At 37.5% G+C, this 126,775-nt stretch overlaps 1 protein-coding gene, 1 long non-coding RNA gene and 2 pseudogenes across 6 annotated transcripts; 2 read left to right on the top strand and 2 right to left on the bottom strand.

The window, feature by feature from the left end:
- Positions 1–5,126: 5,126 nt before the first annotated feature.
- Positions 5,127–82,015, bottom strand: ABCD3 (ATP binding cassette subfamily D member 3). 5 transcript variants are annotated; one of them, XR_012035102.1, is made up of 24 exons: positions 81,826–82,015; positions 60,233–60,269; positions 52,800–52,898; positions 48,782–48,870; positions 42,094–42,163; positions 40,699–40,796; positions 40,234–40,357; positions 38,054–38,110; positions 35,712–35,854; positions 32,619–32,688; positions 30,171–30,240; positions 29,984–30,081; positions 29,778–29,869; positions 29,253–29,344; positions 29,096–29,171; positions 28,904–28,967; positions 21,122–21,199; positions 20,950–21,015; positions 20,766–20,855; positions 20,166–20,285; positions 12,921–13,025; positions 10,892–11,049; positions 8,915–8,971; positions 5,235–6,710 (listed from the first exon to the last, which is right to left on the bottom strand). XR_012035102.1 is itself a non-coding variant. In XM_072834585.1 (23 exons), exons 1-23 carry the CDS (start codon positions 81,933–81,935, stop codon positions 6,633–6,635), a joined length of 1,983 nt encoding a protein of 660 aa, XP_072690686.1. In that variant the 5' UTR covers positions 81,936–82,014; the 3' UTR covers positions 5,127–6,632. The 5 variants fall into 5 exon arrangements, 4 of the variants coding, with proteins under 4 accessions (XP_072690686.1, XP_072690685.1, XP_072690687.1 ...); XM_072834585.1 differs by lacking the exon at positions 10,892–11,049 and having other exon boundaries at positions 5,127–6,710; positions 81,826–82,014; XM_072834584.1 differs by lacking the exons at positions 5,235–6,710; positions 8,915–8,971; positions 10,892–11,049 and having other exon boundaries at positions 12,750–13,025.
- Positions 82,016–92,376: 10,361 nt separating this feature from the next.
- LOC140637557 (uncharacterized) lies at positions 92,377–96,687 on the top strand. Its single transcript, XR_012034645.1, has 2 exons — positions 92,377–94,595; positions 96,399–96,687. It is a non-coding gene; the product is annotated as an uncharacterized lncRNA (long non-coding RNA).
- Positions 96,688–96,830: 143 nt separating this feature from the next.
- On the top strand, positions 96,831–99,364 carry LOC140639159 (poly(A) polymerase type 3-like; annotated as a pseudogene).
- A 12,830-nt stretch (positions 99,365–112,194) lies between these two features.
- Positions 112,195–113,735, bottom strand: LOC140639158 (cytochrome c pseudogene; annotated as a pseudogene).
- Positions 113,736–126,775: the final 13,040 nt, after the last annotated feature.

The raw sequence follows: 126,775 nt of genomic DNA, 5'->3' as shown, positions 1-126,775 counted from the left end.
CGACGGCCTGCCAGTCCTCCGCGGGACATCTCCTCTGATGGTACGCAGCCAAGCTGCCTGACCAAAGATTTTCTTCATGTTTACTTCTACGAATCCAGGTACAACCCGAAGCGTTCATTACTGCACACTCCCCCACTACCAGGCAGTCCAGGGCCAGTCTATCATTTCTTACTTCTATTCACCAGGGAATCTAAGTCCCAACAGTGCTCCGGTGTGTTGATAGTTTGAGACTTTTACATATTTCTAGAACAGTCGTGACAAAACTAGTATCAGGAGAGTGTTCATCTTAAGATCTTTTTTTAAAAAAGATTTTATTTATTTATTCATGAGAGACACACAGAGAGAGGCAGAGACACAGGCAGAGGGAGAAGCAGGCTCCTCCCAGGGAGCTGCATGTGGGACTCGATCCCTGGACCTAGGATCACGCCCTGAGCCAAAGGCAGATGCTCAGTCACTGAGCCACCCAGGTGTCCCCATCTTAAGATCTTAAGGCTTCAATCATCATGCCCAGTCTCTAGAAGCTGAGGAACAAAGCAAAGACAACCAGAAAACTCTGCATTCTATCATGTGTGAACCATGATCTGCATCATTCATTATTGAACAGTCACAGAGAAAATAATTTAATCCACTCAAGGGGCCTGGCAGCAAACAGACTGAAGAGACCAGAACAGCAGAGCTAGTATTGTCCAGATTGAGACTGTCAGAGTACAAACCTGAGTACCTCTATCCATGGCGGTCTTACCGAAGACCAGAAGCGTCAGGTCTAGAAGTGGCTCACGGTGTATTTGTTGTCCTCTGTTGTGAGGGCGCCTTTTTCACTGGTGGTGGATCCAGGGCATGACTCCCTCTAATTTTAGAGATCGTGTGGCTAATCGTACGAGGTGGGGCCTTGTCTGTATTGAGTGTAACTGGTCCTGTGGCGACCCATTTTTCCCAGTGTTGAGGTCCACCACGTTCCTACAGGTGAAGCTGGATTTCAGTAGGGAGGGGGAGGCAACAGTTTCCAACACTTGTTGAGCGCCTTCATCCCACTCCAATGGGTCTGTCTCAGGTCCTTTAAGTTTATCATAAAGGGGTTTTTGCAATCGGCAAAGTTAGGAATCCAGATGTGACAAGAAACGGCCATTCCCAAAAACCCACACAACTGTTTGTGGGTCCTTGATGGGGCCAGCTGACACGTTCTCCTTTCCTGAAGAAGACCCCATTGCCTCTCAGACATAATAAACTCCAAGTATTTTACAGCGTCCTTTGACATTTGGGCCTTTTCTTTTGATACCTTATATATTCCTTGCTGGCTATAGTATTTTTGTGACGTTCAACACCTCAATAATCAGAATTACAAGTCACGACATTATACTGAGACCTAATAGAATTTTAGGGATTTTATATAATTTCTAGAACAGCCATAGCATTCCACACAATATAGCCTAAGAAGCTTTATCATCACTTAGTTGATGATAAACCAAATAAGCCTAATTAGTCAAAAAGTCTTCATTTAGATTTTGAATTTGGGTAAGTTTGTCCAAAAATATCAGAAGGTTTTAAATATCAGAAGGATCCTACATGTCTAAGTAGGATCCTAGTTCATTACAAAACTTTTAACCAGGTTGACAATAACAGATTCTACAGGAGATTATAGTTGCTAACAAAACTTAACTCTTTTAATATTAAGAAGATTCAGTTTCCTTAAGTAATCAAAGACCCACACAGAAACCATTTTTCCGTGGTAGATAAAGAAAAACTATGTTGACAATTTCTTATCGAGAGTAGGCCAAATTCCAACCTATACCAGCATACCTTTTTTTTGAACTTTATTTTTTTAATAATCTCTACACTTACGGTGGGGCTCAAACCCATGACCCCAAAATAAGAGTCACATGCTCCTCTGACTGAGCCAGCCAGGCCCTCATACTAATGTACTCTTAAAACTCATTCAGTCCTCAGTCTCAATCAGGTGTAAAACACTTGTCAGGGATTCCTTTTTTACAGACTTTCTACAGCTCTCTTTTTACATTCAGATTTTGTCCTAAGTTTTCCCTCTCCTAGACAACCAGTCTCATTTTAGGACAAAGTTACTTTTTTTCCCCTCAACAAAAATGTATTTCCATTCCTCATACCTTTCTTACCAAAAACATATATCTTACTTTCCTTGCATACAGAGTTGTTTCCCATATTATTCCCAGTAGTCTTAATTACATTTATTAGAATTCTTAATGCTTAGAGACCTTAATTTCTAGAAAAACTAAGTAGGGGAAAAAAAAAAGAAAAACTAAGTAGGAAAGCAATTGTGAGCTATTACACCATCATTCTTCAGCTCAACAAATTTCTATTTCTATTCCTAGAAACATGTACTTTTCACAGTACTATTTTTGATAAAGCATAAAACATGTTTACTAACAGACCCAATTTATCATTAGTTTCTTTGTAACAGGACCAAAGTGAATAAGCCTATGTTTAGTAATCAATGTTTGCATAGTTTCTCCTACTTAGATTTAGATATCCAGTGAATTTAACCCAGTTTATCATCTAATCCAGCAAAACCTTAAAGTTGTAGGTTACCACAGATTTTGGAAGCCATTTATAAATTTACCTGTAGGATTTTTTACCTATTCAATCTACTTGTTCTTAACAATTTCCCAATAGTGTTGGGACCTATTGCCAATTTCTAAAGTTTTCTGCAGATATCTGGAGCACTTTGAGATATGGAATAGGTATTAAGGACCACTTGATTATCTTGGGCCCCAAGGTCCCAATTGGTATGCCTTTTTAGATAATCTCACAGCCTTTCTGGGAAAGGTGATGGGTTTTTAAACGACACAGCAGTGTCAGGTGCCCCTGCCAATTAGACCAAACCACCAGGTACCCAGGTTCTGCTCAACTGAACCCTCAACAGATTGTACCTACTTTGCTGGGCTGGAGCTTCCGAGTCTCTAAATGTCAGGTGCTGTAACCCTTCACCCCTGGGATGTTTAGGCTGAACTTCAAGGGGCATTCAATCCACCAACTTGACTTGAACGAGCTAGGCTTCACTAAATGAGTCCCCCCGCCCCCAAATTGCCCGGACTTTGTGAGACAACTGAAAGAGTAACTCTTACATCCATGCTGTGGGATCAGCACCTACCTCCATGGAAGGATCCTCTGAACAAAAGGTTCAGTGCAGCCGGTGGATCTCCCAATGGGGCAGCAACGCCAATCCAGCAACACTGGTGAGACAGGTGCTGTGGGTACAGGCCCCAAGTGAAAAAGATTATGCACTTGAGGTTATTGTTAAACTGCTTCTCTTATAGAGCACAAGGAGACTGTGGCCAGGTTGTGACCCCATTTATAGCCACGCTTAAAACAGAAGACTCTGGGCAGCCCGGTGGCTCAGCAGTTTAGTGACGCCTTCAGCCCAGGGTGTGATCCTGGAGACCCGGGATGGAGTCCCATGTCAGGCTCCCTGCATGGAGATAATCTCCCTCTGCCTGTGTCTCTACCCCTCTGTGTGTCTCTCATAAATAATAAAAAAAATCTTTAAAAATATAAAAAAAAATTTTTTAAATGGTTCCCCCTAAGGATGAGAAATTGACTTTTTCAGTGATTTTTGATAATAGATTTTTTTAAAGTGACGTGCATATGATATTTATAGGTCAGAATATTTCAATTATTCACAAGTGAAAATTGACTGATGTAAGTAAAAATGTAAAGTTTTCCAACAATGATAAAGTCCATCTAACAGAATACATTCTGCCTTTAGCCAAATTACAAACACATTTAAAAGTTTAAAAATTCCATGAGGAAATGACAGACACTACAGTATCACTAGTTTTAAGTCAAATGCTAATCATTATGAGGGGAACAAGGTGGAGGGTGACAAAATATACCACCCCAGAATATCCCATTTTGGTGTAATGACTATTTTTGAGCTAAAGACACTTAAAAAAAAAAACAAAAAACAAAAAACAAAACAGGTGCAAGAAGGGTACTGACTCTCCTTTTCCTCCTGAAAACAAGCTAATACTTGTCCCTATATGGAAGATGTCCCCCCTAAACCAGAAGGAAATTACCACTCATCGTTGGCTTCCTCACATAGTTTATTCAACTTTTCCACAATTGCCTCTCTTTGCTCCACCTGGCATAAAAAGCCTTTAGGTTTTGCCACTTCTTTGGGCCATCTCCTTACGAGGGCTTCCCTATCACCTATAACTTGTATTCAATAAACTTTTATGGTTCCTTCCTGTTTCCCTGTCTTATGTCAACTTAATTCTTAGACCCAGCCAAAAACACAAAGAGGATAGAGGTAAAATTTTGCCTCCCCTGCAGAGGCAAACCCTAGATATATTTTATTCTGTTAATGCACAGCAAACAACCATAGTTATTTACACCCCTATTTTCTGTTGTAGGAAAAGTAGAAGCTTGGTATTAGAACACAGAGTGGTTCACTCAGGATGCAGTATGTTGCTCACAGGTGAAACTTACTTATTTTTCAGATTAAACTGACATTTCCAAGTGCAGCCTATAGAAGATGCTAAGACAAATTATAAGGAAAAAGGTGTTTCATGGTCAATCGTGTTCTAGAAATGCTGGATTTCTTTATTGTTGGTGTTCTTAGAACCATAGTTATGTTATGTATATGGTGATTCTCCAGGAGAAGGGTGTTCCTTTATGCCTCAAATGGTAAGGCAATTTAATGTTTGTTAAATTTTAAAAGGAATAAGGAATTAAAAATAAAGAAAACAAGAAACCCCAAATGGTTTTATCATGGTAAGAATCCATTACAGAAGGAATTAGGAGGCAGTTATTAGTAGGTTCACGGTAATCTAGAAACCTGAAAATCTCAAACTTCCCGCATAATTTAAAATCTTTCCCAGGCCTGATAATATCTTTTAAGGTCCCCTGGCTATTGCGTAGCATTTGTGAGGCACACTGAAATTTTGGGGGTTTTTACACTTTTTTTCTTGTAATCTCTACACACAACACGGGGCTCAAACTCATGACCCTGAGATCAAGAGTCACATGCTCCACCGACTGAGCCAGGTGCCTTGGTACATTGAAGGTTTTATGTGACTTTTCTAAAAGAGAAATTCATTCTGTTAAAAATCACATTTGATGGAACTTTTTAAAAAAGAGACATTGGGTGCTAAAAGGGATTTCTAACTGTCACTTTATTTTTGTGTTTTTCAAGATTAAGACTGTATGAACTATGTATAAACTACCCACTTTTTAGATACCAGAATAAAAAGAGCAAGCAAAGGTTGTACAGGATTTCTGATTATTTTTAATCTGAACAGAAAATGAGTAAGTAGACAAGTTTGCCAAATAGAGTGATAAAAACTGAATGTTATGTATTATGGAAATCAGTATATCGAGTTTTACTTTGGTAGCCGGTGATTCTTAGAGTTAATTCTGCAAAAAAACCAAAATCATTATACAGGAACAAGAATATAAAATGCCCATTTCTGAACCCTACTCTGATAAAACTGATTTCATATCTAGCTTATTGATAATATTCAGTTTCAGTTTTCCCTGTGCAAATAATACATGTAAGTCATTAATGGTGGTTTGGTGAGGTGAAATCAATTTCTTTTAGGATAATTCGACATAATAACCCAAATATAAAAAAGTTATTCAAGATTCACAGAGATAAACCAGTGCCTAGGAAACATAATTCACCCATGTGCGTAATTATAACATTTTTAAACATAAAATCACGGTCAAAGACAGTGATAACATTGCATACTCAGTGCATTACTTCATGTAGTGCGTTCCTATGGCTCATTTGGAGTTTAACACCATGTATCCACCGTACGTCTAATGAATGGGCTTCTAACATACACAGATCCATCCAATTCTTTTAAAAAATCTGAAACTCTTAAAGACCTTGAACTTGACATACAAGGGCTTTGTGTTTTAATATCCCAAACATTGGGAAGATTAGGTATGAAACACAGTAACCACCCCTTGTAAGCAAGACTGCACATAAGTTTCTGTTACATCCCCACAAAGAACCCCCCCCAAACAACTCAATACTGCAGACTGAGAGGGGCACATTTATTATTTGGCCAAAGGAAATTCAAATGGCTTTCCTGGAGTCAAATGTACCCCAAGATCTATACAAGGAATGAGTATAATGGTGGCAGCTAAAGAAATCTGCCACTGTGTAATAAATGCTATTATGCATTGATGCTGTACATTTTGAGAATATACTATGATTTGTTTGCCACTATCATGGAGCACAAGAAAATGAAACTCAAGACTATCTTGTTATAACAGGATAAATGACGACCCCAGGTTTAAATAGGGTTCTTCATTGAAGGAAAAAATAGAGCCATAAAAGTCAAATTAGCTGACTTCAAATGGTTTACATCCCAGGATGAATCAGGTTACACTGATTTAAGCCCAATTTAATTTAGGCAGGTTTTTAACCACAAGAATAAGGACATTCTTAGTACATATTAATAATTAAACCAACATATACACAATTAGCAATATCCTATATAATATTAAATGGTTTAACAACTTGTTCTCAATTATTTCATATCTAATTAATTTGTTGTTTTAAAAAAACAAGCTCAGCTTTATTTTACAATGTACTGTGTATTTCTAAGTGTGTTCTGTAATGATTTCATTGAAGCAGTACAGCTCTCGGGATTCTAAGAGCCAAATTCAACCGTATCTTCTGTTATCTGTTTGAATTCATAACTGCCTCTGCCATCCATATGCAGGTAGTACTATGGGAAAGAAGCAGAGAGAAAAAACATCAATGACTAAAAGAATTTCCTTTTTGTCAGGAACTTATGTAGAGATGATTATATAGGAAAATGATTGGAGGTTATTTTAAGCCACTAATACCTTCAAAAGTTTTATACTCAGAAAGGTAAGACTAAATGAGGAAGTCTTTTCTTTTTAAAATAACAACAATATTATTCTGCTTGGAGTGGACACAGTACCTTCCTTCATGAAGGAATTCCTCATTATTTTGAAGGGAACCAGAATTCCTCATTATTTTGAAGGGAACCAAATGTATAGGCTTCCTACAAATCAGAATGCTTCCGTAACCCCACCACCAAAGATCTGACGTACCACAGGCTGAACTGTGCTAACTGTAAGCCTATTCAATAGGGCAGTCTCAAATACTTCCTTTATCTCGTTTCCTGGATCAGTTTGGAACCTCTAACTTAAGGCTTTTTGTTTGTTCATGGTCTTAGTAGAGAAGGAAAAGAACTATACGGTATGCCTGCATAACCCATCCTGTGAAGACACTTAGGACAGCAGTTAACAAAGGCTTCTGTTTCATTTAGCAGCTTTTTATTTACAGAAAAGATGTATTTTTCCATCTTCTGTATTATTTCTTAGCTATTCTAGTCTGACACTGCAGTCTGTGTCATCCCTCCTTCACATAATCACTGCTTGATATTCTGTGCTTATCTCCACCACCAGAAGAAGAGGGGATGTCAAATCCAAGCACTCTCACAGCCATGTGACTGATGTTTATGAGCTCCTGAGAAAATGCAAAGGCTTGGATACTTTTTAAACCGCTTTATTAGTTATCCAATTTCTCATTTCACTCATGAAAAATGGACAAATTATAATATGTTTTAAGATAATAAAAAGTAAGGGCTCCTGGTTAAAAAGCAAGGGCTTAGTTGGTTAAGTGTCTGCCTTCAGCTCAGGTCATGATCCTAGGGTCCTGAGATCGAGCCCCACACTGGACTCCCTGCTCAGCAAGAGTCTGCCTCTCTCTCTCCCTGCCTCCTGCTCGTGCTCTCTCTCACTCTCTCAAATAAATAAAATCTTTAAAAAATAATAATGAAAGGTATCTTTAAAAGTCACACAGCTGTATAGAATTCCATTATTTTTAAATACTTTTATACAAGCTACCTCTTCGATGCTCATGGTAACCTAGGAGACAGGAAGGTAAGGATCAATAACTTTATTATATGAAGGAAGCAACTGATGCCAGAAACAGCTGTGCTTGAGCCCAGGTGTTCTGACTTCAAATCCCAGTCTTCACTTTACCAGGTGTACACTTTCATCTTACTATAAGGTTCTTGAGGGCAAAAACAGTACTCTGTATCCCTCAAGGACATTTAGCCCAGTACGTGCAAAAGAGCTGCTCTATCCGGAATGTATTTTATGGAACAAGACACCCCATTCCATTGTTCTGATTTCTCTCAAACCCTTTCTTTTACTCAAAATGTCTTTATCATTTCAGAAGGAAAAAAGAGAAGGAAGGAAAGAGGAAAAGGGGGGGGGAAGAGGAGAGGAGAGGGGAAAGGAGTTAATAGGGTTAGTTTGGGGGTTTGAATATTTTACATTAAGAACTGAAAAGGGGGAAAAAAAAAAAAGAACTGAAAAGAATGGCACTGCTAGAACACCAGAATACATCAGGGATCTGTACAAGTGCAAACCTCACTGTAATCTCTATGTAAATTATAGTGACTACTTAATGATTCTATTTTATTACAGGGCAATAATAAACACAGCTGACATTATTCAGTTTCCCCTTACAGCCAGGATCTCGCTAAAAATGTCCCTAAACTTTCTGCCATCTAATCCTTCCTAGACTCTTACCTTTCTGTCAATACTGGGTGGTAAGAAAAACTTTACTTAGCCAGAGCTGTGATAAGGTTGTGTAAATTTTAGTCAGTTATTATACAATAGTCATTTATAAAAATGGAGAACCACTAACTAGTTCTCTAATATCTCAAATACAACCAGGGCTTGTTTATATGTATTACAGCTTTCAAAACTGACAACTATAATAGTATTTAAGGAAAACCTATTTTATTTTATAGAACTGAAATAGAACCACCTTTTGTCCTTCAAGGTATATATTTATAAGGGAACATACACCAAGAAATTTAAAACTACAATCACCTGAATTTAAATAAAATAAAATTCCACTATACCATTCAACATAAGAAATACAAACCTCATGGTGTTTCCAAAGAGACTTTCTATGTGACACAGTAAAGAGGGTGATGCCAACCTAATACAAAGAAAGTGATTTAGTTTTATATCAATAAAATAGAATCACAAATTAAACTCATCTATATATTGTAAGCTATTAAAATGACTATCTTCAGAAGCTTTAGTTAAAAATCAGTGTGAAAGAAAAAATTACAACTGATGTCAATGTTCAAGGTAATGCAAAGTACAGACCATTAACGACATAATAAAAACACACAAGTATCAATAAATTCTTTAAGAAAAAAAAAAAAAAAAAACTAGGGGATGCCTGGGTGGCTCAGCAGTTTAGCACCGCCTTCAGCCCAGGGCGTGATCCTGGAGACCCCAGATAGAGTCCCACATCAGGTTCCTGGCAGGGAGCCTGCTTCTCCCTCTGCCTGTGTCTGTGTCTCTGCCTCTGCCTCTGCCTCTCTCTCTCTCTCTCTCATGAATAAATAAATAAAATCTTAAAAAAAAAAAAAAAAAAAAACAACTAATGGGTACTAGCATTAAATGTACTATTTTGTTTGGGGCAGAAAATATACATCCTGACAGTTTCTATTTTATTGTGAAAAAATATATGACAAAAGCACAAAAATAGAAAAATAGCAAGAGATCAAAATCAGGAAAATTAATTCAATATAGTACTATCTACAGTCAATCTATTTTTCAAATACAGGGTCATAATCTTTTATTGGAACCCCTTGTTTTGGAATGCGTCTTGGAATTCAGAGTTTGGAAAAGCAACATCAGAATTCTAGGGCAAAATTCTACAACTAAGTATGTTCCTTTGGCAACACGGAAGAACATGGACACTGAGACAAGTAAGAGGTTAAATATAAAAAAAAAAAAGAGGTTAAATATCTTTTGTTGGGGCGCCTGGGTGGGGTGGCTCAGTCAGTCAAGTGTCTGTCTTTGGCTCAAGTCATGATCCTCAAGTCCTGGGATCCACATCGGGCTCCTTGCTCAGCAGGGAGTCTGCTTCTTCTCCTTCTGCTCCCTACTAATACTTGCTCACTCTCTCAAATAAATAAATAATCTTTAGGGATCCCTGGGTGGCGCAGCGGTTTAGCGCCTGCCTTTGGCCCAGGGCGTGATCCTGGAGACCCGGGATCGAATCCCACGTCGGGCTCCCAGTGCATGGAGCCTGCTTCTCCCTCTGCCTTGTGTCTCTGCCTCCCTCTCTCTCTCTCTCTGTGTGACTATCATAAATAAATAAAAAATTAAAAAATAAATAAATAAATAAATAAATAAATAAATAAATAATCTTTAAAAACTTTTTTAAAATAAAAAAAATCTTTTGTTAGTTTAGGCAAAGTTTGGCTACCCCATTGAGCATACTATAAAATAATGAAAAATCTTTCAGTTTTAAAACCTTATTGGTTTTTAAACTATAAATAAAGATTTAGGGCTCTCTAATAACTATTTAAAAAAAAAAAAACCCATTCATCAATATAACTGCAGATGCTCTGGATCAAAGGTTCTCAACTGGGGGTGGGGGGGATTTTTTTGTCCTTGGGGGACACTTAGCAATGTCTGGAGACATTTTTGACACAACTGAAAGCACTACTAGCATCTAATGAATAGAGATCAGATGTTGTCAAATATCCTATAAATCTGAAAGTTTATATGAACAGCTACATATCCTTTTTATCCTATAAAGCAGCTCCTCACAACTAAGGATTATCCAGCCCAAGATACCAACAGAGCTGAGACTGAGAGAAACCCTACTCTAGACTGCAGTTTCTTAAAATGGATCTCTCAAGGCTGACAGAAATAAATACTGGAGTATCCAGACAATTTTATCATGAGTTCTAATTTTATTTTCATTTTGATAATTTTTTAAAAATTAGGCTAAGTATTTTCTGGAACTTTTCTACCATGAATCTAAGTGCCCAAATCTGTGTTTATACTTCCGCTGAAACCAAGTGATTATTTAAAGTGATAGCTCTTGGGGCACCTGGGTGGCTCAGTCGGTAAAGGGTCCAACTCTTGATTTTGGCTCATGATCTCAGGGTTATGAGATCGAGCCCTGCATCAGGCTCTGTGCTGGGCATGGAGCCTGCTTAAGGTTCTCTCTCTCCCTCTGTCCATCCGTCCCCTGCGCTCTCCCTCTCTCTAAAAAAAAAAAAAAAAAACATAAATAAATAAAGTGATAGCACTTAAAACTTTTAATGTACCATAACTTTGAATGCCATGTGGAAAGGTTCTCAAATTGGTTACAAACTGCATGACAAAATAAGTTATCAGTACAACACTGATTTTTGAAAGCTCACTTCAGATACTATTTGTTATGATTCTACAATAACTGGATCAGATCTCAACTTAATGAAAGCATTCTTTCTGATAGAATTACTTAAGTAAGATACATTCGCAAATTTCAAAATACACGATCTGGACCTCAGACTATATCTTTCCATAATTAAATTCCAAACTAGTGGTTTAATTTCAGCAATACAATATCAGAGGTCTCTTTAATGTTACCTTACCAACTTGAAACTGTGTTTTGTCTGTACTTAATTTTTAAATTTATATTCGTTGTGTGGCTGTAAATGAGCTCTAAGTTCAAGGAATTCATACTTCATTTCATGCTTATACATATGTAACTGCTATTATAGTAATATAATTTAAACTATCAAATGCAGGCCCCAAAAGAATTTTCTTTTAAATGGAATCTATGCTTTAGAGGAAAAATGCATCTTACGTGGGAATATATAGCCTAAAACTAAATGTAAGGGACATCACATGGTCAAAACTACCAGCAAAGAGCCTCTAAATCAGTGATTAAGGGACACATGGGTGGCTCAGTGATTGAGTATGTGCCTTCAACTCAGGGCATGATCCCAGGGTGCCCGGATGGAGTCCCACATCAGGCCCCCTCATCAGGCAGGGAGCCTGCCTCTCTCTCTCCCTCTGCCTAAGTCTCTGCCTCTCTCTCTGTGTCTCTCATGAATAAATAAAATCTTTTAATAAATAAATCACTGATTAAATAGAGACCACATCTCCAATACCTATAAATCTGAAAGTTTATATGAACAGCTACATAAAAAGATTATAAATGACCAAAACTGATTCTAGAAAACAAATCAGTAAAGAAATAAAATCAGTAAAGAAAAACCTTCCTACAAAGATGAATGTAGCAAATTTCTTCTTTCATCATTATACCAATGCTTCTCAAACCTTAATGTGCATTTGAATCTTCTGGGAATGTAGTTAAAATGTAGACTCTAATTTGGTAGGGCCAGAGAGTCTGCATTCTCACAACCTCCCAGGAGATGCTGATCAATGACCTCACTTTGAATAGTAGGAAGTCATACTGTAAATAGCAACATAATCTTTTATATTTACTGTAAACCCCCAAAGAATACTTACAAATTGTTAAAAGACCCATGTACTTCCTTACTTGTATAATACTGTAAAACAGTTAGGATATACTGCTCTTATCCTCAAAATCCAACAAGAGTAGAGATGGTGTGACAGTCACCACAGAACTACTGAATATTCAGTTACTTAAAGAACAGTATCAATATGCACAGCCTGAGAAAAGGCTACCAAAAGAAACTCTGGTAAAATGTTGCCCAGGCCAGAGAAAAAAATGGACAAACTGAAGCTACCAAAGGACTACTATCAAGTTTTCTTAATTAGAAAAACAAATGATATTTAGGTTTCATTCTTAATGGAACACATTAAGAAAATAACAATTTATTAACTGAGTATAGGGAATGAGGTAAAAAGGGAAATAAAGTTAAAATACAGTATTTGTTTCAAATCTAAGATATAGCTAAAGAGAATTATATACAGAATTCACTTACAATTCTTTTTACTCATATCTATTAATTATTATTTGAAATCTTTATTAAGTAGATAGAATATCCTTTGATAGTAATTTTGCATCTTAATAACTTGAAATTTCTCTTTGGATAGATACTTGGTTGGACACAGAGTAAACTAAGAATGAGAAGCTCAAACTGAGAACTTGAAATGCTTACCTTTCGACAATGACTGTAAATGTAGCCTTCCACATCTACACTAACCGCACTGGTACATTCATCCAAAATGGCAAACTGGGGTTTATGATAAAATAATCTTGCCATCTGAAGCATAAAAAGAAATATTCTGTGTAAGCACATGCAGAAATAAGGTAAAGTAGATTTACTTTAAATTAAATATGCATTAGTGTTGTAAAGCAAGTATGAAAATTATTTTAACTCAAAAAAATCTACTTCCTCAAAACAGAAACAAAAACAAAAAAACACAAACCTAAGTGTTTTTACTATCTTCCCAAAAGGGAAAATGTAACACATAGGAAATTTACTGTTGAGTTAATCAAAACATTTAAGAATGATGTGAAATGAAGTTGAGTTTTAAACTATTAGGAGGAAGTTCTCTAAACAAAATTAGAGGGTACATATTTTAACCAAATCTTAGAATTTAGACTCCAGATGACTCAAGTGCAAAAACGTGTTTATTTCTAAACATTCTTGTTTAAATAATGACAAGTAATTATTAAGCAACCAATTAGTATTTCTACCAATAATTTTTAATGTACCTGTTTTATATCCCTGAGGTTAATACTGGATACGCTTATTTTTTTTAAAGATTCTGCTAATTTTATAAGTAAAACTTAACATTAAGATTGTTATAGCTTCCATTTCATTATGTTGAACATTTTATCTTTATTTTTCATATGTATTTCATTTTCTGGGAATTATTTACTCTGATTCTTTGTCTAACAGATATTCCAACTGGTCATTTGCCCCTAACAACAATCACCATGTTGCAAGACCAATGGACACTTTTCTATCCTTACCCAATTTATCTGTTCTGCTATATGCAACTCAGATGACCACTTCCTCCTTCTTGAGAAAGTGACAGTGAAACCATAGTCTTAACGTTTCTTCTCACTTCTTAGGCTGCTTCCTCAGTTTCTTTTCCAGCATTTTCTTCACTTGACCATTAAATGTTGGGAGTTCCTCAGGGCCAATTCGTAAGTCCTCTCCTCTTTATCCTATATTTGCCTCTCCCTGAATGATCTCATTGAATCTCATGATTCCAAGTATTATTTACACTTGTGAACTCTCAATACATATCTCTTGCATATCCTTCTCTTCGAGTTTCTAAATTGCTGAATAAAAATTCCTTTTTGAAATTTTTACTTAGTTTTCTAATTTTTCCCTTAAAATCCATTCATCCACCCCACCCCACCTTAAATATTTCAGAAAATAACACTATCAAACAGCTGCTTAAGCTAGAAGGCAACAAGTCCTCCTTGACCTGTTCCTTTTTTCTTCTCCTCCTTTTCACACTCCCACCCTCATTTTTTAGTCCATTTGAGTAAGCCCTTCAGTGTTTGTAGTCCACTCACTTTTCCCCATCTCCACAATCATGCCCTCAGTCCAGAACACAATCATCACCTGCCTAGAGGACCATGAATAGCCTACTTCCTCTTTTACTCCTCTCCAATCCATTCTCCCTGTAACCAGAAAGGATTTTTCAGAAATATAAGTCAAAGAATTTCACTCTTCTGCTTAAACCCCTTCAACATCCCACTTCACTTAGAACAAAACCCAAACTCCTTACCGTGGCCCACAGGCCCTGCACAATCAGATTCTTATGAGTGGATAAAGCAGATATGGTGTGTGTATGTATATATGTGTGTGTGTGTGTGTGAGTGTGTGTGTATACACACACACACACAATGGAAAACTACTCAGCCATCAAAAACAAAAAAAAGACACAATATATATTGTGTGTATACACACACACACACACACACACAAAATGGAAAACTACTCAGCCATCAAAAACAAAACAAAAAAGAAATCTTGCCATTTACAATGACGTGGGTGGAACTACAGGATATTACACTAAGCAAAATAAGTCAATCAGAGAAAGACAATTACATGATCTCACTCATACATGGAATTTAAGAAACAAAACAGGATCATAGGGGAGGAGAGGAAAAAAATACAGCAAGACGAAATCAGAGAGGGAAACAAAGTATAAGAGATTTTTAATCATAGGAAACAAACTGAGGGTCTCTGAAGGGGAAGGGGAAGGGGGACAGGGTAACCGGGTAATGGACATTAAAGAGAGCAGGGCACATGATGTAATGAGCACTGGGTGTTATATAAGACTGATGAATCACTGACTTCTACCTCTGAAACAAATAATACACTATATGTTAATTAATTAAATTTAAATACAATTAAAACAAAAGATTCTTACTTTCTAACCTCAACATTCTAGCCAAAATTGCTTCCTCTCAACTACCAAGACACAATGGGTCTTAGGTCAGAGATGCTTATGGCACATGTCACTTTCCTTTTGTCTCTAACACCGTGCTCTGCTTCTTGTATCTTTGAAATTTCTCGGGATCCCTGGGTGGCGCAGCGGTTTGGCACCTGCCTTTGGCCCAGGGCGCGATCCCAGAGACCCGGGATCGAATCCCACATCGGACTCCCGGTGCATGGAGCCTGCTTCTCCCTCTGCCTGTGTCTCTGCCTCTCTCTCTCTCTCTCTCTGTGTGTGACTATCATAAATAAATAAAAATTAAAAAAAAAAAATTTCTCCTTAAACCTACTCTGACCCCTCCCCCAAAATCCAAGTGGGTCCCCCCTGTAACTTCTCTACAGCCCTTCATATGTTGTGAACTGTATGTTGTCAGTCTCTCGGCCTACCTCCCTAGGCTATTATATTCATAAGCAGAGACTATTTTAATTACTACTGTACACTCAACACCTGCATGAAAGAAACATAAATTAATGACTAAAACATAAGCAGCTTTCTGGAGGTTTATATTTATTTGATGAGGTAAGGAAGGGATTATTAAGAAGTTCAACTGTACAGAGAATGATAGGTACAGACTACAGAGGACCTTTGGTTAAAGCATAGCTTGCTTTTTACATCAGGGAACCTGAAAATGTCTTTCTGAAAGAGAAGGGCCAGAAGAGATTAAATATAGGCTGTGCTGCCTCCAGGCCTGTTGCTATAGAGCTTACCTGTGTGTCAATAAACAACAGTTGAAGCACCCAATAATTAATTAATAAATAAATAAATAAATACATACATACATACTGTGTGAATCTGCACACATGCATTACTGAAGGAAAAAATATGATAAAGTCAGAGGATCCAAAAACATGGAAACATTTAGCCTTTCTCAAGAGGATGAATGACTTACCCTCCACAGATGGAAACAGGGACATCAGGAAAGTCTAGAGTGAACTTAGTTAAGAGGACTGATTATGTGAAGGCATTCCACAAACACCTCCAGCCAAGTGTTCTCAAGGAATTCTTTGCATACCTTCATCATCACACTTGGCATATTATATGGCAATTTTTTTATGTGTCTCTCTCCCATTATGCTGTCAGTACTTGATACCACAATGTAAGAAGACTGTAAAGTGAGTTAAGTACATGACCCCTCCAGTATTGCCACTGGAGGTTGACAAGCACTGCCCGCCCCCCATAGCTATCTTTGCTTGACAGTCTACTTCACTGTGCTACATTTCAATTTCTTCCATACAAGGGGGCACTCAACCATTTCTGCCTCAAAGGACTTGTAAAAATTGAATGTAAAGGGCTTAGTTGACTGTCTATCACAATTAAGCACTCAATAAAAATGAGCTCTCAATTGACTGACATAATAACTGACATAATGCTGCCTTATTTTTTTTTTCACTTCTCCAACAGATTTATTTGGAAAGGAATGGATTTTGAGGAGAAAAAAACATGGGGCAGAGGTATAGAATAGAAAATAAATACAAATGTAAGCTGTTTTGCTAATTGTTTTATAACCACAACAAATTCTAAAGAGAATGCCCTGTACAAAACAACGCAAGGTTCAAAGATTGAGGTGTTCCCTAGGACAATGAGGATTTCAGTCTCTGGTGTTTGGAATTTAGGCTGCAGTCTTTAGTTTTGGATGGATCACTGGGTGTGTGACACAGTCTGTGCTTTTAACCAGAGGTGAGTTTTAAGTAGGAGGTGGGATGTTCTGCTGGGAGTTGTGGAGTAGGAAATGGGGTAGAAAGCCTGAGATTGGTAGTTTTTAAATGATTATCATGAAAAATGAGAGAGAAGGGCAAAAGTAAATAAAATAATCACCAAAGAACACTTCTGAGCCCCAGTAAGACTGGAAACCATGCAAGTGTGGTGGTACCAAATCACATCATTCTGATCTTTCAGCTGTGCTCAGAGGCCTATGTACAGAAATGCCAGGGCAAACAACTGCTCTTGGGCTGAAGTTGAGATAACAATGAGGCAACAAAAAGTGGGAAAGGAAGTTAAGGGAAAGGGTTATTTGTTCATTCCTTTAAGTATTATCTCCTGGGTACCTCCTATGGGTCAGGCCCTGGATTATTAAGTCTGTACTGGACAGAAAAGGAGGCAGAGTCAGAAGGGGACTGATCAGGGACACCTGGGTGGCTCAGTGGTTGAGTGTCTGCCTTTGGCTCAGGTTGTGATTCTGGGGTCCTGGGACCGAGTCCTGCATCAGGTTCCCCACAGGGAGTGGGCTTCTCCCTCTCCCTATTTCTCTGCCTCTCTCTGTCTCTCATTAATAAATAAATAAAATCTTAAATTAAAAAAAAAGAGGGATTGATCAATCATAAGAAAGGGGAGGGGTAAATAGTCAAGATGTCAGTGAGTCTAAAGAAGGGAGACAGTTGCCAATTAGGTAAAAGAAAAAGAATTACAAAATTGGATTTAAAAAACACTAACAATTTTATGACAGTGGTATCTCTAGCAGGGGGTTTTGGTCCTTCTGTATACTTCATAAATATCCCAACCCTTCTATCATACATAGATATTTTTCATAATTCATCATAAAAAAAAAGCACCACTTTTAGATAGGAAGAACAAGCATAGTTGAGTGGGAAAGAGAACTATCAGTCTGAGAAATAAGATTGTGCAACTTATGATATTGGGTAGAAAAACCCTGGCTTGGTAAAGGCTGGGCCCAAAGGGGTGCAATGGAGGTAAGGAAAATGTTACCTGAGATTTTAAGGGGCAGTGAGAGAAGTAGATAGACAACCAATCTGCACGTTGGAGGCTATATAACGTACTGGTCAGTAGCAAGAAGGGTGATTTTAGACCCCCTTTCACTTGAATCTCCATTCTGCAACTCAGTAGCCTCATGGCATTAGGAAGCTGCTTAAGCTGTGCCAAGTCTTTCCCTAATAAAATAAAGTACCTAATAAAGTACCTATTAATAAAGTACCTAAATTCACAGGGTTACTGGGAGAATTACACAGAGTCTGCCATTCAAGACCAATCCTTCCCTCATCATTATCCCACTGTACTTTCTATTTAGCTATAACTGAAGACTGCCTTGTGTTACAGTTGGTTGAGAATATGTGGATCTCCTAACTAGATTATTAAGGGCAGGCACCTATCTCTGTATCCTGCAAAGAGTAGGCTCCTAGCAAGTAACGAACTCTGTGGAAATTATACTAGATTAAGTTTTTTCATTAAAATTATGTAATGATCTTATTTCCCTACATTTACTGATTTTGGGTAGTTAGACCTTTCAAGTCCATTCTTCCTTAAAAAAAAATCTAACTTTTAGAATTTACAAATTATTAATCTTTATAATTTATAAAAATTATGTCCTCTCTTCCCTCAATTTTTTACATTGAAAAATTTCAAGCCTACCCAAAAACTGTAAGAGCAATAAAATGACCATACATGAACTTTGCTCAATTTCACCAACATCAACATCTGTTTTATCAGCCTTCTCCCTTTCCCTAAAACCTTTTGGAGGTAGCAAAACAATATGCTCTCTTTTAAATTTCACAACCAATTCTCCAAATATTGGTTTATATAGAACATATCTGTCAGCAGTTTGGTCGTGCCGCAGTGCCACTGGTTGAGTTTCTCCTTTCCCAACCAACTCTATCATGGTTCACCTGGTTTTATAGGGTTCCTCCCTCCACTTCTTTCCTCTCCCCAACACATCCCCTCTTCCTCAAGGCCTTGAATTTCTTATCTTCAACTAAGAACTATTCCCTCTGTACCTTTCATATTCCACACATAGGACTCCTTAGTTAAGCACACTGATTTTTGTTTCTCTGTATTTACACTGTGGGCATTTGTGAATCTTGACGTATCCTTCCATTTTCTTTGAAGTCATAATAAAAGGACCTTAACTTTGTTCTCTTGACTTGCAGTTTTTTCTATAGTCATCTTCTAATTCATTTCAGAAATCCTGATTACTTCAAATTCTCACTCCTAAGACCCAATTTCCATTTTCAGTATAGCTGACATTTCTTTTCTTTTGCTTATAATTCATTCTTCACTCTGTAGATTAATCTCATGTTATAGCACTAGCCAGACAATCACACTATCAAGTTGATATTAAGTCCATACAGAATGGGTATGTTTGGGAAAAATAACATGCATTATCAGGGAATAAGAGGCAACAAAAAAAGGCAGAATATAATTTTAAAATAATGAGTAAACAATTCAGCAATAAGCCATTTCTTTTGCTGTTTTTCTTTGGCTACAGTTTTCTCTAATTTCCACAAGGCTAACATTCTAGGGAAAAAATTTCCTCTGCAGCTGCTCATACTATGGTATCCATAGTTAGAAAATGACTCTTTTAAAAGTTATCCCCCTGAACACGGTATTCAAGGTATTACTCTTAACATGCAGTGTTCTGTAGTCATGTTTGATCAGGAATAAGTTTAGACAATCACAAAATTAAAACATCTCCTTTCAAATGCCTCTTTCTATTAGGAGAATGTAAAAATTCTAAATAACTTCAGGGAGTAGATACTGACTCCTGAAACCAGAATAGTATGATGATAGAGGGAAGGGCAGGAGCAGAAATAAAGTGGGAACATATTGAGAATGGATCATCTCTAACTTTCAGACACTTCTGAGAGAGCAGCTTCAGTGAGAGGTCAGTAGAGAAAAGATATTAAGAGATCTTGAACTGCCATATAACCCAGGATCAATATGCTAGAAAGTTTCCCCAACTTTAATTAATCCCCAATGGATTAATAGTATATAACTAGAAAACTTAAGAATTTTTCAGAATTTTAAATATACATGCAAGTTATACATTTTCAACACTTTTATTATCACTTCAACTAATCCATACTATAATAATTGCCAAATAAAAAGATTAAAATAAAACTGTGTACCTTAAATAATCAAAATACTGGACTCCACAAGTGACTGTATGCAACCAGTTGCATTGTTGTGCAATGTGTTCAGAGTATACTTACCGCCATTCTTTGTTTCTCTCCACCACTAAGGACATCCATCCAATCCTGAACACTGTCCCAGCCTCCTTCACGTTCAAGGATATGACCCAACTGGACATTATCTAAGTATTCCTTTAGTACCTTTCAGCACAATGATTAAAGATGAAATCAAACTTGATGTAAACCAACATTCTCTATTCCTGCTTTATTTTTTAAACTAGAATCACTATAATTCTATTGCCAATATCACTTAAAGGGGCACATTTCACAAAAGAATGTGACACAAAGGTAGCCCTGAACCCTCACTTCCTATCTATACTAACTCCGACAAAAACCTACTTAGTAGCTTAAAGAGAATACAACTACTATACATAATTAAAGGATGAGGGCAATGAGAAAAAAAAAAAAAAAACTGTCAGGACCAGCTTAAATACTACACGTTTAAGCAAAGTAGTTAACATCTTATCTCAACTTGGAAAGTTATAATTAACGACATGGTTTTAGAAGACTTTACAAGGTAGGACAGATAAACCATCTAGCAGTTAAAATACTTAATTGATTAATATAAAGAATATGATACAGAGTATTTCCAGTAGATCTAGGATATAAACATTTCCTTACCAGGTCAGATATCCCCTTCCTTTTCTGATCTTCTCTTCCATCTGGATATATCACTTGGTCTCGAAGTGTTCCAAGGGTCATATAAGGTCTCTGATAGTGACAGAGCAAAAATCATTTTAAGTGACTTTTTAAAAAATAAAAGATCTTTACATCAAAGATTACAAAATAAACAAGGTCCTCTTACCTGAGGAACGTAAAATAACTTTCCTCTCTCAGGTTTAGTTAGACGTCCTCCAAAAAGAGGCCATAACTATAAAAGGAAAATGATGGGGGAGAGGAGCAGTTGTAAATTTCACAATGTGGTAGATTGTATGGCAAAACAAGACTACAAAATCTTGAGGCCAACTTGTACTTACTTCACCAAGAACACGGAAAAGTGAACTTTTCCCACAACCATTTGGACCACAAATTAAAACATTGGCCCCAGATCGAACCTGAAAGAAAAATCAGTCTATGAATTAACAATGAATATATGCTCAGTGAACATTTCCTTAGAGTCAAAGCATTCTTTGCTAATGATAAGCTTTTTATTTTGTCTATAAATGTGGTAACGGGTAGAAGCAGTGGAGGCTATGGTTGAAGAGATCTTTCACATTTTACTTTTTTTAAGATTTTATTTATTTATTCATAGAGACAGAGAGAGAGACACACACACAGGCAGAGGGAGAAGCAGGTTCCATGCAGGGAGCCCGACATGGGACTCAATCCCAGGTCTCCAAGATCATGGCCTGGACTGAAGGTGGCGCTAAACCGCTGAGCCACCTGGGCTGCCCAACACATTTTACTCATTTTTTTCATTTAAAAATCTTTGAGTGACATAAACTTAATCAGAATACAGAAATACAAAAAAAAAAAAAAAAGAATACAGAAATACAGCTTATAAATTCTGAGAATTCTTGAAAACAGGTAGTATGTGTGTATATGGTCTTTTTTTTAAAAAAATGGAATCATACTATATATGTTCTACATATTACTATTTAGCAATATATCAAAAATATTCTTCCAAGTCAGTATATTCAGATTCTTTCCATTCCATTTTTTAAGTGTCTACAGTGTAATCCATTCTAAGAATACACCATAATTTACTTAAAAACTTACTTTTTGTTAAGTATTTAGGTCATTTGTATTTTGCTTTGCTTTTAGGTAATACTGCAATGAACCAGAAGCAGTGAGCAAATTTATGCATAAGTGAGAAATGTTTCCATGGACCAGATTCTTGGAAGTGTGTGTGTGTGTGTGTGTGTGTGTGTGTGTAATAAATATTTACAAGTACCACACCACTTGTTCTGCAATGATGTAAAGGTAAATGAGAAAATGTGATCAAGAGTGGTTAAGTTCTCAGCTTAAGGTCTCATTTTAAGTATTAATCAACCTTGTGAAGAATCAGAAACCTGGGTTACAATCACACAGCAGGGTATCACAGCAGGAAAGAAGACAACAAAGATGTGAATTACTCTGGCTGTGGAACCTGCCTTTGACAAATTTTTTTAACTGTTGAGACTTGCATTCCTATTATTTAAGTCAGTGAGTATTTGTTGAATGCTTAGTGTCAGGCTCTGCTCTATAAGTAATGGAGCTACACTAACAAATAAAAGAGAAAAACCAAAGCAAAAAAATCCTGCCCTTATCACTTTACATTCTAGTGGGAGAGACATATAATAAAGAATACACACAATACATGAGTAAATTCAGTAATGTATTAGAAAATAAGTGCTATGGAGAAAAAAATGTAACAAGGTAAGGGAATTTGGGAGTGGGTAGGGAGGTTACATTTTTAAGGCAGTGAGGCCAGGTCTCATTGAAAATGGTAACTGGGCAATTTTGAATGGAGTGAATTAGCAATTTATCTGGAGAAAGATTGCTCCAGTCCAACCCCACCCAAAAAAAAAAAAAAGTTGATTGAAAAAGCAAGTACATTCAAACAGGAATGTACTTGTTCTGGTAAAAAAAAAAAAAAAAAAAAAAAAAAGGCTGAGAAACTGACACAGAGGAAAGAGTACTAGGAAAAGAATTCAGAGAGGTAAGAGGCTGGGAGAGGGCAGCACAGGCAAATCCTGCAGAGCACTAGGAGCCACTGAAAGGACTACCTTTTGCTTTGATGAAACAAAGAGCCATCAGCATTATTCCCAATAGCCAAAGGTGGAAGTGACAGAAGAGAATGGAAGGATAAACAAAATGTGGTCTATACATACAATGGAAGAGTATTCAGCCTTGAAAATGAATGAAATTCTGACACATGCCACAGCATGGATGAACCTTGAAGACATTATCAAGCTAAGTGAAATAAGCTAGACACAAAAGGGCAACTATTGTATGACTCCACTTGTATGAAGTCCCCAGAATAGTCACACTCATAAAGTAGAATAGTAGTTACCAGGGGCTGGGGAGAGGGAGGAATGAGGATTTATTGTTTAATGAGTATAGAGTTTCTATTTGTTATGATGAAAGAGTCCTGGAGATAGTTAGTGGTGATGGTTGCACAACACTGTAAATGAACTTAGTATCACTGAATTGTTTACTAAGAAATAGTTAAAAGAGTACATTTTATGTTATGTACACTCTGCCACAAAAATTTTTTTAATGGTTGGAAGGAGTAAATTTTATGTTATAAAGGGATTATTTTATGTTATGTTTATATATAATACCACAAAAAAAAAAAAGAATGAGCTTCTGGGCACTTGGGTGGCTCAGTCGATTGGGCGGCCAACTCATGATTTTGACTCAGGTCATGATCCAGACTTGTGTTGGGTTCCACACTCAGTGGGGAGTTTTGCTTGAGACTCTCTCTCTCCTCCCTCTGCCCCTCCCCAGCTCTCTTTCTTACTTACTCTCAAATAAATAAATCTTAGGAAAAAAAACTTATAAAAAAGGTTGAGAATTACTAGCCTCCTATATATATATATATATATATATATATATATATATATATATATATATATATAAAATTTTCAGTGAAAGTCTCCCTTATAGTCTTAATTTAACCAAGGGGGAATAAAAACATTTTAAAAAATCTTTACTATGGAAAAACTGTTGCTGGTTTGTCATGACTGATGTCATAATTGGAAGTTTACCCCATACTAAAAGCCATGGGGTAATGTTAATGCTGAATCTAAGATCTGTGCGCATAAGAGAATGCCTATGGATATCTGTAAATTGAGTTGTTATATTTATAGGTTAAATTTGGCTTTGGGTTTCCTGGCATATTGCAACAAATAGTATGGAGAAGTTTTGGCTACCAGTGAAAACCACAGTGAGCAGTTAGGAACGGAAGACAGTATATATGGCTGACATTAGCAAAAAGCATAGTAGTAGGGGACGATTTAATTAACAGCCCTGAACATTATGAGCTCCTAAGGACATCATTATTATAATAAAGTAACACTATTATATATAATCAGAAGTATTCACTATATTCAGTTTCACAGAAAATGGTAATAAGTCCATCAAATAAATCCATAAAAAAGATTCTTTAAAATAATTTCTCAGAAAAAGGGACAGTTCTTTTTGCTGGAAAAATCATTCCATATAGTTCATATGAAACACTGAGGTTCATACGATGTGCTTTTTTATTACGGATCAGTTAGGGCAGCCCGGGTGGCTCAGCAGTTTAGCGCTGCCTTCAGCCCAGGGCCTGATCCTGGAGACCCAGGATCGAGTCCCATGTTAGGCTCCCTGCATGGAACCTGCTTCTCCCTCTGTCTGTGCCTCTGCCCCCCTCTCTCTCTCTCTCTCTTTCTCATGAATTAAAAAAAAAAAAAAAAAATATATATATATATATATATATAATCAGTTATATGGTAGGCTAGTAATTCTCAACCTTTTTTAGAAGTTTTTTTTTTTCTAAGATTTATTTATTTGAGAGTGAGTAAGAAAGAGAGCTGAGGGAGGGACAGAGGGAGGAGAGAGAGAGTCTCAAGCAAAACTCCCCACTGAATGTGGAACCCAACACAAGTCTGGATCATGACCTGAGTCAAAATCATGAGTTGGCCGCCCAATCGACTGAGCCACCCAAGTGCTCAGAAGCTCATTCTTTTTTTTTTTTTTTTGTGGTATTATATATAAACATAACATAAAATAATCCCTTTATAACATAAAATTTACTCCTTTCAACCATTAAAAAAAATTTTTTTTAAAGACTTTATTTATTTATTCATGAAAGACAGACACACAGAGAGAGAGGCAGAGACACAGGGAGAGGGAGAAGCAGGCTCCATGCAGGGAGCCTGATGTGGGTCTTGATCCCGGGACTCCAGGATCACGCCCTGGGCCAAAGGCAGGCGCTAAACCGTTGAGCCACGCAGGGATTCCCCATTAAAAAATTTTTTGTGGCAAAGTGTACATAACATAAAATGTACTCTTTTAACTATTTCTTAGTAAACAATTCAGTGATACTAAGTTCATTTACAGTGTTGTGCAACCATCACCACTAACTATCTCCAGGACTCTTTCATCGTAACAAATAGAAACTCTATACTCATTAAACAATAAATCCTCATTCCTTCCTCTCCCCAGCCCCTGGTAACTACTATTCTACTTTATGAGTGTGACTATTCTGGGGACTTCATACAAGTGGAGTCATACAATAGTTGCCCTTTTGTGTCTAGCTTATTTCACTTAGCTTGATAATGTCTTCAAGGTTCATCCATGCTGTGGCATGTGTCAGAATTTCATTCATTTTCAAGGCTGAATACTCTTCCATTGTATGTATAGACCACATTTTGTTTATCCTTCCATTCTCTTCTGTCACTTCCACCTTTGGCCGCCCAACCAACTGATCCACCTAAGTGCCCAGTAGCTCATTCTTTTTTTTTTTTTTATTGTGATATTATATATAACATAACATAAAAATAACCCATTTATAACATGGACTTTACTCCTTTAAACCATTAAGATTTATTTATTCATGAGCGACAGAGAGGCAGAGACATAGGCAGAGGGAGAAGCAGGCTTCCTGCAAGGAGTCCGATGGGGACTTGATCCCAGGACCTCAGGATCATGACCTGAGCCAAAGGCAGATGTGCTCAACAACTTACACCCTAGTGCCCCGAAAATTAAGTTCTTAATAACACTGTATCATTGAGGTTCCTGGACTGGTTTAATGGGGCAACAGATGCATTGTACCATTACTTTTTCTTTCAATGTTTCAAGTTTTATTTAAATGTTAATTAACATAGTATAATATTAGTTTCAGGAGTAGAATCCAGTGATTCATCACTTACATATGGCACCCAGTATTTATCACAAGTGCCCTCATTAATACCCTCACCCATTTGGTCCATTCCCCTACCCACCTCCCCTCCAGCAACCCTCAGTTTGTTCTCTATAGTTAAGAGGTTTTTTTTTTTTTTTTTATGGTTTGCCTCACTCTTTTTTTCCCCTTTCCCCTAGGTCATCTGTTTTGTTTCTTACATTCCACATATGACGTACCACATTATATTTACAAATTAAAATATTCCCCAGATAAAAGACTTTTTGATAAATTCAACTTATGAATTTACCTCAAGAAGTCATCAAAAATAGCTCTATACATAATATGATTTAAGAGATTATACAAAAATATGCTGCTTATGAAGATTCACAGGCTTCTTCAAATATTATAAATGTGCCTTACTTTAAACATAAAAATTTGAGTAACTTACAAAGTACTATTTTAACACCCACATTATAACCCACAAGTCATTAATCTCTTAGGATTTCCTCAGTTCTACATCTAGATAGATAGATATGTCTGTGCTGGGGGAGTTCATAAAGAAATGAGGTATAAAATGTCCAATCTCAAAGAAGTTTATATTGTTACTATGTAAAAACAAAAGACAAAATAATCATAAAAGCATTAAATATTTATTTTCTGGTGGCCACGTCTGTTTTGTTATGCCCCTTTCAGGTGAAAAATTCTTATTTTCAAATAAGACAAATGGGTAGAAAATAATTGAAGGTTACACAGAACTGAAGGATGTGTATAAAGGAAGGCTATGCTATGAAAAATGACAGAAAGACAGAATAAATGGGAAAAGGCCAAGTGTAACTTAAAATACCTTGAGTCAGAAAGAGACAGAAGACCCAAAGAACAAAAGTCAAAGAAACAGCTTCCATTGGAAGAGAAGACAAAATAAGAATCAACAGGATAGACAACAGGTGGTACAGAATATGGTCACCAAGTAAAAAACTTGAACAAGTAGGGGCCTAACTAGGGACTCAAAAATAGGACTTTCCAACTGAAACCAAAGTAAGAGCAAGAAAATGAAGTGTCTGAGACTAAGAGAGTGCAGTTAGAGGGACTGATGGTAAAAGTATATGAAATCCAAACATAAGGGCTTTAAAAGAAAGAGCTTCTGGATAGGAAAGTGACAACTTGGGCAGCCCTGGTGGCCCAGCGGTTTAGTGCTGTCTTCAGCCCAGGGCCTGATCCTGGAGACCTGGGATCGAGTCCCACGTCAGGCTCCCTGCATGGAGCCTGCTTCTCCCTCTGCCTGTATCTCAGCCTCTTTCTCTCTCTCTCTCTCTTTCATGAATAAATAAAAATCTTTTTTTAAAAAAAAAAAAAGGAAAGTGACTTCAGTGACAGGTGACAAAGTAATATCACAGCCTATAATTATCTTATCTGTTCTATGCAACTGTGCATACAGATCCCAAAGAACCTCTTATCACAATGCTTAAGCCATGTATACATCTGCACAGTTAGTGCAATCTATTTCTTCATATAGACTGAATGAGGGAAAGTGTGGGAAGGGCCGAGAGGATTGTTCACTGAAGAAATCCCATGGCCCCTTTCCTCCTGGGGTAATTAATGGCAATAAAGGAGCTACTGAAAATCTAACAAAGATGGGGCTCTGAGCTCTGCTCTATTCCCTGAAATCAAGCCTGGTGGGTGGCCACCTACTGTGCCAAGGGACCACACCAAAATGAGTAGAGCACCTAGGGTTAAATGAGACAACACTTCTGCAATACCTGGAGTCATTCAATATTTATCAACTATATTTACATTTCCTCTACATAGTCTTGTTTCCTAGCTTGAAGATAAATATGGTAATATATAATACACATTGTCAAATTAAGTTCAAAGTACTCTGCATAACTAACATTTTTCATTTTTAGAGTTTCTTAAAAAGAAAAGTGGAGATGTCCTTAAAAATTTAATTACTAAGAATAACAAAATTGAAGACTTGCCTAAGATTATAACAATTTAGAAACAAATCCAATAATTATACTTATTTTTAAACTATCAGACAACATTGCTAAAGTTAAAGCAGTTGAAAAGAATCTTTACATACAACACAAATTATAGAAGGCCACAGAGGCATGGAAAGAGGAATTCTAGAGCTGTGCTGTGCCATTTGGTAACCACTAGTCAGTCACATGTAGCTATTTACAATCTAATTAAAATTAAATTTCAAGTGTGACTACTATAATGAACAAAAGCACTGCAGACAATTCTACTGAACAGTGCTGTTCTAAAGAAGTGGTAGCTAGCCTTGGGGAGACAGCCTACATGGTAGGAATCTGTTACTAAGCAACCAGATTTTCTGAACTATTCATAAAGTCATAATAGACATATATTCTAATAGTAACCCTTAGGCCTGGGAGTGTCTTATAAATCACACAAAAATACTCTTCTTTTGCTTTTTCTTTTTAATTGAGTCTGCCATGTTCCCATTTGATTAACTAACTCTACTGAATCAGCGCCACTCTTCACTTGGCATGTTACTGCAGCGCTACTATGCTGCTCTTCCACAGTTTTCAGTAATAATAGAGTCTATATTTGGTTCGTGTAGGTACAGATCCTCCTGCACAGTCAAAACAATGCCTAACCATAATTTTTTTCAACTTAGAGACTAAAATTACATTGCATGTTTAAATATTCATTTCTCACTGGGGATTACAATCAACTATATTTTCTGTGGCTTTCTTGAGACAGACTGTATTTTTTTTAAAATGTTTGACAGTAGTATCTGAAACTTTAAAGTCCTAACAGTTAAGAAAAATTGATTTCTAAGTGTTTCAAAGACTTACTTTTTAAAACAATTTTGTGGATTTAGAGACTAAGTCAAGCCTTATAGTTATTTTACATATTCAGACAAAATTTTCATTTCATATTCTGAATCTGATCTAAGCTTTTATAAGATCATTTAAAAACTTACTTCAAAATTTAGGTCACGGATCAAGATATCTCCATTTGGCGTTGCTAATGGAACATGATCAAATCTACAGAGGAAATTGATTAAAAAAATTACAATTTTATATTAAACACTAAGCAAATGTAGCTGAAAGAGAATGGCTATTATGCGATTTAAGAAATGTTTATGATGCTAAAGAACTTTTCCTATACATACTTTATAATGTTATCAGCATTGATGATTTCTCCAGCACCAGGTATCAAGGGAATGAAGTGTGCTCCTTCTTCAATACCTTAAGTGGAAAACAAGTATTAAAGCATCACATTATGTCAGTCAAAACTTAAACTATGTGACCTACTGCATTCATATTTACCCCTTTCCTGTTGCGAGACCATTGTGCGTTCATATTTGCCTTGATTTAAATCCTTTAGTACTTGCATTAATTCTGTAATCCGAGCAGTAAAACTGCAATTAAAAAAAAAAAAGTCATAATGAAAATTCCAAAGGCCATCTTTCATTACTATTTTTAATATTTATTTGAAAAGTAACTGACATGTAACATTGTACAAGTTCAAAACTTTCATTCAAACTTAACTGAAATTTCTAAAATTATAATTTAGTATAACTATATACTAAGTATATACTCCGTATAACTAACTATATACTAAGCAAGACAGCTTGGTGGAGGCTCCAAACAGCTGAGCTGTCTTAAGAAAACATGAAAAGTTCACTCTCAGAGAAAAATGTTCCTTAATTTTCCTATCAAAATGTGCTTGAGGAGCAGGAAATGGGGCTTCAGTTGCCCCTTATTTTAACCTCAACTGGGCACAATCATTAAGTATGACATACTTTTAAAACTTATTTTCTGCAATTACTCAGTATTACTAATCTTACTTACCCAGCCAATCTAGTCATTTCACGGCCAGCCAAAACTATCCGACCCAGAGCTTGAGACATTCGCAAAAGCATTCTTCCACTTTGGTAGTAATCCTTAAATAGAAATAAATACTCGTTTTCACTTATATTTCTAAGATTAAAAATTAGCTTTTATTTGTTTTTAAATTTCAATTTCAATTTATTATGGCTATGATTACAATACTTTACCTCTAGAAGTTCTGAATGTGTACTCTTGAGGTGTCGAGGATGAGACAAATCTAGAAAAGGACGACTTACAACTAGGTAACCAACAACAGTGGCAAGATCTGAAACAAAACAGTTAACATTTAATCATTAACAACACTTCACTTTCTCCACAAATTTCATTCCACTACCTTTTTTAAAGCATACTTACATTTGGCAACTATGCTATCAATGAAGCCCATAGAAAACCGAAACAAAATGAAATTATGGAGATGCTCCACCTGGTAGAAAGAAAATACAAAATAACATATATTATGTATGCACATAAAAATATGAATCTACCCTGAAAAAAACTGCATGATTTATTCCATAAATATTTACCGAAAATTTAAAAATTATATAATTTATTCCATAAATATCACCTATGATTTCTGATTATATGTATGTCACATTTCATGCACAATACTATCACAGAGCAGATGCCAAATACTTTATGAAACCATTTTTATGCAAATGAATTGAAATTACATATAAATGTTAATTTGGTATTATCCACATATAATATTGTATTCCCAATATTGTCAGATATATACGTGTTAAAATTGATCAATAATCAAAACAATAAAACAGAAGGATAAGCTAATTTAGGTAAAATACTAGCTGTCTAGATTGGCACTTAGTGTTTTGGTTTAGCTGGAAACATCTGGTCTATGCTTTCTCTAAGAATCATATTACACTCGATCTGAACCAAGTGCCAATGTCATCCATGCTATACAGCCCTGGTCTGTAGCTTTAATCGATCACACACTACCTCAAAATTGTAAGTCTAAAAATGTTCTCAAATTTTCCATCTATCAGATTATTCAAAGCTCTGCATGATCTGGCACTGGACTCTATCTTAAACTTCATCTGCTTCTATGTTGTTCCTTTTCACTGAGCTCCAGAAATACTGGCTCCTCAAACATGGTCCTGTCTTAAGGCTTTCCTCTTGTTTTGCCCTCTGCCAGGAATATTGTTGTCCTAGTTATTTCTATTTTGTGACTAATTTCCTCATTCCATGCGGGTTTCTGATAAAATGTCACTTCAGGACCAACCTTCTTGCCATCCTACCTAAAGTATCTAGGCAACCACCGCCACCACATTGTACCATTTCATCCCATTTTATTCTTGGTCACAGAATTCACTACTATCCAGAACCATATAAAATATTGTTATTTATCGTCTCTCCTCTACTAAAATATGAGTTTTCTGAGTAGAGGGTGGCATCCTCTATCTTTTGCAAAAGGACAATGACTGAAACATTTATTCAATGAATGCAACATATTACATGCTGTGCTCAATGCTGAAGGTACAATAATGAATAAAATAGACAAAGTCCCTGAACTCATGGAGTTTACACTTGGAGACAAGTGTAAACAAGTGAGACAAATGTTTGTACATAAGATAATTATAAATTGCATTAAATTGGGAAGTAACTGGTGGAAGCCATTTCAGACAGACTAACCAGAGAAAGCAAGGCCACAGTAAGTTAACTTTTGGGCTAAAATCTAAAGGAAAAGAATAAGCAAGCCATATAAAGAGTGAGCTGATCAACCGCAGTTCTCTGGAAAAATTACCTTAAGTGCATTTTATCAGTGAGCACTATCAGAGTTCAGTCATGTCAAATATAAGTAAGACAAAAATCCAATTTCTAAAAGAATTTACTTTTTTAAAGGTTTATCTATTCTAGAAAGGGAGAGGAAGAGACAGAGAGAGAGACTCTTCCAAGCAGACTCCCTCTTGAGCACAGAGTCCCAATGTGCTGCTCAATCCCAAAACCTATGAGATCATGACCTGAGCCAAAACCAAGAGTTAGACACTCACCCAACCGAACCACCCAGGCACCCCTGAAATAATTTTAAATGACAATTTCTCTAACCTTTTTAAATCACCTCAAATGTATTTTTAGTTTCACAAACTTCCACTACAATGTAAGCTCTTTAGAGGAAGGATTTTCATAGGTTATGTCCACTATTATTATTACTAGAACCTGGAATAAGCTCAGGCATCTAGATGGCACTCAATATCTTTGGAATGAAGTAATGAAATTACTTGAATTCAAATTTTCCAATTACTTGAATTCAAATTTTCCAAATCGCAAGAAAATAAAAACTGATTTATGTATAGTTCTTAAAATATACAATATACAAGTTCTTTACGTAGAGTATATGACTACTTTTGAATGTCAATACAGACCATAACGTCTGAAACGCCTAAACTATATATGTATTATCTTGTCTTTTATAGAAATAATTTGCTGACCCCTATTCTAAATAATAATTACCATAGTATCTTCAAGAATGCTACAGAAACAAAAACAAAATGCTACAAAACAAAACATCACTAAATAAAACTACTAAGCAACCTCTAAAACTACACTGACAATTGCTTTAACAAATCAATCTATTTTTGTAGCTGGGAAACTTTATATACTGATATGATAATTTTTATTCTTTTATTTTTTATGAAAATACAGTATAAAAATACTTCATAGTTATTTAAAAATAAGTATCTTAAAGATTTAAGATATATACCTATATAGGTATATATAGATACAGATCAACATAAGCAAAAAAAAAATCTTTCTATAACTTCATGAGCCTGAAGCATATTATCTTACCAGTTTTCGGAAGACTGAGTGGATTGTCTGCTTTTCTCTCTTATTCCCATTGTAAAAGGCAATTTCTTCACTATTAAAGAAAATAATTTAGTAATTAATTTTAATATTACCAATGCCTGAAAAGTATTTGATGACGGAATATTTTATTTAAATCGACACTTAAGACTATAAGCTTAATGGGTATGTCTGGCCACAGTCCTGTCTGTACTTGAGACCCTGCTCCTAGCTCAGCTGATTAGAGAGCAAAGGAATACACACCTAACTGGATCACAGACCGAACAGCAGCCATATGCTGCATATACAAGTTACGTAGCCTGGTTGGAAAAGATGTGCTGGGCTAGTTCTCAGAAATTTAATTAATTTAATTTCTTTAATAAGAAATAAGAAGGAAGTTGCTATGACATATAGGAAGGCAGGGCTGGGATAGCCATTATAGACGACAAATGGAGTACAGATCCTACAGGAGGGAGAGGAGAAAACAACAGCTAAGAGAAGCTACAGAGTGATGCCATGACATACAGCTTTTGAAAGACTAAAAAGCAAACCAAGTCCGAACAACCTCACAATGCCGGCTTCCAGGAGCCCTGGCTGCACAGTCGTTATTATGCCGGGAATCCACCATACCCTCACAACAACTTCCCTTTTCTTGAGCTGGCCTGAATGGCCCCATAAGGACCACAAGAATCCTGACTAGAAGAAAAAGGGCATTCGTACAGATGAAGAAAGGTTCAGTGTAGTTAAGAAAAGTCTGTCAAAGTCATACAGCTAGCAAGTTAGGCAGCTGAGACTGTAACTCATATCTGACTCTAAAGTCTAGTCTTTCCACTCCCTATTCAGTATGATGTAAACATTCCTAGAAAAATAATTCTTACAGCAAAGTAAAGATTTACATAGGAATCTAGGGGGTATAGTTTAAAAAGCCTTCGATAAACACCTAATACTTCTTTAAAGTCTCTTTTAAATATGTGAATTTTATAGTCTAATCCAAAATGTACCTGCATTTTTTTCCATTATGTGAATTTTATAGTCTAATCCAAAATGTACCTGCATATGTGAATTTTAAAAAAATATGTGAATTTTACAGTCTAATCCAAAATGTACCTGCATTTTTTTCCATTATAAAAAAAAAAGGTAGCTCTTGCCACAACCCCTTCAAGCAAAATTAACTTTTTTTTTTTAGATTTTATCTATTGATGACACACACACACAGAGGCAGAGACACAGAGAGAGAAGCAGGCCCCATGGAGGGAGCCCGATGTGGGACTCAATCCCAGGGCTCCAGGATCACGCCCTGGGCAGAAGGCAGGCGCTAAACCACCCAGGTGTCCCACAAAATTAACTTTGTATAAAGATGAATCATGTTTGACTTGTGTTTCACTATTTCCTTGGCAGGATAATATAGAGCCCCAGGGTATCAGAATCCCAATTTAAGCAACAATTCCATACCTATAATTACTTTTCTCTTGTCCTCCTACCTCCTCTGCACATATGAGTATCTTCCTATGGAGGAAGAGGAGGTGAGCATTCTACTTCTGACTCATTTAGCTCCATACGATCTTAAAGGGTAAAAACATCCCAGAACACTATGGCTGCCTATCTACCACAACTTTCTTCCTAAGTAAGAGAGCTCCAATTTCCTTAGTTATCCATCTATACTTTCCTATGCACCCAAATGGTTTAGGAATGGAACCTTATCTATAAGGAATGAGTTCCATTTGGTTCCTGCCCCTAAAGAAATGGCCTGTTTTTATTTCTGCATTTGTTACAGGGGAGGACTAATGAGATCTGGAACTGCTTTTGCTATCTTGTGATCACAAGAAAAATTAGGTTGAGGAAGGGGCAACATACAAAAGACGGCTGAGCCAGGAGAACATCAAAGAGCCAGAGCCCTGATCCTGTTGTGCCTGGAATGGGGCTATCTAAGAGTTCTTATGTCAAGTACTAAATGTGCTTATTGTTATAGCTACCTGAGTCAGGGTTTTCTGTTTCTCACAAAAGAACGCATTCTAGCTGATACCATCTTTGATTCACTTGGCAAATCATCTCTCTGCACAACCAACCGTCTATTCTTCCACATACCTACAGCACAACACTCTGTTTAAAATTGGTACCATTTTAGCAATACAAGGAAATAAAGGAAGAAGGAACCGTTAAAAGAGTAATCTGAGTAATTTTGTAAATGCTTTACATACTAAATAAAGATTAGGACCCTTAAAATGACTTAAGGTTTATAGAGCAACACATGAGAAAATTTACTGAGTACCTATTACATATCAAAACCTTTGCTGGAAGCTTTGTATATTATCTCATATTTAATCCTCAAGATAGTATTATACTCTCCATTATAAACAAGATAAGTGAAGCTATAACTAACTTGCCAAGGTCATATTATATATAATTGATAAGTGGAGGAGGCATATTCTGAAACTAGTCAGGCTGGCTCCAAAGCCTAATACTTTTTCTTCCTATTTTGGAAAATGCCTGGAAAATAGGTAGAGATACATTTAGGGAGACTGAATTACTGAATTAGTATTCCATATATAGTCTCAAAATAAAAGTGTTTGTGGATAAATTGAGACAGGTTTTCATTTGAAGAAGTATTATAAGTAAATTTTTTAAAAAAGATTTTATGTATTTATTCATGAGAGACACAGAGAGAGAGAGGCAGAGACATAGGCCGAGGGAGAAGCAGGCTCCATGCAGTGAGCCCAAAGGGAGACCAGATCACACCCTGAGGGGAGGGCAGACGCTCAACTGTTGAGCCACTCAGGGTTCCCTGTAAGTAAATTTGAATTTGAATTGAACTTTGAGTGTGTTTAAAGTGAAATCAACAGAAAATTAGTCAATAAAAGATATGAAGAGGTGAACCAGGGATACTACACAGTTGAAAATGAGAGAGAAATGCTGAGGATTACTAATCTATAAAACTGGTATTCTTCATAATGTGTTATTCAAAAGAGGTAAATACAGACACACACACAAATACAAATTTGTAAGAGTGCCTACCAGACTTTGTGGAGTTAAGTTATATGACAACAATATCCATAAAAAACAAATTTTTAGTACACCTAAATTTAATACATTTCTCCTTACCTGTTTGTGATGAGCCGGGAATTAACAAATCTATACTCTCCTTCATACTTTTGCTCAGTTATTGTCATCTTACCAATGGGTCTTCTAAGTCGAGTTAGGAATAGCCCAGAAACAATCAAGTAGGCCATCATACTTGTTGGGCCCTATTATTTTTGGAAGAGAATATACGAAGTTCAAGGATATCATAATAAATTCACTGGATGCAACATGCATAATTTCTATCATCAGCTCCAGTGACTTTGAGAGAAATTGCTCTTTTGGCTACTTTTTCCCCCTTATTTCTTTTTTGAGAAAATACACACTGGGCCTTCACGTTTTTAACTACTCACCTATTCTGTTCCTTCTTCAACACGGTAGCTCATCCCCAGCTTTCCTGAAATTGCCTACCTAAAAACTCCTCATTGTAGTCCTCATTCTTCCTATGGCATCTAAAACTCTTGATGGAACGCTTCCTGATATTCCCTTAAGATTCCACAAAAACTCTCAGATCTCTCTCTCTCTTTTTTTTTTTTTCCTTCTGTTGGAATGTTAATATTCCCTGAGGTTTCTTTTTTTTTCCCCCCCCCCTGAGGTTTCATCCTTAAATCTTTTCTCCCAAATTTTTATCTCTACCCCCATCACTCTTAAGAATCTAAGGTAGCATTTCCAAGTAAATACCATATACCTTCACCTCACTATTCTGTAGGGCCTCAATCTAAAGTCCCCCAGATAAGCTCTACCTGCCTTTCCCTTCTTACATTTTGTTTGCAGCTGCCATAACTTCTAACTTGGTGAGTAACTTCATCATTAACTAACCGAAGCGAGAAACTTTTAAGTTTACCTCTCTGAGCTTATCACAAGCACTTCCCTCACTCCTTCTATATCCTAGGATCTGTCATACTAAAACTATTTCCTGAACGTGCCATTCAATGAAGTGCTCTGAAAGCTCGACATATCTAACAGATAACGCATCCTCCTCAGAGCAGCTCAAATATCACCTCCAGTTCTTCAGACACAAAATACTATAACTTCTGTTACTACTGTACTTATCACTCTGCATAATAACTGTCTGAATACCTATTCTTTCACTCGATTATAAACCTTTTTCAGCTGGAACTGTGTCTTATTTTTTTTTTATCCCCACTACCTAGTACAATAAATGTGGACTATAATTTGTATTCAATATTTTTTAATTAAATATGATTGATCTGATGCATTCAACAATCAATGCAAGAGTGGGCAAAGGAGAGAACTAAAACAGTTTCTACCTTTGAGAAATGCAGAATCAGATAACAGGAATACATGGAGAGGTATTTAGGTATTATAAAAATGTAGTAAGTACCATAAAAATACTGCAGCACAGAGACAGGAGGGATTAGGCCTATTCACTTGCTTATAGTAAAGATTTTTTTTTTTAATTTATTCATTCATGAGAGACATAGACAGAGAAAGAGAGGCAGAGACACAGGCAGAGGGAGAAGCAGGCTCCATGCAGGGGGCCCAACGTGGGACTGGATCCTGGGTCTCCAGGATCCCACCCTGGGCCTAAAGCGGTGCTAAACCGCTGAGTCACCAGGGCTGCCCCTCACTTGCTTATAGTAAAAACAAGCCAGAAGAATAATTAAACCTGTATCACAGGGTTGCAAAAGTTTAGGAGGATAGATGAGAAAATTCAGATAAAAAACTACTCTCCCCGGTGTTCTGGAAAGTGGCAAAAACCACTGTATAAATTATGTATTAATCAACTACAAGATGTGTATGCATATGCATGTACATATATATATACACACAGAATAGTCACACTATCACATGGTCATGTAATAAGTATGTAACAGTAACAGCACATATTACATGACTAAAGTTATACTTCAATAAGGACACTCAGAGAAAGTTTAAACGTCATTCTTACCAACACAAATATTAGAGTGACAGGATAATAAGGCTCATGAGATAGTCAACCATTTATATTATTATAAACTTACATATTATGTTATAAACCAGTATAGCCACTCTAAAGGTATTTCTGATATTTTAACATTTATATTAAAATGGCTGCCTCCAAATCTCTTTTTAGACATTACTTTACAACAGTAAGAACATGAATGTTAAGGTTTAAGCACTTCTGGTTATTAATGCCACAAATTTTCCAAGTATCTACCTTAAGGAAAATTCAAACACCAAATTAGAGCACTTTTCAAGTCTCTAGTACAGTATTATTTTATAACTAGACTTTATTAGGTACATGAGATACATAAAAATTCCTACAAACAATCTGGCTATTTACAACACAGTACTATAGCAATTTAAAAGAGATAGATAGATAGATAAATAGATAGATAGATAGATAAACAGATTAAACTTACCTGAGCTCCTATTGCACTTGTTAACTTGAAGATATACAAAACTATGTCTAAAAATGGCTGTAAATATTAGAAGGTAAAAAATTAAAAAGAAGATTGTGTAGACTGGTAGCTAATAAAACATGATAAATATAAAATGCCGTTCAACATTTAACATATAATGGTCAACATGCAGCATTCCCATCACATTTAATGTACTATAACAGTATATAAACAACAAACAACAAATACATAAAGGCAACAGTTCTTATTCTCACAAAACTTAAAATAGAGAGACCATAATCAATGTCTACTGACCATCAAGTGGGAAAAACATGTATCATTTTCCACCAACTAAGGTAGTTCTACTGTGATAATTAACCATTAGTAACTTAGTAACTTCTTAATGTAGTGTAAAGACACTGAATAAAAGGACCAGAGATGTAACCCCAAATCTAATACCAGCTTTTCTGGTTCCTATATACCTAAACCTATAAAACAAAAGGTCCTTCATGCTCGTACTATTGTCTAATTCTATTCAATATCCATATGTTGAAATAAATGAATGAGCCTATAATTTTCTGATATAAAACTCAAGCTTCTAGAACTAAAACCAGACATTAATATACTACTGCTCCTTACACAGAGACAACTCAAATGACATAAAAGTTTGTACATATTTTGAAGTGTTTTTCAAAAACCCCATATTATATTCATTCACTTTAAGTCTATAGCCACTCCTTTTTGTTGGCTGTTGTTAACCTCTTCTGTTTTGCCTTATAAATTACCAAGAAGCTAGACATACTTATAAACTTCAAGCACATTTAAAAGTTGACAAAAATGACTCATCATTTAAGTCACAGTTTATTTTTTTAAGTCACAGTTTAAATAATGAGATGTTAAAAACAGTAAATATACTGTAGTGCAGAGCACCACTAAAATTATTTTAAATTTTTCTCTATTGCCAATGTGATAAGATCTGAGCTATAGAGCTGCTCAAGTGCCAAGATGTAAAGAATACATAACAATGTCTACAGAATTACACAAAAATTTGTATATACAGTCCCCCACCCCTATATACACAGATAACTACAAAATGTGATAATGGGAGTAAAAGAAAGCTGAATTAATGAACAATATATAGTTTTCAGAGTTCCTAGAGTATGGAATCAGTTAGTAAAGCCTTCTGGGTACCTGAGTAAAAAGTTTGGCATGAAGTGAAAAGACATCCTAGTAATGGGTCTGTCATGAGGGGGGAAGGTCTTATGGATACACAGCACTTTTCTAAGAATTGCCTGCCATCCCTCTATCCACATGGTTGAGGCAGTAGCATTCCTATTCTTACAATATGACCTGGCCCCTTGTATATCGTTCTTTTGACTACGAGTGGATATCTGGATCAAATGTGGCCAGACACAAGGATACTATAATTGGTCCACTTTGAGACAAACCCCCACTCCAGACCAAGAGCAGTCATGTCAATTAGAGTCGGAAATAGGGCATCTAGGATAAGAGGAGGAAATGCTAGGTGGATTATCTTGCAGGTGCCCTGTACATGTCCCAGACAAGACTGGAGGTGATGGCAAAGAAGAGGACTTAATAGGAAAACGATAGCAAAGCTGTAAAAGGTAGTGAGATAAGATAGTAAGATGAATAAGATCTGAAGAAATTGGCAGGAAGAAAACTGGTTAAAGCCCATCATCAGTCTCAAGAGCTTTGGCAATATTCGGAGGGGAAACAGTAATTAGAAAACTGAAATAAACTAGTATCTTATGAAAATTTGTTGACTATTATTCAAATGTTGTATTAGAATTAGAGATAATGAAGCACAGAAATGGACAGGAAGGAAAAAGTCCTAGCCTAGTGTTATGGATGTGGAACTGGAAACATAACTAGACGATCAATTTCTACCAACTGCCACAAGTTCACAGGTCAGGTGACAAAAATTTACATTTCTGTTGTTTTAGTGAAATCAGCCTGCAAAATTCATACAAAATCTTTGCAAGACAGTAAATTCTTAGGCACCTCCAAAAATAAGAGAAAATAACTGGAATCAAAACTATTATAACAAGTCTAATTCTCTTATAAAAGCACTTAGTATTTATATGCTATATGTCCATCAAATCAATTCTATATAAATTTGCTGAGATTCAAAACTCAACAAATTAGCAAATAATTTTTAAAAAGAAAATAAAGAAACTTACCTTACTAAGATTTGAATACAGATCAACTACGCTGTTACAAAACTTTTCCACATCTTGTGTAAGCAGCTGGTCTGGATTGGCTATTCTGTTGTCCAGATTACCCATTTTATAATATGTGAAAGCTCTAAAATAGGTGTAAGAAAATAATTTAAAATTATTTTAAAAACAGTTCACATTCTAGCACACAGTACAAATTCAGAGAAACAGAAGTTAAGAGTTGAAAGAGGCCTTAAAGACTGTCCTTACTTTAGAGATAAGGAAGCAAGTCCAGAGAAGGAAGACTTGCAAATTAATCGAAGAGCCAGGATTAGAGTCTAAATTGCTAAGATCTTTCACAATGTGCTTCTGAGTCTAAGAGCAATTTCCTTGAACAACATATCCAATACAAAAGAAAGACTTCTATATCTCAATATCACAAGCATTTCTATTTAAGTATTTTTAACATAAAAATAGGTTATCACTTACTGGAGATACTCCTCATAGAGGTATTTAGTTAGTCTTACTCGAAAGCACAGTTTGAGCTCATTTAACCCAAACTTCAAGAAGTTATTCACTACAGAGATCTGAAACAAACAAACACATATTACTGGTTTTATTACATTTCTGCTTACAAAATTATAATTTATTTTTCTATCATTGCCTCTGTCCCGAAATCTATGATTTTTATAACTGATAGTCCAAATTGACATAATTCGGTTCTGTTTTACTCAGTTTACAAAGATACAAAGAGAACATGCTACACAAATGCAATTGGCTATATTATCCTGATACATTAAAACCTTTCTTGAAGCTTAGAGTATGTTAATATCATTAATTATGAGAAACAACTTGATACTTTTGTAAACAAACAAAAAGCCAAATCTGTCACCTTTGTATCCAATGTAAAGGAGCCCTGACATTTTTGTTTGTACCTTCTATTTCTTACTACAAACACTACACAACCCTAGACAATGAAATTCTACTTGCATTTGTTACAAAAATACTATAAATTTCATATCAACTAATACCATTTCCAGATTATTTCTAGAGTCACCTCTACTTCTCTTTTCCATCATTATATTAAAATTAATTATTCCATAGTTCCAAACTCACATTTACATAAATATTTTCTCAAGAAAATGCTGGTTGTTTATGGAATCTCAATCTTTTACTGATATCTACACTACTTATCTCAAGCTTTTTTTAAAGGTCTAAAAACCATATAACTATATCGTCAAGTTTTATTAAATATCTGACATTTTCTAAGTAGCTAGATTTTATAATCAAGCTTTTTTCTCCCTATTTATAATACAAAAATTCTTACAGTGGCAATAAAGAACCAAGCTAAAAATTATCACTTGTGATTTAAACCTAACACTGACCTTTATTTTTAATAAATTCAGATAATAAATCCCAATTTCACTGAAACTACATTAGTGGTTCAGTTACTATAACAGTTTATAGCCTCAAGCAATGGTTCTCAATCAGGGTGATTTTGCCACCATGTCTACCCCCATCTCCTAAGTCTCCCCTGGATATCTAGCTATGTCCTACATTTTGTTTGTCAAAACTGGGGGAGGACATTACTGCCATCAAGTGGGATGCTACTAAACATCAGACACCTTGGCCTAAAGGTGAGAATAAAATAACACATATGTACACATTCACATGTGTATACAATGAAACTGAACTCAACCTAATTAATGTTTACTATCTAGTATAAAGGTTTACATTGAAAAACTCTGCTATAAGTTACAAAACTAAAACTGAAATAGGAACTTAGTACCATAAATCTTTAAACTTAGGAAGCAAAAATATCTGAAGACTTTAGTAAGATCCAAATTTTTCCCTATATAAAGATTTTTAAGGAATTACACTTACGAGAGGCATGGCAGCGATGAAGTTGAATAAGTATCTCTTGAAATCTTTCCTGCTACGACCAATGATACCACTGCAAACCACCACATGCAATGCATTAGTTGCAAAAGAAGCAATATTTAACACTAAGAACACCTGTAAAGCTCTAAAATTACTCTTGGAAGTTTTTATTGACTCAAAAGAATCAATAAAAAAAAAGATGCTGAAAAACATTTTCTTGCAAAAACATGTTTCCAACTTTTGAAATTTGATCATTTTAAATAGGCTTCTTGAAATCACTCTATAAACGGCAAAATTAAATAACAATGATTTCCTTGGACGCCTGGGTGGCTCAGTGGTTGAGCATCTGCCCTTGGCTCAGGGCATGATCCCAGAGTCCTGGGATCGAGTCCCACGTCAGGCTTCCTGCATGGACCTGCTTCTCCCTCTGCCTATGTCTCTGCCTCTCTCTCCGTGTCTCTCATGAATAAATAAATAAAATCTTTAACAACAACAACCAAAAAAAAAAAAAAAAAAACAATGATTTCCTTAGTTCTTTCCTTCATAAAAATTGTAATTTAAAAAAAGGCATATGCTACCACAAAAAGGGTTTAGATGGGGAAACAAGTTGATAGAGCCAGCAATGGGTTATTATGGATGAAATAAACTAGTATTTGTTTTTAAATATTTAAATATCCTGATTCTCATTTGTATGAATTAATGGCAGAGATAACCTAATGAGATCAGATCAGCAAACTCTCACTGTAAAAGGTCAAGAGTAAATATTTTAAGATTTTGTGGGCCACAAGGTAAGGTATCTGTTTCAATTAGTTCTGCTACTGCAGAGCAAAAACAGGCAAGAATGGGACTGGCTGCACCCTAATAAAAATTTCCAAAACAGATGGCAGTGGGATGTGACCAGTGGAACCTTGTTTGCTGACCCTGGCAAACAAGAGACAGAGAGTAGACTGGCAGGGTTTCTCAGAGCCTCAGAATGGTTTTGTAGAGGCTTCAGATCTGTTAACACACTACAACTAGACCAAATCCTCTTTTATCTTTTTAATTTATTTTACATATTTATCTGTTCTAAAAATATCAAGAACTTATTTGATCACACATTCTTTTTTCAAATGTTTATTAATATTCCTCAATATAAGTAAAATATATTTTGAAAAACACTGTGCTAACTTATTTAAACCTAGCTCCACATATATGAAAAAAAAAGGGTATTTTTGTGAGAGAGTAGGTGAATAATGCCAAGTAATGTTAATTGGCCTTTTAGAGCAAAAAAGTTGCATGGTAAAATAAATTTGAGAAAACTTGAGTTACACAAAGCTAACAAATGTCTTTATCAAAGACCTTCTCAAAGCTCTTAACATAAAACATGTGCATTAAGATGCTCTGAGAGGGCTTTGTAGCTGTCATAGCTGGCATTCCATAGAACATACTTGGGAAATGTTACTTTAGATTGACAGAACAATTAACAGTCCAATTTTGATAGAAGTGCTAAACAATTTTTTGTTTTTTAATTTAAGTTGAACTAGGGCAGCCCTGGTGGCTCAGCGGTTTAGTGCCTCCTTCAGCCCAGGGTGTGATCCTGGAGATCCAGGATCAAGTCACACATCGGGCTCCCCGCATGGCGCCTGCTTCTCCCTCTGCCTGTGTCTCTGCCTGTGTCTCTGCCTCTCTCTCTCTCTCTCTCTCTCTCTCTCTGTGTGTGTGTCTCTCATGAATAAATAAATAAAATCTTTAAAAAATAATAATAATTTAAGTTGAACTAGAAAAAGCCAAAATAGAACCACATAAAAATGTGGTTTCTAGAAATAAGAATATTAAAAACAAGAGCAATTTAGACAGTACAAAAAGTTTAGAGGTTTATATTAAAATTGTTTGAACCAAACCTTACATAAAACCAAAGTGCTTTAGTGCATCCAAGCTGTGAAACACACAAGATTATAAAACTTGGTAAAGCACATGCTATCATTCAGCAATGGTTACCATTGGAGTAGCAGCTATAAATTTAAAAAATGGTTTCTTGAATAAAGCCTTATTTCTGCTTATTATTCCGCTGAAAAAGAAAAATAATAATAAAAAGTGGTTTTACAGCTTACATAATATTACCTCCAAAACATGCATGGATCTTCATAAAAAATAACTTGGTGATTATAAAATGCTGCTTACAATCAAATGGGTGAAAATAAAATATATCTTTATAATTTTACATTATATAAGCAACAAGATATGAAGGAATCTCCTCCATATCATGAAATTCCCATTTTCTAGCTTAAAGAAGGAGTCTCCGTCCTATTAAAATTTGCCCATATTCCAAACTCTTTAGTAGCCACTGCTAACAAGCCTTTTTAAAAATGTAAAGGATATTAAAATGCACATTAAGGACCATAATGAATCTCTTTCAGACTTTTTTTTTTTTTTTTTTTAGCAGAAATACATGTATCTAAACCTCTTTGGAAGAAACAAAAAGGAATAAACAGAAAAACTAATTTATAATGTAGCTTTAGTAGCAAGTTAGAGCAAGGTGTTATTTTTCAATAAAACTGTTTCATATTATGAATTCACAATGTTTAAAAATGTTAAATTTAACCAAATATCAAAGATCTTATACATAGAAGCTCAAAAATATTTATCAAGGAGAAAGTTAACAATTTACTTTAAAATTACTCTTTCACAATTGATGATTATGGGTTAAGAGTATAAGGAAGTTCCTTGTATTGTTCTTGCAACTTTTCTGTAAGTTTAAATAGTATCAAAATAGTATGTTTTTTAGAAACTCTTAGGGTTTTTTTTTTTTTTCACTTTTTTTTCCATCTCATATCTAAATTTTTAAAATGAGTACCCAAATTGATTACTAGCTGGCTCATGTTAGATAACTTTCTTCTTGTCTATCATCACCAGTTAATGTACAATCTACTCTCTGCAATGCATTTTATTCAGGGCATTAAGTATGTGAGAAAATTAAAATTAGCATCTATTCAACTAAAGTTGGAAATCCCTAGTTTATAAGAGCAAGTATTATTCTTTCGGATTACAAAAACAAGAAATCATAAAATGTAAATAAAAGAAAAAAATTTTTTAAAAATAAACTACTATACAAAGTTGTGCAAGGTTCTTTATATGTAATATGTGACTTCTACACAGATAGCTAATAGGATGCTTATAATGAATATAAGCTGTATGTTTTTGCTATAGGTATATAACAATGCTATAGTTGGAAAGCCTGTATTTTTATTAACAAATATGGCATTTAGATAATAAAGTCATCAAAGGAAAAAATATAAAATTCTATAAGCATGTAAAAGGGCATAAAGGTCTTCTCTACATTATACAAAGGATAATTGCTTATGTACACAGCTCATATAAACAGAACTTAGCAATAAAATTGATCCTTCAGAGTTGATATGCTAGCAGCAACAAGTAAACACTTCAATTGTGTTTATGACAAACTTCTTTGAATTTGTTAGAAGATTCCTCACTAGGGCACACACACAAAAATAACCAGACTCTCTATACAAACACCATTCAAGGAGACCAGACTATCAATAAGCCCTCAACTTATAGCAAGTTTTTTAGCCCTTCACTTTTAAAGATGAGTGGACAGGCAAGAATGAAAACTGAGGAAAGCTTCTCACATGATCAACACAAATCAGAACAACTGAGGACCAAGAAGAAATAGAAAATGCAGGAAGTTTAAAAAAAAAAAAAAAGTCACACGCTTGAAAGAATGATTGCTCTAAAATGAACATTCATACAAAAAATAACTCTTGAAAATAAAATGATGATAAATACAAATTCATTGGATAAAGTAAAAAAAAAATTTTTCCCAGAAAATAAAATGTTAGAGATTAAACAGTAGAGAAATTAAGAGATAAATCAGATGATCAGTTTAGGGTTCCAGCACGCAAGTAATAATGATTCCAGAAAAATACAGGAAAAAAATGGAGAGGGAGAATTTTTTAAAAGCATAAGAAAATTTCTCAGAATGCAGAATGAGTTTCTCAATTGAAAAGAGCCCACCTAATGTCCAGAACAATGGAAAAAAAAAAAAATCACAGTGACATTCAGTAAATTCCTAAACACCAGCAATACATCAACAATTTTAAAAAATGATCATAAAAACTTCCACTGGGGGTAAAAACAGATCCACTGCTAAGGAAGGGCAAGTAGCACAGCAATGGGCCTCCACACCATATGTGGCAGCTAGACCAGCAGTGTTTAACGATGGCTGCACATTAGAATTAGAATCACCACAGATGCTTCCAAAACTAATTATGAATTGAATCAGAATCTCTAGGGGTAGGCCCAGGTATTAATTGTTCTCAAAATTCCCCAGATGATTCTAATCATCCTGCAACCAAGGCTGAGAACTGCTGAGCTCTACAGAAGAGGGTGATACTTTCGAAATTCTAATAAAAAATGATTTCCAAGTTGGAATGTATAAATATAACTAAACTGGCAATCAAGTTTAAGAGAAGAAAGACTTATTTATCAGATCTACAAGGTTTCAAAACTTTATTTCCCTAGTGCCCCTTCTCAGAAAAAGTCTGCACATGCCAAAATGAGAAAGTAAACTAAGGAAGAATTCAAAGGATTCAGAAAACCAGTTATTTAATGCAGAAGAGAAAGATCTAAAAAGTTTCCAAGGTCGGGACGCCTGGGTGGCTCAGCAGTTGAGCATCTGCCTTTGGCTCAGGGCGTTACTCCGGAGTCCCAGGATCGAGTTCCGCATCGGGCTCCCTGTTTGGAGCCTGCTTCTCCCTCTGCCTCTGTCTCTGCCTCTCTCTCTGCCTCTCATGAATAAATAAATAAAATCTTAAAAAAAAAAAAAAAGTTCCCAAGATCATAATTAAAACAAATTCAAACAGGACTGCTCTTTTGTGAACTTAAAGTACAATCAATATTGATTAGGGTTAGAAGAGAAAAAACTAACAAGAGGTATAGGGTGGGGTGGTAATAGACAAAAATCAAAAGATCGCCTGGTGTGTATGACCATATTACAATATTGAAAAGATTGGGATCCCTGGGTGGCGCAGCGGTTTGGCGCCTGCCTTTGGCCCAGGGCGCGATCCTGGAGACCCGGGATTGAATCCCACGTCGGGCTCCCGGTGCATGGAGCCTGCTTCTCCCTCTGCCTATGTCTCTGCCTCTCTCTCTCTCTCTCTCTCTGTGTGTGACTATCATAAATAAAAATAAAAAATTTAAAAAAAAAAAAAACACAATATTGAAAAGATTTTACAAAGTGTTGTCAATAAGCTTGAGCTGAATTAGTAAGAAGTAGGCAAAAAACTAAGGCACACAAACAAAAACCCGTAATTTTTAAATGCCAGGGGGAGAAAAAAGTTGTGTATATCAAAGAAACTACCAAAGTACAGTATGTGGCTCAGCTCTAAGTAGGCAAAAAATGTAAATAAATACTGACTTAACAACAACAAAAAAATGCAGTAAAACAACCTAAGGATGGGCACAGGCATGGGTAGGAGTATAAAAGAGCTAATTTCCATCTTTCAAAGTAGGAAATAAATACATGCCCTTTAAAACTGAAAAATCTAGGACAATAATACAACTTACACGGAAATGCAGAGGTAGAGATGAACAGTAAAAAGAAAACAACTGACTCTGGGAATGGCAGTTACAAGTGGAAAAATGGAAGAAAGAACGGATATGTTTGTGATTAAGACCAGTAAAACTATTTAACATTAAGCTATGTTCAAGTATTCCTTTTTAAGCTGTTTTATATTAACTTTGATTAGGAGAAAAGGGCAGGGCACGACCACAGGTTTCAAGAAGACCTGTGTTGAATACAAGAGCCTACACAATTACACATGTTCTGAGGCATTTGGCTTTAATTCTATGCAAGTAACTTTTTCTCTTCTCCTAGAGAGATGAATCAGAAAACATGTGCATAAAGCATTCTTCCTCATTCTACAAATACTGAGAAGCAAACCAAAAATATGAGGGGAAAAAAACCAACTTAATTCAAAATTAGACAGCCTTCATTCAAAAATTTTAAGTACTGCATTCAGAAAGTTATTATTTTAAGAAATTTTCTGATAAAATACTGCATACCAAGAAACAGAATTCCAAGAAAAATGTTTTACTCTGACATTCAATTTCGTATCACAAGGAATAAAATCTTTTAATAGATAAATGTTAACATCCCAACTGTTACTGTAAGTTTTTAAATTCAAAATTATCAATTATAGTGAAATAATATGTACAAAGACTATAATGAAAAAACATATAAAGCACTAACTTCAGAAATTGAAGGAAATGTCAACAAATTGTTTTTGTGCTTATAATAAACATTCTCAATATGATTCTCTGAAATTCTTTGGCATTATTTTCCTCCAAATTACCTCATTAATTTCAGACATCCAACTTGGTGACTTTTTTAAACTCCCACTACATTTTTTATACTGCATTTTATTTCCTTGTTCCTAACCCTCTATAAACTCTCAGCTCTGCAGGGCTTGGCACAGGGTCTCCCCGTTCACCAGCATATCCCTATCACAGAGTCGCATGGTACCTGGCACATAGGAGACACTCAATAAATATCTCTTTTTAAGTAAATGAACTAACACATACTTTGACTTAAGTATTTATACCTAATGAGTATCTATGTCTTGCTTAAAATAATGTTAAATATGAGACAAATGAGTATTTTATACATACAGGAGGAAGGTGAATAGAAAAGTACCTTTCAATGAGTGTACCATTTTGAATCATCCAAACATCACAATATGTTCGAGACACCAGCATAACAGCAATAAGTACCAAGTAACCTGTCTAAAATAAACCAGGTATAGTAAAATAAATGCATTTTTAAAACTTAAAAGAAACATTACCTTGGTAAAGGTTTTTTATTTCTAAATTCAAATCTTTATTCTAGTTTTAACACAGTGGCTGACATTTTACCTATATGCGATTTTTAAATATAGTTTAAAAGAATTTAAAAATATAATATAAATTTAAAAAGCCTTACACAGCATTTGATCTAACTTTGTCATCCAGAATTCAAAAGTGAATCCCAGGCAGCTCAAATGACTTGCCTTCATACAATTAGCAGAAGCTAGCAGTGTAACTTACATTACCTGAATCACAGTGTATTGTGGTTGTCTTATGTTTTTAATATATAAATCTAATAAAAAATGATAGTAACTATTAATGTACAGTTAAGCAAATACTGAAGGTTAAAATTGTGCCTAATGGGATAAATGTGGCTCAATTTGTTGGAAAAAATCTCTAATAATGCCCCTGCCCTCAATTTAGTGATTAAGGCAAGATTTACACACACAAAAATAAGAAAACAGCATAGTAAATAAGTAAATAATTTGCATCACTTCATGTAATAAGTGACAGGATAGAAAGACCTGGGTTGGCAAAAGAGGGTTCTGATGTTAGGAATACATTAAACAGACCAAGTAAAATAAAGGAGAGGATGAGAATTGAGTAAAAGAAGATAAGGGATTTAATGGGAAATAGGAAATAGATAATAGATTGAAGTCATACAAATAACAAAGTGGATATCCAGCAGAATTTAGCAATATTAAACTACTGCAAGCCGCTAGGTAGAACAAAATGTTAAAATGTGTCATTTTGAGAACATTACTTAAGCAATGCTGTGGAAGATGGGATTACCCAGGGGAAAGATGAGAGGCCGAGTCAGGAGTCCCTTCTCTCTTTGTGAGATGAGAACCTACCCTCCAAATTCCAACACAACACAGTCAAAGCTGACCCTACTTAAATCTTCTAAATCGGAATAATAATGACAGTAATATAGAAGCTAAAGTCAGAGAGGAGGGCATATGGCAGCAGGGTCATTTGCTGAATAATATATTTAAAGTCAAAGTTATGGTGCTGAGTAGCAACTGCAACTATAACTTACGTAATTTTTGCAAAACATTGCTTTTAAAAAAGGTGAAGGTACTAGAAATACAGCACTTCAGGTGCAGACAAGGCAGAGAGTCATAAACACAGAATAATAAAGCCATAAGAAAAGACAATGTCAAACACAGAATAATAAAGCCATAAGAAAAGACAATGTCAAAAAATGTAACTGAGCAGTGATAGCGGCTACTCCAACATTTGACAGAAAGCAAAGATACCATCTTATCCTATCCATCATCTGCAAGTTAGGTATTCAGTTGGCAACAGATTTTAATAAACACTACCTGTATATGTCACTTTAACAGTAATGCTAACTTTTAATTCAGATCTTAAATACAGTCTCAATCCTAAATCATTTGACGTATAAGGTAACACTAGAAAAAGATCCTTTATTTTTTTCCTTCATTTTCTGTTCTGGGCTTAATTTTTCCTTGAAATAAGTACCAACTTTATTTGTCTCATGTTAGCAAAATCTGGCCAACTTTGATTACTAATGGTCCTGAAACGCCTTTCTACAAAGGATGCCCTGAGAATCACTACCACTCCCAGAATTAATGGGTTTGTAGAATGTATCAGAAACTAAAGATTTGCACTGATTTAGGCAGTCCCTCACCTCATGATATGCATGGCTTCCATATTTTCATAAGTGGTATTATCATTTCTCTATTTCCTAAATCATTTAGTCTGGCTTCCATATTTTCATAAGTGGTATTATCATTTCTCTATTTCCTAAATCAGTTAGTCTATCTCTACCTCTTCCGTGATTTCTATAAGAGTTTATTTTACTTATGTGAACTGGGGTTAAACCTGGATTTTTATATTTCTCAAAGATTGCATGTAAAATGACTCTGTGGCACAGCGAGGCCTAGAGCAAGCTGGGAGGTTGGCCAAGTTAGGCCCTGATATCTCCCTTACTAACTCCCAGAGATCTATCCAATGTCTCACACTCATTTTACACTCAGAAAACCCTTACTAAAAGGTCAAATGATCACTGAACTGTTAACTGATTAAGAGGGGAATTTACAAATCTTTCCAGAAAAGCTGGTACTTTAAATAAGAATTCTTCAATCAGGTGGGTTGTAGAATGAGAAAACTTCACCAAGAAGATAATGAGCATCAAGCTATTTTTTATTAGTATCTGTCTTTGTTGGGGGAATGGGGCAGGATGTCACAGATATGAGGTCATGAAAGCACAAGAGCACAGAGCCTGACTACAAAATAGCTAAGACTCTTCCAAGCAGATGATAGTCAAAGAAAGGTCAAAGTCAGGTTGTGACTTACCCTACGAGAAAAAAGAAGTCAAATGTGTTTTTACTAAGGTTTTAGAAAAAAGACTATTAAGAAAATGAGAAGAGGCAAAAGGACCATTTAAGAGATTATGATAATCCAGATAAGATATATATAGTGAGATCAATAGGAATGGAAAGGAAGACTAAAATAAACTCAAGGAAAGAACATTCAAAAATAAGGAAGGGAGCAGATTTAAAAAGTCTCAGTGTGATCTCATTTTTATTAAAATATGTGCTAGACACCAAAATACTGATAGAAGTTCTGAGTGAAAGGCTAAGAAGCACCAAGAAGGAAAAAAAAAATCTATTCGCATTTTCTAATTTTTCTTCAAGGAAACACGTATTATCTCTATCTTACTAGGGGAAAAAACGTTATTAAATTATGTCTTAGAGATTTATAAGGGTGGAAATCCACTAGCCATGATGCAGAAGTGAGGGAAAAAGAGAGCAAGTCCAGTGTAATGGGGGAATGTGCATTCTCGTTGGGGATTACAGTGCTTTTTTTATTAATAGATTATAAGGCTAATGCTGTTTAAAATTTTAACAATGGAAAACATTACGTTTCAAGAAGATAAATTTGGTGGAGAAGATAAAAAAGGGGGAGCTTCTTTGAAGAGAGACTTACTAACACTACAATATCCACATTAAGAATGTCTAGAATGAAAAATGACCCAATACCAGTGACTGAAAGGATGAAGTATAGGGAGGAGAAAGAGACAAAGATGATAATATTTCTAGTTATACAAAGGTGATTAAAGATGGAGAACACAGCATTACCTCATTTTTTAATCATTAAAAATACTTCTCAGATAATGATAAAGATAATCTTGATAAAAGAACAAAGAAAAGGATAATAAAACTTTATTCCTATCAGTTCACTTCCTGAAAATACGGGAAAAATTCATGTATCATTTTGGGCATCTCAAAAACATATTTAATCAATGGGATCCTTAGGTGGCTCAGTGGTTGAGTGTCTGCCTTCAGTTCAGGGAATGATCCTAGAGTCCCAGGACTGAGTCCCACATCGGGCTCCCTACATGGAGCCTGCTTCTCCTCCCTCTGCCTATGTCTCTGTCTCTCTGGTGAATAAATAAAATCTTTAAAAAAACAAACAAACAAACAAACAACATATTTAATCAAATATGAAAGAACAACCTTCAAACATATTCCATATCAATGTGACTTATGAACATCTCAATGTAATAAAAAAGTTTGCCTTTCAAAATTTAATCTTGTTTTTATTGACAGAATTTAGCTATATTAAAACAAAACATTTAGGGTAACTGCACTGAAGTACTCTAGTATTTCACATAAAATATAATGAAATACTACTTCAAAAACAAGAGAAAATAATTCAAGAACTGACACCAAACAACAAGCGTACTTGCAATGATAATAGATCATTTAAAGAAAAAAAATTTAGTAGTCTTCATTACCTACACAGAAAATATTTGACCTATAGTATAGTATATAATTTTATTGTTATGATATCATATAACCTTAAAAGTTAAACACTTAACATTGTAATTTAAGACTTACCTCCTTACAAAATGTTCTAGGGACCATGATTTTCAGAATCCGTGTGAGTCTTAAAAAAAACACCTTGTCCACCACAGCTCGCTCTTTTTTCCCCTCTTTCTATATTAAAAAAAAAAAAATTAAGATATTTATAACAAGTAAGATTAAGGAACCACATTTCATCTAAGTCAATAGTAACAACTATCAAAATGGATATTGCATTTAGAGAGTACAAACATGCATTGTTCTTCAAACATGCTTTCAAGAAAATAAGATGTTATCAAAAACTAAATAAAGAAGTAAGAAGTTCTGGGCCACATGAGTATCTGGGAGAATACTGTAAGCAGAAGAAACAGCAAGTACAAAATGCCAAGGTGAAAGCTCATGTAATTGCTTTAGGAGCAACGAAATGGACAATCTGGCTAGAACTATAAGCAAGATAGAGTAGCAAAAGATGAGACCGAGAGACAGCTAAGAAATGGTCAAGTACTTACTGACTCTTTATTACATACCACTTCCTGATTAACAGCAGAATGTTTTTAAAATCCTGAACAGTAATTTTCCTGATATTAATTACTGGAAACATTTAGATTCCTAGGTTTATCATTTAGCATTTCCAATATGCAATCTACCAATTCACTTTCTCTTCCTCATCAACTTAAAGACAAACAAGGTTTTTTTAATTCCTACAGCTCACATTCTAAGCAGGAGAAATATAAAAATAAACCAATAAATTGTTACAGATACACTAGGCAGGACCATGAAAAAAAGACTGATTCAGATAGGATAACAAGCAAGAGCTCTTTGGGGAGGTGACATTTAAGCTGAGACATAAATAAAGTGAAGCCATGTGGTAACTTTGGGGAAGGAAAGTAGTCAAGCATAGGGAACATCAAGCACAAAAACCAAGTGTTGAGAATAAACTCAGTGCACACACTGAAGAGCCAGACAGAACTGCTAAAACAAAGAGAAAAATGAGAGACACTGAAGAGATTGACAGGGTCTATAAAAGACCTCTGAAACCATAGTAAGGATTTAGAGTTTATCTAGTCAGTGTAGCACAAAATCACTGAAGAAACTTTGGAGCAGTAATTAATCTTATCACTCTCGGATGTTTCTTCATTTTGAAGGAACAGGAAAAAGTGAGATGAATTGGGTATGGTAGAGACTATTTACTTTTTTTTTTTTTAATTTTTTTTTTTAATTTTTAATTTATTTATTTATGATAGTCACAGAGAGAGAGAGAGAGAGGCAGAGACACAGGCAGAGGGAGAAGCAGGTTCCATGCACCGGGAGCCTGATGTGGGATTCGATCCTGGGTCTCCAGGATCGCGCCCTGGGCCAAAGGCAGGCGCCAAACCGCTGCGCCACCCAGGGATCCCGAGACTATTTACTTTACCACACCTGAAGTGTTTGGAAGATCACACAGGAGAAACTTCTTGCAACAGGCAACACACAAGAAGGATCAGATCCTCCTACCTAGCCCCTCCCCCCAACTCCCAGAATCACTGTTCACTTATTTCTTAACTCTTAATAAATACCCAGGGTATAGTAAAGTCTATAATTAGATTAGCTTTACTGTAAATATGTTTTGTCTAAGTTGAGGAACCTGAAATAGTTTGTGTACTGAATGAGAATAAGAATAAGCTACCATCTATATGTCAGACATTGTGCTAAGTGCTTTATATTTATATAATCCTAACAAGTACTGAGTGCATTACAGAATCATAGACTAAGAAAGGAAATCTGAACGCACTGTGTTTCTAGAGTTAGATCAGAAAGACTAAGATAGATAAGGTCCAGCCTACCCTGTACCTGGAACAGAGTTTGGGTCTTTCAAACCTTATGAAGGTTGCAAATCTCATCCTACTGAATTAGAAGCCCAGGCTACTTCGTTCACACATGCATGTGCTCATTCATTCATTCAATAAATATTCACTCAGTCCCAGGCACTGTTCAGAATGATGGGAACACATCAGTAAATAAAACAGACCAAAACACTACTCACGGTCTATTTACTTTAGCTAGTCTATTCTCAAGCCAAATCCTATCACTTCAACAGAAATCTCCCCTTTTACTTCCCCCAAACTGAGAAAACATAGGAAGAAAAGAATAAAGACAAAGCAATAGATACCAACTACCTTTTAAAAAAAGAAAGGGCGGGATCCCTGGGTGGCGCAGTGGTTTAGCGCCTGCCTTTGGCCCAGGGCGCGATCCTGGAGGCCTGGGATCGAATCCCACATCGGGCTCCCTGCATGGAGCCTGCTTCTCCCTCTGCCTGTGTCTCTGCCTCTCTCTCTCTCTCTGTGTAACTATCATGAATAAATAAATAAAATCTTTAAAAAAAAAAAAAAAAGAAAGAAAGGGCAGCCGGGGTGGCTCAGAGGTTTAGCACCGCCTTCCACCCAGAGCCTGTTCCTGGAGATCTGGGATCGAGTCCCATGTCAGGCTCCCTGCATGGAGCCTGCTTCTCCCTCTGCCTGTGTCTCTGCCTCTCTCTCTCTCTCTCTCTTTCTCTCTCTCTCTGTCTCTCATAAATAAACAAAAAAATCTTTTAAAAATAATAAAAAAAATTTAAAAAAGAAAGTTAAACTTCTACTCTCAAGTTTTTCCTCTTATCACTGCCTCCCTACCTCACCCCACTGCGCATGGAGTTAACACCCTTAAATAGAGTAATAATATAATGGCCATCTTCTGACTTAAATAGAGGATTACCTATTTCTAGCTTCTAGCTGCTTTCAAGAAATGATCTAAAAAAAACGAGGAAGTTTTTTTTTTTTTCGAGGAAGGTTTTAAAAAAAGATATAAGAAAGTCACATTGAAGCACTTTAAAATGTTAATTCCTCTTTTATTTCTGTTCCTATTGTCATCACTTCTAAATCATAAGCCACCTGTAAGCCTGACTTGATTTCCATTACATTTCAAGCCATGAAAGAATTGCATATATATTTCCTAAAGTCATCACAGCATGTTCTGCAAAGAAACACCTAGACCAAACAACTAGCTGGTTCAGAAAGGCTGAAATACCATGATGCTCTACCATTCTTGGCACATAATAAAATTCATACCTGGAACCAATCTAAAGGAGAGAGTACCTACAGAGACAGTACATTTCATAAACACTACTAGCTTCTTCTACGAATTCATTTTTAAATTCACAACTGACTTTCCCCCACCTCTGTACTTTCCAGTATTTCTTTAAAAATACAAAAAAATAAGGCAGCCTGGGTAGCTCAGCGGTTTAGCACCGCCTTCGGCCCAGGGTGTGATCCTGGAGACCCAGGATCAAGTCCCGCATCAGGCTTCCTGCATGGAGCCTGTTTCTCCCTCTGCCTCTGTCTCTGCCCCTCTCTCTCTCTCTCTCTGTGTCTCTCATGAATAAATAAATAAAATCTTAATATATATATATATATAAATACTTTGAGGATATCATTTTAAAATGTAAATTACTGAAAAAGCAAACCAGTAGATAAAGACCATTAAAAGAAATTATGCAACCAGAAAATAATGTACCGAACATTCAGGAGGCAACAAGGTCAAAGAGCAAAGTGAAGTTCCTATTGAAGGGTCAATCAACTTAGAAAGGTGAGATGAACTAGAATGGACTGAAATAGACATCTGAAACAAGCAAAATAAAAGGCCATATGGCACTGACAAGAGTATAAGCATTCCTGTATACTACTGGACAAAGTATAAATTGATACAGCTACTGTGTACCATCTATCAAAATGTAAAATGTACACAGACTGTAAAATGTAAAATAACTCAGCAAATTTACTTTTAGGAACTTATTGTACTGATATACTTGCACATATGTTTAAATAAATGAAGAACATTTGCACACTTTATATTATAAAATCAAAAACCAAAATGTGCATCAATGAAATTATATAAACTATATGAAATTTATGCAATGAAAATTCTACCCAATTATAAAAAAGCACTATTTATACAAAATCCTACAGAACAGTTAAATTAACTAGATCTACAGCTATCAAATATACATTAAGAGGATCTAAAAATATGCTGAAGAAAAAGAATGGTACATACCATGTATCATAAAATCATAAACTTTTTTAATATGCAAAATAATTCTACCTATATTGTTTATGAAGATATACATACATACACAAACCCTACTGGTATAAAATATGCATGGGAATACTAAATTTCCCATCTGAGTTTACAGTTCTCTAGAAATCCACCAATGTTTACCTTTATATATTTTAAATTTTATATCATGTATACTGCCATCAAAATTAAATAAGTATTTTTAAATCAAGTCAACTATTTCTTTATACTGCTAACTCTACTAAATTTTCCTCTCCTTCCTAAATTTCATGTGTGAAAACTGTACCATCTCAGCAAAATTATAAAAAATGTCAATGAAAAAAATTCCCTTTTTAACTGCTTTCCTTTGTAAATAACATTCGCTATAGAAAAATTAGAAAATTCTGAAGAGCAAAAATAAGGAGCCTATACCTACCATTTAGAGGTATCAACTATTAATATTTTGCACATATCCTACCAGTCTTCATTTTAGCACATATGTATATATGTGTGTTCACTTCTTATAAATTTTACAAATGTGGTATAAGTATGCATACTATATTTAACCCTTTTGTCAAAAAATTCATGTAACCTAAAGTTATATTGCTCACACTATACAATGAGCAAATAAGTATATGCTAAAAAAAAGTTGTACAAAAAACAGAATTAAAAAAACCAGTGAATGAATTTAGTTGTACTGACAAGTTTTAATGATGTCCTAGAACTTGGAAGATATGATATGCAGATGGTGGATATAACTAAGATAATTAAGGTTTGATTATTCAGATATAATTTAGACATGAGAGATTATGAAGATGGAGATATGCCAGACAATGAGATAAGCATACCTTGTCCCATTTTTCAAAGTGAGAGAAAAAGATCATAGAAACCAAAGAACAGCAATTTTTGATATCAATCTTCAGGATATTCAGAGAACAGACATTATATGGAGGACTTGGGAAAATTTAAGAGATACTAATCACTAGAAGCCAGCATGAGTTTCCTAAGAATAAGTCATGCCTAACTCTTCCCATTTTCTTCTTTTTTAAGGACATTATACTAGTATACTAACTGACATGTATATTGTAAGTTCCATAAGGGTAGGGACTTTCATTTACATCTGCTACACACCCAGGGCCAAGACCAATTACGAGGCATATATGAAGGCCTCAATCAATATTTGTTGAGAGACTGACCTAATAAAAGCATTAATAGATTATTCAAGGAATTTCACATTTCTTATAAAATTACTGTGGCCCTTAATAGAGAAGTATGAACCAGATTTTGCTATAGTTGGATGTAATTATAGCCAAATAAACCATAACCAAAAATAAGCAAACAAACAAAGATTAAGAGATGCCAGCGTAAATTTCCTTGGTCTTTACATAGTCAATACTATCAGCAATTGTGAAGAAGAAAGAGAAGGCCAATTTAAATTATGGATAATGTCTTCTACCTACCATACTAGAAGTCAGAATTACATTCAAAATTACACTAACAGGACAGACATACTACAGTATAGACTAATAATATTAATCCAATAAGCTGCCATATATAGGAATAAATTAATATTTAAAAGAAATCAACTGAGTTACCATGTGACGCAGCAATTCCACTCCTAGGTATATACCCAAAATAAACAAAAATACAGGTTGACACAAAAACTGCACATGAATATTCATAGCAGCATTATTCATAATAGCCTAAATATGAAAACAACCTAAGTTTCCCTCAACTTGATAAATGGATAAATAAAATGTTGTAAATCTATACAAAGGAATATTATTTGGCAATAAAAAGGAATGAAATACTGATACACATAACAAAACAAATAAACCTCCAAAACATCATGCTAAGTGAAAAGAAGCCAGTCACAAAAGAGCACATACTACATGATTCTTTTTAAATAATATGTCTGATATATAGGCAAATCATAGAAACAGAAAGCAGATTAATGGTTTTTAGGGGCTAGGAAAAGAGGGTAATCAGGGGTGATTATTAGTGGTAATGGAATTTCTCTTTGGGGAGATAAAAAGTTCAAATTAGTTAGCCACACAACTCTGTGAATATACTAAAACCATTGAATTATATCCTTAAATGGATAAATTATATGGTCTTTGAATTATATCTCAATAAAGCAGTTATTAAAAAAGAAAAAAGAAATCAACTGATGAATGCAGATGTATGGAATCTGTCAACAAAGTTGTTCATCAGAAAGATACCTGAAGATTATAATTCATAATTCAACTCAATGTAAACAGCAGTTAGGGCTAAAGAAGTAAAAATAATTTTAGGCAGAATTTCAGCAATAAAGCTTTCATAACTAGATATGTAATAGTGCTGATGTATTCCACACTAGTCATAGAACTATGTTGTAGTCTAAAAATAACGGCTAGACAAACTAACCAGTATAGGTCCAGAAGAATGTATACAGAATTGAAAAAGGATTGGAAACCATGACAAGTTAAGAAACACTTGAAGGAATGAGGGGTTGGGGAAAAAAAGACTTCAAAGATATGACTATCTTCAAACAATATGAGTTCATTAGAGAAAATAGAGCAGCCCTGTCCTGAGTGGCTAGGAAAGACAAAATACAATCAATCACTAAGAGGGCAGAGGGAAAGATTAATCTCATCGTGGGCTATAATTAATATAGCTTATCAAATGAATAGATTGCTTATCAAATGAACAGATTCACGTAAATACTAGAAGTCACTTATCAAGGAATCCTATGTCAAAAATAATTGCTATAATATACAGCAGAGTGAAGATAATAGTTAAGTTCCCTTCTAATTCTAAAATTATATGTACTGCTTATCAAATGAATAGATTCACGTAAATACTAGAAGTCACTTATCAAGGAATCCTATGTCAAAAAGAATTGCTATAATATACAGCAGAATGAAGATAATAGTTAAGTTCCCTTCTAATTCTAAAATTATATGATTTTATCCTAATTCAAAATTATGTAACAAGGGATGTCTGAAGGACTCAATAGGTTGAGCCTCCAACTCTTGGTTTCAGCTCAGGTCATGATTCCATGGGTCTGGGATTGATCCCCAAGTGGGTCTCTGCACTCACTAGGTAAGGGTGCTTTAAGATTCTCTCCCTCTGGGTAGCCCGGGTGGCTCAGCGATTTAGCACCGGGATCGAGTCCCACGTTGGGCTCCCTGCATGGAGTCTGCTTCTCCTTCTGCCTGTGTCTTAGCCTTTCTCTCTCAATCTGTGTCTCTCATGAATAAATAAATAAAATCTTTAAAAAAAAATAGATTGTCTCCCTCTGCCCCTCTCCCTGCTTGCTCGTGGGCTCTCTCTCTCTCTAAAATAAATAAATAAATCTTCAAAATTATGTAACAAAATAAATACATACGAAATCCCAAAGAGTAGATTAGTTAAAACTTTACCTCATTGTTCTGTAATGGTGGTTTTCCATTTTTCTTACTGCAGAGAAAAAGAAAAGAGAGCTTTATTTGCAAACTGTTCCCATCATAAAAGTTACTTTAAGATATCAGAAGAATATACTAAATTCTCCCCAAAAGAGAGTTCCTTCTTTTTCATATCACACAGAGACAGAATATATTAAATATGTTTCAGTTGCCCCTTACTCAGTATTATTTATAGAAAGTGCTCAATAAATATTAACTACTACTGTATCAAGCATTATATTAGTAATTTTTAATATACACACACTCATTTTATAAATTTTCCCATGGAGATGTGGAGTCTATTTTGCTATCTTTGAAGTAAGGCTTGGCCATATGAACTGCTTCAGTCAATGGGATATTAGCAAGCTGATGCAAGCGAGGGCTTAAAAAATATTTGTGCCTTGGGCCCTCCTCTCTTGCTGCTGGGAATCTTCTCCCAGCCATTTGAGCAATCCCTGGTTAATAGCCTAAAGGAGGAAAGACCTGTGTCATTAGACATTACAAATAAAAAAACTGCCTAAGTAAGGAAGTGATAGTTCATGCTACTCAAAGTGATTAATCAGGCAATTACACCTAGGTCTGACCACTAATCCTAAACAGTAATATAACCAGGCTTAGGTTCTTTTTATAACACACTACCATAGGACTCTATGCTTCTATACAACATTGATCACATTTTAAATCTCCAGACTGATTGATAGTTCCTCCCAATAAATCAGTTTCGTGAGATCTTGAGCTACTGCAGGTTGGTCTCTCCAAAGTAGACCAGAAGTGGTACTTGGGATACAAAATGTTTATGGGGGATTAATACCTATGAAAGGAAGGCAAGGAAAGCAAGTGTGGACAGAACTGAAACTGATGCAGGCCCAATAAAATTTCAATCAATCATGGGACACCTGGGTGGCTCAGTGGTTGAGCATCTGCCTTCAGCTCAGGGTGTGATCCTGGAGTTCCAGGATGGCACCCCACCTCGGGCTCCCTGCATGGAGCCTGCTTGAGTCTTTGCCTCTCTATGTCTCTCATGAATAAATAAATAAAATCTTTTTAAAAAGTTTTTCAACCAATCAGGAAGGAAGCCCTGTAGCAAGTACTGTCCATCAGAGGGCTCTGTGAAGGGTTGAAAGAGCCAGGTCTTTTTGCCTTTATCTTGCTTGGTCTACAAATCCATGCTGCTCCAGGGAAGGCATGAACTCAGGCAAAGTGGCTCTACAACTAAGACAGACCCCAAGGTGTGGCCAGAACGGGTTACTTGGTGATCCAACTCCTTACAGCTGGACAGTAGGCCCTTCTTCAAAGGGGAAACTGGGTAGCACACCTTCATGTCTACTATTGAGGGCATATATCATTCAATCCTCTATGTTCAACACTTAGTTGAACTCCATCAATGTGTAGAATGAACACTTTCGATAATAAGATACCAGGTCACTGAAAAAGGCTAGAAAGCCAAACAACTACAATTCAGTAGATGCTCCCATTCTAAAAGTGCTTAGCTTTCTTATTTTTTTCTATTTTCAATTGTATTACAGGATTGTTTATGTGTTTTAGAGTTTTTATAAGATTGCAAAGCTGTTTCAGAAAATGCCTTTATATATGTTCAGGCATGTACAGTTAATTATAACCCCCTTTTATAAGGCTTTCTAAATTCCTCCTTTCAAAGAATTCTTTAAGGTTTTCTATCAATGTTCTCAATATTGAAAATATTAATGATATAAAGACATATAGATCATTAAGGATAAATTAGAACAGTATGCTAGAAACCTATATTGGGTAACATTTTTTCACTGGAAATGTCATGCTAAAAACTGGAGAGAAGTTAACTTACTTCCAAAACTATGATCTACTAGTAGGCAGATTCAATTCTAACAAATATTCAGTATTTTCCTTTTCTTGATTTTTATCCTATGAAACTAATAAAGGCTATAAAACAAAAGACATAGTCTACTCTTGTGTATTCCTTTTGGCTATGAAAAGATCAATTTATAAGCTAACTACATTAAAATAAAGGTATTCAAAATGTTCAAAATATGCTGATTTGCACACTAATCGCATGATTATCTGTAATATCTACAACAATCATTAATCATCAGTTGTCTTGTTACACTTGAGGATATAAAAAACTTCATTTAAAGATAATACAGATATTACATGTTAAATAAAATTTTTATAAAAATAGCTTTATTTTTCCAAACAAAACATTTAGTAAGGAAAGTGTTATTGTTTTACATTTTGGAAAATCTCATTAATGTCTGACTTAATACAAGAAGACTGGGTTCTCATATTAGAGTCTCCATTCTTGCTACCTATTGTGATAGAGATAGGTAGTTGTAAAAGAGGAGTATTTTCATAACTGTGGATATTCTTCCTGGATACTGTAATGTTACAGTGCAGTCTGGAAACCCTATCAATGAACTTTTGTACCTTATACAATAAAATCTATTGATCACATTATATTTACCCTTCCAATGGATCTTTTATCCATGCAAAATTTTGTAATATGCATTAGTCTTTTGGAAAATAATGATCACCGAATTGTGTAGTAGACTTTCCAAATGTAATATATATTATGCAATATTTTTTAGAATTATATTTGTTAATACTGCCACCGATCTCATCAGAACAGTCTTAACCATTGGGAAGCTATCGAGCTCATGGTGGCAGAGACAAGTTTTCCAAATTCCAATAGTCACTTGAAAGCTTAAATTGTAACATTAGCAACAAACACTGCAGTGTTTCCTTGAAGGTACTATAAGAGAATGTCTGCAATATTCAAGGCCAAATAACTATAGTTATTTAGTCATTCTTTCAGATAAAAATGATGTTCCCCCCAAAAAAGTGGCTAGTTTAGCTTAGAATTCAAACTACAGGTGTGTTCCCTCAAGATAACCTCTGCATTACGATATGCTGCAAGAAGTGCTTTGTGCCAACTTCTCCTTTTTCTTTGGCAAACACATTAAAAAAAAAAAAAAGACAAGACCAATAACCAACTATTTATAAAAAGTATAGGAAGGATATATCCAAGAAATGGAAGGGTCAGGTTCACATATGAAAATCAATCCATAATTCATCTATATTAACAATCTAAAAAAAATAACCATGATATCAATAGACATACAGAAAAGGCCTTTGATAAAACTCAACACCTATTAATCATAAACTCTAATCAAACTAGGAATAAAGAGGAATTTCTTCAATCTGAAAGGGACATCAACAAAAACCTACAGCTATGGGGCGCCTGGGTGGTTCAGTTGGTTAAGAGACTGATTTCAGCTCAGGTACTGATCTCAGCGTCCTGGGATTGAGCCCCTCCCTGTCTGGCTCCTTGCTCAGCGGGAAGTCTGCTTCTCCTTCTGTCCTTCTGTCCCTCTGTCCCTCCCCCAACCCCTGCGTGCACACACGTGCTCCCTCTCAAATAAATAAATAATCTTTAAGAAAAAGAAAAAACCTACAGTTATCACCATATTTATAAGACTGAGTCTCCATTCCAGAATATGGCCAAGATGCCAATTCTCATGACTTCTATACAATACTGTTATTGGAAAACACAGTGCAAAAAGGTAAGAAAAGAAATAAAAGGTACATAGAATTGGAAGGAAGAAGTAAAACTATCTTTATTGCAGACTCTATAAACATCTATACAGAAAATCTTAAGGAACCTGTAAAAAAGCTAAGTGAGTTTGGCCAGGTTCCAGGTATATCCATACATAAATATCAACTGTACTTCTATATATAGGCAAAGAACAATTGGAAACTGAAATTTTAAATATATCATTTACAAAAGCATCCAAAATATTAAATATTTCACAATAAATTTGGAAAGAAAAAGAAAATGTGCAAGACCTACATGCTGAAAACTACAATACACTGCAGAGAAATCATAAATGACTAGATTGAGAGATGTATCATGCTCATGGACCAGAAGACTCAACATTGTTAACATGTCAATTCTCCCCCAAAATGATTTAGAAATCCAATGCAATCCCAATAAAAACCCCATCAGAGTTTTTTGCAGAGAGTAAGAAAGTGATTTTAAAATTCATTTATAATTGCAAAGGACCTAGAATAACCAATAGATTTTGGAAAAGAACAAAGTCAGAAGAATTGTACCTCATTTCAAGGCTTAACATAAAGCTACAGTAAACAAGAGTGTGTGATACTAGAGTACAAATATAGATCAAAGAAACAGAAGAGTCGAGAAAGATAGACACATATATAGCTTAAGACAAAGGTGCTAAAGCAATTCAATGGGGAAAGAATCTTTTTAACAAATGGTACCAGATTAACTGGATAGCCATATGTTAAAAAAAAAATTAACCTTAACATTTATTGCACACCATATACCAAAAAAAGTAATCTGAAGTGTAAGAGCTAAAACTATGAAACAAAAGAAAACAGGAAAATGAAAATTAAAAAAAAAAAAAAAAAAAAGAAAATGAAAATTAAGACCACAGTGAAAATTAAGCAGTGAGAAACCACTGCTTATGCCCACTAGAATGGCTCGGATTAAAAAGACTGATCACACCAAGAGTTATCAAGGATGTGGAACAACTGGAATCTTCCTATACTGCCGATGGGAATATAAAATAATACAAGCACTTTGGAAAACAGTTTGGCAAATTTCTTAAAAAGTTAAACATACACTACCATACGACCCAGTCATTCCACTACTAAGTATTTGCTCAAGGGACATAAAAGCATATGTCCATATATAAAGTCTGTTCAAATGTTCATAGCAGCTTTATTTTTAATAGTCAAAACCCGGAAACAATCCAAATGTTCATCAATAAGCCGAAGGATTAAAAAATTGTGGTAGATCCATAAAATGTACTCAACAATTAAAAAACAATTGATACACACAGCATAGATAAATCTCAAAAGCATTACACTGAAAGTAGCTAGACAAAAAAAGTATATAGCATATGATTCCACTCATGAAATTCTAGAGCAACCAACACCAATCTGTTGTTACAGAAAGCAGATCAGTGTTGCTTCAAGCTAGGGGCAGGGAGAGGACTGACTACAAAGGGGCCACAAGGGAACTTTGGGGAGATAAAATGTTCCTTACCTTGATTGTAGTACTGTTTCACAGATGTTATATATCAAAACTCATCAAGGTGTGTACTTTAAGTATCAACAGTTTACTGTGTATCAATAAAGTTTCAATAAAGTAAGAAAATTAAAAAAAAAAAACCTAACTGAAACCTAGAAAAGACTTTTTCCTAAGAACGTAACAGAATGTGTTTTGTTAGTCCTTTATTTTTGCAGAGGTGAGGGAGAGGAAAATGGGAGTTAACTGTTCCTTAGTATTCTCAGCAAAACATAAAATAGACAGGAACTTTCTCTAAAAATGGAAGGAGACAACTATAAGACTAGGAAAAAGAAACTGTCAAAAATTGAAAGAAGTTTTTAGGTAAGAGCTTTCAAACAAAGTAAAAAAAGACACAATTCTGAAAACTTCAATCAGAATTTAGTTAACCAGAACAGTATTTTTGACCCTAATGTTTTTCTCATTTCATTCTAGGTGAACTCGGCCAGTGTTTCCTAGACTTGTGGTAATGTACGAACCTCTTCTAAAGGGGAAAAAAAAAAAAACTCTTCTTACAGATCCTACTACTACCTTAAATTTTGTAAATTATACAAATTATGTATAAGCAGAAAATTAAGCATATACTTTTTTTTTATACCTCTCCTATACACATATCGTTTAAAAAACAGGCAAAAGTTTTAAGGCTAATAAAAATGGAGTCAACATTCATTTAAAGTGACAGGTGAAATAACATTGCTACAACTAATCACTAGTGGGAGTAGAAGAATAGAAAGAATTATTCAATCCAGTTGATGTCCAAGATTTTTTTTAAATCATTATTATTCTTTTGTAAACAGTGAATTGGTTTTAAAACACTGCTTCATTAATGATAGGATAATCAATTTATTAGTATATTCCAAAACAAAATTCTAAAAATTGAATAATAGTCAATGAATACATCTGAACTTATTTTCCTACCCCAAATCTCTTCTTCACCTTCTCATACTGAACCTGGGCCCTAACCCAGTGAACGTACCTTCACCTACACCACCACTTGAATCAAAACTTGGGAATTATTCTCAGGTATTCTCCCTTTCTCTCATACTCTTCATACCCAATCGCTCTCTATGTTCTTCTCTTCATCTCTATTGACAAGATTTCAAATTGGGCCATCAAAATTTCTCACATAAACTACTATAATTTTTCCACCTCCTTTCTACATAGTTTCCTTTTCATCTCTAACTGCTTTCAATTCACTTCCATAGCCATATCAAATATCGTGTGTGTGTGTGCATGGCACACTCAACTGAGGTTAATAAGGGCAGAGGCGAAGACCTGAACATACAAAGCAACTCTGGGAATGGAAAGAAAGACAGGAAAACTGTCAGAAATGACATGGTGAGGGAGTAGATCAGAGCTGGGAACTATAGCTGACCCTTCACACAGGTTTGAATTGTGCAGGTTTACTTACAGATTTTTTACAGAATAGAACTGTAAATATATTTTCCCCTCCTTACGATTCTCTGAGTAATAATTTCTTTTCTCTAGTGTACATTATTGTTAAGAGTCATTGTAAGAATTATTGTAAGAATGTAGTACATAAGACAACACACTGTTAAGTGTTAATCAATGTTTATGTTATCAGTAAGTCTTCTGGTCAGTTAATAGTAGGATATTAGTAGTTAAATTTGGGGACAGGCCAAAGTTATACAAAGATTGTCAACTGTGCAGGGGTTCACCCCTAATCCCTACATTGTTCAAGGTTCAACTGAACATGGAAATGAGTGGAGAAGAGCACAGAGTTTAAGAACTGTGTAAAGATGGAGGAGATATAAGAAACGATCAGCTCCAAACTGATGCCATGAAAGGCAAAGACCACTTTCCTCAAGTTTCACAATTTACAGCCTGAGCTGCTAGAGGACAGGGATTCTGTTAACTACAAAAGAATAACAACAGTAAAAGCATTCAGGGAAATAATAATTAGACTCATAGTAAACATGTTCAATTTCAAGTCCCAGTGATAACTATATGGAATTTTTAAAAGTTGAGATGTTTAAAAGTTGAGATTTGAAGTACAAGAGTGGAGATGCTGATTTGAAAGGCATTAACAAGACACTGACGTGGACATACAAGGATAGAACTCCTTCGGGAAACAAAAACATGAAATCTGAAATGTGAGTCTTCCATCTGTCTATTAAAACGCTGTACTAAAAATTTTAGAATGTGCTCTTAAGGAACTTGGTTTAGGGATCCCTGGGTGGTGCAGCGGTTTAGCGCCTGCCTTTGGCCCAGGGCGTGATCCTAGAGATCCGGGATCGAATCCCACGCCGGGCTCCCGGTGCATGGAGCCTGCTTCTCCCTCTGCCTGTGTCTCTGCCTCTCTCTCTCTCTCTCTCTCACTGTGTGCCTATCATAAATAAATCTTAAAAAAAAAAAAAAATTAAAAAGAAAAAAAAAGGAACTTGATTTAAGTTGTTCCCTGAATATTGCTCCCAGGCACTGTAAGAAGCAAACTTGCCTCTTAAAAGGAAAGTATGTTTACTATAAGCCTCAAAATTATTCCTAGAACTTTAAATAAAATGTCTAGACCGTAATCAAAAATAACCAAGCACAGAGCAAACCAGACTCCATAAACAGGAACCAGTAGAAATTAAGACAGAAGGAAACCCAAGAAGATTTCAGATGTTTGAATTTCCAAACACATCCTATTAGAAAATGCAGACCATATTTAAAGATATAAATACACAAAATAAAGTTATCTACCAAAACAAGGAAATTATTAAAAAAAAAAAAAAAAAAAAAAGGAGAGCGAGATAGACATAAGAGAAGCCAACAGAATTGGAGGGGAGGGGGCAGAGGGAGAGACACAATCTTAATCAGGCTCCATGCCCAGCACAGAGCTCTGTCTCACAACCCTGAGATCATGACCCGAGCCGAAATCAAGAGTTCATGCTTAACCAACTGAGCTAACCAGGCACCCCAGAGCCAAATAGAATTTTAAAGAATTAAAAATACAAAAAGTGAAATGTAATACTTAATAATTTTAGTAGGTTTCACAGAGGCAGATACAATTAACAATTTAGGAGCTAAATGAGAATTTGCTAACCAGAGTGTAACAAAAAGTAAGCAAAAAGATGAATAACAAAAAAGAGATACAGTGCTCACTTCAGCAGCAATGTACTATAAAATTGGAATGATACAGAGAAGATCAACATGCCCCCCCATGAAACACAAATCTGTGAAGTGCTTTTAAAAAAAAAAAAAAAAAAAAAGTAAAAAGTGCTTACAATAAAAGTATCTCAACTGGTGTCCAGAAAGAATAAAAAAAGAAAACAAGGCAATCCACAAAGTCAAAAAGGCCCAGTGAATCCTAAGCAGGATAGATTAAAATATCCATGCATCACCAAATCATAGTGAGCACCAGAAAATCAAAGATAAAGATAAATCCTTAAAACCAGGTAGAGGAGGGAAAAAAAAGACCCATTACTTTCAAAGGGGTAACAGTTATAAATAGCTGACTTCTCATTAGTAGTATTGGAAACCAGAACATGGTAGAATCAAACATTCAATGGACAGAAAGAAAATCCCTACCAATCAAGAATTAAATGTGCAGGGGAAAAAACCACTTTCATGAATGAAGGCAAATAAAGACATTATCTGACAAAATGGAAAAAGTTCATAATTAGTAGATTTGTACAAAGGTCATATTGGTGGTGGCAAGGATGGTGATTTCAGTAGGAAGATGTAGGTTGCAAAAACAAATGAAGAGCAACGAAAGTAGTAACTATATACTTAACTCTGAATATTACATAAAACAATAATGCACTAAATGTCTTTTAGTACTTAAATAAAAACTCTCACCACAACAAATGCATATAAATCAGGAGGAAAGTAAGTGGAGCTATCACTCTAAAGTCATCTTACTGCTTAGGAGGAGGATGAAGTATTACTGATTAATGTTTAGGCTTCAAATTTTTAACATGTTAAAATTTCTAGGGTAATTAATTAAAGTAGAGTAAAAAAATAGTAACTTCCAAACTACTAGAAGGAGTAAAAATAAAATAATGAAAAAAGAATAACTACAAAGCAATTATGCTATTAATCAACAACAAAAAGAGGGGCACCTGAGTGGTTCAATGGTTGAGTGTCTGTCTTTGGCTCAGATCATGATTCCCAGGTCCTAGGATCCAGTCGTGCATCAGGCTCCCCACAGGGAGCCTGCTTCTCCCTCTGCCTGTGTCTCTGCCTCTCTGTGTGTCTCTCATGAATAAATAAAATCTTAAAAAAAAAAAATACAAGAAAAATCCCCAAATGTTTGGAAATTGTGGTAAATTAAATATAAGACAAATTCTTTCTGTTCCTCCTAAAAAGGAGGAATCTATTTTCCCATCCTTGAATCTGGGCCAAGCTTCTGACTTGCTCTAACCAACAGAATGTGGCAGAAACCTTTTTGCTTTTATTTTTGCCTCTTGGAATGCTGAGACTACCATATGAGGAAACTGATTATAGCCTACTAGATGATAAAAAGTCACTCAGATGAGAACCAAAGCAGCCCAACCAACAGCTAGCACCATCAGCCACATATGAATGAAGCTGTCTTGAACCTTCCCACATGTAGTCAATCCTCTAGTTGAATGCAGCCTCAGGCAAACCCAAAACAAAACCAGCAGAGGAACTGCCCAGCCACGCACAGAATTGAGGGGAAAAAGAATTATTTTAAGTTATTAAGTTTTGGGGTGGTTATGCAACAATAGATAACTGATACATACAAAGAGAGAAACTGTGAAGTCGTAAGTCAATGAAATAAAAATAATTTGAAATGTATGATACACACATCAAATGATATGTTTACAAAATGGTAATAGTTTATATATCAAAAAAACCTGAAAAAGAAAAAAAAAAAAAAACTGTGTGCTGTAACTAAAGCAGTGCTTAGAGAAATTTATAACCTCAAATGAATACTTTAGAACAGAAAGGCTGGAAATTTATATCGCTCTCAGAACACTGGAAAAATAAAATTAATTGAGGAAAGCATAAAGAAGAAAAGGATAGAGGAAAGCAAAAAAAAAAAAAAAAAAAAGGAAATAACACACTATATAGAAGTAAACCAAAATTGAAAGCTGGATTTTTTTAAAAATTCATACATTTTTACAGACATATAGCAAGACTGATCCAAAAAAAAAAAGAAAAAAAGGCAATCATACATTAATCTATAGATTAGAAGCAATACTCATCAAGATCTCAACATGCTGATCCTAAGAGTTATATAGAGAGTAGCTGGAAGAGTTGGTAACCAAAGCACATTTTTTTTTTTTTTTAATTTATCCATTCATGAAAGACACAGAGAGACAGAGGCAGAGGCAGAGTTGGAGAAGCAAGCTCCACGCAGGAAGCCCGATGTGGGACTCGATCCCCGGATTCCAGGATCACAACCTGGGCCAAAGGCAGACGCTAAACTGCTGAGCCATCCAAGGATCCCCTTATATTTTAAGATCCACTGCATTCATAAAATAGGGTTCCTCCAAGCCTCTATAAAATAGAGAGCATTAAATAGTTATTTACTTGTAGTAAATCAACAGGTTCATAATGATACTTAAGACTCATTGGTTATCTTCAGAGAATAAGAGGGAACTAATGAATTATTTTAAAATTGGTAAAGTAAAAAGCATTTATCTATCCTTTCCTAATTGAACTGTACCACTGGGTAATAACCAAATAGTAGATGAAGAAGTTTATTTTTATTGAAAGCCTTCCACCTTATAAATGATGAATAAGAGAATTCAAATATCACCATTTTGCAAGCCCCAATAAAAACTCACTGATGTATGTCTCAAGCAACAGTGACTGCTAAAAATCCTAAAAAAAAGAAGCAACCAGATACTACATACATCTTCATGGAGAGTACACAACATCAACACCTAGGAAGTGTTCTTACCCAAAATAAAATCTAAACTTTGATCAAGCTTTTAGATCCAACTCCTAATTTACAGGAAATACAGAGAATGAAGAAAAAGTATGCAATCAGCCAAACCCAGATGGCAAAATCTGTCTGGGTCAAAATACTTGATTGCTTCAACAAATGATAAAGGGAAGACAAATAGCAGCAGGACATGCAGATTAAGAGAAACAAACAAGAAAACACATAACTAAATTTTAGTGCTCAGGAATGCACATTTGGGCAACAAAATGAGAAACAGATGTATAGATGCAATTACTATAGAAGTCAGGATAGCAATTATAGCAAAGGAGAGGAATGGGCTCTGACTGGAAAGGGGCATGTGGAAGGCTTGTGGGGTGGCCAGCAAATATTTCTTTCTTGACCTGCATAGTAGTTTTAAAGGGTGTTTATTTTAAAAATTTAAAAAGTCATTAGGTTATATATGTTTTTATGCAGTTTTCTTCATTTGTGGCATAATATATAATAAAGAGATATTAAAAATCCTAGACTCTTTCACTATGACTCTAACATTTTAATTATCAACATATTCCCATAAAATTTTAACAATTAACTTTGCATTTAACATAAGACTTTCTTAACCCCTGAATGATTAACTGTTTTTTTGAATCTAAGTTGATCTGAAGGATTTGGTAAAAATGCTTTATTCTTTTACCTTCCACATAGCTAATTCAAACTTAAAAACTCTCATAACCACGTACCATTACTACCCTTCTGATTCCTCACTGGTAAAATGAAGACAATAAAACAACTATCCCAAAAGACTATTTGTGAGGAATAAATACTTAGAACAATGCTTAAAATATGTTAAGTGCTCAATAAATAATTAGTAAGACTTCCAGCTTCATGTCTTTGGAGTCCCTTCTCAAAACCTAAATCCATTAACTCTACGCCTTTACTCATGTTGTTTTCCCCACCTAAAATACCTCCTACCTCTTAGTGAAACACTACAAATCTTAAAGTCAGGCTCAAATGTGAAGCCTCCCCAGGTAACAAAAGATACCAAATTAGCCAAATATGCTTTGATAAGCTTTATTTTCAATTTTGTACTTTATTAATTGCATTCATTCAGGACCGCTAATTTAGCAAAAGGATTACAAAAGCATGTTTTAAAAAAAAAAAACCTTTTTAAGCACACTCAAGGTTTCAAGCCCTCTTAGTATGTACAATAGTTCCCACTGAAGAGCATAACCATCAGCTACCCAAAGTACTTTACCCTTACGTTTATAGAAAGCTGTATCATTGACAGAGTTGCTTAAAACAAAAGTGATTTCTTCATAAAAAGAATATCATGATGAGAGCCATGTCCTTAAGCAAGAGTCTGATGAATTATTTTTTGTAGAAATAACTAAAAATGCCATTCTTAAACTACTCTGACATTCCATACAAATCACTGTATGGAAATAACAGAGAAATAAAATACCCATTTTTATAAAATTTTATTTGGCATATATTAGTATAACGAAAACTGTAAAGAGCCTATTTTTCTTCTTAACTACAGTTTGTATTTTATTGTAATAGATTAGAAGGTGATGATATTCATCAGGTCATGGATGAGACTGATGTTGATCCTGGGAAAAAATTAAAATTTATTTATCCAAATGGACAATATGGCATCAGTACTTAGAAGAAGTAGTTAATTCTAGAAATAAGCACAACTTCACCAAAAAGTCATGCTGGACCAAATTCATTCTCTTCTCTGAAGGGATCATAAAAATTCTGTAAACTTAGTTTATTATACTACAAAAAGCATTTGACAATGAACCAAATCAGGAGTTCTCCACCTTTTCCATATAAATGAAATTGATACCATATACAGCTCTAGGGTTTCATCTTCAGTGTTCCATGACCAGAAAAGAAAGACCCTTCCCCATCAGCTCCAGCAGAAACATCTCAAAGGAAGACTTTTGCTGGCCCAATATGGATTTGATGCCTAGGCGTACAGTCAGAGCGTCAGGTCGTTACCAGAAGGAAAAGTGTGAAAACATGTTAAGTTGAAGATAAGAACCAATACAACACCCAAATAATAGAAAGGTTCCAGAAGTATAAATACACTGTTCTATACTTGGCTGTCCAACAACTTAAATTTACTGTGAAAATACAGAAAAAGAATACTAATTCAATTTGCAGAATCAAAAAGAATTTTAGAGGAAGTAATACATCCAAAAGGTAAGTGTAAATATCTGCACCAGGTTTAATTAATATATATATATATATATATATATATATATATATATGAAACACAAGTTGAGAAGGGCACATGAAGGGAAAACAATTGTGTAAGCTTATTACGAGTGAAGAGTATTGATTGTCGCAAAAATATTAAATGTAACCTCACCTACTTTAACAAAAGCTAGGATCTACAAAGCAAGTAATACGTCATTCCACTCTGTGCCAGTCAGACCACACTTAGAAAATACTTATTTTCTACTAAAAAATATTTATGTAGAAAAATTACAGAAGCAATCTAGATGCCCAAAATAAATTATGATATAGTCATACAAAGGAGTATTTATGTATTTCTTTAAAAGTATAGTTATGAAGTTCATGTAAAAATACATGGAAAATGTCTATGCATTAAGAGAAAATAGCAAAACATGTACATTATAATTATGTACATGCATGCATATCAATGAGAAATAAGAGGTAGCAAAAGTAAAATAATATGTATGTTATAGTGATGACATTATGGATAACTTAATTTTTTAATTGTCTTTAATGTTTCCACTGTAAACTGTGAAAAGGTCACAAAACAATAATATCATTTTTATAAATTTCTAAGACTTGTTTAACCATACATATAAAAGGGAGCCAGCTCTTAAACAGCTCATAATATTCTTAAAGAGATATAAACATTTGCAGCAAGAAAATTTTGTTGTTTAAAATAACAGTAACTACAGCCCTAAGAAATGAGCATCTCAGAGTCAGTCAGTCAACAAACTTTCTTTGAGAGCCAACTATGTGCCAGCCACACTTTCTAGCCACTGGGGCTATAACAATGAACAAAATAGACAAAAATTCCTGCCCTCATAGAACTTACATCCTAGCAGCAGAGATATACATTAAACAAGATAAATATGTAAAATAAATACTGCATTTGATAGTAATTAAGGAAAAGCTAGGGAAGTGGTCAGTGTGTGTGTAAAGAATGCTTTTTAAAACTGAATGACAGTGGTTTAGCACCACCTTCAGCCCAGGGCGCGATCCTGGAGATCTGGGATCAAGTCCCACGTCAGGCTCCCTGCATGGAGCCTGCTTCTCCCTCTGCCTGTGTCTCTGCCTGTGTCTCTGCCTCTCTCTCTCTCTCTTTCTCTCTGTGTCTCTCATGAATGAATGAATGAATGAATGAATGAATGAATGAATAAATAAATAAATAAATAAATAAATAAATAAAATCTTTAAAATAATAAAATAAAATAAAACTGGGTGACAATGGAAGGTCTCCCTGAGAAGAAATCCGAAAAAAGATGGAAAAGGGGAGGGAGTTAGCAGTGTGGATATGTGGGGAAAGAAGTGCAAAATGCCTTGAAAAAGAATCTCTGGCCAATGATGGTATTGTTCTAAAAACATAGAAGTATAATTAATTAAACAGTCTGTACCCAGTCCCTGCCCAGCAGACCACAGACAGCTAGCTACACAGTTCCAAGAACACTGCTTCTGGACCTGACCTGCATCAGTTGTTGTCAGTACACAGATGCTTTTCCTGGCAAATTCTTTGAGGCCTTTTGCTTAAGCAATCTCTTTTTATTCTGAGGATCCAAATGGAGCCTATAACATCCACTCATGGTCCATCCCAAGGGTCTCATGCAGCTCTTGCCCCTCACCTGACGCATACTTACACTTTGCAGAACATTTAGTGGGCCTGTGAAACTGAGCAAAGGGAAGCCAGACCTTCCTAGAGCTTAAGCTGAAAGGAGATCTCAGGAAGGAAAGATGAATTTCAAGTATGCGGAAAGCTGTAAAGAAGTTGGGGGGGGGGGGGGGTGCGCAGGGAGGCAAGGAGTAAAAGCTAGACATATGAGAACAATTCAAGAGGTACATAAAAGATCTAGCAACAGGCCATGGGGCTGAGGTTCAGGGAAAAATAGTCAACAAACTGCCAACAGTGGAAATGTCAAAGGAACTTATAAATAAATGAGTGTCTCCATTTTAAGCTGTTCACTATGCTAAGTATAATCCCTGCCATCAATCCCAAATTTTCAATGAAACTCTACAATTACGTGCTTTGTGGCTGATGCTTTATAGGAATCAAGGCAGATAATAAAAAGGCAAGATAGAAGTAGGATCTAAAATAGAGCAAAAGCTTTTGCATAGTGAAGGAAACTATCAAGAGAACAAAAAGGCAACCTACTGAATGGGAGAAGGTATTTGCAAATGATATGTCTAATAAAAGGCCAATAGTCAAGATATACAAAAAACTTATATAACAACACCAAGAAACCCCACAAATACTCCAATTAAAAATGGGCAGAGTACCTGAATAGACATTTTTCCAAAGAAGATGTACAGTCAGCCAACAGACAAATGAAAAGATGAACATCACTAATTATCATGGAAGTGCAAATAAAAACCACAGTGAGATATCTTACACCTGTCAGAATGGCTAGTATCAAAAAGACAAGAACAAGCGTTGGCAAGGATGTAGAGAAAAGGGAACCCTCATGCACTGTTGGTAGGAATGTAAATTGGTGCAGCCACTGTGGAAAACAATATAGAGGTTCCTCAAAAAATTAAAGATAAAAATACCATATGATCCAGTAATTTCACTATTGTTTACCCCCCCAAAAAAACCAATAATTCAAAAAAGATATATGCACCCCTATGTTTATTACAGCATTATTTACAATAGCCAAGATATAGACACAATCCAAGCATCCACTGATAGATAAATGGATAAAGATGTGGTGTCTATACATATACAATGGAGTATCATTCAGCCGTAAAAGTGGAGATCTTGCCACTTGAGATAACATGAACAGACCCAAACAACAGAATGCTAAGTGAAATAAATCAGAGAAAGACAAATACCATATGATTTCATTTATCTGTGGAATCCAAAAAAAAAAAAAAAAAGGCCAACAAATAAACAAAAAGCAGAAACAGACTGATACATACAGAGAACTGATGGTAGCCAGAAGGGTAGGGGGTAGGGAATGGGCAAAATGGATGAAAGGGAGTGGAAAGCACAGGCTTCCAGTTATGGAATGAATAAGTCACAGGGATAAAAGGTACAGACAGCATAAGGAATATAGTCAATGGTACTATAATAACATTTGTATGGTGGCAGATGGTAACTACTTGTGATGAGCATAACATAGAATCACTATGTTGTACACCTGCAACTAATGTAACACTGTATGTCAACAATACTTCAATTAAAAAAAAATATATATATATATATATATATACACACATGTATACCAGCAGCCCCTGCCTGGCTCAGTTGGCAGAGACTGATGTCCAGGTTGTGAGTTCAAGCCCCACACATACTAGATGTAGAGAATACTTACAAATAAAATTTTTTTTAAAAATTTTACTTAAAAAAAATATATATATATAGAAAATTTTAAAATAAATAAAACAGAGCAGAGGCAAAAATGTTAAATAAGGTGTAACTAAGAAAAACACAAGCTCCTTGAAACTCCTCAGAAATATCTGGGGGAGATAACTGTGTTCCCACTATCTACAGAGTGGCCTTTGAAAAGAATAAAGTAAATGATCACTCCATCAGCTGGGGGACTTGGCTACACCTGATAGCTGACAACTAGATTACACCAAGTCAAGCAATCAACAGATAAAACAAGAAAGGTACCTAAGGTTTTGACAACTGTGAAGCTGACAATGTCAAATCTCAATGTCCCCTCAGCCTGTTGATCTTCTGCCCAACCCCTAATAAAATGGTTTGATCAGACAACAACAACAACAAAAGTACCTAAATTTATGCTTCAGAAAGTTAAAAAGGATCATTATGTAGATCATCCCGAGTTACTAAATGATACTTCATGGAAGAATGACTCTCAAACCTACTCCTTAAAGGGTAAGAGCTAAAGAATAGAACATATAGGAAGAGAGATTCCAAGTTTGGTTAATATGAATAAAGCTCCAAAGCCTGGAATGAATGTGGCCTGTTCAGAGAACTGTACAAAACTGGTCTATCTGGAACAGTGTACTCATTGGCAGGCAAAGGCATATAAGATTAGCCAGGCATGGTGAGATCAGGTGAAGGAAGGCTCTGAAATCCTGGGTGAGAAATCTGAACTTGACAAGCATTCATGAGAAGGGAAAGAAACTGCTTTGTTCCGTTTTTGGTTTTTTGTGTTTAGTTTAAGACCATAAAATACTATGGCAGTGCAGATTTTGCCTGCCCTCTAAAACTGGCCCATGATTTCCTACTACCTTGCCCATGTTACATATTCTCAGATATACACCTCTCACTATTACCTAATGCCTCTACTCATGTTTGTACTGTTCCTACATCTCCCAACTGTGTGTCAATTACCCTTAAAAGTTCTTCAACTTAAAAAAAAGTTTTTAACTTCTACATAATTTGTCCACTCCATACAATACTTAGTATCTACCCTGCAACATAGGAAATTAAACATGCCACAGGCTAACTTCTACATAATTTGTCCACTCCATACAATACTTAGTATCTACCCTGCAAATTAGGAAATTAAACATGCCGCAGGCAGTACATGCCCCAAGAAACTATGATGTAAACAGAAGCCAAGAAAATAAACTAGCACAATACAGAGTGTGCTAACTGGTAGAGGAGAGAAATGCTTACAGTTATCATAAGCGCAAAGGACAAGAGTTTGGAAATCAGGAAAAGATAGAAACACCTAAGAGAAAGTATTAACTGGATTGAGGGCTGTTTTTTTTTTTTTTTAAGATTTTATTTATTTATTCATGAGAGACACAGAGAGAGAGGCCGAGACACAGGCAGAGAGAGAAACAGGCTCCCTGCGGGGAGCCTGATGCAGGACGTGATCTGGGATCACCACCTGAGCCAAAGGCAGACCCTCAACCACTGAGCCACCCAAGCACCTCTGGACTGAATGTTGAAAGAAAATAAACACCAAAAGGTGGGGAGAAGTGGTAGGGATAACAGTGATTACAATCAAGACTGCAAAGGCTGAGCAAAGCATGTCATACTCAGAGACTTACTCCATATGGCTGGATGAGTATGAGAAGAAGTAGTAAAGGACCAGATCAGGAACATGATTTTCTAGTGCTAACAATTTTGTATCTTAGAATAATCAAAAGACTTTTATGAAGGAATAACAAGTTCACATTTCTGCTTCTTACAGAGTGCTCTGGTGGCAGTGGAAGATGGATTGAAAGGATATCAAAAAGCTTCCTCCTACCACAAAATGCAACAAAAATCTAATAAAGGCTAATACTAATATTCAACTTATCTGCAGTTATCCACTCCTACCCCTTTTCTAGGCCTTTTCATAAAGCCTTCCCCAACTCTTCCCCAACGCATTAATCTCAGAACTTCTAAGGCATGTCTGTCTGTACACTGCATTCTGTCACCACCTTACATTTTAACTAATTTGCATTTAAACTTCTCTTCCCTAACAAGAAAACAAGATCCCTATGAAAAGATGCCATATATTTTTTGAATGTACATGTAAAACATACACACACACATACACCCCTCCATCCCATAGCACCAGGGCGGTAATACAACATCTTGAAATAGGTACTTCCTTTGAGCTGAATACATGATCTCCTTTATCTATGAGTACAGATTCCACTATTCCCCATAAATAACAAATAAAATGTATGATTAAGGAAAATCAAGGTGAAAAAAGTTAGTATACAGTAGTGGGGAATGAACACACTTCCTTTTCCAAGAAGATGAAAATGTTCTCATTTATGGTAGGGGTGTGTTACACTGTTGTACTGCCTTTACTTAAAAAATGTGTAATCAAGATTTTTGTTTAATATATATAAATTTACCTAAAAATCTGTAAAAATAAGGGGTGGGAGGGAGCAAGGAGCTATGGAAGAAAGATGAATGGCAGAAAATTGATGGTACTTCCTCAGTAAAGTGCCTAGGTGGTTCATTATTCTGCTTCTTTTGAAAAAACTTCATTAACAAAAAAAAGTAACTCATAAATTGTAATTACTTATTCTCCTAATGTCTGGTATAATGTGACATTTAACTTTTAAAGTGGTTTTACTAGCTCCATTACCTTCTTGATTCTAAGGAAAATCTTCTAAGACAAACCTATTGTTAATAGCATAGATGAAAAAAGGCTAAGCAGCCACAGATTCCTTAATTAAGCACCGACAGGAAAATTAATTAGCCTTGTTGGAACCAATACCCAAAAATCCAGTAAAATATAAAGTTAGAATTTTCTAATCTTCTAATCTTCAAACTGTGCTGCCAAAGACAGCATCTGAAAGATACCCAAAAGTTTCTGGAAATACAACACCTACAAAAATAGACTCAACACTATTCTGGATGGTTTTAAGATAATTCAATTATTTTACCTAGGTAATTCAAACTTCATGCTTATCTGCTCTTAATTTGCATTCTCCTCCCACAAGATATATAATGTGGAAAATAAAGACTTTTCTCATTCATGCCAATATTGGTACAAGGTTAACAAACTTTTGTTCAGAGAAATTAACTGTTGCATAACTGAAACCCTCAGAAAGTCCTAAGTTTCTCAAAAAGATTTCTAAAGCATTTTACAATAAAATACAAGTGGAAAAAACACCTAAAATTTAGTAAGACAGTTTCTATTACACTGTTTTGCTATTTCTCAGATGATATTTAAAACTTTTCTTAAAATTATCTACACTCTTATAAATCACTAGCTATCCAAACTGTGACTGGAAGGGACATGAAGAGAGTTTCTGGGACGCTGATAATGTTCTTATCTGAGTGCAGATCTGATTACACGAGTAAGTTCTATCTGTAAAAATTCTTCATGCTCTACATTTATGTGTACTTTTCTACATTACATACATATTACACATGTAATACTCTGATAAAACAAAGTAAGCCTCGGCTGTTAGAGCTGTCCTCAAGTCCCCCACCTCATATTAAAACACCTGTTCTACGCACTAAAACATTTCTCTAATAAAAGATCATTCAAAGTTATTTTATAACATTTAACATTTTCCGACATATTCCCAGATAACAAATAACTCCCATTTGCATCTGGGAGCTCAGAAAGTACATAATGGGGGGGGGGGGTGTATTTTCCAGAAGAAATCATTTTAAAAGCTACCTGAATAGAAACAGTAGTGAACTGGTACTGTACTGTCTGGACAAAGATGCAAATCATTTTGAACTTGGTTAATAACTGAATTTAAAAAGGAAAAGAAAGACTCCTGCTTCAGATCTTAGTAAGATAAGGAAGACAGGAAGTTAGTAAAAGTTAAACGTTAAGGCTAAACATTAATATTCTCTCGAGGTTGGGCGGGGGCGGGGGGAGCGGGGGCGGGGTGGTGTTGAGGTGACTGGGGGACGGGCACTGAGCGGGGCTCTTGGCCGGATGAGCACTGGGGTTACGCTATATGTTGGCAAATCGAACTCCAATAAAATATAATAATAATAATAATAATAATAATAAAAAGATTCTCTCCAGCAGCCTGGGTGGCTCAGCAGTTTAGGCCGCTTTCAGCCCAGGGCGTGACCCCGGGGTCCCGGGATCGAGTCCCACGTCAGGCTCCCCGCATGGAGCCTGCTTCTCCCTCTGCCTGTGTCTCTGCCTCTCTCTGTGCGTTTCTCATGAATAAATAATAATTTTTTAAAAAAAATTTTAAGGATTCTCTCGAGGAGGAAGAAGTGGAGTACAATCAAAAAGGATCTCGATCTTCAGGTAAATCACAGCCTCACCCTCCACCTGAACAGGCCAGGGGAGGGAACCAATCAGCCTTTCCGCATGAGATGCCAGAGAGTTCAAAGACCGACGAGCAGGGAACGTCGCTTGGGAAAGCAATCGTCCCGGATGCACCCAGGAGGGTTCACACGTACCATCCTCTCGCCTTTCGACAGCGAGTACTCGGGGATCCTGCCAAGGCCCATCCGAGCGACTGAGGCCACCCGGACTCCATCCTGGCGAGCCCAGTCCTCAGCCTCGAGTCACACAAACACGTCCACAGGGAAACCGACGGTCTCTCGGGGGGGCGGGGGGTGAGAGGGCAAAACTAGAACATCCCCAGAAAGTTGACAGGGGAGGTGGGCTGTGGTGGGGGGCGGGGGGCGGCGACAGCCTCGGGGCAGAGGCGCAGATCTGCGAGCGGGCGCTGGGGCAAGAGGTCAGGCCCGCAGGGTCAGAGGGAGACGGCTTCGGGGGCGCCGGGAACGAGGCCTGGGGGCAAGAGGCGCGGGCTCCCCGCGGGGGCGGGCGAGAGAGACCTCGGCGGGGGCAGAGCGCGGGGCGCCGCGGGGAAACGCGCACGCCCCGGCCTCTGAGCCTGGCAGCAGCCGCCGCCCGCGCCCCGAGCGCCTGACCCCGCCGGGCACGGGGAGCCGTCCGCCCGGCGCCAGGCGAGGAGGCAGAGCGCGCCGGCCGCGGCCGCGCCCGCTCGGGCCCGGGAGGGGAGCGCGGCCAAGGGCCTTCTTACCCGTGCAGGCCGAGGGCGCGGCGCCTCCGGTGCAGCAGGCAGAGCAGCAGGAGCGCGGCCCCGGCCAGCGTGGAGTTTCGCGCCGTCAAGTACTTGCTGAAGGCCGCCATAGAAGCGCCCGAGCGAGCGAGCCGGGAACGGGGCCGCGGCGGCTACGACTGCCCTCAGCGCAGGAAGCGCGGGGGAGACTGGGAGGAGAGGCGCGCGCGGCCGGTGGGCGGGGCCGGCCGCGCAGCCCCGCCCCCCGGCGCGCGCCGCCGCCGCGTCGTCCGCGCGCCGCAGCCCCCCAGCGACCGCCGCCGGGCGGAAGCGCGCGCGGGCGCCGCGGAGGCCGTCTGCGCACGCGCGGACCCCCGCAGGGCCGGGCGGCGGCGGGTCTTCCGTCTCCGCGGCTCGCGGCTGCCCCGCCTCACCCCTACTCCCACCTGCGCGCGCGCCCGGAGCCGGCCTTTCGCAAGAACTGGAAGAGCCGGCCTACCTGCCCCGGGGGCCCCGGGGGGCCTGCCGCTCCGCCCCCCCCCCCGAGGCCCCCTCCCATCCGGGTAGGGCCGTTACCACCCTCTTAAAGGAGCGCAGGGACAGGGCAGCGAACGGCCCCATCCCGGAGCCCGCACGCAGAGCCGAAGGCGCAGGGACCGTGTGGACGGAAGCATCCGTCGGGACCGCCGAAGAGGTGCAGGGAGACGCGGGAAGAATGGCCTTGCAAGTCCAAGACCTTTCTCCAAGCCAGGGTTCTTCTAGACTATGGCTTATAATCTCTAGGGGATGGTGGGATGAGATCGGGAGATGGAGACCACCACTTTGTGTTGAGAGAGAGAGAGAGAGAGAGAAACCGGTTAAGAACAGAAGAAAATGGAAAAAATCTCACAGTGCGTCACGACTAAACGAGTTGTTTCGAGAAGATTTATCTGTGTGTCCAGAGCGGTGATACAGAGTCTATTTCTTTAATGTGGCTCTGATCAAAGTTTGAGAAACATTGTTCTCTTTTGCAAAGGAACATTTACAAGTAACAATCGTGCATTGTGTGGATGCTGGCCTTCCTCCCAGAATCAGAAGGGCATTACAGATTACAGCATTCTTCTGGCTGGCCCTGTGCTGCAGAAATCGTTATCCCCAGCATTGAGACTGGCATGTGGACAGGAACTTAGTGAATCCTTATCTTCAGCTGAAGAAACTGGAGGAAAGTATCAGTCAGAACATAAGTACATAAAACCTTGCATAATACACATGTTAAAGTAGCCCACGGAACAGTGGTTTCCTAGGTGTTTTCTCAATGTAAACTGGGAGTTGCCTAATACAGATCACGAGAATCACAAGGGGTGTGTGTGTGTGTGTGAGGTGTTCAACTGTCTAATTTTTGCTAAAGTGAAGCTGTTACTAGATTCTCCATCTGCCAGGTGAACCTTTTCATTACCTCATTCAACAGTTAGGCAATTTGGTGTGCACGGAGGATACAGAGATAAACAGATCACAACACCTGTTCTCCAAAGGCTGGTAGAGGAGGAAAAATGTGAAAAAAAAAATATAAATATGCTAATTGTCGTATTAGAGGTAGGAACAAAGCACTATGACAGCACGAAAAAAGAAAATGCTTAGTTTTGTCTAGAACTTTCTTTTAGACTTTCACAGATGATTTTTTTTTAATTTTTATTTATTTATGATAGTCACACACAGAGAGAGAGAGGCAGAGACACAGGCAGAGGGAGAAGTAGGCTCCATGCACCGGGAGCCCGACGTGGGATTCAATCCCGGGTCTCCAGGATCGCGCCCTGGGCCAAAGGCAGGCGCCAAACCGCTGCGCCACCCAGGGATCCCTTCACAGATGATTTTGGAGCTAAATCCTAAAGGGCAGAGAAAGAGCTATGCAGGAGGACGAGAGATAATTAATAAGTCACCAATAAATTCCATAGTAATGTAAAAGTGTTGGGAACCATGGAAGAATTTGTATCATCTTGGAGTTCGTAGCAATGAAGGAAGAGTATGCAAGTTTTGAGGAAAGATATATTTAGGAAATAGACTCTAGTTCAGAGAAGAAATAACAATGACCCATTGGGCAAGATGTTCTAAAAGGTACCTGCACCCTAAGTTTTATAGCAACAATGTCCACAATAGCCAAACAATGTAAAGAGTCCAGAATGTCCATCAACAGATAAATGGATAAGGACGTGGCATCTATACACACACACACACACACATAATGGAATATCAGCCATCAAAAAAAATGAAATCTTACCATTTGCAATGAAGTGGATGGAACTAGAGTGTATTATGCCCATCAAAATAAGTCAGAGAAAGACGGTTATCATATGATCTCACTCATGTGGGATTTAAGAAAACAGGATCATAGGGGAAGGGAGGAAGGAAAAATAAAACAAGAGGAAATCAAAGAGGGAGACAAACCATGAGAGAAATCATAGGAAACAAACTGAGGGTTGCTGGAGAGGAGGGAGGTGGGGGGATGGGGTAACCGGGTGGTGGGCATTAAGGAGCACTTGTGGTGTAATGAGCACTGGGTGTTTTGTTTTTTTTTTTTTTAATTTTTTTCTATTTATTTATGATAGTCACAGAGAGAGAGAGAGAGGCAGAGACATAGGCAGAGGGAGAAGCAGGCTCCATGCACCGGGAGCCCAACGTGGGATTCAATCCCAGGTCTCCAGGATCGCGCACCTGGGCCAAAGGCAGGCGCCAAACCGCTGCGCCACCCAGGAATCCCCACTGGGTGTTATATAAGAATGTTGAATCACTGACCTCTACCTCTTAAAATAACAATACTCTATATGTTAATTAATTGAATTTAAATAAATTTTAAAAATTTTAAAAAGGTACCCATGTTCAAGAAGAATGGGTGATTCTAAAAAAACTGGAATTAGTTAATGTTAGTTCAAATAAGTTCAGCTGTTCATAAAATCCATCAGGTAAAGATCACTATGGGCAAACCTGTAACACAACAAAGTTAAGTTTATAAACTTGCTACAGAAACAATAGCACACAGCAGAGGAATTATGGGCATGTCTCAAATAAAAAAAAAAAAAAAACAAGAAAAGAAAAGGAAGAAATGGGAGTTATCATAGTATTAGAAGAAGGGAGGAGTTTAGGTAGACTCTAAATGAAACACTATTTAATAGCCTTAGAGCAAATCAGATCTATATATAAAGGGGTTAATATCAGATCTGAGTTGAGAAGCATACTCTGGGTTCTATTCCCTTGGAAACATAAATTCAAGATGAATGTAGAATATTATGTCTTAAAAACCCCTTATCTAAACCTCTGCAGTGTAAATTGAGGCTGCTTCTCCAAGTCAAAGTGATCTACCTGTATGGTTTACATCTCCCAGATATGAAAGATATGTTGTCTCACTAATATGATTTTAAAATGACAGAGTTTCTGACAACTTAAAGTTTTAGAGAACAAAGTTCCTCAGCACTATGTGCTTTGATAATGAACCAAAACAAATTTTCAGGTTCACAGTAATAGTTAATAATTAAGAAAAAATGTGATCTTATTGGAAGATGTCCAAAGGCTCTGGTTTTTAAATCTCATTTAACAATTAGGCAAGTTGGTACGCACAGGACGGGACAGAGAGAAGAGAGGCACGGTGCTAGCCAGCCTCCAGCATCGTCCCCAGTGATCCTCGCTTTCTGGTATTTGTGCCCTGTGTAATCTCCCTCATGTCAGGATTGGTCTGTGTGACCAAAAGAGTGTGGTAAAGGTGACAGCATGTGACTTCTGAGACCAGATCATAAAACGAATTGTGCCTTCCACCTCGGTCTCTTGGATTGCTTGCTCTTGGTGAAGCCAGCTGTCACAAAGCACAAACAGCCCTAGAGAGGAACTGAGGACTACCAGTAAGGGCCAGCACTTGTTGACCAGCTTTGGAAGCAGATTTTCCGTCCCCACAGATAAATGCAGCCTTATGAAAATCCCAAGCCAGAATGCTCTGCCAAGATGCTCCTAAATTCCTGACTCATAAAAACTGTGGGAGACAATAAATGTTTACCATTGTTTTAAGCCACTAACTTTGAGGGTAATTGGGTAAGCAGCTGATGTGATTTGGGCCACCCTCAAAAAATAGATGGGAGAACGGGGCTTTAGGAGAAGACATAACAGGAGCAAAGATACAGACACAAGGAGGTACAAATATGATTAAGTCTGGTGTTGGATAGAGGTTCATGAAGGGGTGTGAAATGAGACAAAAGCTTGAAATGTTTAGTGGAGGTCAGTTTTTGGACGATCTAAAACACCCAGCTGACCAGGCAAGATTTTATTCTGCGTGTAAGAGGCAAGAGTTCAGGTTTGGAGGAAGAGTAGTGACCTCAGCTTTTATTTAAAGAGACCCTGCCAGTGGCAATGTGTAGGATGGTTTGAAGGAAGAAACATCAAGCAGAGAGACCAGTCTGGACACTCTTGAAATTATCTAGGTGAAAGATCATCAACACTTGAGTCAGGCAGCACAGAGCAAACAGGTAGGAAAGCATTTTGTAGATTCAGATTGGATGAGGATGATGAGACTGCTATTTAATGGTTAAGGAAAATTTTTAATTCACACTGAGATTTCCTGATTGAGCACCGGAGAGGATGATATTATATACCTGAGGACAGGGGCACAGAAGTGAAGCATTCTTGTCAGGGAAGATAATGAGATGTAAATGAGTAATTCCTCACTAGTTCCTCATCACCAAGGTAAACTCCAAGATCGTTAGCATCGTATACAAAGCTACTTGTGATATCCTCCCTGCCTGCCTCTCTGAATCCTTTTCTTGACATGCCTCCCCTTAAACAGATGTATTCCACCTCCACCCAAGAGATAAATGTACACTGCTATTCCCCTCTGTGATCTTCCCTAGAATATTCTATTCCTTCTGCCTGAAATCCAATCCCTTCCTGTCCTAACATCACTCCTAACTCAGTTCATCCTTTAAAATGAAACTTTGGGGATGTCTGGGTGGCTCTGCGGTTGTGCATCTGCCTTTGCCTCAAAGCGTGATCCCAGGGTCTGGGGATTGAGTCCCACATCAGGCTCCCATGTCAGGAGTCTGCTTCTCCCTCTGCTTCTCCCTCTGCCTATATCTCGGCCTCTCTCTGTTTCACTAATGAATAAATAAAATCTTTTAAAAATAAATAAAATGAAACTTTGATGGTCTCCTACTCCAAACTGTCTTTTCTGACCACGTTCCCCAACCCCCTACTTCCTGCCAAGTTAATCACTTCCTTCTTTGTGCTGCTTCTGTCTCAAATATAATTCTATTAATGGATAGTAGGGTGTTTCTTAATAGAAACTGGTATTCACTGACAAGGTAAACACCTCAAGTTACCAAGAAAAATTCATCTTTTTCATCTTTGCTTAAAAAAGAATCACTTGTTGGTAAGTTGCTTTGTTGGTAGGAATACAAATTGGAGCAGCCACTGTGGAAAACAATGTGGAGTTACCTCAAAAAATTAAACATAGAACTACCCTATGATCCAGTAGTTGCACTTCTATTTACCCAGAAAACCCCACCAAAAACACTAATTTGAAAGGATACACGCACCCCTATGTTTATTTCAGCATTCTTTACAATAGCCAGACTATGGAAGCTGCCTGTGTCCATCAGTAGGTTAATGGACAAAGTAGATGTGGTATATATACATAAGAGAATATTCTCAGCTATTAAAAAAAATGAGATCTTGCCATTTGCAACAACACTGATACAGCTAGAGAGTATAACGTTAAGCAAAATAAGTCAGAACAAAAACAAATACTATATGATCTCACTCATATGAGGAATTTAAGAAACAAAACAAATGAGCAAAGGAAATAAAGGTAGTAGAGTGGCCAAGACATGGACTCTCAAGGATTCTCTATGCCTGGATATTGGTTCCCAAAGAACGTGGGTAGTTTCTAGATAATAGAGTTGGGATGGCCGGCCTGGTTTAGCCATATACTGTGCTGGAAACAGCTCTCCCCGTGGCCATGAGGGACTATTGTTGAACTAGTTTATCAGCCCAGACTTTCAACCCCTCCTGAAGGGTTTCTCTTTAGGACAGTGAGCTAGTGAGATGGTACTATCTCAGTGTATCAGAAAGGTTCTAATAATGTTGAAACCCAACAGGGAAGAGGTTGAGATTTCAATAGGTACTAACTCTCCTAGTTTTATCAGTAAGAGGGGCTTCTCAAGTGATTCTTTAAAAAAAAAAATCACTTTATTTTTTTTTCACCATGACAAATGTACTCCTCAGAGAATGAGTAAACAGATTGTAGCATAGCCACCTGATGGGACACTATTCAGCAGTAAAAAGGAAGAACTGCTGATAAGTACAGCAACATGGATGAATCTCAGAAACATTGAAAGAACATTCACACATGCACAAAACATACTGCTTGATTCGATGAATATGAAGTGCAAAAAAGGCAAAATAAATTTATGGTAGATGTCAGAAGTCAATGGGGTAAAATTGACTGGAAGATAGCATGGGGGACCTTTCTGCATGATGCAAATATTCCATATTTTGTTTGGGGTCATGGTTTCATGGACATTTACAAATGTCTTAACTCATCAAACTGAATTTTTAAGGTCTATGCATTTTTGTTACATAAATTGGAACTCTAGCTAAATGAATGAATGAATACATAAACAAACAACCTAATTATTTTTTTTTTAATCTTTTTTTTTTAATTTTTATTTATTTGTGATAGTCACAGAGAGAGAGAGAGAGAGAGAGAGAGGCAGAGACATAGGCAGAGGGAGAAACAGGCTCCATGCACTGGGAGCCCGATGTGGGATTCGATCCCGGGTCTCCAGGATCACGCCCTGGGCCAAAGGCAGGCGCTAAACCGCTGCGCCACCCAGGGATCCCAACCTAATTATTTTTTAAGTGTAATACCTTAAGGTAAATTCAAGTTGAAAGAGAAGTTGCATCCATTTAAACATCACCGGATTTGTTCCAGTGTTAAGACTATTATGTTCTGAGAAAGACCTGGAGTATCTAAAGATATGAAAGGGAAATAATTTACCTTAAGATGATCTATTTGAAAATGTGCAAGGGAAACAATTTATCTTAACCTTCCTTCAAATAACCTTTATAATATTTAAGAATGCTCTGTGGGATGTTCAATTAATTTCAAACACAACTAACCAGTTTGTAGTCCATAAAAATATGTATATTTCTACACTTGGCAGGGTTTCTGGATTTTGCTGCCTAGGGTTTTTGTTTCATACATGTAAGGAGTATGAGGATTATAAAGGAGTTCACTTTATTCAAGCAATAAAAGGGCTAGTCCAGAGAAATAAATATATGTGCCATATTTCAAGTTTGCCTACTGTAATCAGAGTATAATTTTAGAGTTGCTGCTAGAACAGTATCTCTGCTCTAGATGCTGATGGAGACTTCAGCCAAGCAGTTCTAGGGTGACATCCTGTGCCTGTCAGGTGGCTGCTCTACGTCTTTGGTCAGGCCTTTTCTGCTCCTTTGCTCCTTGATCCCTTTTGCTGCAGAATGCCACACTGGTCCATGGTCTATGTGTGCGTTGGGGGCAGCGGGGTGGGGGGGAGTGTAGAGAGCAGGGGGCGCTTCTTGTTTTCATAACTATACATATTCCAGAGTTTCTCATTCTCTTCAGTTCCTCAAAATCCAATTTCAAGGGCATAGATTTTATCAAAGATTCTTCTATTGTTCTAGAATTTGTACTTCTAATTGCCACTGCTCAAATCTTTGCAAACAGGGACTTCCATAAGAAAATCTTTACTGATGCCTTCTGTCTGTGAGCTTCTCTACGAATCTCTATTCAATTTCTGCTGTGGCCAGATTGGAAAGGTTTTTTTTTTATAGTCCTTCATGGGATAACTTTGATAATAAAAATCCTCTGGTTTAAGACTTTCCCCCAATACACAAGTGCCTCTTTATCTACAGCAGCAGCAGCAGAGGTCAAAGCTGCTTACTTACTACCTCATGGGTGTTTTACAAGTTATCCAGTTCACACTCACCCATATTTAGGTGGCAGGTTGACCTGAGCACATGCCTTTGAAAAAAACACCAGGATGTGGAAAAAACTATGGCATGGGAGTCTTGAGTCTGAGCTCCACCTCATGTTGTGTCATAAGTAGCTGCATGACCTTAACTTCCAATTCTCTACTTTTTTATATGTGAAATAAAGGGTTTCATACTGGTTACTTCTGAGAATGGGGCTTGGAACAACTATTGGCCACTGGCAGAGACTTCCACATTTAAAGGTCCAGGACTGGGCAGCCTGGGTGGCTCAGTGGTTTAGCGCCGCCTTCAGCACAGGGCTTGATCCTGGAGACCCGGGATCGAGTCCCACATCGGGCTCCCTGCATGGAGCCTGCTTCTCCCTCTGCCTTTCTCTCTCTCTCTCTGTGTCTCTCATAAATAAATAAATAAATAAATAAATAAATAAATAAATAAATAAATAAAATCTCAAACAAAAAAGAAAATTGAAAAAAATAAAAATAAAAAAAAAAAATAAAGGTCCAGGACTGTGCTACACAAAGACATACTGATAGAGATAAAAAAAGAACCACAGAAGTAGACAAGCTCTTACAGCTTCACATATGCTACCTACTGAGGGAGAATTCTTTTCCATATTATGCCTTTCTCTACCAATAAACAAAAATGTATATACATTACTTTCATAAATTTTTGAAATACCAAAAATCATAAAATAGAAAACTTTAGGACAAGTTGATTCTTAATATCCTTCATTGCTTAAAAATGTTTATTATTGAAAATGTTATAATAAGGTATTAGGGCAAGGGGAAGGAGTTCAATACAAGGGGCTGTACAAGGGAATTTTATGGTGACAAAACCGTTCTATATGGTACTGTGGTGGTGAACACATGACTCTCTGCGTTTGGTAAAACCCACTGAACTATACACCACAAAGAGTAACCTTTACTGCATGCAATTTGAAAAATAAATCAGGATGCTGGGGGATCCCAAGATGGAATGAAGACCAACTATGACAAATAAATCTAAGTGTATGAGAAAGTATGACATAACTATGGGGTAGTGGAAGGAATAGTTAACCTAAGTAATTTTTATTGGAAACTGTAAAATTGAAGACAAAAAGAACTGACGAAAACACCATAGTCTACTTGGTAACTATGTTTCACATGAGAGGACAGGTTAGCAATTCTTATACTGCTTTACAAAGGATACCACCATTGAACAAATGGGTAAATAAATTACAAATAATGGAAGTCCTGTTTATTGGTGTCAGACAAAGTAAATGACAAATAAGCAAAGATGTTGGGCACCTGGGTGGCTCAGTCGGTAAAGCATCTGCCTTTGGTTCAGGTCATGATCCCAAAGTCCTGGGATCAAGCCCCGCATCAGGAAGCCTGCTTCTCCTTCTGCCCCTGCACCCCTACTATGCTTGCTCTGTCCCTCTAGTGCTCTCTCTCTCTCACTCTCTCAAATAAATAAAATCTTAAAAAAAAAAAAAACAACAAATAGCAAAGATGGGAAGGCTAGAATGAACCCTGTGGAGTTGGAAGAGTCAAAGATATCAGTATGAACCCACGTAAATAGATAGATGGTACAGAAATATAAAGAGCTTTCACTGGCCAAACTTGGAAAAATTTGGAAAACAAAAGTACTAACAGTAGTATTCAATTACAATCCAAGAATAAAATAAGTATCCATTAGTCCATACTGATATAAATAAATGATTGAATAAATAAATGTAGAAGGAATAAGGGCAAGAAAAAATTATCATTTGAATACCACAGTAATAATTATTGTGGGCACGATTGTGGGATGAAACTTTAAGGAGGAACAGAGTACTTGCATAGCCTCCAAGTATCTTCCCCTCAAACACTTAATAAATGTTTTGGGGGTTTTAACACATGTTCAGAAATGTTTTGAAAAATCATCTATTTTCCCAGCTCTCAAGTGTTAACTGGATTTAGTAAGTGACTTCTAAAGGATAGAATATGGAAAAGGAAAAAAAAAAAAAAGAAAGAAACAGTGATATTATAGAGGAGAAATCTAGCAGACAGATACCCCTTTAACCAAGTGATCAAAGTTTACAGCACCAGTAGCAAATTGATTAGTACAGGTTGATATCATGTTATCCTTGATATGATACAAATGAGAAAGGCATTTCATTTCTATGACATTCGAAAACACTCGCAACCTCAGTCTGGTCATTAGAAAACATCCCAAATTGAGGGACATTCTACAAAATATCTGGCTTGTGCTCCTCAAAAGTGTCACATTCATGAAAGACAAGGAAAGATTGAGAAACTGTCACAGTTTGGAGGAGACAAAAGAGATATGGTGACAAAATGCAGTGTGGTACTCTACAGAGCAGAAAAAAAGTATAAGTGGAAACTTGAAATTCCCATGAAGTCTAAAGTTTCGTGAATAGTGCTGTACCAATGTTAATTTCTTAGGTCTGTTAAAGGCACCTACTTACATGCGGTGTGATAACATTAGGGGAGCTGCATGAAAGCTCTCAAGGTGTATTGCTTTATTACACTTCATAAAGACTGTGTGTTTTACAAATTAAAGGCTTGTGGCAACCCTGCGTTGAGCAAATCCACTGGCCCCATTTTTCTTTTTCTTTTTTTTTTTTTTAAGATTTTATTTATTTATTCATGAGAGACACAGGAAGAGAGAGGCAGAGACACAGGCAGAGGGAGAAGCAGGACAGACACAGGTAGCTGGACGCAGGACTCCATCCCAGGTCTCCAGAATCAGGCCCCAGGCCAAAGGCGGCGCTAAACCACTGAGCCACCTGGGCTACCCTGGCCCCATTTTTCAAATAGCATTTGTTCACTCTGTGTCTCTGTGTCACATTTTGGTGATTCTTACAATAGTTCAAATTTTTCATTATAATTCTATTTGTTACAGTGATCGGTGATCTTTGATGTTACTATTGCACTTGTTTGGGGGCACCACAAACTGAGCCCAAATTAAGATCGCCAACTTAATTGATAAATGTTGCTTGTGTTCTGAGTGTTCTAACAATGGGCCAGTCTTGCATCTCACTCCCTCCTCACAGGGCTCCCTGTTCCTTGAGGCACAAGGATTTTGAAATTAAGCCCGTTAATAACCCTACAATGGCCTCCAAGTGTTCAAGTGAAGGGAAGAGTCACACATCTCTCACTTTAAGTCAAAAGCTAGAAACGCCTAAACTTAGTGAGGAAGGCATGTCAAAAGCTGAGATAGCCCAGTTAGCCAACTTGTGAAATGAATGCAAAGGAAAAGTTCTTGAAGGAAACTGAAAATGCTATTCCAGTGAACACATGAAGGATAAGAAAACAAAAAAACAGCCTTATTACTGATATGGAGGAAGTTTCAGGAGTCTAGATAGAAGATCAAACCAGCCACAATATTCCCTTAATCCAAAACCTAATCCAGAGAAGGACCCTAACTCTCTTCAATTCTGTGAAGCCTGAGAGAGGTGAGGAAGCTGCAGAAGAAAAGTTTGAAGCTAACAGAGGTTGGTTCATGAGGTTTAAGGAAAGAAGCCATCTCCATAAAATTAAAGTGCAAGGTGAAGCAGCAAGTGCTGGTGTAGAAGCTGCAATAAGTGATCCAGAAGATCTAGCTAAGATAATTCATGGTTACACTAAACAATGGATTTTCAACATATGTGAAACTATTAGAAGATGCCATGTAGGACTTTCATCACTAGAGTGGAGATGCCACAGCCTGGTTTCAAAGGACAGGCTGACTCTCTGGTTTGGGGCTGATGCAGCTGGTGACTTTAAGTTAAGCCACTGCTCACTTATTCTGAAAACCCTGGGCCTTAAGTATTATGCTAAATTCACTCTGTCTGTGCTCTGTAAATAGAACAACAAAGCCTGAATGACAGCACATCTGTTTACAATATGGTTTACCAAATATTTTAAGCCCATTGTTGAGAACTACTGCTCAGAAAAAAATATTCCTTTCAAAATATTGCTGCTCATTGACAAACCCAAGAGATCTGATGGAGATGTACAGCAAGATTAATGTCTAATACAACATTCATTCTATAGCCCATGGATCAAGGAGTAATTTTCACTTTCAAGTCTTACTATGTAAGAAATACATTTCATAAGATTATAGTTGCCAGAGACAGTGATTCTTTGAAGGAACCTGGGCAAGATCCATTGAAAACCTTCTAGAAAGGATTCACCATTAAGAACATTCATGACTCTTAGGAAGAAGTCAAAATATCAACATGAATGGAATTTGGAACAAGTTGGTTGCAGCCCTCATGGATGACCAGGAGGGGTTCAGGACTTCAGTGGGGGCAGTAACTGCAGATGTGGTGGAAACAGTGTGAGAACTAGAAGTGGAATCTGAACATGTGACTGACTGCAAACTCATGATAAACTTTCATGGATGAGGAGTTGCTGCTTATGGATGAGCAAAGACAGTGGTTTCCTGAGATGGAATCTGCTCCTGGTGAAGATCCTGTGAAGACTGTTTAACTGACAACAAAGATTTCGAATATTACGTACACTTAGTTGATAAAGCAGCAGCTGGTTTGAGAGGACTGACTCCAATTTTGAAACAAGTTCTACTTTGGGTAAAGTGTTATCAAATAGCACCACGTGCTACAGAGACATTGTGAAAGGAAGAGTCAATTGGTGCAGTAAACTTCATTGCTGTCTTATTTTAAGAAATTGCCACAGCTGCCTCAGTCTTCAGCAACCACTCTCAACAGTCAACAGCCATCAACATCAAGGCAAGACTCTCCACCAGCAAAAGATTACAACTCACTGGTAGCTCAGACGACTGGTTGGCATTTTTTAGCAATAAAGTATTTTTTAATTAAGGTATGTACATTCTCTTTTTTAAACATAATGCTATTGCACACTTAATAGACTGCAGTATAGCGTAAACACAACTGTTATATGCACTAGGAAACCAAAACATTCATTTGACTTGCTTTACTGTGATATTTGCTTTATTGTGGTAGGTCCAGAACAAAACCTGCAGAATCTCCAAGACAGGTCTATAAAAGAATTCTCTGTACTATCTTTGAAACTTATCTCTGTGCTATCTTTGCATTTTATCTGTGTACTATCTTTGAAACATCTGTAAATCTAAATTGCTTCTCCAAAAAAGTTGAGAAAAATGTTAGGATAAGATGCATTCAGTGTTGCAATTAAAAATATGTGTGCCGGGATCCCTGGGTGGCGCAGCGGTTTGGCGCCTGCCTTTGGCCCAGGGCGCGATTCTGGAGACCCAGGATCGAATCCCACATCGGGCTCCCGGTGCATGGAGCCTGCTTCTCCCTCTGCCTATGTCTCTGCCTCTCTCTCTCTCTGTGTGACTATCATAAATAAATAAAAATTTAAAAAAAAAATATGTGTGCCTACTCAGGAACTCTATTGTTGTTGCATCCAGAGATCAAGAAAGAGACTAGCATATAAAAAAAGAGAGAGAGAGAGAGACTAGCCTAAATAAATCCTAAAATAAAGAATTATAGATGATTATACTCTTTTTTTCTTGAAATATCAGCCAAGAACATCTTGACCCTATCAACAAAGCCTGGGCACATACCTTGTGCATCATGTAGACTAGAACTCATTATTTTGTCATTAGTTTGCTCTTCATATCTCTAAAAGAATCTGAGAGATCATCTAGTCCCAGGCTGAGGAACTGTTTCATTACCATCCAGGCCCATAGATCCATGGAAAACATTAGCATTAGTACAAAGCGACTTAATGCCATTTCAGTTGTTAGAGTGTTTTTTCCCCAGATATAGAAACGCATAACATATTTGTGTGACTTTCAAATTAAGAAGACTTTACATAAAATTGTTCCATAAACATGGGAAAAAAAAAAAAACACAAAATCTGTATCCATATTAGGAAAAGCTTAAGTATTTAGAAGGAATGGAGAGAAGGAGGAGGAGGCACTGACTTCATGGCTAAACCTGCCATGATGTCCTAGACAGTGAGCCTGGCTGAGGTGTTTATGGGAAGCAGCCCTGCATGAGAAGCATCTGAGAATAACTACAGTGTCCTCGTGGAGGCTGAGTGTCAGTGTTTGGGACTGAGATTTTGCTGTCAGGTCCAAGTGGTGAAAAAGGAAAAACCACGTAACAACTAGAATTTCTGTTGCCACCCTAGCCCTGTGAGGGAGGGACTGTGATTAGCCTCAGTTTATAACCGGGGAAATTGAAGCTTAGGGACAGTAAGGAACTTGCCCCAGGTCTCACAGCTAGTGACTGGGGAAGCCAACACTGGGACCTAGGTTTATAAGACTTCAGGGTTCTTAGCCACCACACAAAATGAATCAACTCTGAAGAGACACAGGAACCATGAAGAGAAAGAAGAGATTGGCAGGAATAAACCATGAGAAAGTTTAGCATTGGCCTCAAGTACCTGAGATTCACTGTTAATGGTTGCTGGTGGTGTTTCCAGGTTTACAGACCCAACATTGGAGCAAACAAGGAAATAGCAGTAGAGACAGAGATATAAGTGTTCTCTCTCTCTCTCCCTCTGCCTCACACACACACACACACACAGAGAGAGAGAGAGAGAGAGAGAGAGAGAGAAATATTAGGCTCACAGAGGAAATGAAATTGGAGCCACTGCATGTTACCATTCACAGCCATGTCTCTTCCGCAGGATTCCAGGGCCAGTCTTCTGTCTGGCTCGGCCCGCTGCAGGCCTGGAGCTCGGCAGAGTCAAGGCTGACAGGCTAGCGATCAGGAGCCCTTTCACCATGACAGCCTGGGGTATGGAAGTGATCTGCTGCTCCCACACCTGCCCACTAATGATGCCAAGATACATTCATCTCCCTGAGAGGGCTTTCCCGACTCTCCAGATCAGGTCGGGCCTGGTGCGCGCTTGGATATGACCACAGGGTTCTCCATGGCATGTTTTACTCTATGAATAAACGAACCATTTGAATGAAGTATCTGACTTCTGCCTTCCTCATTTCTACCCAAGCTCCATAAAGACAGGGATTTTTTTTTTTTAAAACATCATATCTCTGGTTTTCAAAACGATAATAGAGCCACAATAATGCTCAATATTTATGGATTGACAGTGCGCTGCATGAGGATTGGGCTGCTTCCTGTCTATCTCCTCACTGTTGGAAGACGCTTGTCTCCTCCACCTTCTGTACTGTACCAGATAGAACAGGCTGGAGTTCTAACCACCACCTCACCTACCTTTTACTAAGTCCCTTCTCCGGGTCTGGATGCTACATTCCTCTAAAGACAGGCTATAGCATGCTGACCAAGACCGAGGTCTCTATAATCGAATCCTGGTGGTGAAGACAACTCAGCTCAGCAGCTCCTGGTTTGTCATTCTCTCCTTGCTACCCTGGTATCCAATTCTTTGTCGGCTCCATTTTCACCTGTGAACCATCTTCCTCCAGGGAGCTCCAGTTTGCCCCATGAAGCACACAAGTTATGAGTCACATAGCTGCTAAGGAGCCGGAGAAGCATACTGTGCTGGATATTGTCCAGATTAGACAGTATCAGCAATGTTTTATACTAATTAATTGTTTCTTTTTCTTTTTTAAAAAAGATCTACAGTTTTATGTGAAGAGCACTGGTGGTGGGTGGCTAAGGTCTTAGGTTTCAGGTGAGAATATAACTGAATTGGTAATACCTGGGGAGGCTATACTGGCTGATGGGACTGCCGGTGTGTAACCTGCTTGTGGGAAATGAATTTTTCACCTAGAAAAAAAAAGAATCATAGTGGACACCGATGGGGAAGAAGGACAGAGGGTTGACAGAGGACAGGGTTTTTTATTTTTACTCTTTTATTTTACTCTTTCAGATCCATTCACCATCTTTTCACACTCTGCTCTGTGCCCCCAAGATCCTGACTTTTATCAACAGCATTAACCAGGTTTCCAGCTGGGTTTGGCCAACGGGAAGGACTGGCAGGAGACTGGAAACTGGGAGGTCAGAGAAAGACTGCTGCGTTGATTCTCTTGATGGCCTCTGCAGTGACAGGTTATGCTTTCCTACACCAAAGGCCACAGCTCCTGCTGGCTCTCTCCTACTACTGTGCACTCACTGGTTTCAGCCATCCCTCTCTCTTGTCCTCCCCAGTTTAGACAGCAGGCTTCCTGCAGCTGCTAGCCCTATGGTATCCCTTCAGCTTTTATAGTTTCCCTTTATCTTGTCACACCACTGTAAGTTGCAATTTCATTAAAATTTCTCTAACCACCTTTTCGAGGTACCCCCTCTTTCTGTTCTGCATCCTCTTTACACAAAGACTCAGGCTGATGCAACATCCATCATCTCACACATTGCACCTCACCAGGGCAGGAGGAAAGAAGCAGAGCCAACCATGCCCTGACTTTTAAAGGCTTCCACTTGCAACGGACACAGGCCATTTCCACTCACATCCATTGGGCGACGCCACGGTTGACGTCAGGAGGGTGGAGAAACAGAATTCTATCAAATGCTTCTTAGGAGAAAGACTGCAGAACAGCGCTGCACGGCATCACAGGCCAATTCTGCTACCCCGTTCAGCCCCTACTGCCCTCCAGGAATCTCAACACCATCGCCTATTATAGTGAAACCTATTTCTGTCGAGATTAAAAAAAAAAAAATTACCCGCGACTTCATGTTAGCGCCCAGGGGAAGGAGAAGTGCTTCCAGCAGCGGGAGCGGTGCGGGGAAGGGGTCTGGGCCCGGGGAGGGTGGGGGCCCCTGAGGACACCTTGCTCTTTCCAGTTAAGACGCAGGAATCCCAGCAAACACAGAGGCATTGTGACCTTCATTCCTCAACTCTGCTATCAGCTCAGCCCCGAGGACACTGCTTGCCTCCTTACAAAGAAACCAATCGAGACTCTTTTTTTTTTTTTACGATTTTTTTTTTTTTTTTTGACAGAGCATAAGCAGGGGGAGCAGCAGGCAGGGAGAAGCAGGCTCCCCCAGAGCAGGGAGCCGGAGGCGGGGCTCCATCCCAGGACCCTGGGATCATGACCGGAGCCCCAGGCAGGTGCACAAGGGACTGAGCCACCCAGGCACACTCCCCGCACCTCCCCCCAAAGGGAGACTCTGAAGCCCTTTCGGGTGCTTGAAGAGGAAGGGGAACTGCAGCATAGGATTTTAATTTGGGGAAAATTAAATGACCTGGTGAAAGAACGGATCTGAGAAATCAGTGAATGCAAGAATCTTCCACAGTCTGTAATTGAAAATGTTGGAGGAACAATTTTTACATTGGGATCTTCTAGATTAAGAGTATATACAAAAGGTTGTTGAAGAGGCATCACACTGAGTTTTGATGGGATAGAGGTTGGTATTTTGTTTGCAAGTTTAGCACTACAGACTATTCCAGAAGACTTGGATTTGTGAGACAACAATCTGCTTCAGAATTTAAGCAGAAGTAGTCTTAATGGCTGCAGGGTAACAGATGAAACTTTACATATGGTACCAAACATTGACAATTTTAGTTGTCTCTCAGCGCTATTAAACTGGGGGCAAAATGCCATAACATCTATTACAATATATTAGGTTTCCTTGGAGGTGTTTTCTGTCTTTACTTAAATGCAATAGCATCAAGTCTTATACATAAATAAATTTTTCTTGGTATTTTTTAAATGATATGTGTTTGGATTATATTAAAATAAAATTGCTATCAAAAAATAAGATAAAATAAAATAAAATAAAATTGCTATCATAAATTAAAAAAAAAAAAAAAGGAGGGGGGGATCCCTGGGTGGCGCAGCGGTTTGGCACCTGCCTTTGGCCCAGGGCGCGATCCTGGAGACCCGGGATTGAATCCCACATCGGGCTCCCGGTGCATGGAGCCTGCTTCTCCCTCTGCCTGTGTCTCTGCCTTTCTCTCTCTCTCTCTCTGTGACTATCATAAATTTAAATAAAATAAAATAAAATAAAATTGATTTTAGACACTGAAAAAGGATAAAAAATTATGCAATGATTAAATATTATAATAATGATTCCAAAATACAGATAGTGGGTGAATCTATATGTGGTGTAACTATAGATGCTTTTTTTCTCCTAATTTTTGAACTTTTTAAAAAAAGATTATTTATTTATTTATTCATGAGAGACACAAAGACAGAGCACAGGCAGAGGGAAAAGCAGTGTCCCCATGGTGACCCTGAAATGGGACTTCATTCTGGAACCCTGGGATCATGACCTGAAGGCAAATGCTCAACCACTGAGCCACCCAGGAATCCCAAACTTTTGACTTTTCCAAATTATAGATTTCCTAGAGTGACAAAGTAGCATCTTTTACAATGGAAACCACCAGTAAACTTAATTGTGTAAAGTGTATTTATGAGACTGTAATAACTTAGAGAAGATGCTTATAATATTTTAGTAAAAAATTAACACATAAAATTGCATCTACGTTGATACATATATCTGTGATCAGGGCAAGAGAAATTAAGTGTTAGACTGGCTTTTTAATATCTATTTACTTATTTTTAAGTTTATTTAAGTAATCTCTACATCAAACAAAGGGGTCAAACTCACAACCCTGAAATCAAAAGTCACATGCTCCTCCAACTGAGCCAGGCAGGCACCTCTTTTTTATTTTTAAATGTAAAATAAATAAGTTGTGGGTAGTAATAAAATGCTATTCCAGGGGCAGAAAGTGTGGAGGAAATGCTGTTCTTAAGCTCTGCCTTTATTTCCAGCAAAGCATCCATGTATTACCCCCAACAAGAGGACATCCCCTGTCAGAGTATAGCAGAACAAACATAGAACACCAGGAACAAGGAGACCTAGATTATAATTCTGACTCTATAGCTAGCCAGTTTGTAATTTAGTTCAGTTAATTTTATCTCCTGGCCTTGTTCATTTTACCTGGCCTTGTTCACTCATCTGATAAGTGAGTATACTGATCAAGACGATCAGTATCAAGACGATCTTTTCATTTCCTCTGAGTTCTGAAATTCTTTAGGCCATGTGAGGTTCAAGGTTCCTAAATCCCTATACTATGGAACATGGACTCCCTTATAAAATGTTCCCTTCAGGTAGCCCTGGTGACTCAGCGGTTTAGTGCCTGCCTTTGGCCCAGGGCGTGAGCCTGAAGACCCGGGATCGAGTCCCACGTCGCACTCCCTGCATGGAGCCTACTTCTCCCTCTGCCTCTGTCTCTGCCTCTCTCTCTCTCTCTCTCTCTGTGTCTGTCATGAATAAATAAATAAAATCTTAAAAAAAAAATGTTCCCTTCATTTGATCCCCAGGGGCCAACATGATAATCTTCTTACATAACAGGTGTTTAGTAAATGCTTATTAAACATAATTCAAATCATAATAGTCATGATAATCCTCCTGAGTAAGATGATGATCTTACAGAGGTTTAATCTACATGCCTAATAAGAGAGTACTATGGTTTGTGCCAAAGTCAAGGCACACTTTCCAATACATAAGCAAATTAATTTCCATGTAGAGTATCTGTTAAAATTTTTAGAAATAGGATCACCTTTAATCTAAAAGCAAAACTGGAACATTGTTACAGTGTTCTGAATTATGGAAAATGTTTAGGCATTATTTTGTAAGACACAATAATGGGCATTATGTTGTTTATTGAAAACTTAGTTCTTTGGCCCTTCCCTTTAAAAGACTGCCATATTAGTTGGGAAACAGGTTATACATATGTTACCAAACTTAAACTTGTCCATGCACATGCTGCGCATTAAGCCAATGGCTAAACAGAAAGGCAGTGCAACGAGAAGGCAGGGGATCATTGTCAAAGCTGCCTTTCCATGTTGAACTCAGGAACAGCTTATATACATGAGAGGAAGATGAGGGGTTTCTTGAAATCTTACAAGAGGGGGCCTCGAAACGATCTGGAGTTATGCATTCTTCTGGACAATGAGGCACTATTTGGCACCTGGTAAGATCAGATACTAGATAAGTAGGGAACAAAACAGACCTTGGAGCTAAGTTAATAATGAAATTATACAACCACAGTTCTGCTTATGTTTTCAAAGCAGGTCAAGGAACCAGGTGTCTGACCTCACATATGTGCATGTAAAACATATAACAAAAACATGCAAGGTTACAGGGCAAATGCTGATTATTATCTTTGAACTCCTTGCCCTTTGCAGATGTCAGTGATTAGATACCATGCTTTATCTATTAAACTTCTTTCACTAAAAGAAAACACAGGGACACCTGGGTGGCTCAGCAGTTGAGCATCTGCCTTTGGCTCAGGATGTCTGCAGTCTCAGGATGGAGTCCCATGTCGGGCTCCCTGCATGGAACCTACTTCTCCCTCTGCCTCTGTCTCTGCCTCTCTCTCTCTCTGTCTCTCATGAATAGATAAATAAAATTTTAAAATGAAAAAGAAAAGACAATATTTACTTTGTATTAAAAACCAGGTTAAGCATTTTTGATACTTCTCTTTCATCAGACTAGTGCCCATGGGAACTCCCTCTTTTCCCATAGGCAAGATTGGTTCCTTAGTATGTATAAACATTTAGGTCTTTCCTTTGAATCTTAGGCCCACCTTTGTCCCAGATACTGCATCCGCTCCCCTCTTTGTTCCAAATTTCTTACTTTTTAAATAAAGATTTTACTTATTTATTCACGAGAGACACAAAGAGAGAGAGGCAGAGACAGAGGGAGAAGCAGGCTCCATGCAGGGAACCCAATGTGGGACTCGATCCCAGGTCTCCAGGATCAGGTCCTGGGCTGAAGGCGGCGCTAAACCGCTGAGCCACCCGGGCTGCCTCAAATTTCTTAACTTAAAGGTTGTTTCACCCCATTCCTACTCCAAGCAAAGAATTTAACTATGTGGGTAAATTCTCCTCCAGTGTCAAGCAGTAAGTAATTGATTTCCTCTCATCAGGAAAATGGCTAAGATGGCATCACAATTACTAGATTCTTCTCTGTAGAGGGTATAACTGTTCTTAAAACAGTAAGTCCAAATAGCTTTGCTTAAACTGCTTGCAGTTTAAGTACAATTAAATTATTGAAAAGAATGTTTTGGGGCAAATTTCACAAATTCCTCAGTCCTGAATGTTTTCAATTAAACTATAAATGGTGTTTTTCTTCCTTAAGCTAGATTTCAAATAAGATTTTAAAAAAAAATCACCATAGACACAGAATTCTAAATTCGCTGAATTCTATTCACTGCTCACCTGCTTACATACATAGGCATCTTCAATCACAATGTCTGCACATGGTTGGGAATTGCCACAGCTTGGAGGACTTATTCAGGGGGATCACTTCTACAAGTGCTACAGTGGAGACAAGGCAACTTTGTAATTTCAATGAAAAACACTGACCATCCATTTCCAAGTTTTTTTTTCCTTTAACCAAAGTCTAAAAAATACATCCAAGCTCCTCTGCTTACTCGAAGCCTTCTCCTTGTCTCCCTGTATTGTGTCCTGACTCTAGGCAATATCAAGTCTGAATAAAATGTGACCCGTGTTAACTCTGCTCCAAGGTGTACTTATTCCTATAGGTTTGGTATCCTCTTCTTTGTGGAGTATTTATTTATGTTAAATATTTAACTTATTGAGCACGCGAGAGAAAAAGAGAGAGCATGAGTGGGGTGGGAAGGATGTTAGACTCCCGAACCAGCAGGGAGCCCAGTGCGGGGGTCTCCATCCTAGGACCCTGGGATCATGACCTGAGCTGAAGGCAGATGCTTACTTGACTGAGTCACCCAGGCGCTCTTTATGGGGTATTTAGTAAGTGGAGTATTGATTATATATATATTAACTTTGTTCTCATATAAGGATTTTATATTCTTTTTTCCCCCTAAGACTTTATTTTTTCCTTCCTATGTTTATCATTCCTTTGCTTTCTTTTTATTCATGATGTATACAATTTCTAAGTAAAAATAATAAACTATTAAAAAAAAAGACTATTTTTTAAGTAATCTCTACAGCCAATGTGGGGCTCAAACTTACAACCCCAAGATCAATAGTGGCACACTCCACTGACTGAGCCAGCCAGGCTCCCCAGGATTTCACATCCTTTTACTAACTTCCCACATGGTGCAAACCTTACCAGAAGGTGTATAGATCCCTGCCAATGTCAGTCCATTAAGAGGAGACCCAGCTTCTCACAGACCTACAATAAATGAAATGGACTGCCTTTTTCCTTAGTGGTAACTGGTATCAGCTTTCTATTCACTATCTCTTGATCTTTCTAGAAGAGAGCAACTTCCCTTTGTCTGGAGACATTTGAAAGGTCATATCTAAGGGAGATTTTTCTAAAGATTATACTTTTCTTCCCCAGACTGACAGCTACAGTTAAGATTTCACCATAGCCCCAGAGCAGAAATACCATTTTTGTTCTGGGAAGAAGTGGCTTATGTGTCAAAAAAAAAAAAAAAAATGTAAGACCTAGTTAATAGGAATATTTGAAGAATCTTAGGGATGCATATGTGTAGGGATCTTGAGGATACTGGATTGGGGATGATGATGGGAGGTGGGGATAGGAAACTGGGTGGACTATAGCTTATTATTAAGGTACCCCTTCATGACTTGGAGCTCAGTGTTCTGGTAAGGACACCAGGATCCTGTCCAACATGCTGCTGAGATGGCTCTTTGAAGCTTGTACACTATGATAGCCTAAGCTAAATAGGTGGAGATGCTGTAACTGTCTTGGCATGGTATTGAGAAAGGGGTCTGAAGATTCAGGGATGTAAAAATATTAGAATGAATGTATTATTTGTGATCAGAGAAACTGCCACTTGACAGTGTTTCCCAGGAGAACCCAAAGGACACTTCTTTTACTAAAGCAGTGAGGAGGGATCTCTGGGTGGCTCAGCGGTTTGTCGCCTGCCTTTGGCCCAGGGCGCGATCCTGGAGACCCGGGATCGAATCCCACGTCGGGCTCCCGGTGCATGGAGCCTGCTTCTCCCTCTGCCTCTCTCCTCTCTCTTGGTGACTATCATAAATAAATAAAAATAAAAAAAATAAAATAAAATAAAGCAGTGAGGAAAGCATTGCTAAGGGGTACCAGTTAATTTGGCACGCTCTGTGATAACTGTCTCGTATAGGCTGGGATTGACAGAAGGTGTTGCCATGGAATTAAGATTCCTAATATCGAGAGAATGGTAGGATTCTGGAATGGCAGAGACCAATGGCAGCACTTAAGTGTTAGAATAAAGGAGGCATACACCATATTGGGTAGCAAAGCTATAGTAGTAGTATTCAGTATGCTTTGACCCTCTGGAATCAGTGAATAAGTCACGATGTTCCTAGAGGTGAAATGGAAAGTCAACCAGAATGTTATTTGCCCTGTATAATAAAACAGAAAAATTGAGAGCTGGTGAACAGAAACCTTCACCAGTGTTTCAGAGAAAAAGATCTGTTCACCCAGTTTCTAAATATGTCATTTCACAGACCCAAAGCCCACTCATTGAAGGAGAGATAGATCCGTTTGAGGAAGACAATGCAATGTTTATGGTAAACATTCCCATGATCCTACCCCAAAGGGATCTAAGACTATCAGGGTAAAGATACACTGACAAAAAAGGAATTGTCAGACTTCTCAAGAACTGTTGAATATAGGCACTATGGCTCTGTATGGATACTGAGTCAAGGGACCTGAACTACTTTCATTATTCTATAGTTAAAATGGTGTCATAGGGAAGCCAAGTGATAAAGGGAGTTCTAGTTAACTGTGTCTCACAATAGGTTCAAGAGATCTGTTGGATTATCCTGCGGTTATTTCTCTGGTATCTGAGAATGTAGTTGGGACACACATAGCCAGTAGCTGACACTACATTCCCATTGTTCCCCAACCTGTGAAGTAAGAGTCACTATGGTAAGAAACTTGAAACGTTTCTTCCTTCAGCCAAGTTACATATCAAAGTAATAATACATGCTGGCAAGATAGATAGTTACCCATAGTGGTCACCAAATGAATAATGCGTCACTGAATTTTGGTTTTTGTTTTTTTCCTTTCCTTGTTTTACTTTTTAGACCCTCACTCCTGCTCTTTAAGATCATTTCCTCCTCCTCCTCCTCCTCCTCCTCTTCTTCTTCTCCTCCTCCTCCTTCTTTTTAAAAAATTTACTTATTTATGAAAGAGAGAGGCAGGGAGAGGGGCAGAGGAAGAGAAAGAGAGAGAATCCTTAAGCAGACTCCCTGCAGAGCATGGAGCCTGATATGGGGCTCGATCCCAAGACCCTGGGATCATGATCTGAGCCAAAACCAGGAGTTGGGTGCTTAACCAACTGAGCCACCCAGGTGCTCCATGGATATATTCTAAGTTTTTCTAAAGATGTTTTTCATTTAAACAATAATTTTTAGGGGGACCTGGATGGCTCAGTTGGTTTTGGCTTAGATCATGATCTCAGGGTTCTGGGATAGAGCCCCATGTCAGCTTCATGTTAGGCTCTGTGCTCAGTGGGGAGTCTGGTTGAGGATTTTCTCTCTCTCCTTCTGCCCCTCCCCCTGCTCACTCTCTCTCTCTCCCACCCTCCCTCTCTAAAATATATAAATCTTAAAAAAAAGGAAGAAAGAAAGAGAGAAAGAAAGAAAGAAAGGAAGGAAGGAAGGAAGGAAGGAAGGAAGGAAGAAAGAAAGAAAGAAAGAAAGAAAGAAAGAAAGAAAGAAGAAAGAAAGAAAGAAAGAAAGAAAGAAAGAAAGAAAGAAAGAAAGATGTAGTCTATATCCAGAATAAATTGCCTACAAATTATTTTGCAAATAACCTTATAGTAATACAGATAATGTACAGAAAGGAAATATCTCCTATCTTTGATAATATCCACTTGACACCTTCAACCATGCAAAATACAAGTTGCTGTTATCTCTCACAACGTTTTATGAATCCCTGATCCTGTATTTGCATTGTGAATTAAGTATCTTAATGGACATGGCTTTGCAGAAGTAAACCAAACACTGAGTTTGTGAAAAGGGCTCAAGAAATAAATTGTTCTTCATTACAGAAGAGTTTGGGGTTCTTCAGGGAACCCATGAAGGAAGGGGTGGAGTGAAGAGGAAAAATGGTAGGAGTGAGAATACAAGGGAGGCAGCAAGATAATGAAGAGCCTGGTGTCATGGTTAGTGGAACAGAGATCCCAAGAACTTATAAGAATAGAAGTGATTAAGTTTCAGTGTCTTTTTTTTTCCCCCCAGTGGAACCACCACCACTTCTAGTCTCTGCCAAACCACCAGGAAGCAGTAGATGATATAGACTATCCCAACCACTCAAGGCCTATTGTTCAATAAAGGTTCAGAAAAGTGAAGTGACCCAACCAAGGAGACAGTGGTAAGGGTTGGCATCAGTGGCCCATGCAGGCTGTCTTACCCTAGGGCTTGACAGACTTTCCTTAAATTGTGAAGTAGAGACTTAAGCATATCTTAATAGGATAAGTTCACATAGAAAAAGTTTGCAAATATAGAACCAAAGATAAATAATATAACTGAGCACATACTCAAAAGCAAATGTTAAAAAATCAAAGAACTAGTTAAACTTCTTAGCAGCTCAAAATAATCATGACAGACTCTCTGAGATACTTAACTCTGAAAATTAAATCAAATGAAAGAAATGTTACTCGTTGAAAATCTTAAATTGTTCCAGTGAATTTCCTTAATGATCAAATATTCTGTTGGCTGCTTATAAAAACCAAATAGTTACACTTATCCGTATAATGACACCAAAGGATTAAGAAAATATAAAATGTTATTATGGGCATCGTATAGCATTTGACTGTCTTGGCTGAGTTGCTCATATTTGAACCTGTGATATTGTTATTTATGTGCTTATATTTTCTCTTCCACTGGATCGAGGTTCAACTTTGCATTCCTTCAAACAGCCTTGTACATAGTAAGTGATGAGTGTGTACTGAATCAAATGGACGGTTTTCCCAGCGCTAGTCACAACTAATAGAAGAGAACAAAATCTAAGATACCTTAGTAATTTAATATTTGCTTTGAAAAGGGTAAAAATATTTTTATGAAACTCTTAGACTTTTACTGTTTCTATAATCAAATTAAAATATAATTGAGGATTCTCGAATTGATATCACAGCTTTCTTCTAAGGAACTCACTGCTCACCACAGCCATCAGGGCCACCACATATGTCAGATGGCCATTGCCAATTCCACAGAGATTTCTGTCCAATCCCTGCCCCACAGAGAGGTATTTTGCTTAGAAGGGAAAAGTAGCTCCTACAGAGAGAAGTAGGGGGGGAGATTGATTATTAAAGTAACCTATTCACTTCTAAAACTTTGAAAACTACAAATATGTATTAAATGTGAAGAGAAAAATGTAACCTCTGTCAACATTTTGTTTTTGTTTTAAGATTTTATTTATTTATTCATGACAGACATAGAGAGAGAGAGAGAGGCAGAGACACAGGCAGAGGGAGAAGCAGGCTCCATGCAGGGAGCCCAATGCGGGACTCGATCCCGGGACTCCAGGACCACGCCCTGGGCCAAAGGCAGGCGCCAAACCGCTGAGCCACCCAGGGATCCCTCTGTCAACATCTTGGTGAATATCCTTCCAGTCCCCTCTTGGCTGAGTTTTCTTTTTTTCTTAATTATGATTATGCCATATACCTTCTATTGGTATCTGTGTGTGTATGTGCGTGAATATGCCCATGGGCGCACATGCGTGTGTGTGGGTGTATGTGTGTGTACTTCCCTACTGTTTATGTAAATTTCAAAACAAATCCATAGGGACACAGATAAAACATCTCCTGAAGTTGGATTAGGGTGACATTTCTCAAGTTACAGGTAATGATTCCTCAAAGACATAGGGGTGCTGAAATGCAAAGCTTTCTGGAAGATTATTATAAATGTTTTCCATGGCCAGGAAAATAGAATCCGTCCATGTTTGGGGCAGTGACTCCTACATCTAGAGCACCTTGCACCATCAGCTGCCTGCCAGTCAAAGGAATGTTGACAGGAGCAGGGGACAGGTGACAGTGGCTGATCACCTGGTGATAAGTGCTTTGTGTAAGAGCCAAGTTACATATCAAAGTAATAATACATGCTGGCAAGATAGATAGATAGTTTTCTATCTATTTCATTTACATTTCTCTGGCCCTTTTTTTATTTTTTATTTTTTTATTTTTTTATTTTTATTTTTTTTTTTCTGGCCCTTTTTTTAACTGCTTCACTGAAGCTTGTTCTCTTGACATGTTTGTTCCCCTCTCCCTTCTTCTTGATTTGTTCTTTTTCTCTCTCTTTGGCTTGCATTCTGGAGTCACCTCAGGTGTTGTGAAATCACAGGTCTTATTCCAGTCCACGATTATATTTTACTTGTTCGAGACTCCTTCTAGACTTCCTGGAGGCCAATCCTAAGAGAAATTCCTTTGTTCTCCAACACTAACCTGGAAGTATAATACTTGCCCTCTCCCTGGGCTCAGAGAATGCCCAATGATCTACTCTGGAATAAGCCCGCTGAGATGTTTCAGGGAGAACAAGATTCAGCCTTCCTAGATCTGTTTTCTACTACAGGAAAAACTCAGCTCAAGGTAGCTCATCTCTGTGGCTACCACTCTGCTTCTTGTTCTTGGCTGCTTTCAAACTCATCCACAGTGGTGTCCTTAAAAAAAAAAAAAAAAAAAAAAACACAAGTTCAGCCTCTGAGCAATGTACCTGGTCTTCATATATTTACTGCCCTTTAAATCTCGATAAGCCAGTCATTTCTCTGCTCACGTCTTTCCAGCAACTATGGACAATGGAGAGAGAGACCCAGGCTTTTGACTCTTTGTTCACCACTGCTTCCCCTTAAAGCTTTGAGAAGCTGGTCACACCTCAGAGTCATTCTTTGCATTGAGTGGAAACTACCTGTAAGAAATCCTCTTCTCTCACTCTGCTGGGCTTCTAGAATCCTCCCAGGACATCAGAGACAGCTGAGCCTCGGCAGCTGAGTCCCACAATCCTCCTGTGCAGTTATGGTCTCAAGATATTACCCTTCTGGGACTCCTGGGTGGCTCAGTGGTTGAGGGTCTGCGGCTCAGGGTGTGATCCCAGGGTCGGGGGATCGAGTCACACATAGGGCTCCCTGCAGGAAGCCTGCTTCTCCCTCTACCTATGTCTCTGCCTCTCTCTCTCTCTCTGTCTTTGTCTGTCTGTCTCTCTCTCTCTGTCTCTCATGAATAAATAAATAAAAATCTTAAAAAAAAAAAAAAAGACTTTGTCCTTCCTGCAGAAACACCCATGACAGTGCAGGGATTGTCATCCACTTTAAGTAAAAGGTCAGTTTCAGAAATGGACTCAGAGTGACATTGAGATGGCAGTGGTGCTCAGGATAAAAAAATGTTTATATTAACCACCAATTATTTAGTCCCCAGAACGGGGGATATTCCAATCTATGGGAATCTAGATATTTTTTACTCAAATCACAGGTAGCAGAAACTGAGAAGACTGAGTGACTTTCCCAAAGGCACATGCTGGCAAATGGCAAAATTGAAATTCAGATCCAGGGCTGCCGCCTCCAAATCCTGCTATCACCATGCCAGTAGCCTCCTACAGGGAAGAGCTCACTCCACTAAATTAAAAGTGTGGGCCACATTAATATAAAAACTGTTCTTTAAAACTTGTATGAACCACTCAATGATTTACAGGGTTCAAATCCATGTAAGGCACATACAGTGAAGACCAAGCCAAGATATGACATGGTTCTTGCCCTAAAGGTAGAGAGTGGACATCAGAGTGAATGATGAATAAAAGTGCAAGAGGTAGGGCAGCTCGGGTGGCTCAGTGGTTTAGCGCTGCCATCGGCCCAGGGTGTGACCCTGGAGACCCGGGATCAAGTCCTGCATCTGGCCCCCTGCATAGAGCCTGCTACTCCCTCTGCCTGTGTCTCTGCCTCTCTCTCTCTGTCTCTCATGAATGAATGAATGAATAAATAAATAAATAAATAAATAAATCTTTAAAAAAATGCAAGAGGTAAAAAGCAACATTAGGCAACAATTCAAGAGACATCACAAAAAAAAAAACACAGATAATTTACCATGTAGCCAATGTTCTTTCTTTTTTAATCTGTGATTTTGTTTCATTATCTTAAGCCTTTTCACATAATTTACAAATTTGTGCTGAAGATATAGCACCTCTATCTTCACCTTTCTAACAAGTTAGCAAAAGCACCATTACCAATCATACACATATAGTAATTCCACAGTTGTGTTTTTGAATAGCTGTAGAGAAGACAATCCTGAATTATATCTTAGTCTGACTTAGTAAAGAACTCACAAGCCAAGTCTGTTGCTATATCTTGTCACACTGAGTTTTAAAAGCATCTGACCTTTCAGATCACCTATACAACGTGAGAAGTGGGGACACCTGGGTGGCGCAGCGGTTGAGAGTCTGCCTTCAGCCCAGGGTGTGATCCTGTGGTCCTGGGATCAAGTCCCACATCGGGCTCCCTGCATGGAGTCTGCTTCTCCCTGTCTCTGACTCTCTGTGTCTCTCACGAATAAATAAATAAAATATATATTTTTTAATATGAGAAGTGTTAAATATTCTTTATTTAATATTATACATAGGGCACCTGGGTAGCTCAGCTGGTTAAGCACCTGCCTTCAGCTCAGGTTGTAATCCCAGGGTCCTGGGATCCAGCCTCACGTCCAAACTCTCTGCTCAGTAGGGAGCCTACTTCTCCCTCTCCCTCTTCCTGCCCCTCTGCCTGCTTGTGCGTGTTCCCTCTCTCTCCGTGTTAAACAAATAAATAAAATATTAAGAAATAATACAAAATAAAAGGTAAACAAAATATATTATACATAAGCCACCCTCATAAATGCCTTTCATGAAGCAAAAGGCAGCATTTTAGATGCAGGGAATTTTTTTTTTAAAGATTTATTTATTTATTTGTCACAGACAGAGAGAGAGAGAGAGAGAGAGAGGCAGAGACACAGGAGGAGAGAGAAGCAGGCTCCATGCCGGGAGCCCAACGTGGGACTCGATCCTGGGACTCCAGGATCGGGCCCTGGGCCAAAGGCAGGCGCCAAACCGCTGAGCCACCCAGGGATCCCCAGATGCAGGGAATTTTAATTACATTAGCATAGATAAAACCAAAGAGATAGAATGGACATTGCCAGATTATCTTTAGCCCTTGCCTTTAACAGGTTAATAAACACAACTTGAAACACAGCCACGTCTTACTGTCCTACGACACAGTGAAGTTATTGCCTCAGTATTTACATATATTAACATAACCAGTTATATAAGTCTAAATATAAAATCAATTTCCTATAAGTTTTGAGATGGCATTTCCCATCTCTGTGAAAGGCTGAACATTACTCATCAACTCCAATCATATTTTTAGAAGAGGAAAATGGTGACAGCATTGGTTGAACCAGAATTGCTATCAAAGTTCAAAAAGCTGATACTATTCATTTAACCACAAGCCAATCTTATTTAAATCAGGACTGCCCAAGAGTAGTTTTCTATCAGCCATTCATGATCTGAGTTCCAGTGCATGAGGTCAATTTTAAATACGGTATGCACAAAAAAAGTCACGAGACATTTTTGTTTTGTAAGAAATAAGGCAATGGCCAACTATTACTCCTTTGTAGCTTTTTTGAGATAAGCTCTCAAGGCTTATCTCAAGGCTGCCCTTTCTCCTATCATCTTAATGCCAGCAAAGATAATTTTTGTTCCAGGTTGTACTTCTTAGGATTCTCCAAATACTCCATCAGTGTCTCCTTTCCCCAGAATGACTTTGTTCTTGTTGGCATGCAGGGGCCTGACCTATCTTCCACCCAAATAAACCATGGAGCTTTGGCCCAGTCTTGTGCTTGCCTCCCTTTTCCAAGTATAGCACTGGGCACACTTTTAACAAAACTCTTCTTGCCCTTCTTAACATCACCCTTTCTTATTTTTGTTTTTGTTTCTTTAATTTTTTCGTTCTTTTTAAAAATTTTTTTTAATTTTAATTCAATTGTCAAGATATAGTTTAACACTCAATGCTCATCTTATCATGTGCCCTCCTTAAGGCCTGTCACCCAATTTCCCTGCCCCCTGCCCTCTCCCCTCCAGCAACCCTCCATTTGTTTCCCAGAGTCAAGAGTCTCTCATTGTTTGTCTTCCTCTCTGATTTTTCCCCATTCCATTCCCCCTCCTTCCCCTGTGGTCCCTTGCACTATTTCTTATATTCAACATATAAATGAAACCATATGATGATTGTCTTTCTCCAATTGACTTATTTCACTCACAGCATAATACCCTCCAGTTCCATACACATCAAAGTACATGGTAGATATTCATCCTTTCTGATGGCTGAGTAATATTCCATTGTATCTATATACCACCTCTTCTTTATCCATTCATCTGTTGAAGGACATCATAACTCCTTCCACAGTTTAGCTATTGTGGACATTGCTGCTATGAATATTGGGGTGCAGGTGTCCCATCGTTTCACTACATCTGTATCTTTGGGTTAAAAACCCAGTACGCAATTGCTAGGTCATGGGGTAGCTCTATTTTGAACCTCCACACTGTTTTCCAGAATGGCTGCACCATTTTGCATTCTTACCAACAGTGTACAAGCGTTCCCCTTTCTCCACATCCTTGCCAACATCTGTTGTTTCCTGACTTGTTAATTTTAGCCATTCTCACTGGCGTAAAGTGGTATCTCATTGTGGCTTTGATTTGCATTTCCCTGATGATACATCACTCATTTTAAGTTGCTCTTTTGTCGCACGTGAAGTGAAGGTGCCCACTTGCAAGCTGGCCAGCCGGCTCCCTCTAGCAGACCCTATTTCTCAAAAAAAAATTTTTAATTATGGTATAATATAACTTTTGGCCTTTTAATCATTTTTTATTTATTAGAGATTGAGAGAGAGAGAGAGCACAAGCAGGGGGAGCAGCAGAGGCGGGCTGGGGTGGAGGGAGAAGCAGACTCCCCACTGAGTAAGGAACCCACTTACGGTTCAATCTCAGGACCCTGGGATCATGAACTCAGCCAAAGGCAGATGCTTAACCATCTGAACTACCCAAGCACCCAGTTCTTCCTATGTTTTTGAGTGAGTTGTACAAGTAGCTAAATACTGTACTAAGGGTGAGGAAATCCCCACAGCTGGATTGGGATAGGAGATCTTCATGGCAGCTGTAGCTCTGGCTCTGACCCTCAAAGAAAAGGAAAGATTTAAATAAACTGTGGGCTGCAAGAGTCAAAGCATAAAAGGACAGGGACAGGATCTGCACTGAGGGGAAGGATTATATAAGGGGCTGTAGGACCAGATGTTTTCCACAGGGGGGATCATATGCCAAGCAAAATACCTGTTGAAAAAATAAAGTAAGCAGTGATTCAAGCAATTTCCCACAGCCTGCACAGCAGGACACTGCCTTGGCAGAACTGTGCTTCCTTAAACTCGGCTGTTGAGTACAGAAGGTTAAAAGGGTTTTGAAAACTCAATGTATCTTTCCCCCAAAGCCTATAGTACATTTAATATTGAAAATCAAATGATATTTCTTTTTTTAAAATATTTTATTTATTTATTCATGAGAGACACAGAGAGACACAGAGAGAAAGAGGCAGAGACATAGGCAGAGGGAGAAGCAGGCTCCATGCAGGAAGCCTGATGCAGGACTCGATCCCAGGACTCCAGGACTGTGCCCTGGGCTAAAGGCAGGCGCTCAGCCACTGAGCCACTCAGGTGTCCCTCAAATGATATTTCAGGTGACCTGAAGGATTGGCTACTTAACTTGTCATTTCCTGTTAATGTAGTGGAGGTTGCAGACTGTTTCTTCATGTTATATTACACTAAGTCACTCATCAACACTTCTAAAAGACTATATCCATCTTTTCACTGTTACCTCCTCTGAAGGTGTGAATAAGTGAAGACAAGATAGTGTGAGCAGTCAAGAATTCAACGAGTGTTTAAATGGTTGTACTTGAGGATTTAAGATCATGAGCTGCTTGAAAGCAAAACCCCTGTCTTCTTTCCCTCTCCCCCCTGGAGCCTAGTGTAGTCACCAAAACTTTGCAAATGCAGTCTCCTGAATGGCAAGGAACCAAATGTTCCTTGGAATGTAGAGGAAACAGTCTCCTGGTTTGGACTCAGCCACCCTGGAAGTAACCACTGGCTAATTATTTAAATGTCCTGAACATCAGCACCTTTATTTGAAAAATGGAAATTGCAATGCCTAGCTGAATTAAGTAATCAGTTCACATTTAAAAACTCATTTTTAAGAGCCCTTAAGAACCCTGGGGCTGGGATACCTGGGTGGCTCAGTGGTTGAGTGTCTGCCTTTGGCTCAGGTCGTGATCCCGGGGTCCCAGGATTGACTCCCACATCGGGCTCCCTGCAAGGAGCCTGCTTCTCCCTCTGCGTATGTCTCTGCCTCTCTGTGTCTCTAAATAAATAAATAAACAAACAAACAAACAAACAAAATCCTTTAAAAAAAAGAAAAAAAAAAAAAAAAAGAACTGTGGGGCTGATTCCACTCGAGATAATCATTATAACAAACAGCACTGGAGAATTTGGAGACTACTATCCTAAGAAATAGATTCATTTCAGAGAGTTCAGTCAGAAAATAGCATTATTGATGATTTGTTTAGTGAAGTTAGAACTTGCCCTTTGTACTTTCAATGCTTGTCCTTTTCAGATGGCTGGCACAGTCATATCAGTTTGTCACTCCATGGGACAAGTTCATGTTCTTACTTTAACTAAGTCTCTCTTCAGTCTGTGTATTAAAAGAAACACACACATGGGGGCACCTGGGTGGCTCAGTCTATTAAGCATCTTCCTTTGGCTCAGGTTGTGATCCCTAGAGTCTCAGGATGGAGCCCCACATTGTATTGGGCTTCCTGCTCAGCAGGGAGCCTGCTCCTCCTTCTGCCCCTCCCCCTGCTCATGCTCTCTCTTTCTCTCTCTCTCAAATAAATAAATAAAATCTTTAAAAATTATTTTAAAAATTTGAAGAAATACAGGTACAAATGTCAGAGCTCCAAAATGTGAAAAAAAAAAATGGATAGAGCTGCAAAGAGAGATAGACAAGTTTCTAATTATAGTTGGAGACTTCAAGGCTCCTCTCTCAACAATTGATAGAATAATTAGAAAACTAGGAAGGTTGCAAAAGGATTCAACACAACCATCAACCAACAAGATCTAAGACACATTGATAGAACATTCCACTCAACAATAGTAGAGCACATATTCTTTTCAAGTACCTGTGAAATATATACCAAGATAAACTATATCCTGGGCTATAAAGCAAGCCTAAACAAAAAGAACTGAGATCACACAAAATGTCTCTCCAAAAACAATGAAGTCAAACTAGAAATCAGTAAAGGCAACAAGAAAATTTCCAAACACTTGAAAACTAAATAACACCATTAGGTAAGACATAGGTCAAAGAGGAAATCTCAAGAGAAACAAACAAAAAATACATTGATTGAAGGGAATGAAAATGAAAATACAGCATATCAAAATTTGTGGTACATGGCTCAAAGAATGCTGAGAAGGAAATATATAGCACCAAATGCATACATTAGAAAAAAAGGAAAAGTTTTAAATCAATGATTTAAATCACCACCTTAAGAACCTAGAAATAAAAGAGCAAATATTGTTTAATTCATTTTGGAGAGCCAGTATTGTACTGATACCCAAACCAAATAAAGACAGTATAAAAAAGGAAAACTAATGACTAATATAATAAAAGTTTAGTAAAATATTAGCAAGTTAAATTCAGCAAAGAATTATACAGCATGACCAACTGCTATAAGTGGGGTTTATTCCAGGGATGCAAGGCTGATCCAACATTAAAAAATCAGTTAATATAACCCACCATATCAAAGACTAAAGAAGAAAAAAAAAATCACAGGATCATGTCAATAGAAATAGAGCATTTGACAAAATCCAACACCTATTCATGATAAAAACTCTTACACTCTAGCAATAGAGAACTTCCTCAACTTGATTTTTTTTAACCTACAAAACTACTACAAGTAGAAACTAAAACCTTTCTTGCTAAGATAAGACATAAGGTAAGGATATCCCATGTTACCACTCCTTTCAACATCATACTTAAAATCCTAGCTAATGCAATAAGGCAAGAAGATAAAAGGTATACAGTTTGGAAAGGAAGAAATAAAACTGTCTTTGTTCATTTATGACATGATTGTCCATGCAGAAAAAATCTGAAAGAATCAATTAAAAAATTCTGAAACTAATAAACAATTAGAGCAAGGCTATAGGATGCAAATTTAATATACAAAAGTCAGTCGCTTTCCATATACCAACAACAAACAAATGGAATTTAAAATTAAAAGCATAATATCATTTACACTAGAGCCAAAATTTTAATATTTAGATATAAATATAATATTAATTTATATTTAAACATAAATAATATTTAGATGATCCATATGTAAACTAAAAAACTCTGATGAGAGAAATTAAAGAAAAAATAAATGGAGAGTTGGGGGGGAATAATACGTGGTTTTTGTACAAAAAAAATGGAGAGATATTCCATATTCATGGATAAGAAGACTCAATATTGTCAAGGTGTCAGTTCTTCCCTACTTCATCTATAGATTCAACAACATCCCAATGAAATTCCTTGCATGTTATTTTGTGGATATCAACAAATGATTCTGAATTTATATTCAAGAAGCAAAAGAACTAAAATACTCAATACAATATTAAAGGAGAAGAACAAAATTACTGAACTTTAAGACTTACTATAAAGTTACAGTAATCAAGACAGTGTTGTACTGGGAGAAAAAAAAAAGACAAAAAGGTTAATTAAACAAAATCGAGATCCCAGAAATAGACCCACATAAATATAGTCGATCAATCCTTGGAAAATGAGCAATAGCAATACAATGGAGATAAGATAGTCTTTCAAAACTAGTGCTGGAACGACTGGACATCCACATGCAAACTGGCATCCACATCCTACACACAGACCCATCAAAAAATTAACTGAAAATGGAGCACAGACTTGAATATAAAATACAAAAGTATAAAACAGCTAGAAGATAGCACAGGAGAAAATCTAGGTGACCTTGGATTTGGCAATGACTATTTTAAGACCAAAGGTTTGAACCATCAAAAACAAAATTAACAAGCTGGATTTCACTTAGATTAAAAACTTCTGTTCTGCAAAGGACACTGCAAAGAGGATGAGAAAGCAAGGCTTAGAGTGGGAGAAAATATTTGCAGAAGATTTATCTGATAGAAGACTGTTATCTAAAATACAGAAAGGACACTAAAATAATAGAATGAATAGCCCAATTTAAAAATGGGCAAAAGATCAGGGAAATACAAATCAAAACCACAATGAGATATCACCTCACACCATTCAGAAGAGCTGAAATTCACAAGTCAGGAAACAACAGACATTGGTAAGGATGCAGAGAAAGGAAAACCCTCTTTACACTGTTGGTGGGAATGAAAAGTGGTACAACTCCTCTGGAAAACAGTATGGAGATTCCTCAAAAAATTAAAAATAAAACTACCTTGTGAATGAGTAATTGCACTACTAGGTATTCATCCAAAGGACAAACATAGTGATTTGAAGGGGTACCTGCGCTGCAAGGTTTATAGCAGAATGTCCATAACACCAAATTACAGAAAGAGCCCAGATGTCCATCAACAGGTGAATGGATAAAGAAGAGGTGAGGTACATAGATAGATAGATAGATAGATAGATAGATAGATAGATAGATACAGATAGAGATATAGACATAATGGAATGCTACTCAGCCATCAAAAAGGAATGAAATCTTGCCACTTGCAATGATATGGATGGAACTAGAGGGTATTATGTTAAGCAAAATAAGTGAGTCAGAGAAAGACAAATACTATATGATTTCAGTCATATGTGGAATTTAAGAAACAAAAGAGATGAACATAGGGGAAGGGAAGAAAAAGTAAAATAAGATAAAAACAGAGAGGGAGGGAAACCATAACAGACTCTTAACTATAAGAAACAAACAGAGGATTGCTGGAGGGGAAGCGCAGGAGAGGATGAGGTAACTGGGTGCTGGGCATTAAGGAGGGCACTTGATGGAATGAGCACTGGGTGTTATATGCAACTGATGAACCACTAAATTCTACCCCTGAAACTAATAGTATACTATATTTTAACTAAATTGAATTTAAATTAAAATTTTTTTTAAATAAAATAATGTGCAAAAGACCTGCACAGACACCTCTCACCAAAGAAGATATATGGTTGGCAAATAAGAATATGAAAATATGCTCAACATGTCATTAGAGAACTACAAATTCAAACAATGAGATACTTCTGCATACCTATTAGAAAGACCCAAATCCAGAAAACTAACATCAAATGCAGCCAAGATGTAGAGCAACAGGAACTCCTCAGAATGGTTATGCACCTAGGCCCTGGTGGTTGGTCAGCTAGATCACATACATCCTGGCTCTACCACTTAATAAATGTGTAACCTTGACTAGGTCATTAGTGGCTCAGAACCTCAGACTCTCTATCTGCAGGTGGAAATAGTAATAACTATATTCTCACAGAGCTGTTGCAACTTTTAAGGTACACTGAATTTTCACAAACTCAACACACCCATGTAACCAGCACCTTGATTGTAAAATAGAACATTTCACTGACTTCAGACATCTCCCTTGTGCTCCCTTCCTATTATTATGTCCCAAGTATTCACCATCCTGATGTCTAATGGCATAGATTAGCTTTATTCGCTTTGTACTTCTTCTCAATGAATCATACAGAATGTACTATTTTGTATCTGGCATCTTGTCTAAATGCAACATTCTGAAATTCATCCATTGTACGTAATTATAAATTGCTCTCTCACATTATTATGTAGTATTCCATTGTGTGAATAGTCCATAATATATTTACCATTCCGTTCTTGTTGGGCATTTAGATTCATAGAGTTGCTTTGGGGATTCAGTGACACAAAATGAACTTTCATAAACTGAACACACCCATGTAACCAAAACGCAGGTCAACAAACAAAAGTGTTCCTCCTCTTCCCTTCCTGTTACTATGCTTCAAAAATAACTGCTTGATATATAATATGTGATTTAAAATATTATATAATTCTTTAGAGTAATACCTATTAATTGTTGTTAAAGTCAGAAAAGATCTAAAGTTATTTTTTCTCTTCAGCAAAAGTTATGCCAGAAAATGACTTGTGATCCACGAAAAGAAGGCCTCCGTATCCAAAAGAGAGGGTATTAGCACCTTGAAATCACTAGTACAGGAGAAGGGCTGGGACCTTGCTGAAGAGTCAATCACTTTAAATCACTGAGAGTGACTTTCTCTGAGTCTGGGTATAGGGTCCCTGGGTCTCTAAAGGTAGCTCCCTTGACAGAATTTACCTTGGGACACCTGGGTGGCCCATTTGGTTAAGTGTCTGAGTCTTGATCTCAGCTTAGGTCTTGATCTCAAGGTCATGAGTTCAAGTGCCGCATTGGGTTCCACACTGGGCATGGAGCCTACTTAAAAAGAAAGAAATGTAGGGGAAGAAAAAAGGATTTCTCTTTATTTCTATCATCCGAGGAAGTCAGGGCTTAATCAGACCCTCTGTGATTTGGGGGTTCAAATAGAAAGGCTGACCAAAGTTTAGAATAGTGTTTTTCAAACTGTGAGTCTTGGATCATTAATAGGTCAGAACCAGTGTTTTTTTTTTTGTTTGTTTTGTTTTGTTTTGTTTTGTTTTTTTTAATTTTTATTTATTTATGATAGTCACACACAGAGAGAGAGAGAGAGAGGCAGAGACACAGGCAGAGGGAGAAGCAGGCTCCATGCACCGGGAGCCCGACGTGGGATTCGATCCTGGGTCTCCAGGATCGCGCCCTGGGCCAAAGGCAGGCGCTAAACCGCTGTGCCACCCAGGGATCCCAGAACAAGTGTTTTTTAAATAAAATGACAGAATAGAAAAGGAATATGTCAGTATGAATCACGTGTAATAAGGGCAAGTTCTGTGAAGCTTTTGTTTAAAATTCATCTATAAGCATGTGTGTGTGTGCGCGTGTGCGCATGTATCGGTTTGAATAAATGTATTCTTCACTGTAGATTGAGACAATCATTCTAGGTGGGCCTGGAGGAAGGCAAGGGGTTTGGGGCTCAGTCTGACCCCATTCTTCTAGGGTGGCTGATGCACCAGGCTATCCACATCAGCTAAAATGTTGTCCCCTAAATCTTCCAACACTTGGAGTGCAGAGAGGGGAGCACTAACTGCCCGAGGCTCTGAGGACCTGGGATCATACTTTCTGAAAGAACTGAGCAAACTGTACGGTGATCTGGGTCAGCGAGGCATGAGGTCAGCTACAGGCAAGCATGACCTGTGAGATGATGCAGACTTCCATGTTGGAGGTTAACACGAGACAACTGTCTGGAGCTTTAAGTGGAAATCAGACTGATCTATCCTTTAAGATCTTGGAAACACCTGGCTTCTGCGACTGCTCCGAAAAAGAATCTTCCAGGAGAAGCTATGAGGTTTCTGGCTTATTCAGTGCTTAACTAATTACTTGGAAAAAATAAAATTGATATGAGTGTATTTTCACTTTGTGTTTATGGCACAATTTATACTAACTCAGCAGTGCACTCATTCAGGAAGTGTTTAATATGAAGTTCTGTATCTGTCTGTCTGTCTCTTCTCACATTTTGTCTGACTACTTATCCAAATATACCAACAAAGTGTAAATACCACTATAACAGGCAATTTTCACTTGGCTATAAAAAGAGATGCTCAGGACGCCTGGGTGGCTCAGTGGTTGAGCGACTGCCTCTGGCTCAGGGTGTGATCCTGGAGTCCGGGGATCGAGTCCCACGTCCGGCTCCTTGCATGGAGCCTGCTTCTCCCTCTGCCTGTGTCTCTGCCTCTCTCTCTATGTCTCTCATGAATAAATAAATAAAATCTTTAAAAAAAATTAAAATAGGGATCCCTGGGTGGCGCAGCGGTTTGGCGCCTGCCTTTGTCCCAGGGCACGATCCTGGAGACCCGGGATCGAATCCCACATCGGGCTCCCGGTGCATGGAGCCTGCTTCTCTCTCTGCCTGTGTCTCTGCGCCTCTCTCTCTCTCTCTGTGACTATCATAAATAAATAAAAAAAAAATTAAAAAAAAATTAAAATAAAAAGAGATGCTCAATACATATTTTTTGAATGAATAAATGAATGACTTTTCTTCTTGTGCTTTCCTTTCAGTTCTAAAGTCCACAAGAGCACAGAGTAAGTCTGTTTCTGTTTGGTACTGCATTCCTAGTGTCCACATGTAGTAGGATCTCAAAAATATTTATTGTTTGAATGTATATGGAGAAGTTTTTTCTTTATTCTTTACGTTAAACATACTTTGCTTTTAAAATCAGAAAAAATATTATACCATATTATGTATACCATACTAAAAATGATATTAAAAGAAAAATTAAATAAGCATTTAAGTGTTAATTAAATAATTAAATATTATTTAATTATTAATTATGTAGATGAAATATCTAAAATAAGGATTAGTACTTTATTCCAAAAGATAAACACATCCCCCTGGCCATCTCCTTGATATCAAATTACTCTGTTAAGAAACTGGGCAGCCTCTCAGACAGCAAAGCATTCTAATAGAATGCAGAGCCCTTCATTGCTGTTATCCCTCCACCTTTTTTTCTGAAACCTATTATCATTTCTCTCTCTCTCTCTCTCTCAGCTATAGAGAAAATAATACTTGGATTTTTTAAAAATTTCTTTTTAAAGATTTATTTTTCATTAGAAAGAGAGAGAGAGCATGTGCATGCATGTGTGAGCAGTGGAGGGGTAGAGAGAGAGGATCTCAAGCAAACTCCCTCCTGAGCAAGGATGCTCATGCAGGGCTTGATCTCATGACCCAGAGATCATGACCCAAAGATCATGACCTGCGCAGAAATCAAGATATGGATGCTTCACAAATTGAGCCACCCAGGTACCCCAAGAATACTTGGATTTTTAAAATGTAAAATAATTTCCTATAGTGCACACAAAGAAAAATCCCAACCCTCTCTGAGCAGTGTCTTCTTTAATTATCCATGTGAACAGGAGACCCCTCAAGGCTCTGACCTTTATCTTCAAAGCCCAGTGTGAGTTATAATAGAGACTCCCCAGTTTTTTGAGTTCCAAATTCAGATCAGTTTGAACCATCTGCTTCATTTAAGGTCTTTTTTTTTAAAGGAGGCTTCAGATGTTTATAATACAAAAGCTTTTAGGAGAAAAAGATCTATGTGTAGATCTAAGGAGATCCTATAACATTTTAGAACCCCTCAAATGTGAAGTCTTCTTATCTCCATGTTATTCAAAGTCACAAATCATGTGTTCAGAAAATTTTGAAAATGAGTTACTCAATATTTCTATTGTAAAAATATTGAGTAATAGTACACTCCTGACTTGATCAAATAGAACCACCCACTGATAACCTTTGCCCCAGACTTAGAATGCCTTTCACCTCTGCCCTAGTTTCTTTGGTGATTTTAAAAAATAACTCTAGTAATTTTTCTGACAGGTTATCAATAGCAGTAATGGAGAGAGGGAGGCTGGCAGGGACAATGGGCTACAGAAGTGTCCAGTGTAAAGTCCGTATTTCCCCTTGATCACGGCCAAGAACTGTCAATGAGGAGAGGGGACGGCACTTCTTGGGACAAAGTGAAGCAAGGGTGATTGATTACTGTCTCGTAATCATATCCCTACCTACCCCATGTCATATATGGAGAGTAACTATGCTCTGTGTATCTGTGTGTGTGTGTGTGTGTGTGTGTGTGTGTGTGTGTTTATCCCTGAGACAGGCTTGAGGAGCTGCTTGCCTATTTCCTCAATGGGGAAGGGCAAATATAAGAGCTTCCAGTTACTGCTAGCCAGATCATAAGAGCAAAGTGTCTCTCCTAAAAGGCATTATTTGATCCATACAGCAGACACCCTTTGAACAGGTTGTTTTCAACAAGGTGCTTAAAATAAACGCAATGTTAGAAAAGAGCTCATATATTAACTTTTGACTACCTTCCTAATTGTTCAAATAGGAAACGAAGTTTGATGTTAATATTGCATCTCCTCTCCTGGGCGAGCAGCAGGCCCTGCAGGTGGACGTGGGAAGGTGAAGCTGGCTTACAGCTGTGGGCCTGGAGGCTAAAGAGCTTGGGATTCCAAAGTCAAGTGTCAGTTGAGGTAGCCTTGAAAAGCAGGGTGTAGTCAGTATCTGTTGAAAGGCTTTCCAGGCTGCAAGTAACAGCATAGTGAGAAGTGATAGAGTAGTGGTTATGTCTGTTGATTCTGAGCCAGACCTAGTTTTGAATCCTAGCTTTGTCACTTAAGTAGCTTTGTGTCCTGAGCAGGATATTTAAGCTCTCTGTATCTTAGTTTCCTTACCTTCCAAATGAAGGAAATAATAAACCCATGGGTTTGTTATAAGACTTAACTACATGAATTAATTTAAGGTACTTAGAAGAGTGCCCAGGACTTAGGTCCGTGTAGGGTCAAAAGTGATAGAAATCCCATACTCAAACAGACTTAAATATTTGGGAAATATCTCCCAGAGAGAGAGAGAGAGAGAGAGAGAGAGAGAGAGAGTGGGCTCTCTCTCTATTTGACTGAGCATTATAACGTTATCATCATCTCTGTCCTGCCATCCTGAATGGTGGCTTCATTTTCAGGCTGGGATCAAATGGCTGCAGAAGCTCCGAACATAACAACTAGAAATTGGATGTGTTTCTTTCTGTGGCCTTCTCTTATGACAGAAAGGTAATTTCTCTGAGAAGTTCCTCCTTAGATTTCCTCTAACATCTCGTTGGCCAGAATCCATTTTTTGGCAAAGAGAAGGAGTGGGTTGCTCACAGAACAATCAGTTCCACCCCTGAAGATGGGGATGGCGTTAACTTCCCCTGGCTGCTGTGAAATGAGTGAATGTCTGAATGGGGCTGGGTTCCCACAGGAACTCATACTGGGGGTAGAGGGAATGATAGAGAATGGATACCAGATATCTAACCAGCAGTGGCCACTAAAACTAAGATGGACAGAGATTAAAAACAAGCTACAGGGGTAAGATAGATGGTATAAGAGAGAGCAAGAGGCAGAGCCTGGAGAGATCCACTGAAGTCATTTATCCTTGGGGGAGGGCTATTTAAAGAGCTGTGCAAGCCTGCAGGTGGGGAGGAAGCTGTGAAGGACACCAAACATCACCTTAGTCCCTCATTAGTTTTTCTTTTATGGGTGGGGAGGAACAGGATTATCCTAAGTTTACTTGATGGAAAACTTTAACCCGTTTATAAATACAATGGATTGATGTCAAAAACTGTGAAGAGTCTGAGATTTTTACCCTATTTGCAAGCTCAGAAGTTAGCCTGCTACAATTTGGTGGATCCTGGCAAGAGAGCTGAGACTTCTGGATTAAAGGCAAAGAGGACTTCATTACTCACAAAGTAAACACCAAAGTATGACCACTTGTGCCCCAGCTGCCCCTGCACCATGGGGTGATGCAGGAAGAGTCAGCTGACACCTACACATACATTGGATTCTGGCACAGGAAAGGAACCTTGAGCTTAGACAACCCAAATATTTCATAATGGAAAGCAACCCTGCCTGCCTGCTCTTTGTTCTGAAAGTAAACCTTATCATACTAGATGATAAGCATGTCTATCTACACTGACTTAGGTTCTGGAAACTTCTCCCATGGGTCTACCACTCTGTTGGCTTCTCTGATGAATCTGACCAAACGAAAGACCAAAATCTGCTCAATTTGTGTAATGCAATATCTGATCAGTTTATCATTGCTAGGACTCCAATCGTAGGCTGGGGTTACCCTGCAGAATTGGCCTCAACTATGCCTCCCAGGGTTCCAGATCCAAGCCGCTGAATAAATCCCGTATACCATCAGGTTCTACCTTAGAAAGTCAGGGGATTTTCTCCTTGTATTTCTATATTGATCTTGATTACACAGGTTCTACTTGGCCATCCAGGGGGAAGTTTAGGGCAATTCTCTCATCCATCGCAACACTGCCCACTGAGTTGAGGCAGTAGCATTGATCACTTCAGCTATAGTCAGGGACTAATTTTTTATACACTTTTTCTAATTGGATGAGTCCTGATTTAGGGATAACTATATACAGTATGCACATAAATATCTCTCAGAATCCTTCTGAGAACAAAGGGTGGCCTCTTTTGGGAGAGATCTCTGAAGTTCTGAGGGCTACATGATTTACTGGTGTTGCTTCCTTAAACACCTGAAGATTTCTTATGACCAAGGTTAAGTCGCAGATGACTGTGTTTTCGGGGGGAAGGGAGCTTAATGCCCCAATTCCATGATGTAAGTATACTCCTGAGGGCATATGAATACCATGCCCATGAAATGAAAATATTGTTTATAATTGTGAGATAATTGTGAGGCTTCCTAAGTAGGATCTAAAGGGATCCTTTACTAAAAGGGAACGTTGACAGTGTCTCCAACTTTATCTCTTGGCCAGCTGGTAAACCTTGAAATTCCCACTTACGTTTAAACAATTGAGTTTAGTCCTTCTTTTTAGAAGGACTGCCTGGGGGCAGTCCATCCTATTTGTTTACACCACCAGTTGGGGAGCATTGGTCTATCAGAAGAAATGACTTAGTGATAGTTATAAGAATAGGGGTGGAGTAGACATCTGGAAGTTAACAGGTATTACCTTTATAGGAGATGCAGGAGCTGGGACCACTCCCTGATTTTTCTGAGTAACTCCTCAATAAGAGTAGGATAACAAGTGGTTAAATCACAGTAAGTGATGACAGATTGACCAGTCAATTAAATAGAAGGCCCTTCCACAGATTGGGAGAATCTCACCAGGGTTTTCCTTCATGAGGAAGTTTCCAGAGGTGATTCTGAAAAACAAAGACCATTTAGAGCTCTCTCTCTCTCTCTCTCTCTCTCGCTCTCGCTCTCGCTCTCGCTCTCGCTCTCGCTCTCGCTCTCATTCCCCCTTGGGGCCTGACATGCTCCCATTCCAGGTGTTACTGTTGTCTGCTCTCCATTGCCTCAAAATCACTGCATCCATCTGCTTTCAGTGTTGATAATTTCACTTTTTCTTCAATCATCCCCTAATTACAGCCAGGTCTTTTATTCAGAAAAGAAAAAAAGTCCAAGTGTGGGTCACCTGGGTGGCCCACAAAGCAGAAACTCTTTTTTTAAGAGTCTACCTCAGTCTGGGACACTTGCTGCT

This window comes from Canis lupus, chromosome 8 (genome assembly GCF_048164855.1).
Source record: "Canis lupus baileyi chromosome 8, mCanLup2.hap1, whole genome shotgun sequence".
Lineage (NCBI taxonomy): Eukaryota > Metazoa > Chordata > Mammalia > Carnivora > Canidae > Canis > Canis lupus.
This window is presented reverse-complemented; position numbering and strand designations above follow the sequence as displayed.

Excerpts from the sequence above, each read along its gene's own strand:
- ABCD3 (XM_072834584.1), bottom strand. The coding sequence starts at position 81,935 with ATGGCGGCCTTCAGCAAGTACTTGACGGCGCGAAACTCCACGCTGGCC. Across the intron at positions 30,082-30,170 it reads TGATAGCATAGTTGCCAAAT|ATCTTGCCACTGTTGTTGGT; the intron begins GTAAGTATGCTT and ends GTTTTGTTTCAG. Across the intron at positions 20,286-20,765 it reads GGAAGGGGATATCTGACCTG|GTACTAAAGGAATACTTAGA; the intron begins GTAAGGAAATGT and ends TTGTGCTGAAAG.